The following is a 121,896-nucleotide window of genomic DNA, read 5'->3' on the forward strand; positions in this document are numbered from 1 at the left end:
CATAAATGACTATTTTTTCTAAATGATAATAAATTTTATTTTAACTATCAGAGGACTATCAAGATTATATTTTATCTGAACTCTGAACTGAAATAAGCATTGTCAACTTTCTATAACCCAAAGATGAAATCGCATATTCTATACTCTAGGATGTTTTCGGAGAAAGAAACTAAAGCTAAATAAGCCTTTTTGAAAGAAAATAATAGAAATATGAAAGCCAAATAATAAATAAAATTTTAGAAAATGGTACATATATGCATATCGAGTTGCAATCAATTTATACATTTGATATGGTAATAAAAGAAATAAAGAAAATCGACAGTAAAATTTTACAAACATAAAAACGAACATTGAAAGACATCAAAATATTAAAATAGGACATTCTTGCTTTTAATGAAGAGAAATTTTGTGAATATTTTTAATAACCCCATTTTCAATAAATAAATGAGACATTTGAATCGCACTATTCCGCAAATAGTTCCTGACTATTTTAGAATAGAAAATAGATCTCTGCTAACGAGTCTTAAAAATGTGTCGTGATTTCCTGCTATATTTCAATTTGGGGAAAACTAAAAAACAATAAAAAAAAAGTTCTGCTTGAAATATTAATTTCTGTTTGTAACTTACTACATTTAGAAAATCTCCACTAATTTTGAAAAAAAAAATGTGATATTATTCTGATTCATTTGAGTTATCTGACGTTGCTGAAAACTGGAGTACCCGATTTGAGCGACGACGGCATTTTTTTTTTTCTGAGGGAGGGACAATTCCCTCAATTCTAACAACTCTGATTCAAGAGGAAAAGAAAAATCCCATTATACCACACGAATACAAAGATTGATATAAATGAGTCAATAATCATTATCAAAATTAATATTCAATTTATATCTTATAAACTCATATTATATCTCTTTCAGTGGATAAAAAAGATTCATAGGCATTCTTTCTATGCTTTTGGCTTAAAAGATGCTAGCCGCCTTCGGCCATCAGCAGTTATCCCACCTTATTAATAACCATAATTTAACCATATCAGCTAACTTTGGTCAATTGCATTTTACCACAATAAATGAAGATAACATTTTAATGCAATAAATACAGAGCTGAGTAGCCATGCTTACAATGTGTAGAAATGAATTGACGAATAAAACTGATGCAATTGATCTGGGGTATTATGTTTTGCAATAACTATCAAAATGAGGTGGTGGTGGGGAAGGCGATCAGTGATGACTTATCTAAGGTTCGTGATCTTTTATGTGAAATAGAAATTGACGAAATCGATCCAACAGTTGAGGCCGAGTGACTGGTTCATTTTTTTCCTTGTTATTTTTAATATATAGATTGCTGATTTAATAATATCGTTTTTCGTCATATTTATATCTTATAAACTCCCTGAATACTATGACTTTCGAAATTATATACTAATTTGTTTCCAACTCCGCATTTCCATCAGTGCTTATCCCACCCAACGTTTCATTTGGCTTTTTATTCATTTATTTTATTTTTTTAATAAAAAGTAAGAGGAGAGAATTCTGCTAACCAAACCGAAGGGGAGACTGTGAAAAAAGAAAAATTTCCGTCGATTCAGCACTACAATATATGTTGAAATTGATTTTGAGGCCCCTTTAAATCTGGAGCACGCACGAGGCGACCACCTCCATCACCTGTGCAGAAAACCGCCACTGCTCACATATAGAACACAGGTTCAAGAACAGCCATGCCCGAACCAGGATTCGAAACCAGGACGCTCAGAACACGGGGAAGACGGGCTATCCCTAGGCCTGGACGCCGACATTACATTAATTTACAAGTGTTTTATACGAAATCTTTGAATCTTATGTTTATTATTTTCAGTTCCAAATACTTTATTTAAAATCACAATTATATTGATATTTCATCTGGGTGAAATCATAATTACATTGATATTTTATTAATTATTTAATGTTATATTTCTAATTTGGCAATTTTCTTGATTCAAATTTCCCAGTATTTAAGAATAATAGAGGCAAGACTGTCCACATCAAATGAAGTTCATCAGCTGATTATCTGCAGAAAATTATTCTTACAATACATATTTTTTTTAATTATTATTTTGTTAGTATGGTTGATTATTTGAGTTTACTTAATATTTTCTCAAGTATACCATATCTAATTTCTTTATCGAAATAAATTTCTGTATCATTGTAAAGGTAGAGGAAATTTAGATATCACTTTTAATATGCATTTAAATTTAAATTTCTTTCTTGGCTACCGCTGTAAGGTGTGTCAAGAGGATACGACCACTTCCCTGTCTTGGGATGGCGGAGAAATTTTAATGATATTTATAAATGTAATTTAAATTCTAGTTGATTTCCTAATTTTTATCAATTTAGCCCATATTAACTTCATTCTAAAATGGTCTCTTGTTCCACATTTTTTATTTAATTCATGCTGCATGAATATATATATATATATATATATATATATATATATATATATATATATATATATATATATATATATATATATATATATATATATATATATATATACATACATACATATATATATATATATATATATATATATATATATATATATATATATATATATATATATATATATATATATATATATATATATATATATATATATATATATATATATAAGTACTAGAATCAAGTTAATAGGAAAAACAAAAAATCAAATAAAAATTAAACCAAAAAAAATTATAAAAAATATAAAAAAAGAATCCGGCCTGAAGACTTTTTCAAGGGTCACCCTCAGGCAGGGATTCAAAGAAAGGGATTTTTCTGTGAGGACATACAGACTTTGTCTAATAATGATTCCTCGTGACCCGAAAATCCCCTGAAATTATGCTCAAGAGATATACCATTTTAACAGAAAGGAAATACAAAACAACAAATTAGAAGAAAATAACCACAACAAAGTAAAAATACAATAACAAAAATAACAATAAAAACAAAAAAAAAGCAAAAAAAAAAGCACTAAAATTAAAATTAAAAACGAAAAGGCTAGTACATACCATCAACAGTCAAGGAAACTTTAAACTATCGATTGTGATTCCCTGTTTTTAAAAAACTAACGGTAAATTATGTAAACAGATGTAGGCTCCCAGCGCCATCTATTGAGTGATCCAATGTGCAAGGAAAGTTCTATTTTTATTTAAGCCAAAGGATTAATCCCAAACCATACCTTGTTTAATTAAAAAATTGACATTACTGTAATTTCTAGGAAATTCATTTTTAATTAAATTTTTAAGGACGTTGTTTGATGCTTCAATATAAGAATTTTTATTATTGCAAACCCTTTTGATCCTGTTAACTTGTGAGAAAATTAGATTTTTGAAAATTTTGGAGTTTAGATTGGAATGGTAGTTATATAGTTTTGTTATTTTAAAGTTGAAATCATCCCTTTTATCGTATATACCAACTATTATTTTATCATTAGCAATTTCGATTTTTAAATCCAGAAAGGTAGCCTCAAGTTGATTTTTATTTGTATCTTTTAGAATTAAATCTTTTGGATAGCAATTAGTAATAATATTAGTATTGTCGAAGTTAATCAAAAGTAGGTCATCAATATATCTCCACCCGTTTATTAAATTATATTTAATTATTTTTTTCTCATAGTAATGCAGGAAAATATTAGCTAAAGCACTTGAGAAAGCTGTTCCCATTGGAATTCTTGACTTGTTTATAAAAATTAATACCATTAAACACGTAATTTTCAGTAATATTAAAATTACATAACTGAAGCCAGTTATTTTTAGGAATGATATTTTCATTTAAATATGCGTCATATATGAAAGTGCAGACCTTTATTAATTTTTCATGAGGTAGATTAGTGTATAAATTTTCGAAATCAAAAGTATTATATATATATATATATATATATATATATATATATATATATATATATATATATATATAGGGTGTTGCCGAATTCGACCGACAAATTCATAGGGGTGATAGGAGGCATCAAGAGGAAAAAGAATCACCATATAACATGGGGGTCCCAAACGACGTTTAGGGGGTGAAAATCGCAAAAATATAAGGAGTCGGTAAACTTTTGGAAACTGTAAAAAAATAATAAAAAAATAACAAAAGGTGTTTCAACTAAGAAATTTTTTTTAAGTGAAAGCACATTCTTAAAGGCTATTTTTTATGTAAGGAACGTGCCGATTTGATGAACCAGGGGGTCGTAAATTATTGAAAACGAAAAAGTAGTTTAGAACCCTTATCTGCAAAAATATTAAAACTTTAAGAAAAATAAAAGCTTGAAACTATAAGGAATTTTATACTCTTTAATTTGATACAAGTCTGTAGTGTGAAAACTGAGGAAGTTTTAAGATATTCAAGAAAAACTAAAATGTTTGCCGGGAAACATCGCTGCAACATCGGTACCGATATTTACAGAGGGTGTTCCCAAATTCGAAAGGTAAATTTAGAGAAGTGATAGTAGGCATTATGGAGATGAAAAATTATCATAAAACATAGGGTCGCAGGAGACGTTTATTCTGTAAAAATCGCGAAAACAGACATCAAAGAGACAATTAGCCTGTCAAAGAGAATTTCCCTATAGGATTTGGAACAAGGTAGTCGAGAAGAAGAAGCTTTCTCGTATCTAAATTTTCCATGCGTTCGAGGAATATAAAAGCAGCGAGCATTGTAGAATTGATGGTTCGAAGAATATAAAGGCAGCTTGTATTCATTAAAGAACAGTGCGGAATTCAAAGTCGATAAGTTTCATTCGCAAACAACATATCAGATTTCACGAATGACGAATATGCGGATATGCATTTAATTTATGACCGAGCGGATGGTAATGGACGGCTAGCACAAAGAATATACCAATAGCAATATTCAAGTAGGCGTTGTTCACACCACAGCACTTTTGCAAATATTAATAGACGGTTGTTGTGGGAGACAGGATCCTTCAAAATAAGGAGGCAAAATGCAGAGCCGGAAGCCTCAGTGGAGCAAAATACCTTGTTTTCTTGCAGCACGTCCTTCCGGATTGACTGCAGTAAATACCGGCCACTGCAAAGCCAGAACATGTTGTTAATGCATGATGGTGCACCAGCTCATTTTTTAAATTCTGTGCTTAACTACCTAGATGATCCATATCATGGGACGTGGATTGGACGTGGCGAACGTGGATTGATTGGCCTCTACGTCCCCCGGACATCAATCCCTTGGACTTCTTTTACTGGGGCCATATGAAATCTCTTGTTTATCAGACACCTTTGGATACATTGAAAAATTCTTGTATCACGGATCGTCGTCGCTGCTGGAGAAATCGCAAGCACACCTGGTATGTTTGAGCGCGTCCTGTGGTTCTTTAAACGTCGTTGTCAGTTGTGTAATGACCTTCGCGGCCGCAGCATTCAGCCATTTTTATAAAAGTTTCTCATCGTCTCCTTTCTCATATTAAAATGTCTGTGCTGTAAATGTATGCTGTATCTGTATTCCAGCAAATAAATTTTCACCGTCGTTTGCGACTTGATATTTCTTTGAAAATTCTTATCGCCTTGATGCTTCTCACTATTACTTCTCAGAATTTTTCGATAGAATTTTGCAATACCTTCTGTAAACATTGGTGCCGATGTTGCAGCGATGTTTCACGGCAAACATTTTAGTTTTTCTTGAGTATCTTAAAACTTGAGTAATAAAGTAAAAAAAAAAAGAAAAAAAAAAGAATAAATATTATTTATACTTCGTCTTTATATATATCATTCAATTTCAATGAATGTATTCATTGTCGAGAGTCAGGGAACTGTTTGAAACTGAAAAAAATTATTTAAAAAATAACAAATGATGTTTCAACTACGAATTTTTTTTCAGTGTAAGCACATTCTTAAAGTTTTTTTTTTTTCATGCTGGTAACATGCGGATTGGATGAGTTAGGGGGTCATAAATTACTGAAAACGAAAAAGTAGTTTAGAACCCTTATTTGCAAAAATATTAAAACTTGAAAAAAAATAAAAGCTTGGAAATGTAAGTAATTTTATATTCTCATGTTTGATATAAGTGTGTAGTGTGAGAACTGAGGAGTTTTAAAGATATTCAAGAAAAACTAAAGTGGGAAACAGTAAACATCGCTGCAACATCAGTATGTTCGCAGAGAGCGTTGTCAAATTCGAAAGACAAATTCAGGGCAAGGGCAGTAGACATTAAGTAGATGAAAAATTACCAGAAAACTAGTGTTGCAGGTAACGTTTTTCAATGAAAATCACAAATTTGGTGGAGTTTGCACGCTGGATGCTTGATGTCACACAGGAAGATGCACATTTTTCTGCTAGCGTTTTATTCTCAGATGAAGCCTGCTTTACGAGATAAGATCTCTTCAACAGGCCCAATGCGAATACTTAGTCATTCGAAAATCCCCACCTTACTACACAACACAAGTTTGATATTAACATCTGGGCAGAGTCATCTATTTGGATCGTATCTTCTTCTCGAACACCTCAGTGGCAAAATGTACCTTGTTTTCTTCCAGCACGTTTCTCCGGATTTACTGCAGGGAACACCGAAAATTTGGTTAATGCATGATGGAGCACCAACACATTTTAGTTACATTCGTAAAATCTGACTTTTTTTTTTTTTTTTGCGAATGAAGTATAACGAAGATCAATTCTACAATGCTCTTTAATGAATACTTGCTCGCTGTTTCTATTTTTCTCGAACGCATGAAAAATTTAATAAGAGAAGTCTTCTTCTCGATTACTTTGTTCCCAATCCTTCCATTCATTCTCTTCGCCAGACTCATTGTCTTTACGATGTCCGTTTTTGAGATTTTCACTGATTAAACATGAAATGAAACGTTTGAAATGAAAGATTTAGGTGCCGCAAATTATTGCTTAAGGATTAAAATTGAACGCGATGGGAAAAATGGGTCTATTAGCCTGAATCAAACTCAGTATTTAGAGAGTATGCTTCGCAAGTACTGCATGCATGAGTCACATCCTGTCACAACACCTCTGGGCAGTAAAAGTTCATTAAATAAATTTACAAATAGTAAGGAGGATTTGAGAAAAATTCCATTTCAAGTGGCAGTTGGAAGCTTCCTTTATGCTGCTCTGACAACTCGGCCAGATATAAGTTTTGCATTGAATTTAATGTGCCATTTCTGCAACAGTCCTAGCAAAACACACTAGACTGCTATAAAGCGTATCATGAGATACCTTAGAGCAGGGATGGGCTAACTTTTTCGGTCGTGGGCCAAACAATCGAAGAAAAAGAAGTTTGGCGGGCCAAGATAAATTTTTCTAAAATTTTAAAAACAATATACAAGTATTACAATTTAAATATGTTAATGGGATGAGTGAAATTGCGATTTCTGATTCTAAGGAACGAGGCTCAATGCTCATCTATCAGTCTACTTCTGAAATAATTCTTTCTAAGGTTCATAGTTGAAAACACTTGTTCACATATATAAGATGAAAACAAACATAGCACTGATTTTCTGGGCGTGAGATATTAAATTTAGGAAACTTCATTTCTATAATGATTTTTAAAACTCTAACTTTTGTATATTTAGAAGCAACTGCTTCAGATGATAGTTAGATTGTAACTCAATTAATTCAAGCAGCAAATCTGACCTCACTGCTTCACAATTTACGTTGAAAGGCTTGGTAAAAATATATAACATTTCGACCAGATATCGTCAATAGATTGATTTTAGCTAGCATCTTGATATTCAAGTTGCTCATATGATAAAGAAGATCTATGAAAAATGCAAAGTCCGAAAGCCATTCTGTATCTTCTAGCATTTAGCACTCCGCAGAACACTGTTTCTAATGGAAGAACGACACAATGTCGTCTTTCAGCTGCCAAACTCGCTCGAAAACACGTCCTGCTCTAATTCATCTTACTCTCATGTAATACAGTACATCAGAATATTAAGATTGCACGTACTGAAGAAAATCTCGAAATTTCCTGTGAGTAAGCCCACGAGATTGAATAGTATTTACAAGCTTCATGACTGCATCAAGCATGAATTACATGTTCAATGCAGATTTACATAGAGAATCTTGATGTATAATACAATGTAGAAAAACATCATTGTTCAAGGAATAATGAGTCCAAGAAATCCAGATTTTTTTTTGTCATATTTGGTACTCTATCATAAATTTCCTGTCATATTTGGTACTCCATCGGTCGTAATCTATACTTATATAAAGCTCAATGTGTGTGTGTATGTGTATTGGCGCTCTACAGAAAAGACCATTTGACCTACAGCTACCAAATTTGATACATGTATACCTTAGAGGTCGGGAATGTGCATCTGGGGTCCCTTTTTTTGAATTTTTAGTTAGAATTTTAATTATTAATTAAAAACTAACTTTCCCACCAAAAAAATCTTTTTATTTTCCCCAACGCCAAATGAGTAAGGATTCAGTTTTTTTCCCCCAACAGTAATAAGGCTAGGGTTAACATTTTTCGGCTGATTATTTCAAACGATTCTGTTTATTTTCTTAATGTTTTATGCATTTAAAATTGAACATTGTTAATTAATCGATCTTACGGATTCATTCTGAAGTACTTTTGAATTAAAATAACACAGAATAAAGGAAATTAAAAATGTATAATCTGCATAGCGTAACCCCAACTGGCGTAAAAAATTCACGCATTTGCGTTACCTTAACTGGCGAAGAAAATTCACGCCTGCGCATTGTGTTCTGGTTGTTGCCATGACAACCGTTATCAACGGATGATTTAAATTATTTTTAGGTTCGTTGCATGCTTTTGTAATTAAATTGTATTTATGTTAGTTATATATTTTTTTTGTATATGCTTATAGTTTTAAGTACATCGTTTTTTAAGTAGTTTTTTTAAATCTGTTTTCGACCGATTATTTTAAACAATTCATTTTATTTTCTTAGTGTTTGATGCATTTAAAATTAAACATTGTTAATTAATCGATCTGTTCATGATGAATTTGAGAAAATTTTGTTGACAAATTCTTGAGATATTACATAAATTAAGAAATACAGTGGCTCAAAAAATTGAGAGTACACCTTACGTTTACTTGATAAATGTGACTTTCAATATAAATAACACATTAACGGGAAGTGTAAACATGATTTTATTTTTACACATAACAAATGGTTTAATTTAGAGTAAAAATGAAAAATCAACGAAAAATTTCTAAATTGAAAATTTTCAGAAGCATTTTAAATAAACGTACGCAGAATTTTGCCTCAAAAAATTGAGAATACACCAATGAAATTTTTGCAATATCACGCATAGAAACAAAGTGTCACTATTAAATTGCATGTCTTTTGGCTCTTATAATGGTCTCTAACCGTCATGGTACCAATTCGACCAATTTTTGGTGGTATCTGAAGATATTTTACCCAATTCTTCTTTCACCACTTGTTTTAAATGGGTTTTGTTTCTAATGTTGTATTTTTGAACCACTTTTTCGAGTATCCTCCACGAATATTCAATGGCATTGATGTCAGGGTACTGTGGTGGTGTGTGTAACTGTTGTTTACGATGAAAAAGACATCATATTTTGACGTTATGTGCATTCTGTTTGGGGTCGTTGTCCTGCTGGAAAATGGAATTTCCAGCTAAACCCAAATTTTTAACACTTTCCTTTAGATTGCTGCTACCATATGGTTCATCCAACTTGTTGCAGAAACTTTTCAAATCATAGGCAGAAGTGTTAAGTGCTGAAACTGCTAAATGCTATTAAATAAGCTGGATATAAAAGTAGCATTGTTAGAGAGAAACCGTTTACCAGCTTGCAAATTCAGAAAAAGCATTTGAAGTTTGCAAAAACTCATCAATTGAAGACCAATAACCTTTGGAAGAAATCTATATTTAGTAATGAAAGAAACCTCAACATTTTTGGCAATGACAACCATCTTACTGTATGGAGAAAGCCTAATACTGCTTTGTATCGAAAAATTTACGTCCTACAGTTAAACATGATGGTGACTCCGTGATGATTTGAGGTTACATGGCTTCATTCGGGGTAGGAAATTTAATTTTTATAGATGGCATTATAAATGATACGGTTTACTTGGATATACTTCGCAGCAATCTAAAGGAAAGTGCTAAAAATTTGGGTTTAGATGGAAATTTCATTTTTCAGTAAGACAACGATCCCAAACAGAATACACGTAACTTCAAAATATGGTGTCTTTTTCATCGTAAACAACAGTTACACACACCACCACAGTACCCTCACATCAATGCCATTGAATATTCGTGGGGGATACTCGAAAAAGTGGTTCAAAAATACAAAATTAGAAACAAAACCCATTTAAAACAAGTGGTGCAAGAAGAATTGGGTAAAATATCTTCAGATACCACCAAAAATTGGTCGAATTGGTACCATGACGGTTAGAGACCATTATAAGAGCCAAAAGACATGCAATTTAATAGTGACACTTTGTTTCTATGCGTGATATTGCAAAAATTTCATTGGTGTATTCTCAATTTTTTGAGGCAAAATTCTGCGTACGTTTATTTAAAATGCTTCTGAAAATTTTCAATTTAGAAATTTTTCGTTGATTTTTCTTTATTTTTACTCTAAATTAAACCATTTGTTATGTGTAAGAATAAAATCATGCTTGCGCTTCCCGTTAATGTGTTATTTATATTGAAAGTCGGATTTATGAAGTAAAAGTAAGGTGTACTCTCAATTTTTTGAGCCACTGTATATTCTTTAGTGCCCATGAAGTTTAAACGCTCAGTGACTATGTTATCAGTAATCATATTATTAAAAAAATGCTTTGTTTCAGTAAAAAATATTATTATATTAATTGCAGATTAATCATTTATACTTTAATTTAAATCATAAATTATATCCGTGGGCCGGAGTTTGCTCGCTGTTCGTAGTTTGCCCATGCCTGCCATAGAGAAACCACAGGAACCACGCTCAGTTATACTAAAGACCATGGTGATAACGTTATTGGATACTGTGACTCCAATTATGGAGGTGACATAGCAGATAGAAGATCTGCAAGTGGGTATGTTTTCATGATAGGTGGTGGAGCTGTGTCATGGTCTAGTAAAACGCAACACACAGTTGCAACAAGCACAACAGAAGCTGAATACATGGCCCTGTCTGCTGCTGCGAAGGAAGCTATGTCGCTTAGAAAAATTGTGACCGACTTGGGAATTGTACACGTTAATGGAATAACTGTGTATTGTGATAACAATGGTGCCATCAATCTAAGTAAAAATAATATGTACCATACACGGAGCAAACATATTAATATCCAATATCACTTTGTGCGGGAAGTGATAAAGAGTGGACAGATTACTGTTGAACGATGCTGTCTGTCTAGATAAAAAATATGCTAGAATGATAGCAGATTTTTTAACAAAAACTGTGCCACGAGCAAAACACGAGTTGTGTGCCCGATCAGGGGGTTTAAAACTGTAACTGATGCAAGTTGATATGTGATTATTTTAGAATGTGGTGAATATAAGTATCAGTCACATTATTTTATTTATATAACCAATATTGTTTTCCTTTGTATATGTTTTGTAAACATGATTTAGGCATCTGTTTGATAATTTGTGTGTATATTAATCAAGTTTCTGGTTTACTCTGAATATTGTGTGTATAATTCAAAACTAAAGTGGGAATGTTGAAATGTTAGTTTTAAATATACAATGTACCAATAGATGGCGCCATGAGCAAATCATATGTTATATGTACAGGGCTACTCACTAAATAAAATTTATTTCTCTTCCTGCTGTCTCCAGCTAAACAGGTATGTGACTGACTCATTTTTATCTTAATTCTTGCTTCGCTGCTCTGACATAACTCTGATTTGTTCACGTATGAATGGTACGACGGCGCATAAAATACGTACAAACAAAAATTCGTTTTTATACATTAGATATATAAGTAGTAAACAGGGGTATATGGTAGGCGGCAGAGTTGAGTTGTTTTTCTCCTACTGAAAAGTGCGTGAGCCTTCAAAGACTGTTCCAGAGAAAAAACGGCTCCTTTCAACTTGTTCCAGAAAGGTCTTATTAAAAGGTGCCCAAATTAATCGACTGTGCGAATCATACAACAAGATATTTAATAGTGTTAATAACTGTTTCTTAACGTATACACTAGCAAAACGTGTAAGAGTCGAAATAAACAAATATCCTGACGATGGACGTTGGGAAGGATTGGATGTAGATACACCTCAAGGCTTTGAAGAACTGAGTAATTCATTGTGCAAGTGTTTGTTGGATTTCATTTCTCACAATATAACTGTACTTTCAAAAACAGAGTGCATTGACTGTAAGCATGGCTTCGTTTTTAATATGGAAATGCATGAATGCATCTCTGCAAGTAAGCAGGAAAATTTTGTCACCTATTTTGAAAAGGCTCTATACAATATTAATTGGGATGATTTGGCTTCCAAATTCGTAAAAGTGAACATTAACAGACCATATATCCGATGGTTTGAAAATGAATTATTTTTAGAAATTAATACTGAAAAAATGTTTTTAAAAATCGAAGAAATGTATGTAAATGAAAAAACTGATACAACTTCGTCATCTTTAGAATTCTAATTTTTTCAATAAAAGTTTGTTTTTTAGTTTTTTTTTATGTCTTTCTTTTTTCACACGACCATATATAAAGGCCTTTTGTAAGTTCTACGTGTTCTCATTAGGAGTATGTGTGTGTGAAAGAAATACTTTAATTAAATATTGCTAATTTTTATAAAAAATGGCAGGAAACTCACTTGAAAAGTTTTATAAAAATCCTGATCATCCAGCAAGTTTTGCAGGAATAAATGCTTTGAGCAGGGCTGTAAGAAACAGTATAATGACTAAAGACATTAAAAAATGGTTAGAGTCTAAAGAGTCTTACACTCTACATAAGGCAGCAAGACGAAATTTTAAAAGGAATCGAGTGATAGTAGGTGGAATGGATGAACAGTTTCAGGCAAATTTGTTAGACATGCAGTCTCTAAGTAAATCCAATAAAGGCTATAAATATTTGTTGACATGTATAGACGTGTTTTCAAAATATGCTTGGGCAATCCCTTTGAAGGATAAAAAGGGTCATAGTATTTTAAACGGCTTTCAAAAAATATTCAAAGAACGTACCCCCCTGTTACTGCAAACGGATAAAGGAACAGAATTCAAAAACAAATTAGTCCAAAATTATTTAAAGAAAATGAACGTACATTTTTTTACGACAAATAATGAAACTAAAGCTAGTATAGTCGAACGCTTTCATAGAACTTTCATGTCAAAATTGACGAAATGTTTTACAGAATATAACACACGAAAGTACGTCGATGTGATTCAAAAATTAATATCCAGTTATAATCATACGTGGCACCGAAGTATCAAAATGGCGCCATCTTCTGTAAATATTAATAACCAAGCAGAAGTTTGGCAAAATTTATATGGCAGTCATTCTCAGCAGAAATCAGGAAACTCCTCTTTTAAAGTAGACGATACGGTACGAATTAGTAAGTGGAAAGGGAGATTTGAAAAAGGATACGAAAATAATTGGTCTCGGGAAATATTTACTATTTACAAGATTCTGACAAGAACCCCAATTGTTTATAAGCTGAAAGATTTTAACAATAATATTATCGAAGGAACATTTTACGAGAAAGAAATGCAAAAGATTGAAGATTCCGGCTATTATCCTGTAGAAAAAGTTATTAAAAATAGAAACAAAAATGGAAAATTGGAATATTTTGTTAAATTTCTAGGTTATCCAGAAGAATTCAATTCGTGGGTGAGTGAGGTGAAATTACTATAAATAGCGTAGTGCTTTTAAAATACCTAATCAGTATATTTAAAAAATGTCATTCTATCTGACACTTCCCTCCGAGAGCTCACTACATTATTTTCCCGATAACAAAACTTCAAGCTTTGTAACTCAGCTTCCTACACCCATATTATTAGAAGGAAAATGGGAAGTCGGCTTAGCCGAAATAATTTACCCACATACGTGGTATAATATAAACGAGAAGAACAATATCTTTGGTTTTGATTTAGGTGATGGAAAGTTAATTACCAGAAAAATTCCACCGGGTTCTTATGAAACTGTTCCAGATGTTTTAAAAGCAATGACACTACCTTCGCATGAAGGTAGAATCAGTTTTAAATTCAATACTAACAACAAGCGGGTGAAAATAAAAACAGAAAAGAAATCAAGAGTTGTCTTACAAGAAGGTTTGTGTAATTTCTTAGGTTTCTATCCTCATGTTGTGGGAGGAATTGAGGAAAGCTCATTCGTAGCTGATCCAGAAGCAGCTTTTCCAGTATTTTATGTATATAGTGACATAGTCCAGCCTGTTGTTGTAGGACATGTTGAAGCACCCCTTTTAAGAGTTGTGAGAATTCCCGGAAAAGACGGAGATGTTATTAGCGCTCATTATGACCGGCCTCATTATGTGCCCGTGATTCGACATTCCTTTCAAACCATAGAAATGGAACTTCGTCTTAATTCAGGTTCTTGGGTTCCATTTGAAAGGGGAAAAGTGATTATTGTTTTGCATTTTCGAATGCGACAGATCCTATAAATAGACGGGACTTCTGAGTATAAGCATTAATTTCAATATTTTGATATGAAAGATGAGTTGTATTAAAAAAGTGCCGTATGCTTGTTGCCCAACGAAATTCCAGGAACATTATTCGAATTACAAAGGTTCTGGAATTCCATATTACGAAGGAGTGTCTTTTCAAAAAGGATATGGATTAGGTGGAATATTTCGCCGTTGGTTTCGAGCAGCATTGCCATTTCTAGTGAAAGGAGGAAAAGCAATTGGAAAAGAAGCTCTAGTCTCAGGAACGAATGTAATTAATGATGTTGTTTCTGGGGAAGATATCAAAATCGCTGCTAAAAAAAGAAGTAAAGAAGCTGGAAAAAACTTGGCTCGAAAAGCTATTGGTCAAGTACAGTCAATGATAGGAAAGGGAAAATATAAAAGGAAGAGAAAACAACAGAAAAAAAATCATTTCATCTAAGGTACAGAAGAGAAGAGGTCGAGACATCTTTGATTCGTAATGGCTTACATTTTGAAAGGATCCCCAGAATGTGTCAAATCAGAACTGGAACTTTTTCACTTACCTCCGACTCAAACAGCCGTAGAAAATGGTCAGTGGGTTGAATTTCATCCCTTGTCTAATGTATTCGATGGAGGACCTGTTGAATTTCACATTTCTGGAAGCGGCGAAGAGTATCTCGATTTGAGTCAAACCCAACTTTATGTAAAAGCAAAAATTTTGAAAGCAGATGGTTCACCTATTCTAAAAGAAACTAAGACTGATTCGAATGGTTCATCTACATCAACATCGTCATCTTCATCTACATCTGCATCAACAACACCAACTGCATCTACATCAACAAAAATTAATATAGGCCCTATTAATTTATTCCTTCATTCAATATTCAGTCAAGTAGACGTTTTCTTAAACGATCGCCTTGCGTATAATTCTAGCAATACATATCCTTATCGATCTTATATTGAGACGTTGTTGAATCATGGCTACGACAGTAAGACTTCTCAGCTTACATCTGAAATGTTTTACAGTGATAATGACGAAAGATTGGAAAAACGATCAAAATTTTTTGAATCGAGTGCAACAGTGGATATGATCGGAGGATTACATAGTGATCTGTTTCATCAAGAAAGACTATTATTGAACTTGATGGATGTGAAAATTAAATTGATTCGGAGTAAACCTAAGTTCTGCTTGCAAGGAGATGAAGTATACAAAGTTGTTTTGGAAAAAATCAATTTGTTAGTTCGAAACGTTCGTGTGAGTCCAGTTGTTATTTTAGGACACGTCAAAGCTTTAGAGAAAGAAACAACAAAATATCCTATTAATAGAGTACTTTGCAAAGTATATTCTATTCCTCAGGGAAGTATGTCGATGGTGCAAGATAATATTTTCGTAGGACAGATGCCCAAAAGAGTCATTATAGGATGTGTGGAAAATGACGCTTTTCATGGAACATTTCAAAAATCCCCTTTCGAGTTCAAGCATTTTGACATGAATTTTATAGGAATTTTTGTAGATGGCCAGCCAGTCTCACATAACCCTTTCGAATTAAATTTTGATAAAAATAATTATATCAGAAGTTATAATAGCTTGTTTTCTGGAAATGATAAATTCGGACAAGACCAAGGATTATTTCTGTCAGGAGAAGATTATATAAAGGGAAATACACTGTTTGCGTTCAATTTATCACCGGACCTTTGTAATGGTGATCATTTAAATCTCATTAAGCATAGCAATTTAAGATTGGAAATTAAATTTTCAAAGGCGCTTTTACAAACCATCTGTGTGTTAATTTACGCCGAGTTCGATAACGTAATAGAAATAAATAAATCGAGGAATATTTTATATGACTTTGGAAATTGAAAATGAATGGAAATCAGATACATTACATTTTATCAAGAGACCCTTATACTTCCCCCTTTTTCCGTGGTGTATTTGCATCCGACACAATTCTGATCTTGAAAGAAAGGTCTGCTATTGTTGTGAATACCGACACGTCATCTGAGCCTGGATCACACTGGTTAGCCTTTTACTTTGAAGCTGATAAAGTTGAATTTTTTGATTCCTATGGTAAGCCACCAGCATTTTATGGTCGACTGTTTCACGATTTCGTGTCTCGTTATTCTTCTGCAGTATGGAATTTGACACCGATGCAAAGTCTTACGTCTAATGTTTGTGGAGCCTATTGTATTTATTTTATTTTAAAACGATGTCAAGGACAATCTTTGTATTCCATTGTAAAGAATTTATCTCATTGTCAGAAAAATGATTTTCGAATGTATCAATTTGTGAAAAAAAGATATGGTGTAAGAATGATTTTTAGACAGTAAATAAATTTATTGAAAGCTATTTAGTTCTTTTTTTGGTATAAATACAACCACTCACGAAATTTTCAGTTAGTAATCATGAATGCTTTACATCTGCACCGTTCTTGTAGGTGGAGCAACAGGTTGCAGGAAAACACACTTAGTGAAGAAATTAATTGATTTTCAGATGATATATCCTTTCCCCTCTAAAATAATTTGGTGCTATGGAGCTTATCAAAGCCTGTACAAAGAAATGAAGAATGCGGAATTTCACGAAGGACTGCCTTCTAATATCAATAGTATTTCGAATGCTGTAATTGTGATCGATGATCTAATGGCAGAACTTTCCAGTGACAATAAATTAAGCAAACTTTTCACTAAAGGAAGCCATCATCGTAACTTAACTATCATTTTTATAGTTCAAAATATATTTCACAGAGGTAAAGAAATGCGTGATATTTCACTGAATGCACATTACATGTTTTTTTTAAAAAATCGCCGCGATCGTTCCCAAATCATGCATTTAGGTCGCCAGCTTTACCCAAATAATTTGAAATTTTTTCGAGAAATATACGAAGATGCTACCTCTAAAGCATTTAACTATTTACTTGTTGATCTGACACCTCGAACGGATGATTCATTGCGCCTGCGCACTGGACTTTTTTCGGGAGATAAATATTATGTATATCAGCCTCGTTAGTCATTTCGTTACGGAAACACCATGGCATCAGCAGTCTTAGATTTTGAAGGATTTCAGGTATTTCCGGGGCGTTTTATCGTCAAAGAGATGGCAGTGTGCGCTGTGAATGACGATACTTTCTGCGGACGATGGCTTTTTAAATCGCCTCATTCTTTCGAAAGTTTGGATAGTGTTACAATTTTTTTTCTTCTACAACAAATACCGCCACTCAATTGTAATTACTCAGCGCATTTAATTGCTATAGTTCAGCAGCTTTCTTGCTGTCTAATCCTCCAAGACCTCTTATTTGTCGGCGACTCCGACTCCTCTCACTCACGTCTTCTGACGATCCACACGACGACTTCTTCTGACGATACACACGACGACTTCCCCTTCTTTCTTTGTTAAGAGGGATTACGGCTCATTGGGGCCGCAGGCCCCACCATCCGTAAATCTAAAAATGGTTAACTTTGGAGTGATATGAAACTGACCTTAGTAATTACAGTGCATCATACATGGTTTATTTTAGTTTGGAAGTATTGTTTTCTTGTGTGTGGAAAAAAAAAAAAAAAAAAAAAAAAAGGTTATGTATTATTTGTCTGCAATTTAAATTGCAAGGGCACAGCGAGGTCTGCGTTTGTTGCAGGTGTCGTTTATATCATATGTCGGTAGATTACTTAGGGTGGGGTTGTCTATATTTATGATGTTTCCATAGAAGTTTTGGGCTTGTTTGAGGATGAATTGTTTGATTGGGGGGATGTTCAGAGCTTTAATGATTTCCGCATTTCTGATGAACCATCTGGCCCTGACTATCATCCTTAATGTTTTGTTTTCCAGTGCGACTATTTTTTGTAGGTTAGTTTTCGCCGTAGCAGCCCAGATCGGACATGCATAAGTAAGTATTGGTCTTAGATATGCTAGGTAAATGAGGACTTTATTGTTTATTGACAGACCTGAATTTCTGCAAATTAGCGGGTATTGGATTCTGAAAGCCAAATTAAATTTTTCTCTTGTTTTATTTATGTGCGTTTTGTAATTTAAGTTTTTATCTAGTGTTATTCCCAGGTATTTGACCTCGTTTTGCCAGCTGATTTCAGTTTTGTATATTTGGATTTTGGGCCAGTTATTATTTTTCTTGAAGAATAAGATTGCCTCTGTTTTGTCCACGTTGAGTTTTATTTTCCAGCGGGTTAGCCAATTTTCGAGATTATTAATGTAATTTTGTAGGGGGATGATTGTTTGCTGAGGGTTTTTGCCTTGGGAGAGAATTGCAGTATCGTCTGCATAGAGACTTATCATGATGTCTTTTTGTTGGGGTATGTCATTCAGATAGAGTAGGAATATGACAGGTGCCAGAATTCCGCCTTGGGCTCTGAGTTTTCTTTTTGTTGAGTCCGTCTGGTTAACTTGCACTGTGAAATATCGGTCCGTGAGGTAAGATTTAATTATGTCAACTATTGTTTTGGGGAAATTGTAAGCAATTAATTTATGTATTAGGCCTGGGATCCAAACTTTATCGAATGCTTTTGCTATGTCCAAGAATATGGCTGCTGTTGGTTTTTTGTTTTTCCTGCCTTCATGAAGGAATTCTATCATGCGGAGTAATTGATGAGTGGTGGAGAGTTTCTCCGTGAAGCCAAATTGCTGTGGGATTGAGATGCCAAGTTCTTTACTGTGTGTTAAGTATCTTGTGAGGATTATTTTTTCAGTTAGTTTGCTGAGGGTTGGGAGTAGGGAAATTGGTCTGTAGTTGATTGGCAGGGAGGGGTCTTTTCCAGGTTTAAGTATAGGGATAACTCTCGCAATTTTCCAGCATTTGGGGAAGTATCTGAGCTTTAGGATTTCGTTTACTAAGAGGGTAAGTTTGATAATGATATTGTCAGGTAGTTTTTTGAGCATCTTGTTGGTTATTGCATCGGGACCTGGGGCTTTGTTAATTTTTATTTTCTTGATGAATTGAACTATTTCCGATGGCATTACTTTGAGGTAGTTTGTGTCAAGGTTTTTGAGCTCGTATGCTGCTATTGATCTCTCAACAATGCTTTCTGTGCTTGGATCACTAAGATTATTTGGGTTGAATTGCTCTTGACGACTTCCCCTTCAGATTCAGATTGCCTGTCTTTTATAGCTCCGGGAGGCGGGGCTAGAATCTTCAGACCAATCAGGGCGTAGCTGGCTGTACCTCGTGTCTTAGTGGATGGATCGTGAAAGTTCTCGAACTTTCTGGTATTATCCATTTAGTCGCCAAACTCGCCAAATTTATCGCCAAGCCGCCAAATGCTCGCCAAGTCTGTCGCCAAGCTCTAAGTTCATTGATCTCAGCACGTACAGGACCGATCGTACAACGGTCTTTCTTACGATGACTCTATTCGTGCCGGGTAGCAATATTATAGGTTTGTAACATTGTTCCCCTCCTCAAAGACTGACGTCCCGGCAGTCTCACTTCAATCCAGCAGCTGGCGTAGGCTTCCGAATGATGTGATGATGTTGATGCATTTGGCGACTTCCGCACTTTCGAAGATGACATCATTCGCTAATTTGGCGGCGACTAACGATCCATCCGAACCTTCTCAATGCTTTTGACTCGGACCTCTGCGACGTTTCGGATTGTACACCCAGACTTGATCCCGCTCCTTAAAATGCAGAATGTCCCATGGAGCCAAACATCGTATCGCAACGGATTTCTCCGGAACGAATTCTTGCCAGGATGGTCGGTTGGTCATTGTGAACTTCCTCCATCTAACCAATCGACTATCAGGAAGGTCCAACAGTGCCCACTGGAGTCCACTTGAAAGCCAGGGATTCAACTTTGTCGGCAGAGCTCTCACGGGAATACGTCCACCCTTTCCCGGTCCATTCTCAACACTCGAGAATTGTCCGCCGTCCTCCACACAGGAACTTCTGAAGAGCGCATCTGTCTTTGCGGGAAGGGTTCTTTTGCGACGACGTAGCTTGACCAGATACACAGGCGATTCTTCGGCTTCGATTTGCATCACCCCCCTTTGCAAATCCACAGCAAAGCCGAATTCTTGAAGGAAGTCCAGGTGGAGACCACAAGAATCAGCGATACCAGGCATGTAATCTTCATCCGTATCACTCTGCAAGGAGCCACTAAGAGGCTTGAAAAGAGGCTGTCCAGTCAATCTTTGGGATGAATCCAATCCGAACAGGGTCTCTTTAACACCTGCATCCATAGGCATCGAGCACGGGTCGCCACTAACAGACCCGTCCAAACAGAGTTCATCTTCTCCATCCCCAAGTGTTTGCACCTTCGATTCCACTTCAGGAGACTCGTTCGGAGAAGCCTGTTCCAGCCCTGCAGATATTTGACAGTCTCCCTGTTCATGCATCTCCTTATTGAACTTTGGTTCATCCTCCGGATGGCTAAGCTCCATTTCGGTGACACCGGTCTCCATTCGATCTTCAGTCTTTTCTTCCACTTGGCTCTCGCTGTTTCCTTCAATTTCTTCTGTCATATCATGGACGTCTTCCGTTTTGTTACTTTTATCTTCTAAAATTTCTATCTTGAATTCATTCTTCATTTTCTCATATCCGGCTTTCAATTCATCTTGTCCTTTCTTTATCTCTGCCATCATGGCAAGTAACAATGCGAATTTTTCATCCATTTTTCTGGTTCAAGGCATACACAGGAAAGTCCAACTAACCCCACTTCTGACACCAAATGTTACAAAATTTTTCTTCTATTACAAATACCGTCAATTAATCTTAATGACGCAGCGCATTTAATCTCTAATAGTTCATTAGTTCAGCACGTACAGGACCGATCGTACAACGGTCTTTCTTACGATGACTCTATTCGTGCCGGGTAGCAATATTATAGGTTTGTAATAATAGTAAGAAACAAAGTACTTACTCTTGGATTACTAAGTTCCTTCATCTAATCGAATGGAATGATGGTGAATTACCTTACGATACCCTTCGCTGTGTGTTGATAATCATTTTCGAAACATTTTCCTATATTTACGTAAAAGGACTTGAAAAAAAGAAATTTCTAGAATTTTTGACCTTGCGCGAAATATTAAATCTTGATGATTTTGAATGTCCAAAAATAAGAGATTTACCAACTTTCGATTTGTTGTGCCCCTACATGCATCGAAAAAGCTTTCATCATTGTGCCGTCTACAAAGCTAAGGTATTTGCCAAATATTTGGAAACTATATAAAGTCCTTTCGCTGAGCAGTTTTTGATCAGAATAGTTATCAATATGTGTACGAGGCAGCAGCTAGAATATTTGAAAGCTATTTGTAAAATTAAATCGAAGAGTTCAGTTTTTAAAACATGTCCAAATAATATTATTAAAGCTCTGTGTGAATGTGCACTGAATGTGCTTCAAGGAAATGTACCTCTAACTAAGAAACAAAAGAATAAACTCATTCCTTTTAAAATCAGTTTAAGGAAACTTTCGGACAGGAAAATACCCCTATATAAGAAGAGACAACTTCTCATTCAACGTGGTGAAGGGTTTTTATCATTTTTGTTACCTGCTGCAGTATCTGCGATTAGTTCCCTCATCACTGGAGTACACTAAGAAAATAGTATTAATACCCGAAGATCGGGCAGAATTTGTGGATCATTTATCTGATTTAGACACTAAATTGCAAAATATTCTTAAAAAGAAGGATCTGTCAGAAAGTGAGAAGGTAAACCAATATTTACAAATTCTTCAAAAATTTGTAAAAATACAACAATTTCAACAGGAAAAAGAACTTGAAAATCAAGAACCAGAAACTATTTCAGAAATAAAAGAGGATGCCATTACAACTCGAATTTTACAGTCTGCCCCTGTTAAGTATTTGAATACTGCTAAGAATATTTTAGATTTCTTAAAAGCTAATCATTCAATACTATCGTGGACTCCTGAAGGAGAAATTGTTTACAAGGGCCAGCGGATACCAAGAACAAGCATCGTGAATCTATTCACAGACTTACTTCGGAACAGAAAGAAGTCGCCAAAAGGATTCAAGGAATTTCAAGCAGCCATAAAGGAAATGAAAATGCCTCCTACTTACATTGTCATCCAAAAAGTTTTTAAAGATAATGTTTTGGGAAACCCTAAATCAACTAAACATGTGTATGCAAGACGAAATAAATGGATTACATATTGATGTATCTTTATGCACAATAAAAACACCATGAATTGCAATAAGCTTCCTTTTTTATTCACAATAAAAACACAGTCGATTACAATAAAAACACAGTCGATTACAATAAATTTCACAATTTTTAAAATGTATAAGGAATCAAGATCGATAGTCTTAAACTGTCTTCAGTCTGGAAAAAAATATGAAAAAAAATGTATAAGATTATGTGTAAAAAATGTTAAAGTTATAAGAGTTTTTAAATACATGTAAAATCATAAAATTCAGTCTGTAATGGGAAAAGCATATTATACAAAAATATCAGTTCATAAGTTTCATATTAATTTGCAATTAAATTAATTTTAAAGACAGTAAGAGGAACTCGCTCTTACTCAATCTTTTAATTATGATATAACTTATACTTGCTTTAAAATCCATAGGGTATGGTTGAAAGATCTTCTTTTACAACCCTCTTGTTGTAAACCATCCTGTACAGTTTATTTTGCTTCGCGTCGAAGACTTTCCTTCTTTTCGCGTCCCTCGTGATCTTGGCGGCATCATCTAACAGTATGCTGTCCTTTCGGTCCAAGCTGCATACAATATGCTTGATCGAGTGAAAATTTAATGCTAAACTATTTTTAAAGTTCAAGGTAAAACCCCGAACTTTGCAGCATGTCTTGCCACTCGCAGTTTCATATGCATAATTCTTGGGCCCTCCTATAAAAACAAAGTATTAGATGAAAGTAATTTTTATAAGAAGCATTTTATGCATTATTATAGAACAATCGAAAAATTAAAATCATATTTACCAGAGATGAATGAAGTGATTACATCACCGTCCAACTCGTCTGTGAAATCTCCCAGAAAATTTCCGAGTGGAGGGTCATTGTCACCACTACTAGCGTAGATAATACTGTCTGTATCATGATACAGAACAGCTTCTCCAAGCTTATCCATCTCTGAATAGAGCTTCAGCCTAGCCCAAGCTGTAGTGAAAGCCGCCAAGAAAATATTGATGCCAGTGTCTTGGGGAATGAATTCTTTTTTGCTGTCCCACACAATAGCCGCCACTTCTGGTATTGGCAAGTAGACGCCCTTTACCTACGAAAAAGGAAAATCACGAGATCAATATTCATCTTTACATTTTTTTATTCAGTATGAGCATTTCTAATGATAAATTAGATATTCTAGTTGAATTTGATTCCAGAGGAATAAAACGGCTTACATTTTTTTGTAAGATCAGCTAACATCTTATTAAATGCAGGTAAGCTATCGACATAAGATAGGTGACACTTATTGATGTTCATTCCCCATCTAGAAGAAAAAAATGATTAGCTAATTACACAAAGACAAATAGTTTATTAATTACAGTTTATTAAAAAATAGAATACTTTACCTCCCCCAAAAGCTATTCAGTGCAAGTTTGGCAACTTGCCGTCTCCCTGAATTTTTTTTTATTTCAGCAGGATTCAGTAGAACACCTTCCTTCTCGAAGTACTGCTGAATATAGGAAGCCCTTTCTTCAGCCGTTGTGCAATCGGAAGGATATCCACTGCTTTCCTGCTTAATCTTTAGAAAAAGATCTATGTAGGACTGGAAGAGACGTTTGGATTTCTCCTGGAAGTGATACACCTCATATATCTGAAATTATATATATATATATATATATATATATATATATATATATATATATATATATATATATATATATATATATATATATATATATATATATATATATATATATATATATATATATATATATATATATATATATATATATATATATATATATATATATATATATATATATATATATATATATATATATATATATATATATATATATATATATATATCAGTACCCCAAAAATATTTATGCAGATAATATGCAAAGGGTTGAGAAAATGATACTTACTTTTGAGATTAAATAGCCTTTCTCAACGGCTAGTTTCACTTCTTCCGTCACCCATGTTCCTACGATAGATCTTTCTTCGTCGCTGTGATGACAAGAGCTTTGGTTTAAGCTTTCAGCACAGCAACGGCAGAGCGGAAACATTAGTTTTCCATTACATCTGACAGGGAGAACAGGCAGATGGAGTCCTCGGGGAGGCAAGACACGGCATTTTACAATTCAGAAGTAATCATCAATACTCCGGAAATTTTCGGTGATGACTTCAGGATGCCCCACGGGATAGAGACAATACTTATTAACCTAACGGGAGAAGTTATATTTTAGGAAGAGAATATATTTATATAATATTCCAAACATACGCATAAAAACTTCTCAAATTTACTTACCCACGGATACAGTGAAGTAAAGTCAACATATTTAGCTGTCCCTTCAAAGAACAATTTCACCGCATTTGTCCTACCACCGTAGAAGGCATCCCTTGGTTCAAGCCGATCTTTTAGTTCATGATTTAGAAGAAATTGATGTAATTCTAAGTCATCATTTGATCTTCTTTTAAAGACGTGTTCCCATTCTTCGATGACTCTATAACCTTGATTCCTTAATCTGGCAGTTGATTCATTTGTTCTTTCAAACAAAGTCCTCATACTAACGCCAGATAAAGAATTCAAAATGCCTCCTTCGAAACATTCAGGGCAGCCATGGTAAAAACAGCCCTAGAATAAGAAGAATTCGCTTTATTGATATATTCTAACATAAGCAGAGGAAATGAATAATTCAGACTATGTACTAAAATGTATTTGAATAAAGAACCTTACATGAAATTGTTAGATGGTATTTGTTTCTTCACAAAATCCATCAACAGACACTCCGTTTATTCGTTTTTCGCCCTGTTTGTTCAACGCGTGCTGAATTTCAATATTTTCCTGGGTTGCAATGAAATCCAGCCAGCGTATAGCATCAGGGCTGTAATTGGTGCTGTTGATGTATCCATGTACTGGCACCATGGCTACTGAATTCTTCTGAATATGCTTGTACCTGTATGTTGCCATACAAGCCGAAGCAATGGTCACGTAACTGAAAAAAAAATGATTTCAAGCTTTATATTTCAAAGCAAGTCAATTCAACAAAACAGGCGAATATTTAAAAATAATTACCAAAATGGGTCCACGTCTGTAATTTCGAGAAACTGCTTCCTGAACTCGAGACAGCACCTTCTGAGTATATCCACATCTGATCTAAATTTTTTTAAAAAAATATTTTAATATCCTTAACAAAAAAAAAATACTTACAAATAATACTTGTTGAAACAATACTTACTTGCAATAAGAGAGCATTTCCTTTTGAAAATCAAATTCTACCCCTTCCTGCATCCTATGCCATTTTAGAAACTCATCTCGCATTCCTCCAGACATTGTATCTGGGCTATAAAATGTGATGTCAGGAATGGGGCCAATATACGTTTGATTTTACCTCTTATTGAAAAGATGTGGGAAAAACCCTTTTTTCAGTTCACTTAGTCCAAAGCAACCCGGCAGTTTGGACAAACTCATTGGCAGAAAATTGAAGGAGTCGATGAGAGTTATCCTCAATGTCGGGTGGCCAATGGACATAAGCTTTGAACCGTTGGGTATAACAGATGGTGCTATCCCTTGCTCCAGAAGCCAAGCCATGACGAATTGTCCATCAAAGCTGAAAAATTGGCATTTTAAATATTTCCGTCAACTTGAAACATTATAGCAAATAGTTAAAAACAAACTAAATGAATATTTAAAAATATTTAATATACTCACCCCTTCATGTTATGCGCTATTGCAGTGTATCCTTTGTGTATGGGAGTGAACAGCCATGCACAAAATTCTTGGCACGCTGTATATCCTCTGGAGATTGTTTCCTCCCCATTGGCATACTGTGCTACAGCAAAGTTTACCTCATGGGTGCCTGACGACTGATCCGTTTCGAAGTCGAAAAAGATCAGTTTGTCAGAAGGCATTTTGAGTGAAACAACCTCCAGGAAGCATCGATGTTCCGACACATTCACAAACTGCTTGCATGAAGGGCATCTGGACGTTCCACATTTGTGCATGTTCATAGGGCAGATCCTCCGTAATACGACTTTGCCACAGTTTCTGCATTGGTACATCTAATAAAATAACAATTTAAAGATATAAATTTTGAATTGAAAAGCATAAACATCAATCTTTTGTCAAAAGTATTTTATACAATACAAATGGAGTCATTACCTTATCGCATAAAGATTTCTGTCTTTTTCCAGAAGTTGCTTTATGCCATTCAAAGCAACTGGAAGAGCGGCAAAGTCTATCACAGTCGGAGCAACGCTGGGGATGACCGGGTAAGCAATCTTTCCTGAGACAGATGGGACACACCAACTGGCATCTGTGGTCTTCAAGATTCATAAAGGGTTTTTCACATGGCTCGCAATAGTTATCGGAGCCATAAAACCCTTTAAGACTTTTAATTACAACGTAATGCCCATTATGAAGCCACAGATTGATGCGTCTTTCTCTGTCTCTGCCTTTGTAAGAAACCTTTAGAAATAAAGAGAATAAAAAGTTATACGAGTCGCTTTTCCAAATCCATGATAATATTATTTTGTCAAGCAAACAATATCTAAAGATAAACTATCAAATCTTACCTTGTTCAAACTTTCAGAAGAAATGACAACAATTTGGATGTCGAGGAAGTTTTCAAACGTCCTGATTTCTGAATAAGAACAAGGTCCCAAAGGAACTCCTGCATCATTTTGAAGAATTCTGGCTCTGTTAAGAGGAGCAGGCCTTCTTCTATCCTTCATAGAGTTTATTGCAGCCCGGTCATTTTCCAAGTGAGCTAAAGCATATAAAATGGCCTTAGCACAACATAACCCCTCCTTGTCAGTCGGTATCGATAGAACTGATCGTTTTTTAAGACGATCAGTTTCGATATTGATGACTCGGCGGTTGCCACCTACACCTATGTCCCTGTGAATGATGATGATGTCAACATTGACACCATCTTTCAGTTTTAGCTTCTTGCAGGATTGAAGCACCCGCATTATGGATGCAACAATTCTTTCCACTGTCACATCGGATACCGGCATTAGAACCGTTGGCACAGGCCTCTCTAATCCTATTGCCATAAAGCAAAAGCGAATAGGATCAGAAGGCCTTAGATTTTGCGTACAACGCAGAATGAGTAGGCTAAAAAGAGCCCTCGCTGCTTCAACTGCTGCAACCAAGGGAGTGCGTTGAAGCCAAGGTGGTATTTTCTCTTCCTCTATCCTAGCCCTAAATGTCACCTCTTCTGCGTTGTATCGCTGATTGACCCTCCTATTTGTTTCGTCAACGATTACTGCATTATCCAGCTGCAAAAAAAAAAAATTACTTTAGATGGGTGATAATCATAACATAAGGCTACTCGTATTTATAGAGAGAATGTGTATGAATTTTACATTTAATTATACCTACGTTCTCGGACGAAACATTTTCCAGGAAGGCAGGACCACGTGTCGAAGGTCCAGGCTGGTTCTAAAAATTAATGTTAAATGAATATCCACGAGAAAAAAAATAGAAATGAAGTCAGAAATCTAAAACTCGTGCTATATTTACCTCAAATCCAGATCCTACTTGATAGTAGAGAGGAAGAGGCATAGGATTATCGTAAAACATTTGCGATGTCTCACTCTGATGAAGCTAAAAAAAAGTAAAAATACTTGAACTAGAATAAATATAAAATAATTTAGGTCAGTTGGAAAACAAATTATGATAAACATACATCATCGTCATCAAAGTCGTTTAAACAATCGTCTATTCCATCGATTTCATTGTCGTTAAACAATTGTGAAGTTTCACTCAAAACCTAAAAAATAAGATTTAAGATGATAATTTTCATGCAGAATAATCGTACATATCAGGAAATTCCAGAATGAAGCGAAATACATACATCACTATCACCCATTGCAATCGCTTCCAAGTCTTCAATCGCATTTTCGCGAAAAACTTGCGAAGTCTCGCTCAAACACTAAAAAGGAAAAGCTAAAAAAAAATTTGCGGAATTTCTAATAAATACAACATTACTACAAATTTCTTTAGAAAATTCCATAATATACGTACATTATCAAAGTCTTTGAAGAATTCCATAGCCTCTATATCATTTTCAATAAATATCTGAGAAGTTTTACTCAAGCACTAAACAAAAAATATCAGAAAGAAATTACGAGATTTGTAACACAATGCTATATTAAAAGTTTACAAAAATGGAATACATACATCGTCATCACATTCATTCATCGGCATTTCCTCATCTTCAAACAACACCTGATAATAAAAGTTGTATTAAATACAGAAGTAAATAGATTTCAAAAATAACAAAGTATTTTCCCTGACTATTTAGAAAACACCTTTATTCCAAGCCTCGTTTAAAAATGCACAATATTCAAGCTACACGTTTCTTCTAAGCCTCGTTTAAAATGCACAATATTCAAGCTACACGTTTCTTCTAAGCCTCATTTAAAATACATACTATTTAAACTACACGTTTCTTCTAATACCTTATATAATATGCAGGGTTATTTTAAATACGAAATACAAGGTGTTGATGCAAACAAATATAGTAAGGAAGAATTCTCGCACAGTTTAGCAAACTAAAAGTAAACAGCATGCTACATCTTTTTTCGAAATATCCACGCTGCCTGTTTATGGTAAGACTAACCCTCGTTTAATTTTTCTAAATCTTATATGCGAAATGTAATTTTAAATACTACATACACATAAAATGTTATGAATCAGCTATTTAAAATAAAAAGAAAATTTCACTGGAAAAGAAAAAAAACTTACCTCGCTAATAGTTCTCTTAGTAGAAGCCATCTTCAAAAATAAGCAAAAATAATTGAGGAAAACAACTCAACTCAGAGGGGGAGGGAAAGGGGGGCAGTAGGAGAAAAACAACTCAACTCTGCCTCCTACCATATACCCCTGTTTACTACTTATATATAAAAGATAATTGAAATGAGACTAAGATATTTCAAGGCAACTGACTGTTAAAAAAATAACATTGTAAATTTTAAAATAATTTTTTGACAATATTTTTGAAAGTTATCGCAAAAAAAACTGAAATTGTTGGATATTCAAATCAAATAGATCGATCCCAGAGGAGTAACCTTATTGGTTAGATCATTTTGTCACCGGAAGTACACCATATTTCCGGATCAATTGCGATAAGTTGTTATATTTGTACCTTTAAATAAAAAGAACTGACATCGACTTGGTTCGAGCTGTATATTGTTAAGAATCTGTCATGCGGCTTCCCAGCATAGTTGGTTCCCTCATAAGAAAGAATGTTTTACAGTCATCTGCATTGGACGGAGTCTGGGTATCGCGTCGGAGGTCCCGGAGCTTGGTGACAAACTTGGCGACCATTTGGCGACTTGGCGACGAATTTGGAGCCAAAATAGATTATACCCGAAACATCGAGAATTTTCCCGATCCGTCCAGTAGGAACCGAGATACGCCTCGAACGTTCCTGATTGGTTGAGAGGCATCTAGCCCCGCCTCCTGAGACCTATAAAAGGAGGTAGCCGCAGCTGCCAGAGTAGTAGTAGTCGAGGAGTCGTAGTCGGAAGTGACAGAGTAGAGTAGTCGGAATCGACAGTGGAGAGTAGTCGGGATCGACGGTGCAGAGTCGTAGTCGGAAGCGACAGAGAAGAGTAGTCGGGATCGACGGTGGAGAGTGGTCGGAATCGACGGTAAAGAACTGGCCTTCCAGAGATAAGCGGAGCAGCGACGGAGTCAAGCTAGTGCTGAACTAAGCTGTGCGCTACTGTCTATAGTAGAGTCTTGTTGTATGCTGCTGTGCTGTACGTCTCGGCTGAAGATAATCGTCTCTGTGCTCTATATAGTTGTCGTCTTTGTGCTGCCCTGTGTGCCTGCTGATTGAGCGTTCTCCACACCATATAACTTCCACTATCCAAATGAACCCCGGAAATTTTGTAACAATATTCTGCAAGATGAAGACATTTTAATTCATTAAAGAATTTATTTTTAAATCACCTGCCTGTGTTTGCATTTTGCTCTTGTCGTCGTGACTTATGCCAATAGAATTGCTGCTTAATTTTTAATTAAAATTTAAAAAAACACTTTCGGATATGCATATTTTAATTTTCCAAGGTATATAGCCAAGTCTGGTAGCTCTAGGTCAAATAGTCTACCCTGTACAAAACGAACACGTATGCAGGCTCACTTCCATTGATATTTAGATACTGGTCGCTTTTGGTTGCCAACTAATTAGCCGGGACTAATAGTCGCTGAAATTTTATATTAAATCCTTGTATAATTTGTTCTTAATGGCTTCTTAAAAAATATTTTTATGCTTCAAACTTTAATTGCGATGTAATTCATACTAGAATTGAAGCCTTACACTGTTCTGTTTATAGTATTATGCATCTCTGTAATTTCTCATCGTCTCTCTTTGCATTTGAAGAGGAGGCGATTAAACTTCCACTAAATGAAAATATTAAATAAATATTAATAATTCCATATGTAAATTTATGTGTATTAAATTTACATATGAAAAATGTTGATAAAACAAAACATGCTTTTTGAAAATTCGAGAACAGAAAATATAGTCTTTCAATATTGAAATCCTATATCTATTACAGAATATTTTTTTATAATTTATGCAATATTTTAAAAAATTATTCAAAATAAATTTATCTGATTGAACATAAAATTCAGTTTTATATTTTTACTTTTAACCCTCCAAGCGGCAACCCCGGAAAAAGACGGAATCTTTTCTCCCTTCAAAACGGCGGACCCGTCTATAGACGGAAACAAAAACTCCCTTAAAACTGTCACTGCCCGTATTTTTACGGGTTCCAGCTTTTCCCTACCCCCAATCTCAAGCTGTGAGATAATGAGAAGGGAATGTGAGATAAGGAAAAGTGAATCGTTATCAGTGGACGATATGATTGATGTCTTCCTGCTCGCGCCCTTTTAAGCATTTTAAAATCTCGCTTACGTTCTGAGGCGTTCGTTACTTTTGAGATTTTGATAATAATTACGTATCCAAAATGAAATTTAAATAACGAGAATAAAATTGAAAGTATGAAAATATATACCTGGAATGAATACATACATAAACGTATTATTATTAATAATTTGAAACATAAGATTTTAAAGCTTTCTAGCATAAGAAAATAGTTAATGTAAAAAATAAATAAAAAATATATAATTAAAATTTGACAAGTTTCTTTTTTATAGCGTGCTTTCATTTAAGGATTTTAGAATTGACATTGCTTATGCAACTTATTTTTGGAAATAAGACACTAAACGTATTTACAGAATTTACTTAACGAACGAAACTTTTTAACTTTTAATGAATTATTTTTTTTAGTGTTCATTAATAAGTGTATTTCAAAACGGGGAGATATATAGAACCAATATATTAAAGTGCGATTTTTCGGAAAGATTAGTATTCGTTACATTAAATCCTTATTTTTATAACGTAATAAACTATATATGAAAATTGAATATTGGTTTCATTCTTTAAACCTTATAGAATTTCACACTGACGAATTCGAACAAAAATGTAAGCATTGTAGAGATATAAGTTTCATTGTTTTTATATTTTTCCTCTGGTTTTTAATAATATTTTCAAAGTTAATATAAGCGCAGTTTTTAAAGGTTCTATTTTTTGTATCGAAATATTAATCTTATTTCACTGTACAATCTTATATATACATCGCACGATTCTGTTTATATGAAAGTGGTTTATATTGATATTTTTACTCTTAATGCTGAGTAATTTAATCCACGAATTTTAATCCACTTGAAAGTGAGTGAATGTGTGAGTTAAATGTGAGAATAAATAATTTTAAAATTGTTCCATTATTTTAACTCCTTGATCTAATTTTATCTCATATGTTAGCATTTAAAAAATTTTTAATGCGTACAACTGGCATTTAGACTATTTTCTTCTCCTGTTTGGTCAGTTCGAGTTCACTGGATGTGATTTTTAACAAACAAGACGGGATATGATCTTTGTTTTATTTTATTTTTGATCACGAGAGTAAAAAAAATTCGGAAACTCCCACTTCCATGTAGTTTGAAATTCTTTATTCTTAATAACCTTTAGCCTCACATTTTCATTTTTTAAAAACAGAACTAGTCTGAACAACGGTGTCAGACATGAAAGTCGCTTGCGAATATTTCTATTAAAGTAGCGAATATCTCTAATTATAATGAATATGAATGTTCGTATTGGCGATCTCCAGATCAAACTGTTTGACTTAGAGCGAACGCACTTCGCCATTAAATAATTTGAAAACTGTTAACGTTCACCTCGAGAGGAAATTTTCAAAATTTTAATTAAAACTTCTGTTAATTAAAAATTATTTAAAATTTTACCATTTATCAGCGATAAAATACGAAATTATTCTAATATAATTTATACAATGTGTCATTTATACATTTGAATGTATCACCAAGAAAAATCATTCTTTGAGGTAAAATTAAGATCTTGAACTTTTAGTGTCTTATTTATTGAGATGCTAATTATGTAGCATTCTCTTCAGCCACATGGTTTATTTGTATTTCAGTAAAGAAATTTTTACCCCTTTGCTTTTAGCTTAATTTTTAATCTTTTAACTAAATCATCATCAATGGGTAAAAAGCCGGAATGAAATATAAGGATAACAATGAAAACGTTTAGTTTCAATTCAAAAATAAAATATATTTTTAAAATATTTTTAATTTAATTAAAAGTGGGGGAAAAAATTTGAATTCACAATTAATGTACAAATTATTTTTCTACTGTGATATTTTCGAAGGAACTTTAAAATTTTAATAATTTTTATTAACCCTTTAAAGGCCCTTTTTTTCCTAGTCATGTTGGAGTAAAATGTTTTTAAAATTAAGATTGGCCTAGAAAAAGTAATTCATTCAACTTATTAGATCAGTTTAATCTGATTTATTAATTAATTTTTCCAATTAATAACTAAGAAATAAATCAAGACACTTCATTTTATTTGAGATAAACAATTGAAACCTCTAACCTACAATTGAAACCTTACTGAAAAATTAGTAAGAATTTATGCCAACTTATATAACTTTATTCAAAAATTGTTGAATTTGGTGATGAGCATACTTCCCCTGTCCCTTGAAAGGGTTAGTTAAAATTTTAAAGAAATGATTCCCACTGTCCAATGTATGTAGATGCAGATTTTGGTAATTCTATTTCAAATTGTCTGGTCTGAAAAGTACCAATACAACCAGACAAGTAATAACACACACACTTGTCCATCTTTATTATAACCTTAGACGAATGTTTGTGCGTGGCGTCTATTAGATCTTCTATATATATCTTAGTGGAATATGCATCTTAGAAAATGAAAACGTGTAAAATGTTTTTTTTTCTTTTTTTTTTCTGAAAATTTTTAAAAATTATGAATTAAAAATAAAATGAGATTTTGAAGTGTATTCCATCATAACTTTCAAAATTATTACAGAATAAGAAGGAATTTTTGGAAATTTTTATTGAATAACAGATTATTCAAAATCATTTCAAAAATTAAAAAGAAATATTCAGTATATACATAAAACTTTATTGCTGAATGATTCTATTCCCTGTATTTAAAAATTTAATAAGCCTGATTGGTTTCAACAAAAAAGGTTTTGCATTAATTGAAGTTTATTCACTCCCGTTTTAAATTAAGGAATTACTGTCAAGGAGCTGACAGAAAATTAAAAAAAAATCTGCAATACAGAATGGTACAATGAGTCTGCAATAGTATGAATTATATGACTATCAAAATTTGAAATTTCAAGATGTTTTGCTGAAGAAAACATTTAATTAAAAATTTTATATTGGCTAGTAATCTCGAAGTAACACATGTGCTGATCACCAAAAGCAATAAATAATGTAAAAGTAATAAGTAAAAAAGATCAATGCAACTGTATTTGCAAAGCTTTTAAATTCAGATTTTTCTTTTTAATGATTCGTTTACCCCACGGTTTGTCGTTATCCGATTGCAAAATAGTAAGAGCTTTGATTCTAACACGAAAAACTTAGAACTGAGATTTTTCAAAAACTGTAATTTATTTTAAAACAGTACTTAATATTCTGTAGGAACTTGATTTGCTGGTATTCAAAAAATTCCAGTTGCAAATGGTTAATTATGAGTCTAAATAATCTGTATTATTTGAGTCATTTTTCCAGGCCAAATTTGTATCATGAATATTACAAAGAAATATTTTGACAATTATTTTTATTTGTTACAGTCATAAGGCGCATCGACCCGTTATTTCAGCATTACTGAATAACTGGCCAATTAAATGTTGTACAGTATATTTAATTATAAAATTTTAATCATGCAGATAAATACTGAAAATCGATATATTTGAAAGTGAAACATTGCATGAAATTCCCTAATTACACAATTATTTTTTTGAATACTGAAGAAACAAAATTATAACGTAATGTTATTTATCACAATTAATGTTTTAAACACGCATTTTAAAATATTAAAATAAATTGGCAATGCACTGAAAGGGTTTTTTAAAAAAATTAAATCACTTGCAGGTAATGTCGAGAAATAATTTCACAGTACTACGGAATAAAATAATTTGCGAAACATATTGCAATGAAAAAAATATTAGACGAGGACTTTCATTTTATAAAAACCAGACTAGTATCAAAATAAACATGATAATAACTTATTCCTAACATAAATTTTATGGATTGTTTTATAAAATAATCGAAAAACCTCTAAAAAAATCAATCAAATTTTCGCATTTTCAATCGATGTTATTGTCAATCTCTTCCTAAGCACTGAAAGAAAAATGCTCTTAGAAATCGAAAGACTACGATAAAAAACACCTGCTACTCACAGCATGAAATTTGCTAATCACTTCCCACCTGCAGCGCTGAACTGACCGCAAAAGGGGAAAGCAATCCTTTTGACCAAACCGCGACATTTTTAAGGTTGAACCTGTTATTCCGGCGTGCCGCTTTCGGTAAGGATTGCAATCTGAAAGCCGCCGCCAGGAGGGTTAAAACGATTTAAATGATGTAAATAATATTTCATTTTGATTTAGACAATAAATGTATTTCTAAAAAAATTGAGATCTAAATTTTATACAATCCTTTGGTTATATGAACCATATATTCAGTATAATATTGTTACAAACGTGTAATTTTGCTTCCCAGCACGAATAATGTCATCATAAGAAAGACCGTTTGACAATCATCTGTATTGGATGCTGTCGGATGCCGAGCGAGTAATCTCAGAGCTTGGCGACAAACTTGGCGACTTTGGCTATTGATTGGTCAAGTAGATTGAAGGATCGCCTCCCGGAAATTATAAAAGGTCGACACTCTCAAGCTCTGGTCGTCGCAGTGAATTCTAGTCGGAGTCGCCGACAAGTAACGAGTCTTCGAGAGGATAGAGAAGAAACAGCGGAGTGCCAACGTTACGTGGAGCGAGTGCTGAACTGCTGTGTGCCGAATCCTACTATGGAAGCAGCGTCGTATCTTTTGCGTAATAGCCAGTTGTGAGAAGTTGTGAGTCTGCAGCTAAAGCGCGAAGAGACAGTGAGAAGTTCAGCCATTGGAGAGACCGTAGAGCGAAGCTCCTAGGATATCCTGTCCTGCTGGATTCTGTCTAGCAGCTTCGTGTACTGTGCACGATTACTACTTGTGAGCTACTGTCTGCTGTCCTGTGTTCGTCCCGTCTGTAAATATTTGTCGTCCGTGTATTTGTCTTCTTTGTGTTCTTCTCTTTGCGTAAATAAACGTCGTTGTTTTTTACTGAGGCCTGCTGATTATGTTCTCACACCATACACCCACTATCAAAAGAATCCGACTGAGGAAAATCCGTAACAATATTCTTGAAACACAAATTTTTAAATTAACAAAGAAGGAAATGTTTTTTTCTGAGACTACATTTAGCAGAATAATGAAGTTTTGAATATTGTTAATTACTGACAATCAACAATTTCGTAATTTTAGGCCAATTAACCTCCAGAATATCTGGGCTTTGTCTGGTATCAGTTGATCAAAAAGAAGAAACCGATTGTAGATTGATTGTCCCGCTGTCATCCATCCCCTCGCGTGTCTCTTCTAAAACTGGAAACTATGAAATATTTGGCTTATCTTTTTTTTCGGACTTTAAAAATTTCTTGACTTTTTTCAGTTTTTAGGAACTTAGAATTGTTTCGGAATAAACAACAAAGTTAATCTTCTATTCATTTTATTTCATAAAATAATTGTTTCTTTTAGAAATATAAACATTTGTTAAGTGCTTTTAGGTGCTTGGATTGATTTGGAATTGACACACAGTGACAAAAATTGTCCAAATAAAATTAACTTTTTATCGCATTTTATTTTGTCAGCTAATATATTATTTTTTGCAATCGCAGGCATTTTTAATCCAATTTCGGAAAAAACATTAACACTTATTCATTCTATGAAATGTTTGCTTAGAAAATTATTATAAAAAACTATTTATTTAATATGAAAACAGTTTTCCATCTCCATTTATTTCGGCATTATGACAAAATTTGTTGACTTAACATTTTAAGTAACTAAATTACATTCGCTTTTTTTCTTATGACCTCGTCTATGCAAAAATGACTTAGACAAATTCTCATAAAAGCTCTCTTTTTATATGATATCAATTTTATAAGGAACTTTTCTTTCATTTTATAAGTTTTCGAAACTAATTCAAAGTCAGTATATTATGAGCTACAACAAAAATTGATAGGTGGCACTGTTGCGCTATAGATGTCTTCAGAATTAGCAGTGTACTCATGTGGATAGCTTGAAAGAAGGACACTAGTCTTAATGCTTCAGATTCCACATGCATTTATGTCTACCATCCATTTTAGTGCTGTGCTTGTGTTCGTAAAATAAGCTATAATTATTTTAAAAATTTGCAAGGCTTCCTGAAAAAGCCCAACGCCATCGTGGCACACCAACTTCAGATACAACTGAGGTAATTCTTGATCCCTCACATTCTATGTGTAGATATAATTTTTCTAATGAAAAAGAGAATATCGAATATTCATTTCCTTAAAAAACATTTTAAGGGCATATACATTTTTCATTGATAATGAACTTCTACGCAAATTCCCACTTTTCTATTGATTTCGGAAACAACAAAATCCGAAACTAAATTAAATCTGGCTGCTTTAGATGAAAAAAAAAATGATTCCAACTTAGGAAAAGAGATTTCATTTCAACGGCTCACAAAATTGAATTATTTAATAAGTATCTATTCTACTTCTAATTCACTAGCTTTGAGTAAATTTTTTACATGACTTCAATTCGCTCTTTCATAACATTCAGAGCATAATCTCTCCAATGAGAAAATCAGTGACAGCATATATCGTCAATAAAGTATAAGAGCAATTTCTTGGAAATACATAAGTTTTCATAGCATAACGAAATCTGTTGAAATTAAATTGGAATTTCGATCTTCTATTAATTTCTAGAATGGCAAAGCGTTATACAGTTTTAAAGATGATTGCTTGATGAAAATTTTTTACAAATCAGAGGAATATTCTTTATTTTAACATTACAAGATTGAATTATTTTCTTATGCTTTAAAAACTTTGAACAATTCCGCAAATGCTAAAAATTAATTGTATTCCATCTTACGTTGTAATTCGTTCAGCAGAGACAAATTTACCTTCTGTAATATCAACCATAAAAATTCATTTTATGTTCGATGAGACTCAAATTTCGAGTAAATTGCCAACAGTCTTTGTAAGATTAAAGGTAAACGGGCTGTATTTTAATGTGTTTCCACGTTTGAGTGAATCGCTGATTATTTTATATTCAAAAAGGTCAATTTTATGACAAAGATGTCAACATGCCTTATCGATTACAAACTTGAAGTCCCTGTATTAAATAACTTAGAAATATGTTGGCAAGATGTATTGTATAAGGCATATGATATATCATTCATGATGAAATATGTAAAATTAAACAAATTAAAAATGTAATTTATTTACTTTGAAAGTAAATTTAAGTACCTAAAATTTCAAAAATCCCTTCGAATATTTATCCTTCTAATTATATATGGGCCAAATTTTGCAACTCTAAATCAAACGGTACAGTAGCATGTAGAGTATCAACACACATACACATACACTTTTATCTTTATTATTAGTAGAAATTATATGATAGGAAAGAATAACAGTGTTTAAAAATAAAAACGAACTCTAAATTTTTTAATTGTAAAGATTGACTTTGATTGTACGAATAATAAAATGTCAAAATTTCAATTAAAAGTATATCTTATGCTAAAATCTGCAAAACATAGAAGAATAACTCAAATCTTCAAATATTGATCATTAACAAAGGAAAAAAATATCCAAGACGAAATATTAAAAACAAGAATGAAAGCCATTTACGTTTGACTCAACGACCTAACATATTGCAGTAAAATAAGTTCAAAATATTTTTTTAATAAACTTAATTAAAAGTAGAAATAATTGTATACGACAATGAAATTCATATCATTGAATCAATGAAATTCATATCATTCTTTTTTTGATGATGCAAATTCATTTCTAAACTACAATATTTTCCGAAGTAATGTAGAAAAAATGTCAAAGATTCGTTTAATGTTTAATCAATTAACAATTAAAAAAATCTCTCTGAGGTGCACATTTTCAAGTTGCAAAATATTGCTAAGGAAAATCCGATCAGGTGGGTATATGGTGGAAAAATTACAGCACTTTCCATACGAAAACACGATACATAGATAACAAAGCTCAAAAGTAGCACTTGCAGCATTGTACAGGAACATACAAGCAGCAAATCAGTAATGAAAAATACTAGCAGCACAAAGAGTTCCGAAGAGAGACTTCGTTCATTTACTTGCGTCTGTTGATTCTGCTTACTAATGATCAATTCTGATTCTCGGATTTTTATTGCCTCTACGACAGGACCACAGTATTTATATTGTCTCTACGGCCGAATGTTCCACAGCAAATGCTAGAATTTGCGCCTTAATGGTGCTACCTCCCAGATTCTGGATCCTTCATTTTTGTTGTCAAATTTATCGTCAAGATCGGAGGGTCATTTACTCGTGATCCAATCAACAGCCACTACTAGTAAAATTATCGTCCCTACCAGTAAATTATTGCGCAGGAAAGCAAATTATAAATTCATAACAATATATAAGTATCTTGTAGCTCTAGATCACACGAAGGCCTATAAAGTACCAACATACACATACACATTTATCCTTATTGTTAGTAGAGAATGTTAAAAATAGAGAAGACTTCAAAAGTAGAAGTACATCTTTCTACCTGAAAAAAAAAGCTTTCATTTTAACGACAAATTTTAATAGAATTTAAATGTATTTTTTAAAAACGTTGCAGCACGAATTATAGAAGATTTTATTGCAAAATATTTAAATATTTTAAAGCTGAAATTTGTTTTGGAAAGATAAATTATCTGAAAATTAATTATTTGATCCTTCCACATTTTCCTCAAAAAATGAGATAAAACCTTTTAGTAAATATTTATAGTCGTTTGATATGTGTTTACTTAAATTTTAATTAATTAAGATAAAATTTATTTATTTATTTTGGTAAATAAGATTTTTTCAATAAAGTTCACTGCTTTAATATATTAGAATTTATTTTTTTATTATGTTCTCTTTTTATAATTCTGTATCCTTTTTTGAATGGAAAAAATATGGTAAATTCGTCTATTCTCATCATTATCTATTAAGTGGAATTATCGTAGAACACGAACTCCAAGATTCTTTTGAAATGAGCAAAAAAAGAATTTAAATGAGTGGAGTGTGATATGTTGGAGTTAAAGACAACTGCGAACAGTAAAGAAAAGTCACGTACACTAGCACGTACACTTACAATAAAGAAAATGTTGCTATTATCTGATAAGATAGCGCACGCATACCAATACATATGAAAAGACTTTTCAGCCCTGATATCACATGACATTCTTCACTGTGACGGCCCAAACAAATCGCTTCTGAATGTAACGTGTCTGCCCTTTTGTAACGGGCCTTTGCTACTCTACCGTTAACAGACTGAAAACCCGCAGATACCCTCATTATCCTTTGAGGTGCAAGTTAGGTTGTTTTCAAAAAGTTTTGTGGCTGCTATTGTCTGTTTGATGTTTATAATTTTTTTAGTCGGCACTGTCTAGGAGCGTGTATTATTTGTAGATCTTGATGCTTCTTTTCGTTTGAGAAATGGATGGACAAGTGTCAATTTACTAACTTTAAAGTTATCGATTAATAAAAATCTTCCTGTTTTTCTTGCTATTTCCGTAAGTGCTTGATTATTATTATATTTGTTAGGTCACGGTAATTTTAGTAAACCTCTTTTTTAATAAAAATTGAAATTATGTTTTTGTTTTGTATGTGTATTGTATTGAGTAAAATTCTCAAAGCTAATTCAAGTATGTCCTAGTCATTAAAAAGTTATCTGCCACCCTGTTTCCCCTCATTTCGACTACCCCCTCTGCGTACGTGACTGCTTGATCGTGCACTGACCCATTATGAATTTTGAATGTGTTATATTTGTTTCTGTAGACTTTTTTTTTATCTATTAGCCAAAAGTTATTTGCTGGCAAAGTTACAAGTGTTTCTTTGCATTTCTATGTTAATGATTGTTTTAAAATTTGAGTGTCGTGTTTAACTAAATCAATTTGTTGGATTTAATCGTTTTACTACTGAAATTTTTCTTTTAATAGTGTACATTTTTTCCTGAAATGCAGACATATATTTCAGGTCCTTAACTTGAGCTTTTAAAAAGTTAATGCTGTGCCAACAGTCATTTATAGGAAATTGATCATGAATTCCACTAGGAGTAAAGTTATTCATTTGTATAAAAACGTAAGTATCATAAATTATTAAGGAATTCTCTTTTCCCTGTAATTTTAATATGCCTTTTAAAATCAAGAATGATAAATATCAATTACATTTTTTTGTAATCTGTTTTATTTAAATTTGGCTTATATTCATTTACAAAATGCATTGGACATTTTGAGTGTAAACTTTAAAAAAAAAAAAAAGCATGAATTGTGAAGGTTACATAAAGTTTTTGTTCTTTAATTTGCAACTGTAAATGTTTTTCTTTCTTGTAAATTGATAGTCAGTTTCATTGTAGTTCACTTTTAATTTCACTTTATAGATCATCACATTTTGACTGACTTCTAATGTTATAACTATATAAAACTCATTTTAAAAAACAGCTTATTAAAAGAAATACACTTATACTTGACTTCTCACTACAAGGATAAATTTCAAGCAATTTTTAAATTTAATACCATTTATTTAGTAAATAAATTTGTAAAATACTTAATATAATGATTGTAAGGTTTTAGATTTTCTCTGCTGTAAGTGATACATTAATATTATTTGTGTATCAATAATATGCATCGGAGATAAGTCTTACTTGCAGTACTATGTTAGTTAAAATTCTTTACTATGCAAAGGAGTATTTTAAAATTTTGCAACCTTCAGTAGTTTGCATTATGAAATGCTCTTTATTAACTGGTCAGTTTGATTTAACTTTTTCAATACATCTTTAACTTATCCAATATGCTAAGGATTTATTATTTAATTGTTTTATTGTAGTAACTTTGTGAAAATACTTATTTTTTATATGTATAAGAAAAAAGACTAAAGTAATAAAAGTTTGAAAATTGAATTTATAAGTAAGTATATTATATACTTCAAACAAATATAACATCAAAAATTAAAATTTTACAGCACTCGTCAAGTGAAACATAACATAAAAAATTAAATGAATTAATATTCTAGTATTATAAATATATAATCCATTATATTTTCAATTTTTTATTATTAAATGTATTAATTAAACAAATATATTTATTGTAGTGTTGTATTTTATGATTAATAGAATTTATATTTCTTACAAATTAATTGATGTGGCTATTTTCATAACACTTTTTAATTGACCTATCTGTAGCACATCCTTTGCCTCACTGGCCTTTGGCAACTGTACAATATGCCTAATAAGAAATACACCCCTAAAAGCACACACTTTGTTTAACCGAATTTCAGGTCTTATATTTTCTTCTATCACTTCCAAAGTTGCAAGACAAAAGTTGGTATTGTTCTAATAAGGCTTAAAAATTATAGGTTTTCTACAGCTTTTTCTGTTTTTATTTCTTTTATCCATTAATTATTTATCTTTAATACATAAAAAATAAATAGATGTTTGTTACCTAGAAAATTTTGTTTAATCACTTCAATACATTTTTATATTTCAAAGAAGTCATTTTTAATCTGAAATATTTTAAACCTTCATTGAAATCAAAGTAGAAATTTGTTTAAATTGACAATTTTTTTGCATTTTATTTCGTTAACATAGCAAAATAAGAGGCTAATTAGACTACTAAATTATTATTTCCACGAAATATCAATCTATTTTTAATTTGTTGAAGAAAGATTTTAAATGATTTATTACAAAAATTAATTTTTTTTACTTTTCCTATAATTTATTAATAACTGAAGATTGCATCAATTGATAAAGAGATATGCACATAATGAATAACTTACGAGAATTTTTTTTATAAATTCATTAAAAATTAAAATATTTAATAGTGTCGCTAAATTGGTATTTTACTTGGAAGTATTTCTGGCATTTCCTCAGACTTCGACACTTTTGTTTTAATTCTTAGATGTTTAATAACAGGAAATTTTCTACTTTTATTTATTTTAATAAACACATGTTTTTAATTTTTTTTTTTTTAAATTTTAAAGAGAAATATTGCTCTGTAAGTAAGATTTCTTTCATATTAATTTCTTGACAGCATATTTTGAATAGAAAGTTATCTTTGTCTTATGTTCTGAAAAATAATTATTATTGTATTATAAAAGATGGGGGAGGGGAGGACTATATATTTAATTTTCATTTTAAATAAATTTGTTTTAGTTGCTGTTCCTTGGAAGAGAATACCCTAAAGGTTATGATTACTTCAAAATCCGCTTAAAAGAAGCCTTCCTGAAAAATAAGGATGTGAAAGATACACATCAAATTGAAGTATTATTAGCTCGAGGCCAATATGTTATCAAAGAACTGGAAGCCCTGTATATGTTGAAAAAATACAGAACTTTGAAGAAGAGATATTACTCAGAACATTAGCTCAAACTCTTATTACGATGAAATATATATATTTTTTTGAATTTCCTTGCATGTTGTGTGAAGTATTTTTTTTTTTTTTTTTTTGTAAAGTGGTGTAGATAATGTTTTGTGTGTTCCAATCAATAAAACTTTTTTATATTCACAGTTTTCATTTTATATTTGAAAATTTCAAGCAGTAGCCAGTTGAATTTTGCAGTTTAAAATGAGTTATTTGAATTTCTTTGATGACTGATTTGATGCCTTAAGCAGGAAAATATTAATTCTCAGTTTTTGTTGAGATGAATGAAGCTAATGAACACACACTTATTTCACTAGTACTCAAAAATATTTTCACACTTTTAGGATGATTTCGATAAACACTTTTTTTCTTTTAAAGGAAATAATTAGGAATATAATTTTCAGGAAATAGATGATTATTTGAAATGAGAAGTATTTTCTGCTATTTTTGAATTTTTTTTTTTCAAAATGCTGCATGTAAACAAGTGATGAATTAAAGGATATGTTTTTGTACATTTCAAAGACAAATATTCCTATTCCATAATTCACAAATGTTACGAAATGCATTAAATTAAAATTTCAAGGTGCAAAATAAGCAACATTTTTAATCAACAAAAGAAAAACTGTTTATCATTACTTCTACATGGAAAGAAGATTCCATATGACCACCTGAAAAGGTACTACTGTTTTAAATATTTCTTAAGTGGTCTCATTCATAACAAGATGAATTTTGCCGACATAGAAATTGATTGCAAAATCTTTCAACGCATTTTTAGTAATGATAAATAAAATAATGTTTACTTGCTTGAAAAGAGCAAAAAAGCATAGTTTTAATAGCTTTTGTTGAGGCATTTAACTCAATGTAAAACAATTTTTAGAATTCTATATGAAAACTACTTAACTGGAAATAAATAGAAATGCATTGTGATCCTTGATGATACACAAGTTTTAACTAAATGACTGCATCAAAAATATCTATTTATTATTGAAAATGAAAAAAAAAAAAAATATATGAACTTGGTTCCATCAATATAAGAAAGTCACATAAAAGAGTTTTTTTATTGACATGCTTCTATAATGGGAATTAAAAATAAGAAAAATAAAAGTCAACTCAGTATACTAAGAAGAAAAAAAAAAAAGTCTTATGTTTGATATTTATAGGAGAAAATCCAATTATTTTCAAAGAAAGAAATTTCATGAAGATACACTTGGAAAAGTATTTTCACATTCCTTGAAAAAATAAAGATTGATAACAAGTATTATATATGTACCTTTTTAACATATTTGCCGAATATTTTGTTTATAGACAATTGTGACATTTGTCTATTAAAATCTCTATCAAAGGGTAAACCTGCCACAGTTATTTGGATTCTGTAAAATAGAAGTGTAATGGTAATCATTATCCTTGGAAATTTTATGAAATTGTAGAAATCATGATGCAGATTTATAGTTTGGGAAAAAAAAATAGCCATCAGATCAAACTTTTATAAAAATAGTTTTTGCATTTACATTTATACTACATTAATAATTTGCTAATAATTATAATTACATTATTAATAATTTTACATTACATTTAATAGTTTTTTAAAAATTAATTAAACAGTCTTGAAATCATTCTAAAAACGTGCAAGCATCTCAGCATTATGCTTGCTTCTTGCAAGAAAAAACAAAAACATTTGAAATTTCTATTAAATTAATTACAAATAAGTGAAGTAAATGAAGTAAAAAAAACCAAATGAAAATTGTAGTTTGTGTAGCATAGATTATTCATAGCTGATATTGAATCGATATATCTAAGTTATGGAAGAATATAATGTCAAGCTTAATTTTGCTGATTTTATTGAATTTCCAGTTAAGAAAAGTATAAATATAGTAATTTCCAAATACCTCATCTCTCTCAAAAAAAAAAAAAAAAAATAGCTAAACATACCAATGGATTACAAACATGGTAAGAAATTTAAAATATATTTACTATAAAATGATGTAGTAAATCAAATTCATTTTTAATGATAAATATTATACTTCATGCTCCACAAATCAAATAATTTGATAATATATATGCGTATCATATTTGAATTTATCAGATTTCCCCCCCCCCCTTCTAAATACTTCTGTTTCAGAATTCACTGTAAAGATTGAAACCTATTATGGTGATAAATAAGTCATGAAATACAAAATTGCATTAGCGTGAATGTCTTGTTTTGTGCAAATTAATAATTTAAGCTTGTAAATGCCATTTGCATATAGAATTTCCCATGCTTTATTTACCACATTTGTCAAATAAGAATTTTGTATCCTTAAAGGAAATAACAGTTTTCAAAATATTTCTGTTCATCTCCTGAAAGAAGAGAATTATTTTTATTATAAAATGTTTATGCCTAAAGGTCATCTATACTAAAGCGAAAGTTTCTCTTCTTTTAGTTCAGGAATAATGCTGACAGATTTTAATTTTGCAATATTTTTAATTAAGATATTACCCGAATCTATAAAGAGAGGTATGCAATTACCTTTCAGAATAAATTTAAGGAGTGGAACAATATATAAAAGTTTGAAAATTAGTAATATTATAAAAGTTAAGTAATAACATATTACATCGATTCCGTTTATAAATATTGCGTATATAATTTTCTGTTCAGTTTTCTGGTTTAAAAAATTTGAGAATTTATAAAGTGATTTTTTTTATATGTATTATGTGGTTTTCCATCCTTTTCTTCACCTTTCATCCTTTCTTTTAAAAAAGAATGGCATGGATAAATTATTTGTGCCATGCTGAATTTTAATTTGGTTTGATTTTTTACGATAAAAGGTTATGTTTTTTTTTTTTTTTTTTAACTGTGAAAACTGTTATCCCCATGCCTTTTTGGTAGAATTGACTATATTTAATTTCATGCAACTGCAACAAGTTCTCAAATTCGATTACATCAAGGTCAAATTTCGAGAAAGCCACTTGCTTTCGACGAGCTAATTGTATGGACTCTAAGAAAAGCATGAAAACCGTGTTCATGAAAATTTGGAGACAGGAAATATGCGTTAAAACAGGAATATGGTTAAAAAATTGATCCTAAAATCATTTGTATTTTGAACTCTTAGCAATTGATTAATTTCTTTCTCTTTCTCACTCTTTTTCAATTGTTTTGATTTTCTCGATATGTAGAGAATACAGTTTCAAAAAAGTAATTTAAAAAATAAAATTCATGCTTGTCGCTCCTCTAAATACTGCACTACTAAAATTCGGTTCACTTAACACTTCTGATAGCAACAGAAGCATTGCCATGGCAACGCATTGTTTCTTCCACAGACCTGACTAAGGAATACGGCACTGGCGCCAAATTGTAATTTATAAAGGTGAAATTTCTACATACAGTAACCTTACAGTTTTCTTGTATTATTTTTAGCTATTCTATTGTGTGGCACCATTTGGTCGTGATTAGCGAAAAGTCTGTGTCATATTCTTTAATTTTATTCTTAGAAAAACCTATTTTCTTTTACTGTTAGTTGACGCAGCACGTATTTTAGAATTTGCGTAATCCGTATTTATTATGCCGGTAAGAATATTATTCTAAAGTTTTACAGGGTTTTTTTCTTTTTTTGTGTGTGTGTGTGTGTGTGTGTGTGTGTGAGGTATTATAAAACGATGTTACTCCAAAATCATATTTTGCTGTAAACAAAAATATGAAAATCATATTTTGCTGTAAACAAAAATATGATTTCAGAATAACATCGTTTTATAATACCTTAATGTACTTAAGTATTATAAAACGTATATATAAGGTTTTAAGGTATAGGTTAATATTTTTAGAAAATGTTATATATATTTTTTTTGTGTGAGAGATTAATTTGGAATTTGGGTGATTCAATATTAGTTTATCGTTAATTATTTTTCCATTTAACCTGATTCTCTTAATATTATTTTTGCATTTAAATAAAACGTATTTTCTTGATTTAGTTTTAAATCTATATATGTATATGTGATGAATTTAATCTTGCTTTTGATCATAGGAATAGAAAGAAAAAGTATCTTTTATGCTTCATAATGCATCAAAGTATAAAATTGCTTTGTTGCCAAAGTAAATAATCATATCGAGGTAAAAAAAAAACTATATATATATTTAAAAAACAATTTTATATCATTTTTATTATTTATAACATCTTTATGAAGTTATATTTTATTCATAAATTTTTCTGATATACCAATTTAATTTTAATATAAATCTGCATCATTCCAAATATTGTGTATAATTTTTTTTTTTTTTTTGTATATCAATAGAAACAAAACTGTTTTTAAATATCAAAAAAGCATTATTTGTTTATATTAGTATTCTCAGTTCTAATAATTAATTTATTACTGTCAGATTTTCTTTAGATGTATTATACTACTGGTAAAAGGATTGAGTGAAAACAAAAATTGCTTGCATGAATTATCAGTTTTTTGCACCAGAAAACAATAAAAAAAATTTTGTTTTGAACATACTATCACTTATTACTATTATTACTTGACTTGCTTTCAGGCCGGATTCATTTTATCTTTCTTTTTGATTTTTGACTGTAAACTTAATATTTATTTCTAATTCTATTTTGGTTAAGCTCATTTGTGTTTTAGTTGTAGCAGCATCAGCACTCTCTAAATACAATGTATATTTTATTATATAGATTCATGAAATTTTATATAGATAATTTTCATATTGTTTATTTCTGGATTGATAGTTGCTTATTATTACTTGAATTATTACTATTTACAAACTATCACCTTTTAGTACCAGCAGATTTGCTGGAAATATTGGTTACATTTAATTTTGAACAAATAATTTTGAAATCATCATATATCTTCATGTTCATGATTTCCTCAAATTGTCTCTTATTAAAGCAATGCAATTTTAATTGTCTTTCATATATTCTTTTCGTTATATACGTAGACCTTTCCAATGGATATCATAACACTATTAAAAACATAAATGTCCAATTCACCCATTTTCTTAATTATGTTTTATTGTTACTTCACTGTTTTATTGGTTTTGTAAATTAAACAGATGCTGATCAGAATCATTCTTCCTTAGCTTTTGACAATGGAAAAAAACAAACTGATAAAACATTTAATGAAACAATGAAAACAGTTTGAATTTCAAAAGAGCAATGTAATCTTTTGTTTGAAATTAGAAAAAAAATATTTTTTTTTTAAATTTCTAAAATTCAGAAAAAATTTGAATAATATTAAATTTCTATCATTAGAAAGACATTTTTTGTGAATTTTGAAACATTGTGAAATTTATTTTTGTCTTTAATATTTTTGGAAGTTATTGTAGAAAAATTCCAAACATTTGCATAAGTTTTAATTAATTATCAAATCTCATTAAAATTCTTTAAAAAAATCACTCCCAAAGTTCATATTTCTAACCTCCAAGATATATATACCAAATTTCGTATTTGTAGATCAGATGGTCTGAGCTGATAGTACTCTAACATATATCTTATTATTTGTAGAGATATCAGGAATGAGTATTGCTGTTTATGAATTCCATATTTATGATTTAAACTCTATCCAATCTCTTTTTAATAGAAATCTTGTACATTTCCAAAATAAATGTAAACAATCAATTTCATAAAAATATTGCTAAGAGCCAAAGCAAATATGAAACAGAAGTTGCAACCTGGGACTTGTAAGAAGATGTTTATTATTTGTGAAAAATATAAACATGACCATAGATCTTATTTGTAGTGTAGAGTGTAGGAATACATAAAACTCTTGGGAAATATTGAGAACTGTAATGTCATGTCTTCATTCTAACAATTAGTTGCTGTGCTTACCAAGTAGTTGTTTGGGGGAAACTAGAGACCTGCTTTTATTAATTAAGTGTTGTAATTATTATTTCCAATTTAAATTAAATCAGTTTTGAATAAAACTTTTTACTATTCTTTTCAGAAATTAATTTTGACTTATATAAAAAAGTGTATTAGGATTAAAAGAAAAGTCTGTAATTCTTTTGTTCTATATTAAATCAATTGTAAATAATAAAAAAAATTCTACTATTTTTTTTTCAGAAATTAATTTTGAATTATTTCAAAAAAGTTAGCAGAGTTAAAATACTGTAAAATAGCATTTTAAGAAAAAAGGCAATATAAAGTTTATTTTTCAACTTGTTCAGTGATGTGCAGATAAAATTTCAAGCAGAAATTATGGAGTTGAAAAAAAGAATTTTAATGCTTACATATTAACCATATGGCTGCAATTAATCAACTGTAAAAAAAAAAAAAAAAAATGAACAAAGATTACTCATTTGTAACTAAAATTTGCCTATGTTAGCCAAAGGAGTGCAGTTAATACTTAAAAACCAAAATTATCTTTGAGAACAGTTAAAAAATTTCAGATTAAAGTTTTAATAGGTTAGTTAGCATTCTGTCATCTATTTCTCTATTATTGTGATATTGCCTTAAAAAATATTTTTTAAATAATTAAATGTGTGTATGGAACACAAATGTAATCTTCATGCAAGAATTAATGGCCATTCAAGATTCATATATCATGATTCACATTTTGCATCTGCTGGTTTTAATTTTAATTATTCTCTTTAATAACATTGATTCAATTAGATTTTTTTTAATTTCTTGAGGTTATTAATAATTGTTTCCGTTAATTGTTTTAAATTTAAATTAAATAAAGAGGTATATTTCAATGCTTTTTCTGAAAGTATATTAGAAATTACTTAACAAAATAGGTAATGATTAAACATATTGATAAAATATTTTTGTATTTGTAATTTAGTATCAAAATAATTACTGAATTACATATATTCAGTTTCTGTTCCATGTGCAGAACTTCAAGTAGAAATTTGCTAAATCTTATTAATAATTCAACTTATTCATATTCAACTTACTCATAACACATTTCATATTTTTTGCAACACATAAATTACAAATGTTCGTTGACACAAAAATTTTAACACTTTTGCTGATAAGTACAAGACTGTACCAACAATCAAACTTGCTATTTTCCTTTAATAAAATACTCCCCAAGTCTAATAAAATATTACAATACAAGAATAGAATGTAATTTAACAAATGTGTTTTAAAAAAAAGTGAATCATTTCATGTTAATCCATGAATTGTTTGTATATTTATTTAACTAAAATCAAATCTTTAATTTGAAGAATAAGTTAGGAAAAACCAATTGTCAAAGTAGGATTTTTGCCATAATATTTAAGAAAAAAAATAGAAATAAATAATTTTCTTACTGATAATACTTCAAATATACTTTACATAATCTTTAAAATGTAGTATATTCTCTTGTGTAGTTAATTTAAGATTGATATCTCAAGAATTAAGTATGAAGCATCAGTAGAAATAATAGACTTAATTTAACTTATTACTTTATTTCTTGTATAAAATTATTATGAAATCTTTTTTCTTAAGATTTTTTTTTGTAAAGTTTAATGCCGGATGTTTGTCAGTGAAAGTATTGAAAAAGACTTTTTCAGTTTCAAATGCTATGTAATCCTAGTTTTAAATGAAATATTGCTTTATTGTGATGTGATGCACTGAACTGTTAAAGAGTAAGTTTTATTTATTTTTCAATATATATATAATATGTGTGTGTGTGTATGTAAATATGACAATAACTTTCTATATTTAATATTAAATAGTATTATTATCATTTAAATATTTCATATTTGAATGTTTTTTTAATTGGTAGCCTAGAAAGAAATCTATTGGAAAAAGATCAAAAAGTGAAAAAGCAATTCTTAAGAAAGAAAAAGAGCAGCATTTAGGTAGGCACTTTTAAAAAAAATTAATTTAAAAGAATTTTTAAAAAATTAGTTATAGTCATAATTTTGGAATTCTGACTGTGCATTTTTTTGTTGAACAATAGTTTTGATTATGAACTACTATAGTTAGAGATTAATAATCTTACAACAAATGGGAACTTCTAGTCTATTCTAGGAAATATTAAAAATATCTATATTTGAATGCTTGAAAGGCATCATCTTATTTTGAGCACGTTTTAATGATTGGAAATAGTATTTTTTAAAAATACTATATTTTTTATATTAATAATTTGGATTTCGTTAGTGTTATGCTTTTTAACTATTGATACACTTTATGTATTGCTGTTATTATTATTATTATTTACATTTAAGTGTTTTAAAAATTGCATTACAAATGATTTTTTGTTGTGAATAATTTTTCATCCAATATTCAGAGAAGTTAAAAATTCTCAAAATATATAATTTTTTTTTAATATTAGAATCTGTTGAAGTCGAAAAGAGTGTTGAGCCTGAAATCATCCAGACTGCTGTATCTGCAATTCCAGAACAAGTTTAAAAAAATTTGAACTTTTAATATACATATATTTGAAATTAAAGTATATTTAAATCAGATTATTTAAAGAGTTTATTTTATATTCCAAATTTTAGGATTCGAAATCAAAAGAAAAGGAACATTATGAACTGCTTTCACTATTCTCTCATTTGAATTCTCTTTATAGAGATAAAAAGTATTTAAAATGGGAAGAAAAATGTGTAAGTTTCATATTTTTAATATAATTGCAATTAAACACTTTTTACTTAAATAATTTTTCATAAAATTCTTATTGTCTTTTGAAAAGAGCTTTTAAGAAAATTAATATTTTCCTGGTTTTATAATTATTATTTTAATAGAATCAAACATTTTGTTAAGAAAAATGTAGCATTTAAGATTTTATTCCCTGCAGTAACATTCAACTTTTTAAACAAACTATTTTGTAGAAAGGATTTTTTTAAAAATTTGTCTTTAAACTGAGAATTTTGCTCAGTGCTACTATGTAAGATAATGCAATGTTTGAATAATTTAATTTTTTTTTAAATCCAAAAGTGGAAAAATTGTTCAAAATGTGCTATATTTGTGCTTATAGATTTTATTTTCAAACTTTTTATTTTTTAGTGGTACAACTATGTATACAAATGTCGGGAAATTAATCCATTAATTCTACCAGAAGTGAATGCATATTTAACAGAATTGGATGAAGATGATGCATGTGATATCATTCATGTTTTTGATGAATGCCGTAAAAGTGAACAGGTTTTCCATTTATATTTTTGCATAATATTTTTACTAAATATAATATATCTTGTGAACTTAATCTTTTCCTATGAGAATCATCACACTATTTAAAGTAAGGTAATTGAATGTTTAAAGAATTTAAAACATTAAACATTACTATTTCTTATTACAAAAGCTTGAAATCGGACACGGAGGTTCTCTCTCAATTCATTTTATTATTTTAATGAGTAATAGAGTGTAGAGATATTTTTTATAATTAGACTTTAAAAAAAAAGAAATAATTGTAAATTTGCATTTTAATGTAATGTATTCAAGTTTTTATGCCTTTTTTTCTGAAAAAAAACTATGCGGAAAAGTTTTAATTCAAGAAAGTTAAAATATTTTTTTATTACAGCAAATTTTTATTTTCACAAAGGTTGTTCTTTATAGATGGACGATTTTTGTATCGAAAGGTGCCCATATAATTGAAGTAAATTACTTTGTTTATCTTTGTGAAATAATTTAGAATTAAAAATTGTTATAAAATTGAAATAGAAAGTTATCAACTCAGTGAAAGAAATATTATAAAGAAATCAATCAACTATTGCTGATTTATTTTTTATATGTGAACTATTTCATGTGATTGAAGAAGTTTATTTATTTTTCATGCTCATGCTATGAATCTGATCTCTTTACCATACGAATACACACTTTGAAAAAGATATAATATAAAACTTTTAAGTGATTATGATAAGAATAATTAAGCTTCATCTTAATATCTCTGCAGTAAATGTTTTTTTTTTTTTTGGAACAACTTTCAAAATAGCACTTTAACTAATTAATCCTTGTCAGTTGGTACATTTTAATAAGTTTCATATGCCTCTTGAAACTTCTGAGGAAGCTATTTCTTAACCAATGCATTCATGTTGAGGGGATTTCCTGTTTTAAACATATAAAGTCAAATTTCTGATTCCATGCATTTTTTTTTCTGTGATTTGGCATTTACCAATTGTATACACATTACTGTGAAAAGTGGAATGAGTACCAATTGTATACATATTACTGTGAAAAGTGGACCCCCCCCCCTCTTAAATCATTCGTCTGGATATATACATACAGTTACAAAGTTTTTTTTATTGTGAACTAAGAAATATGTATTTTTTTACTCTATAGTAATTTATCCATGTTATATATATTATGGAATCATAAAATGAATTTTCCTGTCAAATTCATTATCAAGTGGTACTACTTACATGGAATTAAAATTTAAGTAAATTGATAGATTGATTCATTGGTAAATTTTTTTTAAACAAATTAAAATTGTATGTCTTCATTGAGAATACAAACATGTCTGGAATTTTTAAACTATACCAAATCAAGAAATGAGTGAAAATTCCATTACAAAGAAAAATATTTTATTAATTATCTCTTCGAGAATTACATTCAAAATATATTTAGAAAGAAATAATCAATATATTATGAAATGCAAGATTTGTAAAAATAAATAATTTCCAGATTTAAATCAAGATTTTTATTATTATTTAAATGACATTATAGAAGAGTTAAAGTATAGTATTTTAAAATATCAAAATTACTATAAAGAACAAAAATAATGATCTTGATGTTTAAAGTAACTAGTTTGAAATTCAACTCAAGCCGAATTTCCATTTGTTATTATTATGTTTTTGGCATTTAAAAAACATACATACTTATTTCTCATTCGAATATTTTAAAAATCGTTTATTCTTTTTTTTATTTAATTATTTTATCTTGAATATCCAATAATAGTATATCTATATAAAATTAAATGTTCGTTTACTCGTTTGTTTGAATCTTATGCAATTTCATGTCCTTTCACAAGAATCGAACAAAATTTAGTACACATGTTCTTTAGCATCTGGAATGAAGACTGAATTATTAAAAGAATTTCTATGGATCCCTAAAAGGGATGATATGGAAACAGAATAATTTTACAGTTTTTTTGCTATAACTTTGGAACAGATTATTTTATAACATCCTAAATTTTTTAAAAAGTAAATTTTCAGTAATAAAATATTTTCTTTTGTATGACTATTTTTCTAATTTTAATCAATTTTTCAAATTAATTTAAACATATGAGCCATTTATTTTGAAAATGGGGCAGGTCCAGTTTTTGTTATTGAGAGATATTTAAAGGTTTGTGTTTCAATAAATTTAAAAATATTGGTATGTATTAATAGATATATTTTTTGTATTTTGTGGTACCCGATAATGTAAGTTTGTAATCCAATAGTGTTTACAACGCTGATTAAAAAACTAAGAGTTTTATTATAACTAAATGGACTTGCCTCATTTTCAAAATTAATAAATTATTGTAAACATACATTTAATTGGGAAATAATTCAATTGCATCAGCCTTTATTTTTAAATAATAAAAGCAAAATACTATTCAAATTTTTATAAATATTTAATTATTTGATAAAAAGTGAAGCAAAACGAAGAATATTTTTGTAAAAAATATAAAATAACAGTAATTCAGTTTTATTAAAAATTTCAATGAAATTATACATTTTCAGTTTATACCCAGGTATAATTAAACTGAATTTTATTCAGGATTTAACATTTTAAAATGTTCATGATGGACGGGAGGTATATATGGTAATAAATCCATCATATTCTTGTATTTTTTAGATGTAATAAACCTCCTTTTTTCATACATAAAAGATAATTTTATATTTCTGAAATTACTTGGAATTATTTACCTTCCTCGTTGTGTTGACAAATCGATAATTTTAAATTCAAAATCTCGTTCTATCGAAGTTTTGTAAATCTGATCCAGCATATAGTTAATCAATTCACGATTTCTCCATCGGTATTTTTCTTTCTTTTCAAAACCGCTTTTTCCAGAGGTTGGGTTGAAAATAAATTTTCACATATAATTTCATGTACTAAAAATTTATTATGTTTTTGACAATTTTGTATTACTTTATAGTAAATGTATTACTTTATAGTATAGTAATTACTTTATAGTAATTATTCATTTGATAAAAAGGAAAACAAAACCAAGAATATTCTAGTAGAAAATATAACATAACAACAAACAATTCAGTTTTATTAAAAATTTCAATGAAATTATACATTTTCAGTTTATACCCAGGTATAATTAAACTGAATTTTATTCAGGATTTAACATTTTAAAATGTTCATGATGAACGGGAGGTATGTATGGTAATAAATCCATCATATGTATTTTTCAGATGTAATAAATCTCCTTTTTTTCTTACATAAAAGATAATTTTATATTTCTGAAATTACTTGGAATTATTTATCTTCCTCGTTGTGTTGACAGATCTATAATTTTAAATTCAAAATCTCGTTCTATCGAAGTTTTGTTGGACATTTTGTATGGTGCATCCCTTGTAAATCTTGTGTAAATCATCCCTTGTAATATCATGTAATGTGATGTAAATCATCCCTTGTAAATCATTGTTTCTCCATCGGTATTTTTCTTTCTTTTTAAAACCGTTTTTTCCAGAGGTTGGGTTGAAAATAAATTTCCATGTTTAATTTCATGTACTAAAAATTTATTATGTTTTCGACAATTTGGTATTACTTTATAGTAATCCTGAGGAATATGCAAGGAACTGGTTTCTGGATTGAATAGTTACTGGATAGTTCCACTCCAAAATCACGATCATTCGGTAGAAATAAATGTCCTGACAATACAAAATTTGTGATCAATGATATTTATTTCATTGTCACTGGACTGAATAATCGGTGATGGAAGTAAACATATTAGCATCGACACACAAAATTAAGATATACTTTTTATTATTTATGAAATACTGTACAGCCACTGATTTTCAATATCAAAAATAGAAACCCTAGATTTCAGACATGATGTCAAACGGCCACATTTGCTTCACCATACAGCAACCGGGGCTAAATTTTGCCGTAATATATTCGGTCAAATATAATTTCAATCTAAGATGGACTTGCACCACTTTCAAAATAAACAGATTTCAAGAGCTAAAACTTCCATCTCCCAAATACTAGAATCTAAATTTTTTTTAGTATAAACTTTTTACGCATGAAAAGATTATAAACAAGTTTTATCTATAACTGCCAGTATCCCCCTTTATGTCTTTTTCCCCTTAATCAATTTATTGATAATGAATGTATTTTACCGTTTAATCATGTCTCTCATTCGTGCGCCTTTTCTTTAGACATTTTTGTGTTTATTTTTATTTCTTAATGCTTTTTAATACATAAACGCAATCATTTTGAAACGTAATAATTTTAAATGCTGTTGTTTAAAATTGTTACAACTTTTATTGTTTGCCTTAATTTTTTCTCATATGTTAGCATTTTTAGTGTTTCATTTGGCATATCGTGTGACTTTTTACTGGCTTTTACTTTGCTTCAGTGTAATGAACAAGATTTTTTTTTCACTCAGGAAGGTTAGTAAGTTATTATGTATTCTGTAAATAATAATTATTATGAATTCTGTAATTATTATATATTCTTCTTGTAATTATTATGTATTCTGTAATGCCAGAGTCAAAGATTTATTTTTTAAAAAATGCACACATTTCCTTCTGGCTTTGACTGTAGAGTTTTCGGCTCTTTTGAACTTAGGAGTGTCTACGTTTTTTCCCCCCTGTTAACTATTACTGTCATATCATCTAATCTAAAATTCAAGTATGGGTGTGGATATAGGTTACGAAAAAATGTCCAAAACAAAAGTAATTCGACAGTAAGTAAACACAAGGAAAGCGTCTTAAAAATATAGTTATTTTTATGCGTGTTGCATTCCATTGAGTGAATGTTACGTCTTGCCAAATAAAAATTATTTACTTGAACTGTAGAGACGGCGGTAGCGGGGGGGGGACAATTACCCGTCGGTGAGAGATTGAGAGTTTCATAGCAAAAGTCTTCTTCAATCCAGGATGGTTGTGGAGAATTAGCGGATATGATAATTTAAAAACCATCTTAAATTTAATACATTATAAACAGTCGAAATATTCAAGTAATGGTTAAAGAAGTTTGACTATATTTGGAAAAATAATCGATAGGGTGGCAGGTCAATAAGATGCCACATTTTGCGGACAACCAACTATAGACCAAACGCGTTGGATGTCAAAGACGTTAAGCCCGGCGAATTTCAGGTATCTTATTCAAATGTCGCTCATTCAGCTTATAATTTTCACTAATTTTTAAAATATATCCGACAAGGTGAATAAGATATCGCATTCTGCTGACAATTTTTGGATAGCCGATGATGAATTAATGTCTAATGCTATATTCACAGATTTTCAGACATCTGATTTAAATGTCGTTCATCAACTTTTAATTTGCGCTACTTTTGACAATATTGCCGCATTGAAGAAAGACAGTCGAATCTCCATGGCCGAATGGTCATGGCACTGGTCTCATGATCAATAGACCTGGGTTCGAATCCCGCTAGAGACAATGCGATTAATTGTATATGTAAATACTGAATTCCTCGATTTTATGTTTTCCTTTATTTCATGTTCCAGAAAATACTGGACATTTCTTTAGTTTACCAGACAAGTGTTCTGGACTTTTCTTACTGTCTCCAGAAGAGTATTCTGGAACTTTCTCTGCTTGTATAAAAGCAGAAGATTTATCAGTTACTGTATTCAGTTAATAAATTGATTTAGCTCTACTTCGTGTGTGTATCATTGAGTTCTATCCTAAAGTATCTACGTGACAATATATCAACAAGACGACATGTGAATAATATATCGCATTTTGCCAAAAATTTTTGATCGGTCAACTAAGAACTCAATTCGAAGGATGTCGACGCCCTTAAGACATATTTCAGATTTAAATGTCGTTCATTCGTCTTATAATCTGTACCATCTTTAAAAGAAGAATCAATAAGCTGGCAAGGGAATAAAGTGTCCCATTTTTCCCCGACTGATCTTTGTCTTAAAGGCTAAGTGTTATCATAAGTTATAAAAAAAAAATGTTTTTATAGAGTACTTCAAATGCCTGCCAGTGGAATTATCAAGGAAATTGAAGTTTTTATATTATACTTGAACAAGACGATAGAGTTGTTTTTCCCTAATTCATCATCCAAATTCAAGTTTAAAATTAATAGTCATTTTATTGATCTAATTGTTACTTCCTTAGTAACGAATTGGTAAATTTATTTTATTTATTGCACTGTGAGAATTGTCTGACTAAAATGTTGTTAATGGTTAAACTAAATTTAACAAAACACTCTTTTCTCTCAATACTGTTATGAAATACGTATGCTAAGAAAGCTTACTTTGCTCTAGTCAAATTATGTGAATTCATTATAAATCACTGGAGTAAGTAAATTGTATAATTTTTTATTTAACACTGAAATATCTATTTCTTTGCAATTCAGTTTATCAGGCTACAATTACATTCTCTAATGAAATATTACCGACTGCAATTGATGACGAAAAATAAATATATGTGATATGGTAGCTTTTTAGTAACACTAAAAGAATTTATCACTTATGCACTAAATTTGTTAAATAAATTACAATCTAATTTTTTTATATTTTGCATTCAGTATTATAATTATGTAATCGGGGAACGTATCTTTCTTTTATTTTTCTTTCAATGACTCTATCCAGCAAAAACTATTTAATTTCAAGTGCTTCTAAATTTTTAATAGACTTGGGATAGTAATGTCTTGATAAAAGGATGATTAAAATAATTATTCATAGAATATTCATATATATAACACATTATCCCTTGACATATGGATTTACTTAACTTCAAAATTAGCTGGCGGATTTTATTTGGGACAATTATTATTATTTTATTCCCTAAAATAATATGGGGTAATGATGCGTTTTCAAGTGATTTTTGCATTTTAAATTACTTAATACTTTCACTTAATTGCAGATTTAAAATTAAAACTTTAGTCACTTGATGCGCGAGTCAGACTCGTTATTGTATACGAAGGGTTTATGAATATAACTCACTTTCTGGGAGGAATGTTAGCTTGTAATAGGTTTGAGGGGGAAAAAAGTGCTTAATCATAAGAATGCATGCCTAAAAATGAAGATAAGGGAGTTCATATTCATCTGTTTCTTAATAAAATGCTTTGGTTTTCTAAGCCCAAATATACCCTGAAAAATAAATACAGGGGGAATTTGTTCAAGCAATCCATTTTTTACAATACATATTTCTTATCTTACATAAAATATAAAGTTTGTATATATAATTACAAAATATTTTCCCCAATCTACTTAAGAAATAACAACATTATTGTATCTTTTCCGCATTCTATATTGTTTATGTCTTAACTATTCTATATTGTTCATCACCTGAACAATATAGAAAAATCGTTGTTAAAAAATCCTTATTTAAAAATGATTTTAGTTTGGGGACTACACTAAATAATCAATTTTTGATGAAAACATAGAATCTTTTTTTATTTATTATTCTGGATTTCTAAAAAAAGTTCCTTTTTTAAAACTTTTTGAATTTCATTTCAACATTCATTTTACATAACTTCCATAATGAGAGCATGCATTTGTTCATGTAGCATGACACTTGCTTTTAGTGCAATCTGTATTTCTATCTATATACAACAATCTAGAATGAAATATAAATCACAAGAATCTTATAAAAATAGATTCAGATATTGACAATCATTTGATGGTCAGTAAAAGAAACAAAGAATATATTTTTTTTTATAAATATCTTTTTAAATTTTTAACTATTAAAGAAAAGGAATTAACTATTAAAGAATTTGCTGAATAAAAAATCTAAATAATGGTTAATTTTCTTTAATGAAATGTAAAATCAATTATTATGAGTTAATTTGAAGTCAGATAAGATAAAGTGAGCCAACCTCCCCCGTCGTTAAACCTCTGTCGCCGCCTGTGTTGAACTTACATGAAATTCATTTATAATTTTGTAATTATTGGATTTCTGTTGTAAGTAGCAATTAATATTTAGAGGTACAAGGGGTATAGTTAATTTCTAAACAGATGAACTATTAAGTATATGAGATCAAAGAACCTATTAAGTTGACTTCTTTTAATTATTATTATTGAAATGGATTTATCAGCAACGACTGTCATCCTCTAATGCCAGAAAGTCAGAGTTAATAAATATCAAGAAACTTCATTGAACTTCTCTTAAAATTCATATTCTGTAAATTTAAATTTAATCTCTTGCAGTTGCCAGTATCAACTTAGATATTTCATACTTCTCCCGAATATATGTTGCCGAAATCTAGAGAAGGAACTTTAGCTTAAGCTTTACATATATCTGAAAAGCAACGAGACTAACAATTATTATTTATTTTAAGTCATTAATATTATTTAATTATTGGAATTATGTGCTGATATATTTTAATGACATCTACATTACATATTTTCGTTAGATGAAGTGGCAGCGAGCGTTTTGTTTTACATTTTAATTTATTCCAATTTTGTTTCGGTGCGTGTCAATGTAATATTCATGCATGACTAGAAGTCATGCATTACTTTCAAACAATTCATTTTATTCGTATCAACCCACATTGGACCACTCTTAATTAGGAAAAACGTAAACTATTTTAAATATGATCAATGTGAGGTACTTACACATAAAAAAAAATGTTAAAATATTTTTTAAAAAATACAGACTGTCCTATAAATAGCAAATGGTCCAATGCACTACTAAAAATTCCAAAAGTTGACTTACCTTACAAAGAATGGTTTATGATCCGAAAAACAGCCTCTGCATAGTCCGATATTGCACATTTTACAAATTATAATAGGTTTTGTTCCTTTCAAAATTTTAATGGACATTGTCTTTGATGACCATCTGAGATTTTACTTTCTCGTATGCATGGTATAGAGAAAGTATAGGAATCGTCAAAAAATTGTTTGTATCCACACTAAAATATGAAAGTATTGTGACACAATAGATAACAAAGGATTGTTTAAATTACAATCAGAGGAGTAGAAAAATGTCATATGAGGTTATTTACTAATTTTCATTGATTATCATGTGTCTTCAATTTTATTTATTTATTTTTCTTAATTTAAAACCTTGGTGCTAAATAAATTTAATTTATTTGGCTAAATCATTTTTCTTGATTTTAATATAAATAAATTTCAAATACAATGCATTTTAATATTATACATAAAACTTTAAAAGCAGATTTGATAAAAGACTAAAAAAATTCTGTATTTTAAATAATGATATAAAAATATCATTTGCAATTGTACTATAATTTAAATGCGCAATTCAAAGTCAAATAAAAGTTACACAATATAAATCTTGAATTTCTGTAAGATATAATAATATTATTGATGAATTCACTTATAATCTTTCAACTGTTGATTCAGGAACTTATGATGGAGATTTCTTTTTGAACAATAATTACTTCTTGATGAATCACAGGAAGGCAACATTTTGAGCACTGGAATATATCATGGCACTTTTAAACTTGAAGGAAAGTGATTATTATTATTGTGGTAAGAATAGAACATAAAAATGACATTTCGGAAATCTGGATGGGTCATCGGCACGGGGAAGCCTGAATGGAACTTCTGTAAGATGAAAAGGAGCACAAAGGAATGAAGGAAGCATGGACACTGGAATTACAGATGGCAGCGGATACTCTATCAGCGGGTGGTCCGGATCCGAAGGAAGCGAAGAACTTAATCTCGGGTACGAACAGCATTTCCACCGAAACGGGACGTAGCCAGCGGTCGAGCCTTGCCTACGGAATCATCGGCGAACCGCGGGGCCACGTCGAATTGCCTCTTCAGCGGATCAAATTTTTATTCTTTTAATAATTTGAAATTTTGGCACATATGACCATCCTGTAGGCTGATTAAAATGTAAAATCATATTTTTTAAGCAAATTCGTGACCGAGAAGAGAGAAAACACTTTTGAAAAGTTTACCTTCGCTTTATTCCATCCCGGGAGCCATAATTTTTATACAATAAAGAAGCGGCGAGATACGTCAGCCCCCACGACACAAGAGAGGAGCAAAAGAGCGAAAAGAGACCGAAATATTTTTCTCCTGTCATTTCTATACTATGAGATTCTGTCAGGGATTTCTTTGACACGTTTCGATTTAGGTAAGGGGAATATAGAAATCTTTTAGAAGAATTTGCTTGGCATGACAGATTTTTATCCCTTCACTTGGAGCGTGTGAAACTGATAACTAAAGCAGTTTTACAGAGTTCATGTAAGATTAAGGAAATAAAAATGTGGAATTGGATCAGGAAATAGAACATTTTAACATTTTAGAATGAAGTTAATATGGGTTAATTGAGATAAAAATTAGATTTACGAATATATATATAATACACATTCGATTTCTTATCATACAAGAGAATAAAAAATCACAACATAGGACTCTAAACGACGTTTAATAGGTAAAAATTGCAAAAATATAAAGTGTCCGAGAGCTGTTGAAAACTGTTAAAAAATTATTAAGAAAAATAACAAATGATGTTTCAACGTTGAATTTTTAAAAAGTGGAAGCACCTTCTTGAAAGTGTTTTTCATATAGATAACATGACGTTTTGATGATCCATGGGGTCGTAAATTCCTGAAAACGAAAAAAAGCAGTTTGGAATCTTTTTCTGCCAAAATATTAAAACTTGAAGAAAAGAAAAGCATGAAAATGTAAGGAATTTTATGCTCTTTAATTTAAGCGTGTAATGTGAAAGATGAAGAGTTTTTAAGATGTTCAAGGAAAACTAAAACAGGCACATCGGTACCGATGTTTCCAGAGGGTGTTGCCAAATCTGAAAGATAAATTCAGAGAGGTGATAGAAGGCATTAAGGAAATGAAAAACTGCCATAAAACATAGGGACGCAGTTGACATTTATTCGGGGATAAGGACAAAAACAGGCGTCGGGAAATCAATGAGTCTGGCGAAGAGAATGGCCATATGAATGTGAGGTATTTCTCGACAAGGTAGTCGAGAAGGAGAGATCTTCTGATATATAGATTTTCCATGCGTTCGAGGAAAATAAAAGCAGCGAGCAAGTATTCATTAATGACGCAATGCGTATGTTTGCTCGTTCGAAGATCCTCGCATCACTATCTCATCGAACGTACAACACAAGTTTAATATTAACATCTAGGCAAGGACTCTCGGCGATCATCTGTTAGGATCGTATCTTTTACCCGAATGCCTTAGTACCTTGTTTTCTTGCAGCAAGTCCATTGAGATTTACTGCAGGTGATACCGACCATTCTACGCCAGAACATTTGGTTAATGCGTGATGGAGCACCACCAGCACTTTTTAGTTGCATTTATGAAATCTGACATGTTGTTTGCGAATGAAGTTTAATGCCCATCCATTCTGCAATGCTCATTAATGAATACATGCTCGCCGCCTTTATTTCCCCCGAACGCATGGAAAACTTACATACGAGAAAGCTTCTTTTTCTTGACTACCTTGTTCCTAATCCTCGCATTCATATGGCCGTTTTCTTCGCCAGGCCCATTGATTTCCCGACGTCTGTTTTTGCCATTATCCTCGAATAAATGGCAACTGCGTCCTTATGTTATCTGAAAGATAAATTCAGAGAGGTGATAGTAGGCATTAAGGAAATGAAAAACTGCCATAAAAACATAAGGACGCAGTTGCCATTTATTCGAGGATAATGGCAAAAACAGACGTCGGGAAATCAATGGGCCTGGCGAAGAAAATGGCCATATGAATGCGAGGATTAGGAACAAGGTAGTCAAGAAAAAGAAGATTTCTCGTATGTAAGTTTTCCATGCGTTTGGGGAAAATAAAGGCGGCGAGCATGTATTCATTAATGAGCATTGCAGAATGGATGGGCATTAAACTTCATTCGCAAACAACATGTCAGATTTCATAAATGCAACTAAAAAGTGCTGGTGGTGCTCCATCACGCATTAACCAAATGTTCTGGCGTAGAATGGTCGGTATCACCTGCAGTAAATCTCAATGGACTTGCTGCAAGAAAACAAGGTACTAAGGCATTCGGGTAAAAGATACGATCCTAACAGATGATCGCCGAGAGTCCTTGCCTAGATGTTAATATTAAACTTGTGTTGTACGTTCGATGAGATAGTGATGCGAGGATCTTCGAACGAGCAAACATACGCATTGCGTCATTAATGAATACTTGCTCGCTGCTTTTATTTTCCTCGAACGCATGGAAAATCTATATATCAGAAGATCTCTCCTTCTCGACTACCTTGTCGAGAAATACCTCACATTCATATGGCCATTCTCTTCGCCAGACTCATTGATTTCCCGACGCCTGTTTTTGTCCTTATCCCCGAATAAATGTCAACTGCGTCGCTATGTTTTATGGCAGTTTTTCATTTCCTTAATGCCTACTATCACCTCTCTGAATTTATCTTTCAGATTTGGCAACACCCTCTGGAAACATCGGTACCGATGTGCCTATTTTAGTTTTCCTTGAACATCTTAAAAACTCTTCATCTTTCACATTACACGCTTAAATTAAAGAGCATAAAATTCCTTACATTTTCATCCTTTTCTTTTCTTCAAGTTTTAATATTTTGGCAGAAAAAGGTTCCAAACTGCTTTTTTTCGTTTTCAGGAATTTACGACCCCATGGATCATCAAAACGTCATGTTATCTATATGAAAAACACCTTTCAGAAGGTGCTTTCACTTTTTAAAAATTCATCGTTGTAACATCATTTGCTATTTTTTTAAATAATTTTTTTACAGTTTTCAACAATTCTCGGGTACCTTATATTTTTGTGATTTTTACCTACTAAACGTACCTTAGTGCCCTATATTGCATGGTGACTATTTATCCGAATATCACCTCTCTGAATTTGTCGGTCGAATTCGGCAACATCCTGTATGTGTATATGCGGTTTCAAAGAGGGTGGAAATGGTGGTGTTTGGGGTTGAAATTTTCATTTCGCTATAACTTCCTTAATATTGAAGATAGAAAAATAAATAAGCCAAATCAGCGCCTCATTAAGAAGAACAAATTTTGTACTTGAAGTTTTTCGATAACTGCAATATCTTAGAAGTTAGGGAATAAAAAATAATTTTCGAGCCCTAGTTTTGACTGTTACTAGCAGCAGTAATATATGTCGCCAGTTTTGAAAAAAAAAATGAAATAAGCTTTTTACTTTTCTTTCATTTTCATGTTTTGAAATTGTTTAGATGCACATGGAGTAAAGATTAAAAGGTTGAATAAAATTATATGCCATGAAAAACATAACTTGTAAAAAAAGCCAAGTCTCGCAACTCAGTTCTTCTGTCGTAAAAAGTTCTGAGATCCATGTAATACCAAGTCGGTCAATTTTTTCAGTCCCTACTTAAGGGTCCTTCTGTCTTAAGTCATTACGTAATTAGCTAACCTAACAACATCTTATAGTGACCATATCAATAGTAAAAATCTTTCATGGTTTAAATAAATAGATTGACTTGGCAATCGCGCTAAGCAATCTAATTTAATATAATATGTTAATGTAATCTAATTTAATGTAAAGATAGATTGTGTTTTCATGCGAAGGCCAAGTCAATCTATTTATTTAAACCATAAAAGAGTTTTAATATTGATATGGTCACTATAAGATGTTGTTAGGTTAGCTAATTACGTAATAACTTAAGACAGAAGGACCCTTAAGTAGGGACTGAATAAATTGACCGACTTGGTATTACATGGATCTCACAACGATAGAAGAACTGAGTTGCGAGACTTCGGTGTTTTTTTTTTTTTTTTTTTTTTTTTACAAGTTATGTTTTTGATGGCACCTCATTTCTTTTTGTAGATAGTCCTTTTCTTATTTTTGTATGTAGCCTTCCTCTTTTTCTTTTCCTGTACTACTTCTTGAGCTTCAGATACAGTTTTTCTCAAAGTCCACTCCCTGTCTCTATGTGTTTTACTCGTAAGCTTTGATGTTACAATTTTTGACACACAATTTGATTCACAAATTGAGGATTCCTGCGCTTTAATACTTCCAAAGTCGACATTTATTAGATGTAAGCTATCCAGACTTGTAACTCTCGAAAGTGCCACGTAAGCTTGACCGGATGTGAATACTGCAGAACCAATATCCATCAGTGCATTATTTAGACTTAGGCCCTGACTTTTGTGTATAATTATAGCATAGGCTATACATATGGGAAACTGTTCGCGATGAACATAAGCTCTATTAATAATTTCAAATTTAGTTTTGAACGGACTGAGCTCATAAACATGTTCTTTATTAAATGTAATGTATATTTTCTTAATTATTTTTTGTATTTTTCGGATCAACCTTTACTCTTTGCACTATGCCGATAGAACCATTAACTAAACCAAGACTCACGTCAATATTTCGCCTTAACATGACGTTTGCTCCTATTTTTAAAATTATGTTCTCTTTCAGGCCTGCAATCATAGAAGCATCGTCTTGATATTTTTTTATGAATTCACGAGCTCTTTTTGTTAGGTATCTGGGGGAATCTATGCTATCTACAGCTGTAAGTTTTATTTAGGGATGTGGAAGAGATTTAAGAATTGCAGTATTTAATTGTTGACACATATTTTTTGTAGGTAATAAGCAAAAGGTATCATCAGGAAGTTTCGAGAGGTGTTCAATTATTTCAATTAATCTGTTTTCATTTGAATTGGATTTGAGAGTTATTAATCTAGTCGAGAGTAAGTCGCGGTCTTTTTGTGTAGTCACACCTTATCTTATTCTATTTAGCATTTCAACAAAGTCAGAATCATTGAGCTGTCGTATGTTAATTGTAAGTTCATCGTATATGAACAGTTCAATCCACAAATTCGGTATACTGAGGGAACCTAACAACTTGTTAGTTTCAGCAGTTGATAGTTTTTCAAAAGATGACTTTTCTTCTACCGGCGGAAGCTGTAAGAGATCTCCGAAAACTACAAGATGTTTTTTTTCCAAACCACCCATTCTGATCGTCGCTTGTATCGAATATTTCAGATAAGCGTAAATGAATATATGTTAAAGTAACATTGGATATCATCGACACTTCGTCTATGATAAACAATACTACTTCTTTCAAATCTGATCTCAGAACTTGGAGCACTTCATCAGAAAGTGGCTTGTACTTCGGTGTTTGCTTGTGTTCTACAGGCAGCTGCAAATAGTCTGTATAGTCAATCCATTCACATTGAATGCAGCTATTCCTGTTGGAGCACTAACTGCCACTTTTTTGTTGAAATACGTCTTAACCCAAACTTTCAGAGTTTTTATTAAAAAGCTCTTTCCAGTGCCACCAGTTCCACTTACAAAACAGCTTAAAACGTCAGCGTTATTATCAGTTGTGTCCATTTTATTTGTGATCATATCGAAGACTTTTTTGAACGGCATTAAGTTTTGCGAACATACTTTGAAGATCAGTTTACTCTTCTTCTACCAGATTGATTCTCTGAAAGTCACCTATTACGTTTGCAGCTTTCACAGCTTCACATTGAATTATTTCAAATTAGATATTGTTACAAACCTGTAATTTTGCTTCTCGGCATGAATAGAGTCATCATAAGAAAGACCGTTGTACAGTAATCTGTATTGGATGCTGTCGGATGCCGAGCCAGTGATCCCAGAGCTTGGTGACAAACTTGGCGACGAATTTGCCGACAAAATGGATAATGCTCGAAACTTCGAGAAATTTATTGATTCGTCCATTATTACACACATATTTTAGTTTTTCCTTGATTTATACACTAATCAGTAATTGTATTCTAAATTTGAAGCTTCTATGTCTGCTGGAAGTGCCTTAGAGTTTTGATGATCGGCCAGTCAGTCAGTGACAAAATTCACAAACTTTGACTAGTTATAATTCTTAAATTACTGGTTCAAATTTAATGAAATTTGAAATATACCGTGTTTATATAATGCCTGCTTGGTTACTGAAAATTTAGGCTTCTAGTTTTATCCATAACGAAGTGATAGGGGCTCGAAAATGGCCTGAACTGCTTCGAGAAAAGGACATTACGGCCGTGCCGCTTGTTTTTGCTCGACTTGGCGGGGGACTGCCGTGCCCCCAGATAAATAAAAATAAAGAGAAAAATTTAATGGCAATATTATGTAAAAAGCAATCGGCTAAAAAATTTTCAGAAACTGCACGTTTTTTAGTTAATTTTAGTGAACTTTTTATTCCGGAGCTATTGTCCAGAGCTTTGTTGTTTGGATTTGATGGTCCTTTGGTTTGATGCCTGCCGCTTTAGTGAGAGTGTACTGTATTAAAAAATATTGTAATAATAAAAGACCATTATTATGGCTTTAATCCAAGTATAGGCATTTTTATTAATCGTCAAAAATATCACGTTTGTCTGTTGACTATGTTCGCCAATGACAACCGGTTAATAATAATGCAATTAATAATAAATACCATAGTGCGAAAAAATATTTAAAAAAAACTGATGATAAATTTCTTTTTAGTATAATTAATATCTATAATTTAAATATGCAAATTCGCAACAATACGCATTTAGTTTCCAATATTAATTAAGGAAAGTAGGCGATTTTTTCCCTCTCCAATATAAATAAAAAATCAAAGGAAAAATTCATATTTGCATACATAAATACATTCTAGATTTTTTTTATATAAAAAAATTACTTGACTTCAAATCAAACATATTTCAATGAATTTTTTTATAATGGTATGTAATCAAATAAAGAAGATATACAGATGAAGGAAAACTAAGCAGACTTCAAATTCTCTTAGAAGTTCTTTTAATTAAGCAGAAATCAAATTCCACTGGGAGTTATCAATTAACCCTGTAAATGGCCAAACTGACCATTTTTTGATTGTTCCAGTTCAAAAGTAGACATTTCCTGCTGATACGAATATTTTCTTAAAATTACACGAATAAAATATTTTCGAATTCACTGATTTGATTAGTTACTAGAAAAGTCAGTTTATATGTTTTAATCATTTGTTTTCAAGTCAGTTTATATGTTTTAATAATTTGTTTTCAAGTCAGTTTATATGTTTTAATAATTTGTTTTCCAAATCTTAAAGTTACAATGTCAAATTAATCAGGCCTTTAGAGGATAACATTTCAAGTATTGTTTTATACAGTGAGTGAAAACGTTTTTATACAGCTCTGCGTATCAGTAAAAATCTTCGAACAAAAATTAGTTTTTCCTACACAAATAATTTAATTATAAAAGTGATCCTTGATTATTTACCAAGCGGATATATATATATATATATATATATATATATATATATATATATATATATATATATATTCAGTTAATTGAAGACATGAAAATGTTTACAAAGAAAGAAGTTGCTAGGGAAAAAAAAATAAGAAAAAGAAGGGCAGAAAGGATTCTTGTTGAAAAATAAGTTCGTTTAAATCATATACTGTAAATGTAGTTTTCACTTTATATTTAATGAATGTTTCCAAAAGTATTTTGATAATTTTTCCATGGATATTTATTAGCTATTGAATTTGAATTAATCTAATTTAATGTATTTAAATGTACATGCAATAAGACTAGAACAGAGCAAAGTTACTATTATTGTTAAGGAAAAAAAAAAAAGAACGAAAAAATACAAATAAACAAAAGCATAATAATATTAGTTTTTTATTTGTGATTTAGTCAAAACAATTATAAATCTGATACTTATATGACTGAATTACTATATTCGATTTTTGTATCTTGAATAAAAATGTGAATTACTGAGATATATCGCGGTTTTGCATATTCTATTTCATTTATATATATTTTTTATTTGCTCAGATGTGTGAGGATATAAAGTTTGCATTGTTGGAGTGCCCTGAAATTACTCCTAAGACTCAAAAGTCTTGGATACAAGTATGTTAAGATTTTATGAAAATGCTTTAAATACATTATTTTAAATTGGAGTTGAATGTTTTTAATCATATATATATATAGCATTTTCCCAATTACCGTTTTTATTTTACTGCAGTTATTAAATTTGTTTTAATATAAATATATGTCAACATTATTATTATTTTTTTAAAGATTCGTTCTGAATGAAAACCTTACATACTAAGTAGGGATTGCAATACCGAATACCGGTATTTTGAGCCATTTGTACAATTTTGTAATACCGTTTTTTCGGTATTTACTGGACATTTTTAAAATTGTCTCCACTATATGTTCAGGGATCGCCAACATAGCAAAATAGTATACGTTTTTGTTTTTATGTCTCCCTAACGGGCGAAATTAAGTATACTGTGAATACAAAGTTGCATCGTACAATCAAGAGAAGTGAAAAAAATATGTGAATCATTCAAGGATTCGGGTCAAAACTATCCTATTGCAGCTCCGAGAGATACAACACATGAGCAGGATTCATAGTCTGATATTCGTATCTGTGAAAACAAGGTTGTAGTTGTGAAGAAAGCGCGTCATATTTCGAAATTTATTTAAATTGGAGACTTTGTTATTCACATTGTATTTGCATATCATACTTTAGGTTGATTTTGATTCGTGCAAATCGGCAAATATACTATACTCATGGAATTCAATTAGGAGTAATACATGTTTAATACCAAAAAAAAATAAAGAACAGAAGAATCCAAATACTGTGGATATAGAAACTTCGGATTCCAACTTTGAAGAGAGTAAGAGTGAGAGTGATATTGACAATGAAGATAATGATAATGTAATTGTTGAAGAAGATATTGCTAATGAGGATGAAATATTAACCCGTCAAGAATTGCTTCCTATAATTTACAAAGATAGAAAAATTGTTAAGATATTTAAGCTTTCCGATACAAAAAATGCTATATTACAAAAATATATACTAACTGAAAATAAAACAGAATATATGTTAATATTCTAAAACACGTTAAAGCAGTTTAATTCTAATGATGGAACGGTTTTTGAAACTGAGAAATCAATCCAAAAAGCAATAATCGACTTAAACTTGCAAATTAATTTTTCAGATAGTGAATTCGACTTAATATCCAGAACTATATCAGCTCTACTTCCAATAAAACTGACTATTGAGGCATTATGTCGGAGAGATTCTAATTTATTAGCAGCTAATGCAACAATAAATTTCATGTTGCAGTCACTGAAAGAACAGCACACATTAGTATCTGAAGAATTATATATTACATTGAAAAATCGCACAGAAGAAAGGCATACCGAAATAGAAAACGTCTTGCGGTATTTACATAATTATAATGATTTTAAAAATGAAAATGAAAAAGAAGAAAAGAGACTAACCAATTCAAATCTGATTAAGTTTGTAGGGAATTTTCTTAAAATTTTTTACCCACAAACCTATCCACATTCAGAAGAATTCGGTACAGTTGTCGAAGACTATGATGACGTTAATGTCGATAGTGGAAAGGAATTGTCTCTTGAAAAAAAATTAGAATAAATAAAAAAAATTTCAACAAACCAAAATACAATACAGAAATCAGATATATCCAAAACCATCTGACGAGAAATCCATTTATTTGAAGATGAGGGATTTAGAGGTAAATAATTGGAATAAATATATCGCGCATTGCTAACGGTACCACCAACTAGCGTAGATGCCGAAAGAGCGTTTTCGACAGCTGGTAATTTTTGCACAAAATTATGTCTCAGGCGTAATGACAGTACAATTGATGCATTATGTTTTCTAAGATCACATTTCAAAAATTTGTAACAGTACCACAGACTAAATAGGGATATTTACACTTTTTTTGTGATTTAAATAAATAAGATGTTCCTTTACTTTTTTGTGATTCTTTATATAATGTTATAATTTATAAGATACAAATTATTTTTTGTGATATTTACACTCTCTAATAAAACTGGCAAATAAAACAAAGAAACATCTGTGTTTTCTTTCTTTTTCTAATATTTCTACTACCGGTATTAAAACCGGTATCCCGGTATTAAGATCTAAAAATTTCCGAATACGGGTATTGAACTTTTGGTCCGATATTGCAATCCCTAATACTAAGCTTTAAATGTTGAGCTTTTAATTTTTCGCATATTTCGCTTTTTCACAAGTTTGAAAATTTTTTAAAGTGTAAATTTCATTGCTATAATTTTCAAACCTGCATCTACCATTTTTTTCTTTTCCTAAGTTTTTGCTATGCAATAATATTTAGTCCCAAATATAATAATAATGTATATAATCTAATTATTACTTTTATAATGATTATAACATTCCGTGTACAGAAATGTTATGTCGTATAGAAATTTATATTTTAAAATATATTTTTAGAGCATAAAAAATTTGCAGTTCATGATGAGAAAGAAGATGGATACAGCAACTTTCAGAATTTTGAGAGTGAGTGAGAGAATAACTAATCAAATGACTTTTTTAAAAATAGTATTCTGTATTGTAATTTAGTATAATTTTCTTTTATTGTTTGTAATAATAAATAAAACTTAATACGGAGAAAAAAAATGCTTTTTTTTTCAGGCAGCGAGTGAGCATATTAATGACGAAACTTTCAATATGGAATTTGGTATTACAGATCAATCAAGCCCCGATCCAAGATTTTCATTTTGTTTGTGGGGTAATTTGACAAAAAATCTTAGGCATAAAGGTATGAACTTACCATCTACTGGCTTCAGTTTTGAACTGCCCCCTGAATTATTGAAAATAAATTGTGCTGTAAGAATCTGGCATTCAATGTTTGACAATGTTACTCCCACATTTTGTGAATCTTCTGTACCTCATGCATGTCAATTAGGCGAGGTAATCTCAAAAGGTAATTGGTTCATTTTGTTCTTTATTTCTATACATTTTTTGATCATATTTTTAAAAAAAATCTCCAATAAATTCATAAACCAAGGAAAAACGGGTTTTTGTTAGGGGAAGGATCTGTTACCAAGACCCTACACAAAACCATGCCTAGCCTTAGTGATAAATCAAAGAAGAACAGAACAATATTTGGGCTGCATTGACGGATTTTCGGCTAGGCAGCCACCCAACACTGCTGAGTTAGGGGGGGGGATGCTGGCTGATTAATTAAAAATATATTATTAGCCCAATGATTTTGTAAAAAAAAATAATCACATTTTATAAAATATTTAGATAAATGAACACTTTATCAAATATAATAGATCAGGTTCGTATCTGTGTCAGTATATATTTTTTTTTAAGTAAGCATCGATCATCTACACAAATACTTTTGTGTACAAACGTGAATTGAGATTGTAATGATTCATAATAATTAAATAAAAAACCTTTGAATTTTCACTAAGTTACTATAATAAAAAACAATGAACATTAAATAAATCGTTAACATGTTGGTAAAGTAAAGTAAAAAAAAAAAAAAAAATGGTGAAACGAGAAGCTAAATTGACCACTTTATTAAAAGACAAGCCTAATAATGCGTACTACCCAGAATTACGAAATGCTTAAATCTGCCATAAGAGGCATGCAAATATATATATATATATAATATAACTTTTTTATATTTCATTTCAGTTTATTTTATTGAATTTTATTTAAATTTGAATCATTAATTTTATACTTCTCAAACAGGGTTTCCACGGACCCAAAAAATCAAAAACCTTTTAGAGTTCCTAGAAAGCTAAAAATGTTTGTTTTAAAAAAAAAAAACCTTTTTTCTATTTTGAGGCCTTAATTTCTCCCACACTTAAGCTTCCAGCATGAAAATTTACGGAAAAAATGATGCAAAACTGAGAATTCGGAGGTGAATTGTGACCTTCATAAATATCACGACGATTACTAAAAAAAAAAAAAAAAAAAAAAAAAAAAAAAAAAAAACAATAGCTGGATAGCTAATAGCTGAATGCGCAGAAAATAATGAATCAGTAGCAATAAAGAGGGGATGCGTCTGTCGTATTCAGGGACATGTGCCCTAAAGTTACGATGACAATTAAAATTGCAGTGCGAAATATTTATTTTCAAGGTGCTAAAAATTACTTTAGAAAAATTGCCACTTAGTTTCAGAGAATAGTTAAGCCCTTAATGTTGTATTGATACAAGAAAATTGCCTTCAGATAGTGATGGCTGTTATAATACATTGAAAAAAGTATTGTCTCAAATCATTTAGTGAAAATACTGCTTATAAAAGGGAATGTGATGATATTGTCACGTAGATACTCTAGTGTGGAATTCAATGACACACACATGAAGTAGAGCTAAACCAATTTATTAACTGAACTCAGAACACAGTGACTGACAAATCCTCTGCTTTTATACAAGCAGGGAAAGTTCCAGAATACTTTTCTGGAGACAGTAAGAAAAGTCCAGAACACTTGTCTGGTAAACTAAAGAAATGTCCAGTATCTCTTGGAACATGAAATAAAGAAAAACATAAAATCAAGGAACTAAATATTTACACATACTATGAATCGCATTGTCTCTAGCGGGATTAAACCCACGGTCTCTTGATTATGAGACCAGTGCCATGACCATTCGGCCATGGAGATTCGACTGTCTTTCTTCAATGCGGCATTGCTCCCTCCTTAGAAGAACAGCGTCTCGATGTTAGGATATTTCATTGTGTGGCTCTAGTTCTTGATCTAGTCACTGGACCAGTATAAGTTGCCGGGTCTTCACGAGGAGTAGTCTCTTGAGAAATGTCTCTTTCCGAAACCTCCATAGTTTATAAGAATGTTGCTCGTCTTGTTCTTCTGGATCATGGTATGATTTCATGCGTAAAACGTGGACAACTTCCTTCGGTTTCCGCCTTCTAGAAATAGGATGAAATCGCTACTTCATAGGTGACGTCGGACAACCGCCTCAATACTTGATAAGGGCCGTAGTATCTCTTGAGGAGTTTCTCGGAAAGCCCTTTTTTACGAACTGGAATAAAATTCCACACCAAATCCTCTGGTTCGTATGCCACCATCCGATGTTTGGGGTCATAATGCCGGCAATCTTTCTGCTGAGCCTCGAGAGTTCGTGCACGAGCTAATTGCCTCGATTCTTCTGCCTTATTGATCAGATGGCTAACGTAATCGTCTTCTTGGCTGAACTCGTTGGGGCAAACAGGAAACATCGTATCCAACGGCGTTTCAGCTTCTCGACCATGTAACAGGTAGAAAGGCGTAAAACCTGTCGTGTCCTGCTTGGCAGTGTTGTAGGCGAATGTGACGAACGGCAATATCTGGTCCCATTTCTTCTGTTCGACGTCAACATACATAGAAAGCATATCTGCTAGCGTTTTGTTGAATCGTTCTGTAAGACCATTTGTTTGCGGATGATAGGCTGTTGTCATTCGATGAGTGATATTGCACAGGCGATTAATATCTGACACCAGCTTGGACTGGAAAACTTGTCCACGGTCTCTAATGATAACTCGTGGAGCTCCATGCTTCAGGATTATGTCCTCTAGTAGGAATTTGGCGATTTGTGTAGCTTCCGCCGTCGGTAAAGCTCTGGTGACTGCGTACCGGGTCAGATAATCGGTGCATACTACAATCCATTTGTTGCCGTCGTCCGATTTTGGAAATCGTCCTAGCAGGTCGATTCCGATGCGATGGAAAGGAGCGACAGCTGCTGGAATTGGCACGAGATGACCTGGTGGCTTCTGAGGAATAGATTTTCTCCTTTGACAGTCTCGGCAGTGCATCACATATCTTCAAACACTTCTGTACAAGCCTGGCCAATGAAATCGCTTTCTTATTCTATCATAAGTCCTATCATTGGGAAACACGGGATCCCAATATCCATCCCCGCCCCTTACTCTTTTCTAAAAAGAAAAATTAAATCCTGGACCCTGGGGGAATGGAAAAAATACTGGAATAACTACGACTCCCCCTCCGGGATCAGAGTAAGGGAATTTATAGACATGGTGGATGAAAATTTTTTAATTATTAACAAATTTTTAATTTACTTTTTAAGTGGGCATGGTCCATTCCCCGCCTATTTATGTAGATTCCACAAGCTAGGTTCTCCTCTTTGTACTTGTGGTCAGGAGGGTAATCCTGACCACTATTTATTCCATTGCCCACATACTAAAAAATTTCATTTATTAACTTCGGCGATGGAACATAAGAGAGCCTGGTTTAAAAATGTACTACATAATAGGCAGGCTGTCGCCAAAATTAGAGAATGTTTTTTAATAAGTGGCGCAATCTGCGATGCTCTCACCAGTCCTGGAGACTCGGACTGATGGTGTGAAATTGTATTTTATCCTACTTGGTTTTAATGATAATTTTATCCATAAACGCATTTTTTACTTGGGATGGGTTGCAGGCAACCGACTTTCTCCGACTCATTTGGAGGAAAAAATTCTTTTTCTTTCTACCGTTTTATACTAGGACAAATTTTCTTACAGAAACTTTTAATTAAAATCTCCCCTGTGATTTAAGAAACCCTGCCAAACAACGGAGCGCAATGCATGGCGCACTGCATCACTTAGAGGACAAACTATTAAGGACGACTGTTAACATACCTGTTCTACTTAGATAGAACCAAACACTAGGGGTTGCATAATTAATTAGACTTTTTATGGGGTAACGCTTGTTATCATTTTAGTTTAAGGACTATTTTTATAAAATCGATGTTTTTAGATTATAATAGACAATCACACCATCCCCCCTCTGGGCACCAATAATTATAAAGATTTTTAATAAAACCTTTATGGAATTTTTAATGATTTCATAATTAAATTTTAATCTGTGACTATCATTAGGTTTTTACTCCTTTATTTTTAAAAATTGGACTTGGCATGTATTTTACCTGAAAATTTTACTTATTTGACCACTAAGTCATTACTTTTAAATACATCATTTCACTTTCATTGTATATAGAACTCATACCATTTACATATTTTAATGACACATACTTTTAAACTATGACATTGATATGATATTTTTAAACTTTGGATATTTTAAATATTTTTACATATTTACATGCCGCTCTCCACCAATATCAACTTTTATTTTTACAACTGAATTTAACTTAACCGCAACTGTCCAGGTCAGTATAATGAGATAGCTACGAGGCAGCACCACACCAATTAATTTCCTCTCTGCCACCCCCCTTTTTTATAGTGTTTTATCTTTTAACTTTTAAGTTTTTAAATTTTTACCCTGGGACTCATTCTTCTGGGACTCGGAAGATTTTAATCTTTTACAAGGGTCTCTTGGGGATCAGGACCAGTACGTTTCCCTCATGTTGTGAGTGTGTCTTGTTTTGATGTGTCTATTTTGTCCATTTTTGATGTGTTTTTATGTGTAGTCACGTGATTTTAATGTGTTTTGAAGTAAACTTCTTGTGTCCTTGTAATTTTTATGTGTTATTTTAACCCGTTTTTATGTGTTTTAACATGTGTCGTCCTTTTGATGTGTTACTTTTTCCTTTGATGTGTTTTATCAACGAAGTTCTAATGCCGATGGTACGCTTGGCCGTGTTGGAGAGGTTGAGGCCTAGATTCCCCCTCTGACTGGACCTGGTCTCAGTTCGCCATCTATTTCAAAGTCCATCGGGACACGGGATAGTAAAAATCCTTTAAAAAATAAGCCCCCCGGCTGGCTACCACTGCCGGCCGGGGGGCGGGTTGGATTAATTTAATTAAATTAATTATTAATAATTAGTTATATAAAAACCTTATACCTGTATTTTGGGGGCCCCCGGCATCCTGCTGGTCTGGTCCCCATCCACACCTGAAAATAAAAGAAAAGAAAGATAAAAAACAGTTAAATGTTACATACCCGGGGTTCCGATGGTACGATGAAATGTAATGAGATGAAGTTAGGGGAGGTAGGAAATAATTAATAACGAAATAAATAATAAAATTAAATAGTACAATACCTCTTTCCTTCAATCTACCTAATGATCACCAAACATATCAATAACAGTACAAAACATAGTAATCAAAACCTAAGTAAACTTAAAACTTAATACTTAAATAATATCACTCCTTCATTTATTCATTCATCCATCTGGTTAGTAAAAAGCCCGATGGGCCTTCCTCCTCCTCCACGGCCCATGTGTATTAAGGATTAGTAACTGATGTTAATTTATAAGTTTGGTTTCTTTTTTTTTTTTTTTTTGCCAGTTCTGCTTTTAGTGTCAGTTCTGCTTTCTTTCTTGTTTTGCATTGCTTATTAATCGGTTCATGTTAAAAATCAGTTAATGTAAATAATCAGTTCATGTAATTAAATACTGCCCGTGTCGGGGCAATGCTTGTAGAATTTTCTTTGGGCAAAATAAATCTGTCCGTCGGGCTGGACTGGCCCGCGGGATCTTCGGCGCGCTGGGGTGGATCTTTTCCCCGTGTCCCCTCTGATGGTTTTACACCCACTCGGGTAAACCGGGGGACTCGTGGGTATCTACTTCTACTGTCCTCTAGTAGGAATTTGGCGATTTGTGTAGCTTCCGCCGTCGGTAAAGCTCTGGTGACTGCGTACCGGGTCAGATAATCGGTGCATACTACAATCCATTTGTTGCCGTCGTCCGATTTTGGAAATCGTCCTAGCAGGTCGATTCCGATGCGATGGAAAGGAGCGACAGCTGCTGGAATTGGCACGAGATGACCTGGTGGCTTCTGAGGAATAGATTTTCTCCTTTGACAGTCTCGGCAGTGCATCACATATCTTCAAACACTTCTGTACAAGCCTGGCCAATGAAATCGCTTTCTTATTCTATCATAAGTCCTGGTGAATCCTAGATGTCCGGCGCTAGGGTCGTCATGGAGAGATTCTACAATACTGAGCCATAAATGCTTCAGGATCACTGGTAGAAATTTCCTCCCGGAGGGATCAAAATTCTTCTTCTAGAGGACTCCTTCGATTAACTCAAACTTTCCCAGCCTACTTGCTTCGGTACTTTGTTAGTCTCTTATTATTCTTGCCAATTCTGGATCTTTCATCTGTTCTTCTGAGAGATTAGTGAATAAGGAGGCACCTATGGAGTCCACAGATCATGAAGCATCGACTTTCAATGGGTTTCTGGACAGGCTATCAGCATCTTTGTGTTTCCTTACACTTTTGTACACCACTGATACGTCGTATCCTTGGAGTCGCAGCGCCCATTTTGCGAGTCTTCCAGAGGGATCTTTCAGTCCTGTCAGCCAACACAGGGAATGATGGTCAGTGACGATCTTGAAAGCCTTTCCAAAGAGATATGGCCGAAACTTAGTTATAGCCCATATGGCCGCCAGGCATTCTCTTTCAATTGTTGAATAGTTTCTCTCAGCCTTCGTCAGAATATGCGAGGCATAAGCTGTTATTTTTTCCTTCCCATCTTGTATTTGAACCAATACTGCGCCGATTCCGTATCCACTCGCGTCAGTGTGAAGTTCCGTTGGTGCAGTTTCGTCATAAAGACCTAAGACAGGATCGGAGGTAAGATCTTTCTTCAAGGTATTAAAAGCTTCCACTTGTTCAGGTCCCCAACAGAATTTTGTGTCCCCCTTCAGTAACAACTGTAGAGGTTCGGCTTTATGGCAAAAGTCCTTTATAAATCGTCGATAATAAGAGCAAAGTCCCAGAAAGCTTCTGATGTCATGGATATTCTTAGGTACGGGAAAGTCACTCACGGCCTTTATTTTTTCTGGGTCCGGTCGTACGCCATCACTGGATACTAGGTGTCCCAAGATCTTTATCTCTTTTGCTCCAAAGTGACATTTTTTTGGATTAAGGATAAGGCCTGCGTTCTGTACACACTGAAGGACGGTATTCAACCTCTGAAGATGCTCATCGAATGTTTCTGAGAACGCCACAATGTCATCTAAATAGCAAAGGCACATTGTCCATTTTAAATGTCGCAGAAGATTATCAATCATCCTTTCGAAAGTTACAGGAGCGTTGCATAAGCCACATGGCATCACTTTAAATTCGTATAATCCCTCAGGTGTTATAAAAGCTGTTTTCTCACGATCGGCTTCATCAACTTCTATTTGCCAGTAACCAGAGTAGAGATCCATGGACGAAAAATTGTTTGCCCCCTTCAGGCAATCCAAGGTGTCGTTAATACGCGGCAATGGATACAAGTCTTTCTTGGTAATTTTGTTGAGTCGGCGATAATCAACACAAAAACGCCAGCTTCCATCTTTTTTCCTGACCAAGACGACTGGAGATGACCATGGACTTTGGATGATGGTTGAATGATGTCTTTTTCTAACATTTGGATTATCTCTTCACTGATAATGCGGCGTTCAGATCAGGACACTCTGTAAGCTCTCTGACTGATAGGTAAGTGGTCGCCTGTGTTTATCCGGTGTTTAACATTGAGTTGACTTCCTTTCTTGAACGTCTTTTCTTGATAGAAAATTTCTGGAATCTTCTGGAGTAGATGAAACATTTTTTCTTTTTGGTCCATCCTCAAATCCGGAGCTATCATCGTGGTATAGTCGATGATACCCAACTTTGCCTTTGAAGGGGTCGTTGAATAAGGCGATCCTTCGTCTATGGTATTTACGCAGTCTTTGCGTAAGGGTTCGGCATATCCAACGCACATGCCTTTAGGGATGATCTGAGGTTCCCCTTGTTCGTTGGCAACCCATAGTTCGGCTTTACCATTAAGGAGCGTAACTATAGTAGACGGAATAGCAGCTTTCTTGTTCAAGAGGAGCATCCCATTTCCTTCTACTATTACGTCGATAGCTGGAAGGTTTTTGCGGCCTAAGACGGTGATCTTAATGATATAACGAGCAGGTACTGTATAGTCTTTCAACGTGAATAAACGGCTGGAGTCTTGAGTTTGGGATTCTCGAATGACGTCTTGAAACAAGAGCTCCGAACGGCCACAATCTATAACAGCTTGAGAAGCGCCCAAAAAGTCCTAACCTAGGATGATATCGTGACTGCATTGCGGAAAAACAATAAATTGAAAAGCTTGAGGTCGACCATTGATTTCGAGACGAAGCGTACATTTTCCCACTGGTCTCACGTAATTTCCATCGGCGACTTTTAAAAGAACATTGTTAATTGTTGGAAACATAACTGTCTTCAGTAGGTGACGATACTTCTCCGAGATAACAGAAAATGAGGCTCCAGAGTCCACAAGGGCAGGTACTGGCTTATTGTCGACGATTACTTCAATGTTGTTTCCGGACATCTTTGCGGCCATCGGAGGATTTTTGTCACTAACGGTCTCACCCCCAAGGAAGGTCGCGTCGCTTAGTTTTCCTCATTTCTCCAGCTAGGAGATTGACTGGATCTTCTATATGGCGACGGAGATCTATAGCAGCGTGTCGGCGATCGTCCTCGTGATGGGCTGGGCGACAAACTTCGGGCTGCTGGTCGGCTGTGTTCGTCGGCATAGCGTCCCTCATTCGATGGAGGACGGCCGAAATCTCTCCTATTAGCCCAATATGCCTCAAAAATAGCTTTGTGATCTCGGCAGTATCGAACTACATGGCTAGGGCGGCCACAATGGAAACAGACGGGTCTTCTATCAGGGGTGCGCCAGACATCTGTCTTCCTCTGTGGTTGCTGTGCTATGGGCGTAGGTCGTCTGGCAACGGCGGCATTGGAAGGTTGGCGTCTTGGTTTGACCTTTGTCCATTCTGGTGTTACCTGGATTGAAAACCAGCTTTACATGCCATGTTACTGCAATCCCTCGAGGGTTTCCTCGCACTACCATTGAACATTCGATAAGACGCTTTCAACACGAAATTGATGTCAATGGAGTACACGCTGAGTACATTCTGTAATTAAATAAATTTTAATGATTCTTATTCTTACAGATTTCTTTTTGTTTTTCTTTGAAAAATTGAGCCGCTTATTTTGAAATTGGGGCAAGACCGTTTTTGAAAAAAAAGGGAGATAATGGCAGTTCTAGATAAAACTTGTTATTGTCTTTTTATGAGTAAAAAATTTATAGTAAAAAAATATTTAGATTCTAGTATTTTGGAAATGGAAGTTTTAGATCTTAACAGTATTGCAAATCTGTTCATTTTGAAAGTGGTGCAAGTCCATCTTAGATTGAAATTATATTTGACCAAATATATTACGGCAAAATTTAGCTTCGGTTGCTCTATGGTGAAGGAAATGTGGCCGTTTAACATCATATCTGAAATCTAGGGTGTTTCTATTTTTGATATTGAAAATCAGTGGTTGTAAAATATTTTATAAATAATAAAATGTATATCTTAATTTTGTGTGTCGATAATAATATTTACTTCCATCACCGATTATTCAGTCCAGTGACAACGAAATAAATATCATTGATCACAAATTTTGTATTGTCAGGACATTCATTTCTACCGAATGATCGTGATTTTGGAGTGGAACTATCCAGTAACTATCCAATCCAGAAACCATTTCCTTGCATATTCCCCAGGATTACTATAAAGTAATACCAAATTGTCGAAAACATAATAAATTTTTAGTACATGAAATTAAACATGGAAATTTATTTTCAACCCAACCTCTGGAAAAAACGGTTTTAAAAAGAAAGAAAAATACCGATGGAGAAACCATGATTTACATCAGATTTACAAGGGATGCACCATACAAAATGTCCAACAAAACTTCGATAGAACGAGATTTTGAATTTAAAATTATCGATCTGTCAACACAACGAGGAAGATAAACAATTCCAAGTAATTTCAGAAATATAAAATTATCTTTTATGTAAGAAAAAAAAAAGAGATTTATTACATCTGAAAAATACATGGATATGATGGATTTATTGCCATGTATACCTCCCGTTCATCATGAATTTTTTAAAATGTTGAATCTTGAATAAAATTCACATTGTTTATACTTACGTATAAACTGAAATATATAATTTCATTTAAATTCTTAATAAAACTGAATTGTTTGTTGTTATATTATATTTTCTACTAGAGTATTCTTGGTTTTGTTTCCCTTTTTATCAAATGAATAAATATTTATAAAAATATGAATCATATTTTGTTTTTATTCTTAAAAAAAGGCTGATGCAACTGAAATATTATTTCCCAATTAAATTAATGATTGCAATAATTCTTTAATTTTGAAAGTGAGGCAAGTTCATTTAGTTATAATGGAACTTTTGTTTTTTTAGTCAGCACTGTAAACACTATTGGATTATAAACCTACATTATCTGATATCACAAAATACAAAAAAATATATCTATTAATACATACCAATATTTTTAAATTTATTGTAACGCAAACCTTTAAATATCTCGCAACAACAAAAAAATGGACTTGCCCCATTTTCAAAATAAACGGCTCAATTCTCCGAGAGGGTCCAAATTTGAACTATTTTTTATTGCAAAAGTCTCCCCCCCCTATAGTCTATATAACGTATGTACCAAGTTTTATCAAAATCCAATAGGCATGTCGGAATGTAGAGGGTTTTGAATAGGGTCCTTTTTATTATAACCACCCTGTACAATGTCCACTTTCTACATTATGTATCTTAATAAAATACTTTTAGTTATTAAGGAGAATTCAATATATCACTTTAATAACTAATGCTATATATATAATATTATATTTGTAATATAAACCATGAAGAATTTTTTCATCTTTATATTTGTATTGTTTTACTATAAATTTCAGACGATTTTACTGATGCACTATTAGAGGATATCTACTCAGCTACTGATGATCAGTTTGGCTTACAGGTATACAAAGTAATAATTTTTTATTCTTTATTTGGATTGACAAAGAAATATTCAATTCTTCTTTTGTTTAGCTTGAAGCATCGGCATTTTCTGAAATTCTGATTGCCGCTTTAAAACAGATAGTGCCTTCTGAGACTTCTGGAAAATCAGACACTGACAAATTTTCTTCTGCTATTGTATTTAGTAAGTATGTCTTTGTTTTTAAATAGTTAATTGGATTTAGGAATGTTATTAATATATATTGTCGGTTTTTCAACTCGGATATAATAGCAGTGCTATTAAAGAGATTTCTGAAAAGGTCATTGTAGTATTATTAAGCCAAAATATTTGCATTAACAATGAGAGCTAATTTTTTTTTTTTTAAATTTTAACATCAATAAAAGTTTACTCACTAATCATGAATGCAAACCAAGAGTGATTTTTAAAAATATAGTCCAGTGTATATTTATTTTTCTGTCTGAGAAGCTATTTCAATGATATATTTATAACATAGAAAATAAAGAAAGCTTTTTAAAAAGACACAGCAAGAATTTTCTTCAGGCTAGGATTAAAATTCAATGAAGAATATTCTGATTGTTTTGCTGTAATCAGCTGATTACAGCAAAAAATCAGAATATTCTTCATTGAAGCATTGTAGCACTGATAGAGATATGAATATCTTCTGCACAGTGAGGGCAAATGGTGTTTATGACACCATGGTTATCATCAATGATATTTAAAACATAAATGGTATGCATTATATATTATTATTTATAAATCTCTATTTGGCAGTAGGACATGATTAGGGATTGCAATACCGGTATACCGAATACCAGTTTTTGAGTCATTTGTACAATTTTGTAATAATGGTATTCACAAGATTAAATACCGTTTTTCGGTATTTGCTAGAAATTTTTAAAATTGTCTCCACTATAGGTTCAGGGACCACCAACATACTAAAATAGTATACGTTTTTGTTTTTATGTTTCTCTAACGGACGAGATTAATTAGCTAATGAATGGCTTAATTAATTGCTTAAATCTAAATTAGCGAAACATGGATTATCCCTGAACGAAGATATTGTATTCATAACGATTGATGGAGCAACAGTTATGAAAAAAGTTGGAAAGTTGATTGGTGCAAATCAGCAATTGTGCTATGCTCATGGAATTCAATTAGGAGTAATAGATGTATTATACCAAAAAATAAAGAACAGAAGAATCCAAATACTGTGGATATAGAAACTTCGGATTCCAACTTTGAAGAGAGTAAGAGTGAGAGTGATATTGACAATGAAGATGATGATAATGTAATTCTTGAAGAAGATATTGCTAATGAGGATGAAATATTAACCCATCAAGAATTGCTTCCTATAATTTAAAAAGTTCGAAAAATTAAGATTTTTAAACGTTCCTTAATAAAGAATGACATATTACTAAAATATATACTAACTGAAAATAAAACAGAATATATATTAATATTAGATCCTAAAACACGTTGGAACAGTTTACTCCTAATGATGGAATGGTTTTTGAAACTGAGAAATCCAATTAAACCAATAATCGACTTAAACCTATAAATTAATTTTTCAGATAGTGAATTCGACTTAATATCCAGAACTGCATCAACTCTACTTCCAATAAAATGACTATTGAGACGTTATGTCGAAGAGATTCTAATTTATGAACAGCTAATGCAACAATAAATTTCATGTTGCAGTCACTGAAAGAACAGCACACATAACTGTCTGAAGAATTATATATTACATTGAAAAATCGCACAGAAGAAAGGCATACCGAAATAGAAAATGTCTTATGGTATTTACATAACTATAATGATTTTAAAAATGAAAAAGAAGAAAAGAAAAGAACCAATTCAAATCTGATTAAGTTTATAGTAAATTTTCTTAAAATTTTTTACCCACAAACGTATCTACATTCAGAAGAATTCGATTCAGTTTTCGAACATTATGATGACACTAATATCGATAGTGAAAAGGAATTTTCTCTTGAACAAAAATTAGAATTAGAGATAAATAAGAAATTTTCAACGAACCAAAATACAATACAGAAAACAGCTATATCCAGAACCATCCGACGAGAAATTGATTTATTTGAAGATGAGGGATTTAGAGGTAAATAATTGGAATAAATATATCGCGCATTGCTAACGGTACCACCAACTAGCGTAGATGCCGAAAGAGCGTTTTCGACAGCTGGTAATTTTTGCACAAAATTACTTTTCAGGTTTAATAACAGTGCAATTGATACGTTATGTTTTTTAAGATCACTTTTCAAAAATTTGTAATAGTACCACAGACTGAATAGTGATATTTATACTTTTTTGTGATTTAAATAAATAAGATGTTCCTTTACTTTTTTGTGACTTTTTATATAATGTTATAATTTATAAGATACAAATTATTTTTTGTGATATTTACACTCTGCAATAAAACTGGCAAATAAAACAAAGAAACAGCTGTGTTTTCTTTCTTTTCCTAAAATTTCTAATACCGGTATTAAAACGGCATCCCGGTATTAAGATCTAAAAAATACCGAATACCGGTATTGAACTTTTGGTCCGGTATTGCAATCCCTAAACATGTCCTAAGTGCATTAACGTTTCGTCTCTCTTGCACTCCTGAGACTTGTAGTAAAATCTATCTGTATTTCCTTTGCTCTTTTATCACTGATGGAAAGGTATTTATCTTTTCTATATATATAATTCTGCTACTAACACTCAATTGTTTTGATCTTCAGGGGAAAACAATTCAAATGATTCCTGCAATTTGAGTGGCAGTTTTCTGGAGAGATAACAGATTTTTGCATACAAATTATTATGGCAACTAACAAATGGCTTTTATTTTTTTTTAATTTCACTTTCACATGGAATTGGGAGATTTGCAAGTTTATTTTTTTGTAAAATAACCTCTGAAAAAACTGCTGCTGCTTTTAAAAATATTTGCTTTAGTTTTTTTTACTTGCTTCTCTGTTGATCATTGATTTGAGAAATGAAGTAACAGTAATTTAATGTTTGGTTTTATACATATATTTTAGCTCCACCAGATGAACCAGAAATTACTATTTTGGAGAAGGCTGAATATTTTGTTGTAGGTGGATTGTATCATTTTGATCTTTTTCAACTTCCTTATCAAACAGTGAAATCGGGCTGCTGGATATTTACCAATTGTGAGTCTTAAAGTTTTATTTCTTCACTTACTATATGAAAATTGCTCCGATTCGAATAAATTCAAAGAGGATTGATTAGCATTCATATATGGATGATTAGGATGTTTTTCCAAGCAAAAATCAGTAACAAAGTGTACAGACTCTTTTACTTTACTGTATTGCTTAATGTTTAATTTTACATAAATACTTAATTAAATAAATAATAAGTTTTCATCTAATTATACCTTTTTGTATCATTATATGTGTGTGTGTCTGTGTGTTAAGTGTATAATGGACTTATTAATGAATTTGAAATTGTTATTTCTTATTAAAGACATAACAATCTTCATAAAAGAAAGCAGTTTGAAAATAAAGCTTTTGAATAAGTATTTTTCCTGTGTACTTTGAACAAAATTCTTTGAAAATAATGTCTTTTTGCATAACATGATGTCATTTCAGTTACATCAGAAATATTTGTTTTTACAGGGGAGGAAAAAGAATTAATGCGTTTACCGTATCGAACAAGTATAATTCCCATTCGACATCCTAAACCAGATATGTCTCCTGCAGTGGCAGCAGAGTTTGCTGATTCAGAAATTAAAAGATTTGATAAAGAAATGTGTAGTGCTATTTCAGTATCTTTCAAGTAATTTATTCCAGTACTTTTACTTTGTTAGCACATTTGGCTTAATAACAATTGAAAGATAAGATTTGACTAATAAATTTATACTCTGTTTATTTAAATTAGTATTTAACTATAAAGTCTTTATAGTTTATTTTAGTTTATTTTTTAATAGAACTTTATTGAGTCTGCATACTGAAGAAAATAATTTAGTTAAATTGTTTTATAAATGTTAAAAAGGGTTAAAAATTTTTTACTTTTAAACTAAGCAGAAACATTTATTTTATTAGATACAAATGCCATTCATCAATATTACAGTACCATGATCTATAATTTTGAAAGGACAAATAAAATCTCCAAATCCTCTAATCTGTAATGCTTTTATGTGATGTTTTTTTAGCTATCTGAAACATTTTCTTATTTTCATAATTTGAAATATGTAATAGAAATTTAATATCACTGAGTAAATTCCTCAGCCGTGCTTTTTTTTTTATCTCTTCTTGTAAATTTTAAAAAAAGGTGGTATTTTTAAGTCATAAGAAATCTATGTAGCTTTTGTGGAATGACTCTATTCTGTAGTTATTTATTATATTAATAAATTCTGTTTGTAGATTACCTGAAAATGTAATCTTTCTTGAACAACCAGTGCCAGCTTTTTGGGTTACTATCAAAAAAGGATTTACAACTATAGGATTTTTCGAAACTAAATATGATGAAGGTAATTTTTGATTCTGAAGAATCTTTCTTTTCACGATAATATTTCTCATTTGAAAGCATGAGCTAACCACAATTTTGCAGATCATTTTTCTGCAATATAAACTGGGCTTCAGATTTCCAGTTTATCATATAAAATTAAAAAACCTTCAATACAATGAGCAACAAACTGTATATAATGCAATGATTAATTTTAAATAGACGCAACTTTCAGACTTTTTTACTTTTATTGCAAACGGAAGCAGCTATTTTTCGAAATCTGTATTTTGGATAGCTTTTATTGCATTTATGTGTGAGATGTTTAGTTTGTGTAAGTTTTTAAGTTGGAAAAATGGTGATGTTATAAATACTTCTCAAAATTTTATATCTCAAATTTTTATCTCTCTCATTTTATTTGTTGATTTACAATTGCAAAAATTTAATTTAATTAAAAATTTTTTTATTTCTGATGTATTTATTGTTCTGTTATGAAATATTTTTCTTGAGAACCTGCATACCTTCATGTAGTCATGAATCAATCTAAGATCAAAACAAATCAACGTTTGTTTTTCGACATTTTAAATAGCTTTTTATAATATAAGTAGATAATATTATAGTAATTATTTTCTTAAAACACAATGAATCTCATTTGTAAGTATTAGTTTAAAATTAAAATGAAATATTCTGAAATTATAAATTACTTCGTTGCAATATAAGAGCGGCAAAATGGAACCCTTGAAGATGTCATTTGTCATCCCATTTTTTTAAAAATATCCTTTTTAAAAAGAGAAATTTAAAGGGAAAATATTTTATTTTCACAGAGCTTGGGCCCTTTTTTTATACTGTTGTTCACGGAATATTGTTCCAAATTATGTTAGCACATATTTAACAGTTTGCGTTCTTCTTATTTAATGACCTTAGAAACTAGCTACTATATCTTTCATATTATACATTTATCATGCGCCTTTAGTTATCGAAATTCGCTAGACTACCGTGCTTATCAAATTTGTAATAAGGCTTATGACTTTGTGGTGAATAGCATATAATCCAGTTAACAACTACGCTGCACAGGCAATTGCGTTTGCATAATGGTTTAGTTACTGGACTGCGAACCACAAGGTCCCAGGTTCTATCCTCGCGCATTCACATACCGCTAAAACTTCACTAAATCAATCAATCCACTTTATGGAATCAAGTAGCTGCATATGATTCAGAGAGAAAGTAATTGTTTGCATCTACATGAATATTTATCTATTTTCCTACTTTTCAGATACTGGTCATATTTTTTTTAAAACGAATCAATTTGGGGTCATTGGATTTCTTCAAAGAAAATATAATAACATGCCCTATCAGGTGGGAAAGTCGATCTGCTTCAAGCACCATGCATTGCATGTTTGGCACTGTAATGACCATATTATTTGATGCTTTTACAAATCTGTTATTTTGAAACACTCTAAAAATAATTGTTGTTGGATGTTTCATATCAAGTTCTCTTTTACATTTCAGCTTTCAAAGGTTATTTTTCAATCTTATTTAGACATCTTTATAAACCTTTACCTTCATTTCATTAATACTAAGCAATTTTTGTTCATTGATGCATGAGAAAATCTTTCACTAAACTTAGATAGATAGTTTACACTTGACCTTTCATTTAATTTCTTCTCAAATAATTTACAAATTACACTATATCTTAGTGTTTCAAATATTTTTTTAGTACTTGTATAATGCAAATTTTATCCAGAACTTTTCAGCATATAAAATTATTAAAATAGCATGTTTATGGTAATATTCCTTTATGAGCTCTTTCTTAAGATTAGATTGATATAACATATTAGACTCAATAATGCACTGCTCTAAGATTTTTGCAGTAATTGCCTGTCTATTTCACTATGATAATGAATTCAAGAGGTATATATTTTACAACTCATCTACCATTGTCATAGATGTATCTTGGAAAATAATTTTATTGGATATATTGAAACTGAAAGATTCCTCATTAAAGAAATAGGCGGGGGGAGATGGGCAGAGTTCATAATAATTTAAAAATCTGACACTGCCATATTTAATTCTCCTCAGAAATGATTTTTCAAATCTCACATAAACAATTTCAAGTTCAAAACACAATTTAAATATGAAAGATCCAGTTGATGAATAGTAATACTTTAGTTCTACGTTTGAAATATGGCGGAGATATTTTTAATATAATGATCAGAAAATCAAAGGATGTAATATTTCAGATTGTCTGAATTATTATTAATAAATTATTAATTATTAATAATTATTAAAAATTAACTATTAAGGTAAATCGAATTTATTGGAAAATAATCATATAATAAGAAATCTATTGCACGGATTATTTGTGTCAGATAAAATAATTGTTAGAAGAAATGGAATGTTTTTCTTTGAAGCACAGATCAGTTTTTCCAAAATGGAATAAATAAAGGCTTAAGTATAATTTAAACAATAGTGCAAAATGCACAAGTGATCATTTTTTTAGAGCGACTGTTAGACATAATTAAATAAATTTTTAAAAAAATAGGATTTGTATCAGGAAATAAGAGAAAATTTTGGAATAAAGTACTGTGAGCTAATATTACATAGAAAATTAATTAAGATTTAAATTAGATTTAAACATACCATTACATGTACATATATCCTCTCGTATTTCAGTCTTGGGAATTAATCAAAGGAAAGCAACAGAACACAGCATTACTCATAATCACTGGCATGCAAGCTGCCATAAAGATAGAAATTAGCGAAGAAGGTTGCTGCATTCAGCAGATTGAACGAGATGGGAAATCTCTGTTTTCAAATTCTTATTCCGTATGGATGAGCCCTGACGCATTAATAAAAGTGAGTGGATTTGAACATTGTAAAAGGAGTCAGATATTTTATATTTTACATTGCACTGTGTTCATTCCATGATGCTCTCTTTAGAAATTGCTGCTCATGGGTATCAACGTCGCAATAGAGAAAGACATCAACAAATTTATTGAGGTTTCTTCGAAGGTAAGCTTTATGAAAAATTTAGAAATAAATAATACATATAATTATGGTATGTTTGTGTATGTATCGCGTTTCAGATAATTACTATCGATTCTTTGTATATTAAATTAAAATACCTGATTAAAAAAATTGTCATGAAAAATGATTGTCATGTAAAAAATACGTATTACGAATGTTTATATATATATATATATATATATATATATATATATATATATATATATATATATATATACGCATACACACATACACACAGGGTGTCTCAAAAACCTTGACCGCGGCTTTTATTCCTTAAATATTGATCATAGACATATACTGTAAATTACAAAGTTGCGTAAAAAAAGATGTAAAACGTTATGAAATCTATTAAAATTTTTAGGGAATTAAATTTAAAAAAAATACAAAATTTAAATTTTTATACAGACCTTGTACAAAAAAATTCCCCAGATATTAAAATGTGCCCTATCCTCTAATAAGGTCGTGTACAAAATTTCAGAATTTTATCATGAAAACTCTGAAAGATATGTTAAAACAAAGTTGGTGAAGGGTCAATCGCAAATTAAAATGCAAATGTTTACAGCTTTAGTGCAGATGACGCGATCCAGGAATGCATCATAAGGAAATAAAATATGCTTCATATCTTTAGTTTTAAATACAAATTTTGAAATATGAGCTTCCTGAAAAATACTTTAAAATTTTATATCATGAATTACAGAATATAACTTAAAAATAGCACAGTCAATGAACTTGTAAAAAAACTTAGAAATATTTGCATATGCAAATATATGCCTCTGATTGGTGCGTCCCATAATCTCAACAGACGTGTCATTATATTATGTTATTATATTATTATAACTCGCACATCAGTATTTCACAGTTCTGCTACAATTTGAGAGTTCAATTAGCCAGTACAAACCGTATGTCTCAATACAGCAATGAAGAACTTTGAAATCCTAATGCTTTACAGTTTATGCAATAGCAATGCTAGCGAAACTGCACGAGAATTTCCCCATTTCCCGACATCCTTTGGGAGATTTATTTTTCGATTAGTGCAACGAATGCGTGAAAGAACAAGCGTATATCCTGTAGGTGGACCAGGTAGGCCCATACTTCACTTAACTGATGAAGAAATTGATACTGTGGCTTACTTTTGCAGTCATCCACATAGTTAGTGTTCGTACTGCTGATTCAGAAATGAACCTATCATGCGCAGCCTTGTGGAGAATACTGAGACGGAATGGCATCCTTTTAGCATTCAAGGTGTGCAGGGACATGAGCCAACAGATTATCAACGTCGTCTAGATTTTTGTAATTGGGCTCTTAATCAGGAAGATACTAATCCATCTTTTATGCAAAACCTAATTTGGACAGACGAATGCTGTTTTAAACAAGATGGATGCATAAATCCTCAAAATGGGCATTTTTGGTCAGATGCAAATCCATTCGTGGTACGTGCTGTTCATCATCAGAGGCAAATTTCTGTGAATGCATGGTGTGGTATTTTCAAAAACCGCTTGCTGGGACCTATACTGTATGATGGTACACTGACGGGAGATAGATATGTTAATGAGATTCTGAATGTGATTATTCCAGATTTTATGAAGGAACTTCGTCTAACAGTACTTCCACATGCTTGGTTCCAACATGATGGATCTCCAGCTCACCATACTACAGTTGTAAAACACTAGTTAAATCACGAGTTTCCAGATAAGTGGATTGGCTTGCATGGTCCAGTCGAATTTCCCCCTAGATCACCTAATTTAACGCCTATGATTTTTTTTTTTTTTTTTTTTTTTTTTTGTGGAGTCGTTTACGTGCAGCGGTTTATTTGTCACCTCCCTTAAATAAAGCAGAATTGCAACAACGCATTTTAGAGGGTTGTTGTGACATCACCAAACAAGAACTTGGTAGAGTGTACTAGTGTCATCAGACGAATGAGCTCAGTATTGGCATGGGCGGAAAACATTTTGAACAAGTTATGTAATCTTTCCTTTAAGTTATTATTTCTGCAAATTTTTAATACTTTCGAACCAATAAATAGCAAAATTATTATTTATTTATTCAATCATTACTTTCTTTGTTAATTTGTGTACGATCCCTAAAGCACGAACATACGACATGATTTTTCCTCTTTGCGAATTCATATCCAGGCATCGAAAAATGGTTTAAGTCAGCATTTATGTAGTTTCATATCTTTGAGACTTTTTGTGATGAAATGCAGAAATTTTGTACATAACCTTATTAGTCCATTTTATTCATGTTTTTTTTTGTGTGTGTGTGTTTATGTTCGGAGGCCGTATAAAAATTTAAATTTTGTATTTTTTAAAGTTTAATCCCCTAAAAAATTTAATCGATTTCATAACATTTTGCACCTTTTTTTACGAAACTTTGTAATTTACAGTATATGTCTATATGTCTGTGATCAATATTTAACGAATAAAATGTATATATTACTTTATATATATATATATATATATATATATATATATATATATATATATATATATATATATATATATATATATATATATATATATATATATATATATATATATATTATTACTTTAAACTTTAATGCATTGTTAATTTTTAGGGCATTTAAAAAAATGAAATTAAACACTTAAAGATTTGTGTATAGTGGTCTTGCTAATTTAAGAAATCTAAACTTAAATTGAATTTAAAGCTAAAATCTTGCTCCAAGTTACGAAAGGGAATCCTAGGACTGAAGATAAGAATAATATTGACTTACTATCAAATGCTGATTGGTTTTCCTTGTAACCAGTTTTCGGGCCATTCTATTGTACTAAGGTCTGTCGAAGCCATTTTTATATACTTATTTATCTGATTTCGATACCTTTTAAGTACACTGTAGTTGCCATTTCTGCTGTTGTTCCGGTACTTGGTAATGTCCTGATGTGAACAATTGAGACACCTTCAGACTGATGGCAAATAGTTGTCCCGATAGGACAACTATTTGCCATTATCTTGTGACCTTCCTGAGGTAGGACGGGCTTCCACTTCACCGTTATAAATAGCCTTGTATGAACACTGCTTGAGTGTGTCTGCTTCTATGGGTCGAAATTTGAAGAAATATGACTTTAGCCAGGGATAAGTCGCCTTCCTAAGAAAAACTTCCTGCATTAGGAGGGTCCACGTTTCGGTTGCATTTGGAGGAACAGCAGCGCGTAGTTAAAGCGGTACCCAGAACAAATACTAAAGCAGTAGTCCCCTACTTAAAAAAAAAAAAAAAAAAAAAAAAAAAATGCAATTTGCATAATCCCTCCGATTCTGTGAACCTTTATGCCAAGGAAATTGAAATTGCGATAGAATTACACACAAAACACTTTTAATCAACATGATTTATGTCTTTGATGACTAGCAGGTTTTCTTCATAATTGATGATATTCATTTCATAATATCAACGAACTTTAAATATTGCTATTGAACTCATTTAATTTTTAGCAGACCAAAATATTCATTGCAACAAAGAAATGAATAAGAAAAAAAAATCTTATTGTTTGAATTAAATTTTGATGTCTAAACCAAATAAAAATGTTCATAATATAGGAAGTTTCTGAAATAAGTTCTTACATTTTGTTAAAACAACATTAGGTACAATGTTTCTACAAAATATGAAATTTGATAATCATTATTTTTCGTTTTAGTCAAGTATGAATTCAATTTAAACTGTCATCATTCACATTGATTCGTTTAGTCTTATTGATTGTCCTCCTATGAACTGTTTTTGGGATAGGGGCAAAGGGTTGTCCCGACGTGATAACTATTTGCCATTGTCACGTCATCTTCCACAGGTAGGCCTTCTTTGCCCTACAGTAGTTGGCCTAAGGTGAACATTATTTTATGAACCAAATCAGGATTTGCTTGTTAGCTGTTACAAGTATACGCCATTTTTTACGTTCAAATTTTACTTCGATGTATAAAAATTTTATTCAACATACAAAATATTTTTTTTTCTATTGAAATACTTAAAATAGTTCTGATACGTAGAGATTTTTGTTATATAGGCTTTTGAAGAAAAAGCACATATTTGAACTGCTTATGATCTAAGGAGGAAGGAAACATCATATGACACACTACTCAATTGTTAAAAAGTTGTGCTCATTTTTTGCTTGATGTTTATTGTAGTCGTAGCTATGTACCTGGTAGTAACGTAAGTGGTGTTAAGATCTTTATTTTTTCTATTATTAACGAAAGAACGACCTGGAACACAGAATTTTGTGTCTTTTGAAGGGGGTCGTCTCTAAAGTCTAAAATTCAGTCAAATTGTTTCAGTCATCGCAATGAAGTGTAGTTGAAATCTAACATTTTGTTAGAAAATCCCATGTGTTACTGAAAATACTCCGAGAATTTCCAAAATATCGCTAATATTTTTAGAAATCTTGAAAAACACAACATTAATTCGTTTAATAAGTGATTTCATAGAAGAGCATCATCTATTTAAAGTCATATACTTGACTGCTTATGTGTTTATGTTACGTTATATATTTTTTGTATATGCTTATAGTTTTAAATATATCGTTTTTAAGTAGTTTTTTAGCCTGTTTTCGACCGATTTTTTTAAACGATTCGTTTTATTTTCTTAGTGTTTGATGCATTTAAAATTAAACATTGTTAATGAATCGATCTGGTCATGATGAATCTGAGAAAATTTTGTTGACAAATTCTTGAGATATTACATAAATTAAGAAAGATATTCTTTAGTGCCCATAAAGTTTAAACGCTCAGTGACTCTATTATCAGTAATCATATTATTAAAAAAATGCTTTGTTTCAGTAAAAAATATTATTATATTAATTGCAGATTCATCCTTTCCACTTTAATTTAAAGCATAAATTCTACAGGAGCTAACAGAAAATGAGAGAGATACATATTACGTTATGACTGAAGGCCTTTATAATATTATGAGTGAATTAATTATATGACTATCAAAATTTGAAGTTATAAAATATTTTGTTGAAGAATCTATTAAAGTAGGAATTGTATAAAATATTTAATTATTAAAATTTTAACGAACATTAAGATTGGCGAACCGGCTGGTCGCCAAAGGCGGCTAGTAACAAATAAAGGAAAGAATTGTTTTAGCATAAAAAATTATTATTATTTTGTAAAAAAAAAAAAATGAATCACCAAATATTAAGAACAGAAATCTTCCATTTATTCACCATAATTTAATGTCCAGTAAATAAAAATGGCCCCAACGTAAGTATTTTATTGTGAATCAGTATCTTTCCCCGACAACATTACGAGTTATCCGCAGTTTTTACATCTTCTAAGTCTGCGTAAAATTCGAGTTCATTTTATTGTTAGACGTGAATATCTCCTGCTTTCATCTTTTCTCCCGCCCCTGTTTTGACTGCATAAACGCATCGTTTCGCAAGCGCGAAAGTGCGGAAGGTTTCTGAAAAATAGTAAATTGTTTTGCATGTCTGGTAATCCGTAAATCCTATGTTTATATCGCTTGGTTGGTCCTGCTCAGTTTCTAATGTGAACTCTCCCGTCCCACCTCTTCAATAAATACACTTAGCTTCTTCTGCATGAGAAGCGGAATTTAGTCGCTGCGAATTTACAATCAAATTTGACTCGGTAGCGCACTAAAATTTTCGTAGTCAACTTCATCCATATTATTCCCCATGTCACTTGTAATTATTTGTAATAATAATACAAGATATAAAAAAAAGGATTAAATATCTTATAAAAATGATTACTGGTTACTTCAGCACAATAACTGCAAAGCATAAAGAGCTAAATGAATAAAATGTGGTGCACAAGTCTAATTTCTAAAATTTATTTTTTCAAATTTTAGCCAAATCCATCAAAGGTTTGATCACTTATCGGTCTGTGTTTCCCCATGCATGTAAATGAGATAAATAAAAGGTGAATGAAATTTACTGCATAGTTTTAGCATCTCAAGTACAGATTCTTTTTCAAGTTTTGAAGCAAGTATTTCAACAGCTTGTCCGTCAGTCGGCGGTTTGCAGTTTCACGTGATTCAAAAATGCAATAAATAAAATCATCTTTTCACCGCGATTGTCAAATTTTGGTTTCATTCGATCGAAGAAAGGCGTCCGACTCTCTTTATCCCATTTGCGGGAAATGTGACGTTTCAGCTCTTGTCCATCATTTTATGCTGATGGATAGAGGCGGCGGCAGAGATTTGCCGACGAGGGGGCAAGCGCAATTTCTCTTATTTGGCTTCAAAATAACATAATAATTAATTCTACATTAATTAATTGCATTGATTTTATTAATTTTGCATTTAATTAACAAAAAATTAAGTATTATTATTTTAAATTAATTATTATATATATATATTTATTCAGATACTGACCCTTGTTTTCACTCTAAAAATTTAAAAAGATAGTTGCAAAAAATGATCTCATTTTTTTTTCCAATGACCATCAAAAGATTGTCAATATTTGAATCTATTTTTATAAGACTCTTAAGATTTAATTTCGCTGAGATATAATTTATTTCATTCTAGATTTTGTATATAGATAGAAATACAAATTGTGCCAGAATGACATGTCACGATTAATGAACTAATGCATGCTTTTATCATTTTATATCAGAAGCAATATGAAATGATTATTGAAATTAAATTCAAGCAGTTTTATAAAAGAAACTTTTTTAGAAATCCAGAATAATAATAAAAAAAATATATTCGATGTTTTCGCAAAAATTTGATTTTTTTTGACGTAGTCCCCTACTTAAAATAATTTTTTAATAAGGAATGGAACAACGAGCAGGAATTTAGTTACATTTCGAATCCGTACGATGTATTTCGAATTAGTGTGTGTGTGCTCAACAAAAATTTTCTCTAATTCGGACACGAACAATTTAGAATGCGAAAAAGATACAATGATGCTGTTTCTTATGACGGTTGGAAAAAATGTTTTGCAAATATATGAATGAAACATTTTATATAAGAAATGAAAGAGGTTCTTGTGAAAAATTGACTACCTAAACATTAGATTCTTCATCTATTTATTCTTCAGTGTATATTTAGGCTTAACAAACCAATGCATTTTATTAGGAAACAATTATATCTTGAATAGAACGTCCCCATCTTCATTTTTAGTCATGCGTTCTTATGGTTAAGTACTTTTTCCCCCGAAGTTTTGCAAGTGAGCCCATAAGCCTCTCAAAAAGTTAGTTTTATCCTCTCAGTTACATGTGTTGATTTTTCTTAATCCCTTCATATTCAATGACAAGTCTGACTCACGCATAGAATTGCTAAATTTGTAATTTTAAATCAGCAATTAAAGGAAAGTATTAAGTAATTTAAAATGCACAAATCACTTGAAAATCCAACACCTCAAATACCTTTATATTATTCTAGGGATTGAAATAATAATAATTGTCCCAAAAACGATGTGCCATTTAATTAAGAAGTTAAGTAAATTCGTATATCAAGGGGTTAATATGTTATACTAGCCGCCTTTGGCGACCAGCCGGTTCGCCAATCTTAATGCAAGTTAAAATTTTAATAATTAAATATTTTATAGAACTCCCATTTTAATTACTTCTTCATTAAAATATTTTAAAACTTCAAATTTTAATAGTTATATAATTCATTCATAATATTATAAAGGCCTTCAGCCATAACGTAATATGTATCTCTTTAATTTTTTATTAGCTGCCGTAGAATTTATGCTTTAAATTAAAGTGGAAATGATTAAACTGCAATAAATATAATAATATTTTTTTTACTGAAACGAAGCATTTTTTTAAAAAATATGAGTACTGAAACCAGAGTCGCTAGTATTTAAACCTTATGGGCACTAAAGAATATTTTTCTTAATTTATATAATATCTCTAGAGGTTTTCAACAAAATTTTCTCAGATTCATCATGAACAGATCGATTAATTAACAATATTTAGTTTTAAATGCATCAAACACTAAAAAAATAAACAGAATCATTTGAAATAATCTGACGAAAACATATTAAGCCTTCAAAACCAAGCCCGTATCCGTTGTCAACAATCAGAACACAATGCGCATGCGTGAATTTTCAACGCCAATTATGGTAACGCAAATGCGTGAATTTTCTACGCCAGTTGGGGTAACGCTATGCAGATTAGAAACTTTTAATTTCCTTTATTCTGTTTTATTTTAATTCAAAAGTACTTCAGAATGAATCTGAAAGATCGATTAATTAACAATGTTTAATTTTAAATGCATCAAACCTTAAGAAAATAAACAGAATCTTTTGAAATAATCTGCCGAAAATTTCTTAAGCCTATCCTCTTTAGCGTGGGAAAAAAAAAACTGAAGTTTTACTTATTTGGCGGTGGGGAAATGAAAAGATTTTTTTGGGCTGGAAAGTTAGTTTTTAATTAATAATTAAAATTCTAATTAAAAATTCAAAAAAAGGGACCCCAGGTGCACATTCACGAACTAAGGTACGCATGTGCCAAATTTGGTAGCTGTAGGTCGAACGGTCTGGCCTGTAGAGCGCCAACACACACACACACACATTGAGCTTTATATAAGTATTGATATAAATATTCAATGAATGACTATTTTAATCATCTTTTTACCAAGACATACTTATCTAAACTCTATTAAAAATTTTGAAGAACCTGTAATTATATAGTCTTTGCCACAAAGACAAAGACAAAAAATTGGAAGAAAAATTAAAAGATACTCTCCCCAATTACATAGTTATAATACTGATTGCAAAATCTGAAGAATTTAGGTAGTAATTTATTTAACAAATTTAATGCTCAATTGAATAAATTTTTTTTAGTGTAGCTAAAAAGCTATCACACCACATATATTTATTTTTGTCGTCAATTGCGGTTGGTTGCATTTCTTTATGTAATAATTGCAGATTGATAAATTAGACTGCATTAAACAGATATTTTACTGTTAAATTCACTTAATTTACACTTAAGCAATTTACTTATTCGATGAATTTATACTGAATTCACATAATGTGGCTACAGTTAAGTAACTCTTCTTAACATGCATATGCACAAGAGTGTCGAAAGAAAAGAGTGCTTTATTAAATTTAATTTAACCATTAACTAGATTTTTGTCAGATAATTCTCATAGTGAAATAGATAAAAAAAATCACTAGTTCGTTGCCGAGGAAGTAAGAATTAGATGAAAAAGATGGCGATTTATTTTAGAACTTGAATTTGAGGGATGGGTTAGGAAAACCAACTCTATCGTCGTATTCATGTGTAATACAAAAACTTCAATTTCTCTTATAATTCCTTTATCAGGTAATCGGACTACTCGATGAAAACAATTTTTTTCCTCCATAACCTATGATAACATCTTAGCCGAAAGATAAAATTTAGTAGAAAGAAAAAGCGATAACTTATTCACTTGCCAGTTTATTGATTATTCTACTAAATATAGTACAGATTATAAATTGAATGAACGGATCAGATGACTGTAAATTTGCGGACAACATCGTCTACATCCCTTGCATCGAATTCTTCAACCCACGTCGTCGTCCAGAAGGCCCTGATAGAGGAACTTAATATGGGCTGGTTCTGGAGAGGAAGTTAAAAGCAGCCAATCGATCAGCTTGGCAGTAATTCGTTTCAGAATGTCTTATCGCGATCCAATGTTAGGCTCCTTTGGATTCCTTGCATTTTAAGAAGCATACTTAAGTCTAGACGTACAGCCCGAAGGGCGGAGACGTCTGATCACGAAGATGCTATTGGGCTGAGAAAGATCATCTGCTATCGTCAAGAAAGCGTATGTTGTCGTCAGCGGAGTTCTGAAGCCACCCAAATTGGGCCACACCGTTGTTGTGGTATTGTTCGCATCTCCTGAGCCGGCTGTTGTTTGTAGTAAGACTGTTTGTGTGTCAGCATTTTAAAGAGGAAAGCAATGTATGAATTTGCAATTCCGTTTTCCAGCGCATGGGGAAGGTAGTTTAATGTCAACTCTATTAGATGCTGAATGAATACCGAATGAATGAATCTGGCCTTTGAGACAAACCTGGTAATTATTTGATGATGAATGTGGCAAGAAAACGGATAACTCTACATTCTCCCAAATTTTCGACAGTTAGGATGCGAATGATGTCGATCCTTCTAGATGTTTACATGCTCTGCTAGGAAGCCATAAAAAGCCATAGACCTAAGAAAACTCATCCGAGCGAAGTGCCAGTTAATTTAATTTCATTGTCAATTAATGTGATCTCAAGCGATTCGAGAGACGAGTTGTGGGTCGTGTGTCGAGTTTTATAATCGAATATTGAGACAATATTGCGTCGTGTGCTAATTAGTCAGTCAATGTTGTGTCGAGCATTGCTTAGTAAGTGTGTTCAAGCGAGTAAACGGTGAAGATGAGCAGAAGTTTAGGAGGACGTGAATAATTGTATGAAGTTTCTCTTCCAGCGGAGATCTATCTGTGCTGCTACGGTTCTTTTCTACTGATTTGTTATTTGTTTATTGTCAGTACTGTTCTTATGTATGCTTGGCTGTGTTTTCTGTCTGTGAATTTATGTTTTCGTGTAGAATAAATGTCTTTATTTATTCTTGAACCTATTGGAATGTTTCATCATACACCTATTATACCGAATCCGTTGATTTTATGGACTTTCTGTTATTTTCAAACGTTTCAAACGTATTTTCTGGCGTTTTCAAATCGATGTTAAAAGAGGCATTTGGAGAAACACAGCATTATGTAAAGAAGACAGAAGACGAGCTCAAGTATAGAGCTCAAATATCTGGCGAAAGCACGCAGTCTTACATCCAAAGCGTGCTGGGGTTATGCCATCAAGTCAAACCAAATATGTCCGAAGAAGAGAAAGCGTCTCATCTCATGAAAGGAGTCGCCGAAGATGTCTACCAGGCACTACTGACGAAAGAAATAACCTGTACCGAGGACTTTATAAACGCAGTCTTAAGCGGTAGCACGCAGTCTTACATCCAAAGCGTGCTGGGGTTATGCCATCAAGTCAAACCAGATATGTCCGAAGAAGAGAAAGTGTCTCATCTCATGAAAGGAGTCCCCGAAGATGTCTAAATCGAAGAAATGCAGCAAAAGAGGACCCGTGCTAGGAAATTTTAAAGACTCCCAAATGTCGTACCAATTGCTGCAATTGACCAACAACAGGATCTGGTGTCACTGGTACGTCAAATAGTGCGTGAGGAGGTCCAGCTCCTCATATCTCCAGTAGTCGATCCCGAACTCCAAGACAAAGGCATTGAAGCCATTGTTCGAGAGGAAGTGGAAAATGCGTTGGCTCCTTTGTCACAGACAACACCAGAGTGGACAAAGGTCAAACCAAGACGTCGCACTTCCTATGCTGACGTTGCCAGACGACCTGCGCCCGTAGCACAGCAGCCACAGAGGAAGACAGATATCTGGCGCACCCCTGACAGAAGACCCGTCTGTTTCCATTGTGGCCGCCCTGGCCATGTAGTTCGATGCTGCCGAGATCGCAAAGCTATTTTTGAGGCATAACGGGCTAATAGGAGAGATTTCGGCCGTCCACCGTCGAATGAGGGACGCTATGCTGACGAGTACAGCCGACCAGTAGTCCGAGGTTTGTCGCTCAGCCCATCACGAGGACGCTCGCCGACACGCCGCTATAGATCTCCGTCGCCATATAGAAGATCCAGTCAATCTCCTAGCCGGAGAAATGAGGAAAACTAAGCGGTGTGACCTTCCTTGGGGGTGAGGTCGCTAGTGACAAAAATCCTCCGATGCCGCAATAATATGCCGCAAAGATGACCGAAAACAACATAGAAGTAGTCGTCGACAATGAGCCAGTACCTGCCCTTGTGGACTCTGGAGCCTCATTTTCTGTTATCTCAGAGAAGTATCCTCGCCTACTGAAGAAAGTTATGTTTCCAACAACTAACAATGTTCTTTTAAAAGTCGCCGGTGGAAATTACGTGAGACCAGTGGGAAAATGTACGCTTCGTCTCGAAATCAATGGTCGACCTCAAGCTTTTAAATTTATTGTTTTTCCGCAATGCAGTCACGATGTCATCCTTGGTTAGGACTTTTTGGGCGCTTCTCAAGCCGTTATAGATTGTGGCCGTTCGGAGCTCTTGTTTCAAGACGTCATTCGAGAATCCCAAACTCAGGACTCCAGCCGTTTATTCACGTTGAAAGACTATACAGTACATGCTCGTTCTATCATCAAGATCACCGTCTTAGGCCGCAAAAACCTTCCAGCTATCGACGTAATAGTAGAAGGAAATGGGATGCTCCTCTTGAACAAGGAAGTTGCTATTCCGTCTACTATAGTTACGCTCCTTAATGGTAAAGCCGAACTATGGGTTGCCAACGGACAAGGAGAACCTCAGATCATTCCTAAAGGCATGTGCATCGGGTATGCCCAACCTTTACACGAAGACTGCGTAAATGCCATAGATGAGGGATCGCCTTATTCAACGACCCCTTCAAAGGCAAAGTTGGGTGTCATCGATTATACAACGATGATAGCTCCGGATTTGAGAATCGACCAAAAAGAAAGAATGTTTCATCTACTCCAGAGGTTTTCAGAAATTTTCGATCAAGAAAGGACGTTCAAGAACGGAAACCAACTCAATGTTAAACACGGAGTAAACTCAGGCGACCACTTACCTATCAGTCAGTCATCAGTCTTACAGAGTTTCCCCATCCGAACGCTGCATTATTAGTGAGGAGGTAATCAAAATGTTAGAGAAAAACATCACTCAACCATCAGAAAGTCCATGGTCATCTCCAATCGTCTTAGTCAGGAAAAAAGATGGAAGCTTGCGTTTTTGCGTTGATTATCGCCGACTCAACAAAATTACCAAGAAAGACTTGTATCCATTGCCGCGTATTGACGACAACTTGGACTGCCTGAAGGGGGCAAAATATTTTTCGTCTATGGATCTCTACTCTGGTTACTGGCAAATAGAAGTTGATGAAGCCGATCGTGAGAAAACAGCTTTTATAACACCTGAGGGATTATACGAATTTAAAGTGATGCCATGTGGCTTATGCAACGCTCCTGTAACTTTCGAAAGGATGATTGATAATCTTTTGCGACATTTAAAATGAACAATGTGCCTTTGCTATTTAGATGACATTGTGGCGTTCTCAGAAACATTCGATGAGCATCTTCAGAGGTTGAATACCGTCCTTCAGTGTGTACAGAACGCAGGCCTTATCCTTAATCCAAAAAAATGTCACTTTGGAGCAAAAGAGATAAAGATCTTGGGACACCTAGTATCCAGTGATGGCGTACGACCGGACCCAGAAAAAATAAAGGCCGTGAGTGACTTTCCCGTACCTAAGAATATCCATGACATCAGAAGCTTTCTGGGACTTTGCTCTTATTATCGACGATTTATAAAGGACTTTTGCCATAAAGCCGAACCTCTACAGTTGTTACTGAAGGGGGACACAAAATTCTGTTGGGGACCTGAACAAGTGGAAGCTTTTAATACCTTGAAGAAAGATCTTACCTCCGATCCTGTCTTAGGTCTTTATGACGAAACTGCACCAACGGAACTTCACACTGACGCGAGTGGATACGGAATCGGCGCAGTATTGGTTCAAATACAAGATGGGAAGGAAAAAATAACAGCTTATGCCTCGCATATTCTGACGAAGGCTGAGAGAAACTATTCAACAATTGAAAGAGAATGCCTGGCGGCCATATGGGCTATAACTAAGTTTCGGCCATATCTCTTTGGAAAGGCTTTCAAGATCGTCACTGACCATCATTCCCTGTGTTGGCTGACAGGACTGAAAGATCCCTCTGGAAGACTCGCAAAATGGGCGCTGCGACTCCAAGGATACGACGTATCAGTGGTGTACAAAAGTGTAAGGAAACACAAAGATGCTGATAGCCTGTCCAGAAACCCATTGAAAGTCGATGCTTCATGATCTGTGGACTCCATAGGTGCCTCCTTATTCACTAATCTCTCAGAAGAACAGATGAAAGATCCAGAATTGGCAAGAATAATAAGAGACTAACAAAGTACCGAAGCAAGCAGGCTGGGAAAGTTTGAGTTAATCGAAGGAGTCCTCTAGAAGAAGAATTTTGATCCCTCCGGGAGGAAATTTCTACCAGTGATCCTGAAGCATTTATGGCTCAGTATTGTAGAATCTCTCCATGACGACCCTAGCGCCGGACATCTAGGATTCACCAGGACTTATGATAGAATAAGAAAGCGATTTCATTGGACAGGCTTGTACAGAAGTGTTTGAAGATATGTGATGCACTGCCGAGACTGTCAAAGGAGAAAATCTATTCCTCAGAAGCCACCAGGTCATCTCGTGTCAATTCCAGCAGCTGTCGCTCCTTTCCATCGCATCGGAATCGACCTGCTAGGACGATTTCCAAAATCGGACGACGGCAACAAATGGATTGTAGTATGCACCGATTATCTGACCCGGTACGCAGTCACCAGAGCTTTACCGACGGCGGAAGCTACACAAATCGCCAAATTCCTACTAGAGGACATAATCCTGAAGCATGGAGCTCCACGAGTTATCATTAGAGACCGTGGACAAGTTTTCCAGTCCAAGCTGGTGTCAGATATTAATCGCCTGTGCAATATCACTCATCGAATGACAACAGCCTATCATCCGCAAACAAATGGTCTTACAGAACGATTCAACAAAACGCTAGCAGATATGCTTTCTATGTATGTTGACGTCGAACAGAAGAAATGGGACCAGATATTGCCGTTCGTCACATTCGCCTACAACACTGCCAAGCAGGACACGACAGGTTTTACGCCTTTCTACCTATTACATGGTCGAGAAGCTGAAACGCCGTTGGATACGATGTTTCCTGTTTGCCACAACGAGTTCAGCCAAGAAGACGATTACGTTAGCCATCTGATCAATAAGGCAGAAGAATCGAGGCAATTAGCTCGTGCACGAACTCTCGAGGCTCAGCAGAAAGATCGCCGGCATTATGACCCCAAACACCGGATGGTGGCATACGAACCAGAGGATTTGGTGTGGAATTTTATTCCAGTTCGTAGAAAAGGGCTTTCCGAGAAACTCCTCAAGAGATACTACGGCCCTTATCAAGTTTTGAGGCGGTTGTCTGACGTCACCTATGAAGTAGCCGATTTCGATCCTAATTCTAGAAGGCGGAAACCGAAGGAAGTTGTCCACGTTTTACGCATGAAATCATACCATGATCCAGAAGAACAAGACGAGCAACATTCTTATAAACTATGGAGGTTTCGGAAAGAGACATTTCTCAAGAGACTACTCCCCGTGAAGACACGACAACTTATACTGGTCCAGTGACTAGATCAGGAACTAGAGCCACACAATGAAATATCCTAACATCGAGACGCTGTTCTTCTAAGGAGGGAGCAATGCCGCATTGAAGAAAGACAGTCGAATCTCCATGGCCGAATGGTCATGGCACTGGTCTCATAATCAAGAGACCGTGGGTTTAATCCCGCTAGAGACAATGCGATTCATAGTATGTGTAAATATTTAGTTCCTTGATTTTATGTTTTCCTTTATTTCATGTTCCAGGAGATACTGGACATTTCTTTAGTTTACCAGACAAGTGTTCCGGACTTTTCTTACTGTCTCCAGAAAAGTATTCTGGAACTTTCCCTGCTTGTATAAAAGCAGAGGATTTGTCAGTCACTGTGTTCTCAGTTCTGTGTTCAGTTAATAAATTGATTTAGCTCTACTTCGTGTGTGTATCATTGAGTTCTATACCAAAGTATCAACGTGACAATTTTTCTCATTAAAAACATTTCTAATGAAATTTCCAAAAGGAATATTCAAATATTATAATAGGTTACTAATTAAAAAAAAATGTGAAAAATGATGCATTTCTGTCTTTGGTTTAATATCTTAATATGTAAGTTATTCGTAACTGTTGCATATATTTCAAATAATTTTTTTAAAAAATAAAGACAATTTTTTTTCTATTGTTTCATATAGTGTGTTTCTCATCAGTAAAACTGTATCAATCTTCAAAGTGCTTAACATATTTTATAATCCATTGTAACAAAGTTAATATGTAGATCTAAAAAAAATTAACTAAAGTTTCTAAATAATCTCTAAAGTTTCTAAAAGTAATCTAAGTTTCTAAAAAGTAATCATAAAATGTCGTTTCCTTCACTTTTGCCAAGGAAGATGTTCAACTTATGACAGAGAACTATTCTCGGTATATTCGGCAATAAAAAATTTAAACATTTGTTAAAAGGCAATCACATGTTCCAAATTTATACCGATCAAAAACCATTCATTTATGCTTTCATACAAAATTCAGATAAATGTTCACCTAGGCAATTACGCCATCTTGATTTTATATCCCAGTACTCCACTGGCATCAGAGAAGTGCAAGGATCCAAAAATGTTGTAGCAGACTCTCTTTCACGTATAGAATTGGATTCAATTATTAAATCAACTTTTCTGAATTTTAGTGAACTGGCTAAACCTCAACAATAGGATCCTGAAACTTAAACGTTTCTGCAGGAAAAAAATTCCTCTCTTCAACTTGCACTCAAACCTTGCTTAAGTACAAATTGTGACTTAATCAATTTGTCACGACCATTTGTTCCAATATCTTTTCGTAAATTAATTTTTGAGCACCTGCCTTTCACATCCAGGAATGCCAGCCACGGCAAAATTAATTAGCTCAAGATATGCCTGGCCATTTATGAAGCGAAATATATAAGCATGGGTGCGATACTCTGTACGCTGTCAAAAATCAAAAGTTCAGCGCCATACTAACGCGCCTTAGAAGTTTTTAGTTTCTCTGACGTTCGTTTCCAGCAAATACATATCGAAATCGTTAGTCCGTTGCTTTCATCCGATGGTTATTAGCAATGATCAATAGATTCTCGAGATGGCCAGGAGCTATTCCAGTTGCAGACATCCCGTTTCGGATGCCCATAGTAACTACAGATCAAGGCTCGCAAAGGCAGTTATCTTTACATTGCGAGTTTTCAGAAATGTTAGACATAAGTCGAGTCCGCACGACAGCGGACCATTCAATCGCAAACGGAATGGTGGAGAGATCCATCGCCATTTAAAATCATCTTTAAAAGCACATGAAAGCGCCCATTGGACGGAAATTCTGCCAATAGTTCTTTTGGGAATCCGCACTGATATCAAAGCTTCATGTACTGGACTAATGTATGGAACAACTCTCCAACTTCCCAGTGATAGGATAGAAATGTCTATCATTCCACCATGCCATGACACCTTTGTCGATCGCCTTCGAAACACGATGCGTAAAATGAATCCTGTAGTGACATCTACACATGGGAAAATAAAGTTTTATGCAAATCCAAACCCGGCTATGAAAACTTCCTCGAATATATTTTTAAGGATAGACAGTGTGAAACCACCTTTGTGTCAGCCCTGTACTGGTCCTCACAAGGTTTTTAAACGGACACAGAAAAATGTTACCATCGAACTAAATGACCGGGAATCAACTGCCTCCATAGACATGTCAAGCTCGCATACTTGATTCCCTCTTGTGAAGAAAAAACTCTAATACCACAGGCAGAAAAAAACTGTCTCCCTTGCAAATTCCCAGTCGGACAAATATCAGTCTGCCAATAAAACTGCATCAGATAAAACTATGACAACTAGATCGGGCAGACGAGTGCATTTCCCATCAAAGTTAAGTTATTAAAGTTAGTTATTAAAGAATATTTCTATAATTGCATCTTATGTCTTGCCGGAATAATCATATTAAAATATCATAATATACTTGTTACATTTTCTTACTTTTTTTTTCTATATTTTCATTTATGACAATGTATTTTTAATGCATTTATAATGTATGTGTGTCGTTCCCTCGTATCTTCCTCTGTCACGGGGGGGGGATACTCTGTAATATCTGACAATGCTTGTATGAGCTACCATCATTTATATAAGCTGCTTTGCAACAGTTGAAAAAAGGTTATGAAAGAAGCGAGCGAGAATAAAGTTTTGTTATAGTTTTTACCCTTCTGATTATGGAAATTAATTGTCTAAAACATAAAAGTCCTTAAAACAACACGCCTGCAATATCTGTCAACCTATTCTAAATCTGACAAGATTATATCTTTTTTATTCAACTCATTAATCACATTTGGCACTGTGCCACAAATCTGTCCACGAAAGCTTTAATGAATTAATAATCGTATGAGTCATCTAGTGAAACGATAAACAATTCATATATATCATAAATTTGACACTGCGCTTCTCCCCCCCCCCAATAACAAATCTTGCATTTTTAACTTTTTATTTGATTTAATGCCCGATTTCACAATTAAAGTCATTAGAAGCACACTAACTTACTTTTTTTACTTTTATTACTTTTTTGCAACAGTTAGGTAATGAATTAGTTTCTATAAAATCAGACGTAATATTTTCTTTAGGATGATCACATATTAAATGATGGTGCCGCCTAGCACAATATAAGCATGATTTTTTTTTTACTTAAAAGGCATTAAAAAGAGCGAAACAGAGAAACAACAAAAACATGCACACGATTTTTTAAAATACAATCTTTCTGTTTTCATCATGGCACATATTCCCAGCTTCTAAACAGTCCTTGGAAGGATTCTTCTTATTACAAAACACGCATAGTAAATTTTGCTTACTTGTGTTATTCCTACTGTGAGTACTCACCAAAGTTGCGTTGTTATCCAGTTTATTCACGGCTCTTTCTCTCATTTTATTTTTCTTTATTGGAAGGAGAACAGAAACCATTCTTCGAATTTCACTTCTTGCTTGAGTAAATACATTAATTTCTCGAATGAGTGGTTTTCAAAAAGAGATTCGTCTTTCGTACTTCTTTTTTATTCCCAACCTGCCAGTATTTATTCCGGCAGACAAGACTCCGCTAAAGGACTTAAAAAATCGCCATATTTTTCTTGCATGCGTCCAAAGCTCGTATCTTAGCTTTTCATCATATAAAGCAGTTAAGTCTGCATTCGAATGGACGATATCCGCGTTTTTTCATAATCGTGGACAACAGATTTTTTATGTATATTTGAACTAATAAATCGTCATGTCCGAGTCCCTCTTGAAGCTGCGAGATCGCTTTCGGATAATTTTCCGCTGTAGCAGCGACTCTCCACCTCGTGAGCCGCTTTCGATTTCGGTACAACAGCTTGCAAGAGATATTACATTTTCTCCTCATGAGGAATACTTGCGTCGTCGTTTATTTTCCGAAATTTACTCCAGAATGCTAAATAATCTTTAGTATCTCGTTAAACTTTTTAAGCTCTATCTTCGGGAGCTTACATTTTTTTTTTCGAAATTTTTTTCGCAGATGACTTTTTCAAAGACACTTGTTCAATTTTCGAACAAAGCTCAGAATATGTTTCTGTATTTTTCAGCAGATAAAAAAAATTATTTTCTTTCTTGCTTCTGTGTCTTTATCTTTCAAAATAAGATCTATTATTTCTGCTTGGCACTTCCCCGAGTGAGTAAATTTATCGTTCATTTGCGATTTCAAAACCGAAAGTTCTTTCATATGAGGAATTTCTTTATAAAGATCTTCTTCAATCTTCTTTGCACAAACCGTAAACGACGTACGGAGCGAGTTCCGTTGTGTTTTAAGCGGTGTCACATCCATTTTTTCAGGCTCTAAATATCAACCAAAAGCCAAAACGTTCTCTAAGTTGGGCGCCAGAAATTATGTAGCGTAAAAATGCTACTCGATATTTCAAATAATTATGCTGGGCTTACATCAATCCGATGTCTACTTTGGCTAAGTGAATTTAAAAATATAATGAACAAACAGGGATGTGACACATAAAACATTTAATCCCAACACAACGCAACGTTGGATCAAAGAAAATTATACGAAAAAATGAAAACAGAATAACTGATGTCAGTTCTGATTGGCTCGGGATTCGCAAACACTTGCCACTCATGACATTAAACCAGTGTATAGGAATCGGAGTTGCCGAGGTCTCATCGCCGAGGCAAAATGGAATATTGCGGGAAGAAATCCAGAAAAATGTTTGCTATGTAAATTATTGAAGCAGGACATTTCAATTATGGTATAGGTTGAAGGACCTGGAAAAGAGCCCCGACCATGTGTAAACTATAGAAATCTCAATAAAATCACTAAAGCTAAACGTTCTCTACCCATAATCAAATATACAGGAAAGAATTAAAACAATCTCCTCTGGTTTCAAACTTGTCAAAGGAATATTGACAAGATCCTTTTTCTAAAAATGTCTAACAGTTGTCCGCATTTGCTAGAAACTTTCGCACACACATATCACTGACATGCTATTTGGGCCGAAGAATGCTTATTATGACATTCATCGAACGGTAACACAATTGCTTGGAGCTCCCGAAGACTTTGATGTTCCCTATCTCAGCGACATTGCAGTCTCCTCTGCCATGTTCCAAGAACATATCAAGTGCCTAGAAACAGTGTAGCTAAGAATACATCAGGCGGGTTGAACTATTTGATCAAAAATAGGATCTTATATAGGATTGATATTATTGCGAAAATAATTTTTTAAATTTCAAAATGACGTAAAAATTATTTTATTATAATATTTTCGAAAGTTATCTAAGAAAAACGTCAGAATTTCGCTTTCATTTTTATTTAATTAAAATTTAAAAAGAATCACTCTGCACTCTCTAAAGTACATATGTGCCAAGTTTGGTATAGTTCAAATGATCTGAGAAGTAAAGCGCCAATACATACACACGTTATCTTAATTATAAGCAAAGAGGAAATATACTTAAAAATAGGCTTAAAAAATATATATTTTTAAATTAATTGAAAATAGAAAAAAAAATTAGACTGCAAAATAATAATACCATTGAAAAGATAATGTTTTGAATTTCAAAGTGGTGTAAAATTCATTTTTTGCTTATCACAGAGAAAAGCTAAAGTTTTGCTTAATTTTTAATTAATTAAAATTTTAAAAAAACTAGCTCCAATGTGCACATTAACAATTTCCAAAATATATACGTGCCAAGTTTGATAGTTCTAGGTCAAACAGTTTAGACTATGGAGAGCTAAACATTTAGCTTGCAGAGCTACCCACATTCATCTTTATTATAAGCATAGTTTAATCTCTGCTAATAATTCATATAAGACAAATAATTCAATTTTTTTTTATCGAGCCTGTTGGAGTTCTCAGTGGAATTTTATAAAAGCCTGCAGGATTTCTGTAACAGTATATATATATAGATAGATATATAGATATATGACTTGTTTTTGACAAACTTTTGACTTCTTTATCCAAAAGTAACCGCCTGTCGCGTCAACTACAGGACTTGTATCAAAAGCTATATAAAATGTGCAAATAAAGGGAAACCTTACTGCTCACAAAGAATAGTCTTATGAATACAAAGACTGTACACAGTTCTTGTAAGTTAAATTGTGCTCTACCAATACGATGAACGTGTATATGAAGGTAAAAGAAAAATCCCTTATCATTTTTTCTTGAGTATTTAATCTGTTTATATTCTTGCTTGACACTCCTACAATAGTCAGTCATCATATGTACATGACTTCCAAAACTTGGTGGAATCACTCATCATTTTATGCGTCAAGATTTTGGGGGAATTCAGCAAAATGGCTATGTAAAATCAGTTTGATGTTCTTCCTCCAACCAAACATTTTGTCGCTCACGAAGAGTTGTTAGACAACGTAATTTTGTGTGTGAAAGTATTTTGACAATGTTTTTGAAAGTCGACCAAGCATTATTTTCAAGTTCTGTTAAATGCTCTTCATTAACGAACTACCAAATCTACGGACCCTCAAACGCGTCGACCTATATCTCTTCAAATGGCCGGAAATGAAATCCTCAAGTCTCCTTCAGATGCCAGAGCTTTAACAAATTGTTTCATATTTTATATGCAGAGGTGGAAATATAATGTTTTGTCTGTCGTCAAATGGTTAATGTAGAATTCTTGAATCCACAAGTTCAGATCAGATCTTGGAGGCGAATTCGACTGCACCCAATGCTTCTCGAGAGCTCTGCTGTCCCCCGAAAAAAGGGATATTTGGCATATTAGCGTTGCTGTTCAAGGTGGAAGCAAGCCATTGAAGGTGATATTGCAATAAACCAATGACTTTCTTTATGTCTTCCTATTCTTAGCGCAAACATTTTGAATGGCCAATTGTGACTACAAAAATGAAACTTCTACTTTTTCGAGGAAGGACACGCTGCAAGCTCCGCTTTAAGTTATCGATAAACAGTGGCCATTCAGTTGCGAATAGGTTGGGAATAGTCTGAAGTTCTCAATTGAAATCTAATATCGCGTCGAAAGTATTTCACTTGATCGAAAGTAAGAAACCTTAACCCCCTTTTCAAGCAAATGTTTCTTGTGCAGTCTTGATGCTAAAATCTTTGAAATTTTTTTGGATAGTCCCAAATGATGTTATGCCAAATCATTCATTTCACTCTGCTGAAATACCTTATAAACCGAATCATCTTCACTTCCAAAATCTTTCAAACTGGGGTCACTTCGATCTTCACCAAATTCGTTTTCCTGTATTTCCGAAGAGAGTAATTATTTGACAATTGGCACTGGAATTTCGGTTGAATGAGACACCAGGTTGATTATAAATTATGATATTCTATTACACATTTGTTTTTCTCGCTATATATTGACGTTTTCACAATACAAAAATGACAATCAATGAAGCAGTTTCTGGGCTCTCACCAAATTATAGGCATACGAACTGGAAATTTGTCGCCTGTTCTCTTTGTCAATATTAGGGATTGCAGTATCGGACCAAAAGTTCAATACCGGTATTCGGAAATTTTTAGATCTTAATACCGGGATACTGGTTTTAATACCGGTAGTAGAAATATTAGAAAAAGAAAGAAAACACAGATGTGTCTTTGTTTTATTTGCCAGTTTTATTAGAGAGTGTAAATATCACAAAAAATAATTTGTATCTTATAAATTATAACATTATATAAAGAATCACAAAAAAGTAAAGGAACATCTTATTTATTTAAATCACAAAAAAAGTGTAAATATCCCTATTTAGTCTGTGGTACTGTTACAAATTTTTGAAATGTGATCTTAGAAAACATAATGCATCAATTGTACTGTCATTACGCCTGAGACATAATTTTGTGCAAAAATTACTAGCTGTCGAAAACGCTCTTTCGGCATCTACGCTAGTTGGTGGTACTGTTAGCAATGTGCGAGATACTTTTTTCCAAGTACATACCTCTTAAACCCTCATCTTCACATAAATGGATTTCTCGTCGGAAGGTTTTGGATATAGCTGATTTCTGTATTGTATTTTGGTTTGTTGAATTCTTTTTTTTTTTTACTATCGCTAGTTCTAATTTTTGTTCAAGAGACAATTCCTTTTCACTATCGATATTAACGTCATAATAGTTTTCGATAACTGTACCGAATTCTTCTGAATGTGGATAGGTTTGTGGGTAAAAAATTTTAAGAAAATTCACTCTAAACTTGATCAGATTTGAATTGGTTAGTCTCTTTTCTTCTTTTTCATTTTCATTTTTAAAATCATTATAATTATGTAAATACCTCAAGGCATTTTCTATTTCGGTATGCCTTTCTTCTGTGTGATTTTTCAATGTAAAATATAATTCTTCAGATAGTGATGTGTAATGTTCTTTCAGTGACTGCAGCATGAAATTTATTGTTGCATTAGCTGTTAATAAATTAGAATCTCTCCGACATAATGCCTCAACAGCCAGTTTTATTGAACGTTGAGCTGATACAGTTCTGGATATTAAATCGAATTCACTATCTGAAAAATTAATTTGCAGATTTAAGTCGATTATTGCTTTTTGGATTGGATTTCTGAGTTTCAAAAATTGTTGCTATGTTGGCGATTCCTGAACATATAGTGGTGGCAATTTAAAAAATGTCCAGTAAATACCGAAAAAACGGTATTTAAATTGTGAATACCGGTATTACAAAATTGTACAAATGGCTCAAAATACCGGTATTCGGTGTCCCAGTATTGCAATCCCTAATCAATCAGCATACACTTTTGACACGTTGTGAGGGGCCCGAGATTTATCTTGATCGCTGATTTCACTTTATAATGAGCAAAATTAGCTTGCCTGACAAATGTACTGATGCTTGTTCTTTGACTGAGAATGATAAAACCGTCACATGTAAAGTTAATGGAATCCGGGTTATTTAAATACTTGGGACGCGAATTGGCAAAAACAGACATAAGGAAAGTTCCGGTTCATATGTAAATGGAAAATAAACACTGCTAGCTTTGTTTTCAAACAAGAACTCGGACTCCCTCGGACCATCCCTATATCAGTACAGTCTCTATAACTGTACTGATATAGAGAGTACACTTCACTATATCAGTAAGAAACAGAATGCCTCACTGCAGTATCGCAGGCGTCACCGGAATAGTTTCGATAAGTAGGTGTCTCCTTCAGCTTCATTCAACCGCGCCAGTCGGAAAGGGTTTATGTCGATAGAAGAGTTCCTTTCATCTACGCCGCCAGGGATCACATTTGCATTCAGTTTAGAGATATAACACTGGACGTAGTAGAAGAGAACAAACTACAGTTTTGAAATCAGCATGCTTATTTAATTCCGAAATGACTGAAAAATGGAACTCGACAGGAATTGTCTTGAAATCTAATTTCAATTTTTTTATTATATTATATCATATGAATGTACTAAGTTTAAGTTTACAAGATTTGATTTTTTAGCTGGCAGTTAAAGCTTTTCATGAAGGACCAGTAAGAATTTTCAGTAAAATGTTTCCTCTTAATACTTTAGATTATATATATATATATATATATATATATAAATATATATATATATATATATATATATATATATATATATATATATATATATATATATATATATATATATATATATATATATATATATATATATATATATATATGTGCGTGTGCGCGCATATATATATATATATATATATATGAAGTCTTCATATATATATATATATATATATGAAGTCTTCATAAGAGAACCAAACAGACATTTAAGTCGTTTCAAATAATAATGCACTGATAATAAAAGTGACTGATGATATTCATATCTTTTCTGATACTTTTCTACTCTTCCGATAAAATATTGCTGCTTCATATACAAGAATTAAGTTGTTTTTCTTTATAAAAAAACCTTTCACATTATAATCTAAATGTCTGAAATCACTCATCTTTTATCACATAACACATATTTGAATATTCTTTATTAGAAATAGTAAAGAATATATATTTCTATATATATTATTATATTTATTTCTGCATTTTTTTATTGAATGATTTTTATCATTGAAGTTTTTAATATTTTGTTTTCAGAACACTGAACTTGAAAACTGGACATATTCTTGCATGTCTGTCTTGACTCATACTTTTAATTTTTACTGGAGTCGGTGGAATGCCGTGGTCTCACCTGACCAGTTAGTTATGAGATTTAATTCTGAAGAAAACAATGAGGTACATCAACATTTTTTTTATTAATCCTTTATTAGTTGAAAGTATACTGTTGAGAACCCTGCTTGCACTCAGAATATGAGCTGAAAAGTGCATATGTATATGAAATTGAAGCTCGTTTGCTTCTTTGAAACTCACGCGCTTCCACACTGCTTGGCGGATATCATCACGCACATTTCTGAGCACTTAGCCTGTTTCATCGAGCTTTCAAAGAGTTTCTGCTCCTCTCTGAAGGGAGTGAAAGGGGGAATAAAATGATTTCAATCAGAACTTTGGATAAGATCACCATAGAGATCAATCATTGACATCGGGGATTTTTTTTTTTTTTTGATATCTTGGAATTCAAAATTTAGTTTTTTAGTGACATCTATTTTTTTAAATCAATTTTTCAAAGTTAAATAAAATATACGCCGATTCTACTTTTTCCCCTTAAAATGTTAAATCTATTTCATTGTTTAATCACATTTATCATTTGCGAGCTTCTACACATTTTAAGTTTGCTTTCTTAAGGCATTTTTATTTTTGCTTTTTTGATGTAGAATAAAAGCAAAATTTTAATATGCACACTCAGTCATTTACAATTAAACACTGTCCTTGAAAATTTTTGCAATCCCCTTGCTCTGTTTGACCTCATATTTTAGAACTTTTGATTCCCTTCTTTGGCATATTTTTTTCTAATGTGTCCTTTTCTAACTTTGAGTTCACCGAGCAAGAGATTTTATGTCGCTTCACAGTTTGGATAGTTTTTATTGCATTATTATATATTATATTTTATCGAACTTACTTCAAAATCATATCTTTTAAACTGTGGTAATAAACAATTCATTTTAGTTTTTCATTTTACAACTAAAGATTTTAGATTTTTTTTTTTTTCAAATTTCACGATATTTAGAATCGTTGACCAAGGTGTGAATATTGAATATTTATTTAAACATTTTAGAAAATTTTAATATAGAAGTTCTTGAAACAGGACGTATATAAATGCTAATAATTAAATCTGCACCAAGCAAAAATTATTTCTACATAAAACAAATAAGTGCAAACGAAGAAAAAAAATTTCTAAATATACATTTATTTACATGCGCCGTGCCATTTTTTAACTCGCACTTTGTATTTTATATCGTGAAAAGTACTCACTTGTGCATCACTTGAATTTTTAAATGCTGGAATTCTATTTTTAGCTGCAGTTTATATAAAGATGTCAACGTGCATCATTACATCAAGTATTAAATATTTGAGAACATTCGTTTGCCTTCTGTTTGTATTGTCAATGTCTTGAAACAAAATTCAATCGCTTAAAACAGCCGATATAGAAGGAACTCGGTCTTTCTTCGAAGGCCAGTTGTGTATTGTTATTCCAGAGTGGGAGTTTCAAGCAGTGTTTGCTTACTTGCGCTACATTTGAGACAGAAAGTGTCGTTTATTCGAAATCTTTAGATTAGTAATTAATTATTCTTGAGGAACTTAAAATGTCTTAAGGTGGGTGTTGAATGTAAAAATGGTGCAACGCAAATATGTTTTGCTTTTTCTTACCTATAATGCGTCTAGAACAGATGAACGCAGGCAAAGTCACGGGTACACCCAGCACTCAATGTCATCTTCTCTTTATATGAAATAAAATTTGAGCGAATGCAGCAGAGTTGTTATGAAAATTTCTTCTTTCTGATTTTGCGTTTCATTTATTTATAATGTGTTATGTAAAGGTAGATTTATTATAATGCATTAAATGAATGCTTGCACGTAGGAAAGCACCTAAAATTCTGGTCCAATATTTTTTGATTTACAGTTAGCCATTTTTGTTCGCTGGTTCAAATTCCAGATTTAATATAAAAAAAATATTGCATGTTTTTTAAACTTTTGATTTACCGCAGTATGAAAAATAATATCTTTTGACAAATGTGAATCCATCCGGTACTTTTCATACAATAGTTTGTTTACAACTCCATAAACACCCCTTTCATTGAAAATAAAATAAATTAATTGAATTTTAAAAAAGAGACAAATTTTTTATTATCAGATAGGGATGAAAATTAAAAAAAAAATAGCCTACAAATTCTTAGTTTTATTTTATTTTCAGTGAAATTATAAAAATCAAACAATAAAGGAGAAAAAATAAAATACATCAAAATAAATAATCAATTGCTTCAGTGTATTCGAATGACATACATTTTTTTAGAGTAGTGCACGGATTGTATTAGTATTTAGTCTTCTTGTAAGTTCATGTGGTAAATTTTTTTCTTGTGTAGAGGGGCAGGGTTCTGGAAAGATTCCTTTCCTTCTTTAAAGTGAAATCGTTTCACCTTGCAGCTATTAGTAGCTTTAAAGTGAAATCGTTTCACCTTGCAGCTATTAGTAGCTTTAAAGTGAAATCGTTTCACCTTGCAGCTATTAGTAGCTTTAAAGTGAAATCGTTTCACCTTGCAGCTATTAGTAGCCCTCGTATATCTCTTTCCGTCTTCTGTTTTAGATGTATAATCTATTATTAGTTTTCATTTCCGGTTACTGTGACTGATTGATATTTACTGATGCAACATTCACAAACTCTGATTTCACGACATTGATTTATACATAGTCAAATACGACATATGCTGAAATAATGCACCAGGGCGCTGCCTATTAGATTTTTTTTGCTCATAAAATAAACAAAAATATATTGAATTACATATCCTTATAAATATGTTTATAATCGTGCATGAAATTTTAGTGCACCCAATTTTATGCTAGGGTTTTAAAAAACGAAAATATCGTTTTAGATTTTTTTCGAATTATCAAAAGGTGCAATTCTTATTACAGCAATTATATATATTATATAAAAATCCCAGCAAGTAACTTTTTATAAGTATGCGAACAATTTTTGTTTTTCGTATGGATGAAGTTTCATGAGCTACAAAGATTAATATACTTTTAACGAATAAATTTTCAGTTAGAAAGTATTACGTGGAATTCCAGAATGTGTTATCTCTTTGTTACATATGGAAGGATGGACGAGAACAACCCTTCTCCTAAAATAAGTGGAGGTAACTCGATCCTTTTAGGAAAGCTAAAAAGCTAGGAAAGCATTTTGTTTACTAGAGTGTTCATTTCTCCGCCACGAATTTTCGGTACCCTTGACGGGAAGAAAGCAAGGAAATGAACCTCTGTTTTAATAACTTAATCTTATTTGTAATAACCTTAATTATTATAGAATTTTATAAAGTATTCATTAAATTATTTGCAATGAAAGAGGTTGAATTGATAATTAGAGTAACTTAATGACGGCCTTTTTATATAAAATAAATTTTTATATAAAATTATTTTGAATAATTAATTTAAAAATTCTTAATATAATGTTCAATGTTTCAGCAGAAATTTAATCATGTATTGATGATGCCTGGGAAAGCATTTGAAATCAAGTGCACAGAATCTAGCACCAAATTTTGTGATGACCCTGTAGAAGGACAGAGAGTAAGATTTGAACTTACAAATTAAGCTGCAATTGTGCTGAATTTTACATGTATTCAACTTTTATGGAATAACATAGAATTAAAGAAATTGTATTTAAGCATGAAATTACTTTTTGCAAAACTTATATTTTAACTATATTATTTTTATTAATAATTAAATTGTTTTTATTTTTAAAATGAATCTGTTCCAGGAATGTATAAGTTTTAATAATAAATTTTAAAGATAATTCTTTTGAAAGAAAATTATTTTTCAGAAATTATTATTCTTGCACAAATTTTTAGGTTGCCCAAACTTAATTCCCTTGTCACTTATTTTAGTTGAGTTAAACACTTGTTTAGTAATATCTTGCATTTTATATTGCAGTGCTACAGTAATGCGTATCATCTTCTAATGGACAGAAGTGAACAAGAAGGTGAAAAAGTTTTGAATTTTGAATTTGTGACCAATGTTTTTTTCCTTTTAAGCTCATGTAAACTATTTAGCTGCTCTTGAAAACATGAAAATGAATCATTTTGTATGGTTTTTCTATTTTCATAAAGTAATCCATAGCATAACACAAGTTCTATGTAAGCAACTTGATAAAACCAGGATTAAAATATTTTTAACAACGGAGTTTGTTGATAATTCTTTTACATTTAGAGTCATCTCTTTTAAACAGAAGTTTTTTGCTGCCATGCTTCAAAATCATATTTGATTCTATTTATTAAATAATTTAAAATTTTCAGCGAAAGAGTTTATAGTAGCAACTTTGATCCAAAAAAAATATACCTCTTTAAAATTTTTTTAGGCTTGGGAGTTTTCAATAATTATAAAATTCTTACAATGTCTGAAATTTTAAGTCGATACTGTTAAAGCATATAAAAGCACCATTTTAGGGATAATAAACTTAGAGTGATGACATTTTTATAGATATTTACACCACTGATATGACATTGTCATCAACATTCTAAAGTTTTTAAAATGCAATTGTTTTCTCATCTTGTAATGATCCCTCTTTCAGATGCGCGAATTCATGCTTACATTCGACTTTTCTTGAAGTCCTCGATAGTAAAAATCTGTCAGCTTTCAGTTCTTTATGACTAGTACAGAAATCTCGCAAGCATTTTCCGAGCGGGACATCTCTAAGATGGGCGCCATTTCATCGCTTTCATCACCGGAGCCCTCACATCATTTGCACCGTAGGAGTGGAATCTGCCTTTCACTTTTAATATTATTCGCCACCGACGCCCGGTCTTTATGAGCTCCTCTGACAACAGTTGCTTCTTCAGTTTCAAATAATTTTGTCCTGCCTTTCTTCACCCGTTTTCTTTTTTCTTAAGGAGAATCCCCACCTATTCTGGAGATTTCGGCGTCAGAATCCCGGCCTGGCAACCTTTCAAAAGGAGTCTTGTCATATTTCGTCCACTTGCTTGATCTTCTTATCCTAATCCTCCGACATTTCTGTCACTGTCCTGTTTGCTCGTCCTACTTTCTACTTGCTTGTTAATGTGGGTTGAAATAATATATATATATATACTCAATACCCTTTAGGAATATTTCCTTTTCTCCC

At 32.1% G+C, this 121,896-nt stretch overlaps 1 protein-coding gene across 3 annotated transcripts; it reads left to right on the plus strand.

Moving 5' to 3' along the window:
- Positions 1–46,998: 46,998 nt before the first annotated feature.
- LOC129980490 (dynein axonemal intermediate chain 7-like) lies at positions 46,999–120,931 on the plus strand. Of its 3 annotated transcripts, none has more exons than XM_056090808.1 (19): positions 46,999–47,184; positions 51,324–51,399; positions 51,876–51,946; positions 52,045–52,149; positions 52,550–52,687; positions 70,339–70,413; positions 72,797–72,862; positions 72,998–73,289; positions 84,001–84,065; positions 84,137–84,248; positions 87,101–87,232; positions 87,698–87,857; positions 88,445–88,551; positions 89,797–89,879; positions 91,197–91,379; positions 91,464–91,535; positions 116,769–116,906; positions 120,246–120,347; positions 120,711–120,931. In XM_056090808.1, the coding sequence occupies exons 1-19, from the start codon at positions 47,179–47,181 to the stop codon at positions 120,837–120,839; spliced, it is 2,112 nt and encodes a 703-aa protein (XP_055946783.1). In that variant the 5' UTR covers positions 46,999–47,178; the 3' UTR covers positions 120,840–120,931. The 3 variants fall into 3 exon arrangements, with proteins under 3 accessions (XP_055946783.1, XP_055946784.1, XP_055946785.1); XM_056090809.1 differs by having other exon boundaries at positions 120,249–120,347; XM_056090810.1 differs by lacking the exon at positions 120,246–120,347.
- The last annotated feature ends 965 nt before the right edge of the window (positions 120,932–121,896 follow it).

The sequence above is a fragment of the Argiope bruennichi genome, chromosome 8 (genome assembly GCF_947563725.1).
Source record: "Argiope bruennichi chromosome 8, qqArgBrue1.1, whole genome shotgun sequence".
NCBI classification, from domain to species: domain Eukaryota; kingdom Metazoa; phylum Arthropoda; class Arachnida; order Araneae; family Araneidae; genus Argiope; species Argiope bruennichi.

Coding starts and splice junctions, on each gene's coding strand:
- LOC129980490 (XM_056090808.1), top strand. Junction 70,414..72,796: donor CTCAAAAGTCTTGGATACAA/GTATGTTAAGAT, acceptor ATATATTTTTAG/AGCATAAAAAATTTGCAGTT. Junction 84,066..84,136: donor ATGATCAGTTTGGCTTACAG/GTATACAAAGTA, acceptor TCTTTTGTTTAG/CTTGAAGCATCGGCATTTTC.